This window comes from Lepisosteus platostomus, chromosome 6 (assembly GCF_059453375.1).
Source record: "Lepisosteus platostomus isolate fLepPlt1 chromosome 6, fLepPlt1.hap1, whole genome shotgun sequence".
Lineage (NCBI taxonomy): Eukaryota > Metazoa > Chordata > Actinopteri > Semionotiformes > Lepisosteidae > Lepisosteus > Lepisosteus platostomus.
Window position 1 is genome coordinate 3318090 of NC_142616.1, and position 141574 is coordinate 3459663.

The window sequence follows — 141574 nt, forward strand, 5'->3', positions numbered from 1 at the left end:
CGGAGCGCCTAAAAGCTGTTTTTGCAGAGGTTCATCCCCTTCCACCCAAACCCACCCGTTTAGACATAACTTCTACAGAGGAGACAGCTCAAAAGTCAGGACTCCGCGACCTGGCAGTGGTGTTTTGTGGCTGTAAGTGACTGAACACGCGGTCTCAGAAGTGGTGGAAAGACCGACCCCTGACTAACGTCAAGCGTCCGCACGTCAGTACAAGACTTGGACTTGCGAAAGCATTTTTTGCTGAGGGGCAGAATCAGAGAATGTGGGGGCAGGAAGGAGGTGATGTGATGGTCAGGGGAGCTGCAGCAGAACCTTGAACTTGAACTTGAACTTTACTGCCATATGTAACCGGTACTGGTCCAATGGAATTCTTACTGACAGGAAGTCTCTCGATTGTAAAACAGGTGTAAAAAACAAAACAAAGTGCAGACAGTGCATCAGGACAATATAGATACAGACAGTAGACAATGTGCAAGTAAACATGTAGACAGTTTGAATGTAAACAATACAGACGTGTAAACAGTGCCTGGAGATGTGTGATAGATAAGAAATCACAAAGAGGTAGATGGTGATGGTGTAGGTGTGGTCCGAGGGGGATGGCTCAATGTGTTCGCCAGTCTCACTGCTTGTGGATAGAAGCTATTGAAGAATCTGGTGGTCAGTGTCCGTGTGCTCTTGTATCTCTTGCCTGAGGGCAGTGGGGTGAAAAGCTCATGCCCGGGGTGGTGACTGTCCTCTGTGATGGCCAGAATTCTACCACGGCAGCGGTCCTCATAGAGCTGTTTAATCTCGGTGAGACCGCAGCCGATGATCTTCTGGGCCATATTGACCATTCTCTGCAGTGCCTTTCTTTCTCGCGAAGAGGTGTTGCCATACCACACGGTGATCCCGTTGGTGAGGACGCTCTCGATGGTGCAGCGGTAGAAGTTCACCAACACATGTATTGGCATCCCCCAGCGCTTGAGGCACCTCAAGAAATAAAGGCACTGCTGAGCCTTCTTCATGATAGAGCCAGTGTGCATAGTCCAGGTTAGATCTTTAGAGATGTGAATTCCCAAAAACCTAAAGCTGGTGACTGTTTCCACTTCCGTTCCATCAATACTGAGTGGGCTGTGAGTGTGTGGCCTGTGTCTCCGAAAGTCCACTATTAGCTCTTTCGTTTTCTTTACGTTCAAGTCCAGGTTATTGCTATGACACCACCTAAGCAGCTGTACGACTTCATCCCTGTAAGTGGACTCGTCATCATCACTGATCAGTCCTATTATAGTGGTGTCATCAGCAAACTTAATGATGTGGTTGTTGCTGTGTCTTGCTGTGCAGTCGTGAGTGAACAGGGAGTACAGCTCTAAGTTCGATACTCATTTTGTCAACAGTGTTTTCCCGCGGTACAGCGCTGCGTCACGAAGCGAACAAAGTGAAATATTTCAGATGCGGTCGGAGAGGGCGGTACTGAGAGTCCTGAACTGGACGTTTCTCAGGTTGTTCTGAGACTCTGGACACGGCTGGGATTAAAACAAAAGTTGAACAAGTAACGAATTGTAGCGCGTTTTGTTCCAATACAGAGGAACTAAAATAAGCAAAATGAAATATATTTATATACTGTACATGCCAAAGTTTCACAAATAATCCCTCAGATAATGATGTTGAATACACAAACTGCCGAAGCAGTGCAGTAATCTCCCGGTGCAGTCTCTCGTGTTTCAGGTTAGTTTATATATATTAAACACAGCTGAACACAACAGCAGGAATGAGTTTAACTTCACTTCTTACTAGAACAGCAGGTCTGTCGCCATCTTCTAACCCGCTTGCTCTAGGGAGCGTCTCACAATTACCACACTAACCAGCGCACAAGGGAGTGTGTTAAAACTACCTCTCACGACACAGTCCCTCTGTGGACAGAGAATCGTCCACATGACATGTCCAAAAGGCAGGACGGAAGACAAGACTGACACGGAGCCTAAGTTTCTGTCCGTGAAGAAAAAAACTCGCCGCTACCAACAAACTTTTGGGCTTCATATGAAGGAAAGCGGAGCTTTCACTGGCCCATTACCAAACTTCATTGGGAAATAAAATAAACAAAAGACTAGAAAGAAGCATCCACTTTTCCCTGGATCACGATCAGAGATCAAATAAAACGTCTCTCACAAACCACCACAGTAAAAATAAACCCCAAACGAACATAAAATACTGAATATAGTCATGTATCCCTGTATTAAAGGGAGCCGGGTATTAGACTGGCTGGAGCTGCTCACAGACACAGCGCTGGTGATAAACTACAACTCCCATAACCACCCTGAGCCACTTCCTGTCTGCGTCACAGTCCCTGTTCCTCCTGGCTGTGGTGACGTCAGCGGATCCCTCCCCGTTCTGGCAGCTTCACAGTCACCGGCGCGCGCAGGAGAGACTCACACGGGATTTCATTTTTAAAAGTTTATTTTCTCAAAAATTAGAAAAAAAACACAGCAGGGTTTCCAGAGATATTTACAAGTCAGGAGTACAGCAGGCTGGTAGCGAGTTATCTCGCCCTCTCTCGTACATGTTATTTTCCCCCGTTTAAATGTGTTATAGTAAATAAAAAAATTAAACACGACACAACATCATCATTTCTACAATTCCTACTATATTTCTGACCTCACCTCACTGCCCGTCTCCCAGTGTGAGCAGTGGACAGAGAGCTGGGAGAGAGTCAGCCTGTGTTCATGAGTCAGTGACGGGTTTAATCTCCACACTGACAGCAGGCAGCAGCTCAAGGTCTTTATACTGATCCAGAGTCCAGAAGACAGGATAGATCTTCTCCCCCTGAGGGAAGACCATGTCAGTGAAAGTGTAGACATGAGCTCTGGACTCCACTGTGTAAAAGGAGACCTTCCTCTCCTCAATATCCACACACACCCCCAGCTTCCTGGGCCGCAGACGGAGGGGGAGAGGGGTCACAGGGTCAGTGAGAGCAAAGAAACCAGACCGGTTAGAGTACAGACACCAGTAACCCTGCTAGGGAGAGAAGCTGAAATTCCCTTTCCTCTCTGCAGACTCTCTGGTCACTCCTATTATCCAGCTGTCATTCACCTCCACCTCCCAGTAGTGTCTCCCTGAGGTGAAGGCCTCCCTGCTCACGACACAGGACCACTGATCAAATCTGTGAGGATTGTCAGAGAGACTCTTCCACTGTCCCCGTCTCACTCTCTTCCCATCCTCAGACAGGCTGAGCTCACAGTGAGCTGTATCAGGGTCCAGAGTCACAGCAGCTGGGGAATAAAACACAAACATCACAACAGGCTCCTGCCGATCACAGTCCAACTCAACTCCATCAGACTGTGAAATGTCTTTGTCCCCAAACACACCGAGAGAGAAACACCAGTCAATTACTAATGACTGCTCTTCCCTTCCAGAGAAACGACATCTTCTTCACTGTTTCACTAGTGTTACACATGGGAGTGATCCCAATATCCTCTAAATACAAACATTAAACACTTGTTTTCACAGCGATGAAACTTTATTTTTTTAAACGACATTATTAATAAACACAGGACCGACCGGACTGCAGGAGAAACTACAGCCCGACCACTCGCTTTCAAACACTTCACAACCCACCACAACGACCTGTATACTGTAAGAAACTGGACAGCCTGTCTGTTAAACCAGTTTATTTCAAATCCCAGTTCAGCAGCTCGTTCATCTTCTCTGAGACCATTTTCCTGACGACGCAGAATAAAAAAGTGCTGAATTCAAAGACTGTGTAATGCAAGTTTTAACAGAAATAAAATATAATGGAAAAAGCAAAGTCTTACTGAAATATAATAAAGCCTTAACACTTACTTTGAAAATGCGAAGAAATATCCAAAGTGTTCAGTTTAAAGCAGAAATAACACATCCAGAAACCCGGAGAGAAAGACGAGAGAAACAGAGGCGCTCATACTGACTTCAGACTGCTCGCGCTCACTGTCCGTCTCTCTGATAGGAGACACCAGCTGTCAATCAGTGAGCTCTGACCACTGAGAGACGGGGGCGGGGCTTATATATGCCTGAGCGAATGGGGGTTTTAATCGATTCAAGAAGCTTTATTCGCATGACTAATGAATACTGACTTAATACTCTCCTCATACTTAATACTTCAGTGTAAACTATTAATACTTAATACTGAGTAAATACTCCCCTTTGCCTGTCTGCCTGTCAATCTAGTGAAGATCAAAGATATTCTTATCAGCTCTTATTTTTTGACTCCTGGAGCCTAGAAAGGCTGACACAGTCACCTACATGAATTTATAAAAACACCAGCAGCCATATCACTCTGCAACTCACAACTGGCAGCCCACTGCAGCTCAGCAGGTGTGAGCCTGGTCAGTACCTGGATGGGAGACCTCCTGGAAGAAACTAAGGCTGCTGCTGGAAGAGGTGTGAGTGGGGCCAACAGGGGGTGCTCACCCTGCAGTCTATGTGGGTCCTAATTCCCCAGTATAGCGATGGGGACATGATACTGTAAACAGGCGCTGTCCTGTGGATGAGACTTAAAACCAAGGTCCTGTGTGGTTATTAAAAATCCCAGGGTGTTTCTTGAAAAGAGTAGGGGTGTAACCCTGGTGTCCTGACCAAATTTCCCCCTGGCTTTTACCCATCATGGCCTCCTAATAACCCCCCTCTCTGAACTGGCTTCATCACTCTGCTCTCCTCCCCACTGAGAGCTGGTGTGTGGGGAGTGTTCTGGCACACTATGGCTGCAGTCGCATCATCCAGGTGGGGCTACACACTGGTGGTGGTGGAGGGGAGTCCCCATTACCTGTAAAGTGCTATATAAGTGTAAGCAATTATTATTAATACCTGAATTCATTTCTGGGCTCAGAGCGCCTTTATTTCAGTGATGAGAGAGGTCGCCCTCTTCTGGACACTGCAACTCTGAAGCCATCATGACAACATCTTCTACTGATATTTCACACTTATTCTGTGTAGAACAGGACACAGTGTCAAACACTGATTTACTCCACAGGAGAGTCTATCAGTCTGGAAACACAGACACCCTCTAGATCACTCCTGTTTGAAACGAGGTCCCCAATATCACAGGCAAACACCCCAATACACACTCACTCTGGTGGGACTAGTGAAATAATATTGACACTCCATTGTCATTCTTAGTGAAACACACCACTGGGTCTCTTAATGACCAGGACCATGTGAGAACACCAGCTGGGCTGAAGAGAAAGACCCCAAAGTTATTACCCCTGACCAGTAAGAGGAGCCCTACAGCCCCAGTAAATACCCCTCTTAAACTAACCATGAGCACCTGACCCTGACATGTCTGAGCTGCTCTGAGGAAAACAGGCTGTACTGTGACCCCAAGCTTCTCTCTGTCTGTGTGTCTGTGTCTCACGGAGAGCAAGCTGGGGTCCTGTATGTGAAAAGATGAATTCCTAATGCAAGAGATTGTATATGGCAAATAAAGAGATCTTGATCTTAAACGTGTGTCATTTTTACCATTTCTGTGACAAGTAGAATTGACACAGCTTTCCAAACATCTGTTCTTCTTGATGTGAAACTGCAGAAACATGTCCTGTACAGAGTGTTTGCTCACTCTTTCAACACTGAACAGAATACATTTACGATGACTTATACCTGCTGTTGGCTTCCTGTTACTGTTGGTCCCAGTAAACAGCAAGCCAGCAATGAACAAACTGTGTAAAGGGATGTGTGTCGTCCTGAATTCTTTTTCTTTTTGTCTGTCATTCCCCTATCTCTTCACCTTCATCTGCGCAAAATACACAGAAATACTGTTTCTTCCCCCTTCAACTTCTACCTCTCCTGCATTGTACTGTGTAATTCCCAGTTCAGGTGTATTTGATGTCTGCAGACTGTAGTCTAAAAGCGTTTGAGGTTTTTGTGCTTAAAGATTTAGTGACTGACCAACAATAACCTAAGACATTCTGATTTTGGCAGGATATCAAGAACAAATGATGTTGGGTTTTCCTATCGGTCTGTTTGTTCAGACAGATCAAGTCCTGACTGTTTCTTCCTGCTGACCCATCAGCCTGGTTGATGTGTGAAGAGAAGCAGCCATTTCTCAGACAAGAGAGAGGCCTACAGGCCCCAGAGGAGCCCCTGTACCAGAGTCCCACTGCTGCCTCTCACAAGAGGCTGTGTGTCTGTGAAGCTGCAGGGGAAGAGCAGTGTCATCATACCATCATTATTGTGAGACTGGCTCTGCTCCTGAATATTCCAGTTATTCACAAATCCAGGGTCTCAGACTCTGACACATTCTGACAGATGGAGAATGGCAAAGGGCTGTGGCAAGACGGACTTCCCAAGGAATTCTACACCTGCTTCTGGGACACCCCAGTGGCAGACCTGGTGGAGGTTGGAACAAGAGCTCTTCCATCAGCAAAAAGCTTGGACACAGGATGAGGGAATGTGTCATCTCTCAGCACTTCAGGAGGGGTTCAAAAGATGCTCTGCATGGACATCAAGATCGTGTCCAAGCTACTGGCCATTAGACTGAGGACTGCCCTGCCCCACATCACCAACAGTGACCAGACATGTGGGCTGGGAGGGTGATAGTCAGCTGGAACCTCCAGCTCACCAGAGATGCCATCACCTGGGCCGAGGACCAGAACGTGCCCAAGATGGTGGTGAGCCTGGACCAGGAGAAAGCCTTCGACACAGTAAACCACAGCTATCTGTTCAGAGGGCTGGAGCACTTCAGATTCTGAGAAAGTTTCAGCTGCTGGACAGAGATACTGTACTCTGAAGTAAGCAGTAGGGTCAACATGAACAGACATCTTTGAGATTTAATCCCCCAGTAATCTGGAGTAGGACAAGAGTGTCCTCTTTCACCTCTTCTCTATGTTCTCATTACAGAGCTGAAGGCAGAGGCACAGGGGAAGTCCTCAAGATCTCCCAGTACACATGACGCTGTTCCTGATTTCAGACAGGGGGTTGCAGAGTGGGCTGCAGGTTAGGGAGCAGTACTGCAGTCTAATGTTTATTAGACTTGAGGCTAATAAAAAGAAAGAGCAAGGGCAAGCTCTTTGGACCCTGGAGGGACAGGAACATGCCGCCAGAAGGTCTCAAGCTTTGCATGGAGCCCCTAATGATACTGGTGTTCATTCCAGAGCCAGGACAACAAGAACATAAACTGGACAGAGAGGACCGTCAAGGTCAACGTGTAACTGGGCCTGTGGAAGACTCGCACGCTGACTCTCATGGGGAAAGTGAGGGTGCTGAAGGCAGACACCCTGCTGGCTTTAGCTGACCTAGTCGTGAATGAAGCATCTGATCCGGTGTCATGCCCTCTGCAGCCAAAGGGCGCTCCTACTCTGTCCTGTCCCCAGTTCCTTGTGCTTTGCTGTCCTTCCGGAGTCTCTGTGTCTGGGGATATATATGTCCAGGTCTCTCATTCCCCTTCGCTCATCATTGACGTTCGGATGTCCTGAGACCCGCCCAGCACCAGGTCGCCCCACGTCCGCTGCCTGAGGACATTGGTTTCTATACGACTCCTGAACAGCTGAGCCCAGGCTAACCCCTGTTCCACCACTACGCATAGGGTCTTTTTCACTCTCCTGCCTCTCCACGATTTGTCCCTTCCGACATCCGTGACAGAACGCTGAGCCTCCTACTGACCCTGCGAGCGGCGCTTTTTTGTTTTTCCGCAGTTTTTTTTCCTCTGGGCTTTTTTTTCCCCTCAGCTCTCCTATTCTAATCGCGAGATTCTTTTTCCGACTCCTGTGCCTGTGAGCGGGCTTTGTGCCTGGCTTTCCTTGGGTTGTCCACTCCGATATCAGTGATAGAATGTTGAATGTGCCTATTGCCCAGTCTGCGGTATTTTTCCCCGGTTTTTGTCCTTTTGTTTGTTTCTGCCTGGTGTTTTGCTTTTTTCACTTCCTGGTTTCCCCTTCTCTCTGGTCCCCCTGTCCCCTGTGTTGTAGAACTCTTGGTTCCTATCTGTTTATTGTGGTTTGTTCCCCTGGTCTCCCAGGTTTATTTCTGTCGTTGTTTGTGCTTGTTTACTTGTCTTTTTTTGTTTCATGTCTCCGGAGCACTACCCTGCCCCCCCCTTCCTCTACCCAATAAAGGTTTCTACCCTGGAGGAGGGGGTAGCTCTCAGCCGTGGACTCCCGGAGGTTTCCTTTCAGTGAAATGAGGTTTTCCCTCCCCCCAGTGCTGTGCAGCTCGCTTATTTGTATGGGCGTCAGGAGCCGCCCATGAAGGGGAGGGGGTGCTGTCATGGCCTCTGCAGCCAGAGGGAGCTCCTACTCTGTCCTTTCCCTAGTTTCCTGTGCTTTGCTGTCCTTCCGGTGTCTCTCTCTGGGTATATCTATTTCCGGGTCTCTTATTCCCCTTGGCTCAGGATTGACGTTCGGATGTCCTGAGACCCGCCTAGCACCAGGTCGCCCCACGTCCGCTGCCTGAGAGCTTTGGTTTCTATACAACTCCTGAACTGCTGAACTGTTTCATCAGAGCAAAAGAGCACTGGACAGTACTGAGGGCTGAAGAAATCCCAGAAAAACTGTTCCTTGGTAATCCTGTTGAAAAATGGACAATCACAGTTTCAGAGCCAGGACTGTAGCCAGTGATAACACCCAGGAGGCTTGGAGGGGCTCTTATTGTGTGAACCAGCCTCACTGACGACTTGCAAAATAGAATGATTGATAATGGACAATCACTCTTTTTGAGACGATTTAAATTCTGTAGAAGAGTTGTTGTCAGAATAGTATTCTCTGTAAGCACTGTGCACTGCACATTGATGTAATAAAGTGCAATTTCTTAAATAAACTACACCCACTGGAACTTCAGTGTCCATCTGTGTGTTTGACACAGTGTGTCTCTGATCCACACAGAGTGACTGTCTGCAAGCTTGACTTTCTGAATTTAGATGTGTATCAGCATGTATCAGAGTGTGAATCAGTGTGTGTGTCAGAGTGTGTATCAGTTTCTGTATCACTGTTCCTGCTGTGTGTTTGAGCTCCAGGTATATTTCAGAGGGGAACTGTTGTGAAAACAGACTCACAGTGGAAAAGCTGTGCTATGGACCCGGGCTCTGGAGTCTGCAGACTGTAGACTTCAATCACTGGGGAGACACACAGAGAAATGTCTCATCAGGGCTGCAGTAACAGAGTAACAGGAATAACATGTTCTACTGGACTGGGACTGTAGCCCCTATTAAAACGTTCCTGTTAAACTATATACAGCACAATATAACAACACACTTACTGTCATAAAGATTTGTGAGACTGGAGATTTTAAGATATTTCACCTAGAATTTGAATCATTGACTGATAAGCTGCTCTGATAAATACAGTCACTGCACAAAAAATACATTGGAAATATAAGAGAAAAACAGGAAATATATAAGCTGTCCAGAAAGACATCAGTGTGTTTCTCTACTAACCTTTAATGGAAATCTTTATTGATTCCTTCTTGCAGAGATTCTCCAGTTGCTCTTTCAGTCCAGAGACAGCTCTCCTCACTGCCTCAGGGGAGAAGTGTGGACGGACAGGGACACTGGGTGAGTCTCCAGCTCCAGGGGGCACACATACAGACTGGAAATTCTGCAGCAGAAAATTGAGAGTTTCCATTCAAACACAGCACACATTCCTGGGGAGAAGCCAGGAGCAGCTCTGTGTGAGAGACACCCTTCTGTACTGCAGAGTCACAGAGCAGTGATGTTACCTGGAGGAAATGGATGTGATCCTCTGTGTCTGAGAGCTGGTTCAGCTCAGAGTCTCTCCTCTTCAGCTCAGCGATCTCCTTCTCCAGTCGCTCTAGAAGTCCTTCAGCCTGACTCACTGCAGCCCTTTCTTGAGCTCTGATCAGCTCTGTGACTTCAGAGCGTGTTCTCTCAATGGAGCGGATCAGCTCAGTAAAGATCCTGTCAATGTCCCGTACTGCTCTGCGTGCAGAGCTCTGAGGGAGGAGACACAAAGTGGATTATTACACAGGAAAACACTCAAACTACATTATGCTGTATGCTCTGTTTCCAAAGGGTACTGTCCAGTTTCCAGCTGTGCAAATGTGTGTCTGTGTGTCCACTCCTCTGATGAATACCCACTCTGAGTGACTCCACAGCCTGTCTCAGCTCCTGCAGCTTCTTCTCTCTCTCCTGGAGTCTCTGCTGGGTTTGTGTCTGTGTCTCCCCCAGCTGCTTCTGTGGAGAAACAGAGACACTCAGGACATTTCTGCTGTAAGAGAATCACATCACAGAGACACCCCTTAGAGTCACCCTGGGAAATCCACACTCTGTATCCCTGATGTATTATCCACACGAGATGTGTTTCCTGGTCCTGTCTGACATGCTCCTGTTTCATGTCTAATCTACACCGGCAGCGTGTGCAGCGCAGCAGACACCTGAGACCTGGGTCTGCACATCTGTATGTGAGGTGAAATGTAAAAACAAGATAATTGTGTTTCAAATGATATATAAAACATCATCTAGAGATAGTACAGGTGGGGAGTTGCATCAGCATGCGTAGGCTCCAAAGGAACAAGCAATAGGTTTATTCCATACTGAAAAAAAGAAGAAAGAAAACACAACGTTTCTCACACCTGAAGAAGAATAAACCTATTACTTGTTCCTTCATAATCTAGAGATTTCAGATTTCATTCATCTCAATATACACTAGTGTCCTGACTGCTCTCGGCATCTCAAAACAGAGGACTACAGCAGTGCTGATGAGCCTTGTTGCCACTAGTTTCTCTGAGTGGTCAGAGGAGACCCTGTGGCTGACGTGCTTGACCGCTGGATGAGGTTCTGGACCAGGCAGACCCTGTGTCCGACCACATCTCACATCCTGTCTGCTTCTGGGAAAATTCAGATCATTTCAGAGGACAAAAGGAAACATGTTCTGTGTCAGATTGACTCCAGCAGAGCCCAGCGTGAGTCTTGTATTTAATAAAGCAGGTGAAGGTATTATACCACAGTTCACTGGTTTATATGTCTGAGATCCACCACCTGCCTATTAGATCCCCTTCCCAGCACTTTATTTCAATCCTGTTTCTCTGCTTTCTGCCGCATAGTCCTCAGTATAATAAATGAATCCTTGAGCACTGATGTGGTACCAGTGGCTTCACAACTGCTGCTGTTACCCCTGTGTGAGAAAGAGAATCATGGCTCTGGACAGCCTGAACAACTTTCACCCTCTCTCCAACTTTCATACCCTTTCATTACCTTTTCATGCAGAAAGTTTACAGTGTGCTGTTAGATTTCAGGTATAAAATCCTCTTTGAACTCCAATATGGTTTCAGACAACCTCACAGCACAGAAAGTGCCCTGGTCAAAGTCACTAACGATCTTCTAACGGTTTCTGATTCTCGTTCTCTTTCTGTCCTCATTCTTACTGAGCTCAGTGCTGCTTTCGACACTGTCAGCCATGACCTCTCACTTTCTTGTCTTGAGACTGTGTTTGGAGTTTCTGACACTGCTCTTCAATGGTTCCAGTCTTACCTCACTGATCACTTTCACTTTGTCTATCTTGGTGATTGTAGCTCTGAAATTGGACTCATTAAGTCTGGTCTTCCTCAGGGGTTGACACTGGGCCCCTACCCTTCAGCATGTATGAGTTCTGATGATACTCAAATCTGCAGTACAGTCTGTCCATACTAAACCGACACTGACATGTCTCTGCTCTAATTGCTTCTCTGACATAAACACATGGATGACTCACAATTTCCTTCATTTAAACTGCGACAAGACAGAAGTCATGTTTCTTGGCACACCAATGCAGTATCCTTATCTGTGGATGACACTGTACTGGAGTCACAGTCAAAATTGAACAACTTGGGGGCGATATCTGATCCAGGATGACATATTCAACAAATTATCAAAACATCATTCTTCCACCTCAGAAATACTGCCAAGCTGCGTCCTATGTTATATCTAATTGTTGCTGAAAAGCTGGTCAACTCTTTCATCTTTACTCATATTGACTACAGTAACGCTCCACTCGCTGGGGTATCTAAACCCACACTGAACAAACTTCAGTATGTCCAGAATATGACAGCCAGAATTCTGACCAGGTCTAGTGCAAGTGATCACATTACTCCTGTCCTGGAGTCCCTGCACTGGCTTCCTATCAGGTTTCAAGTTGACTTCAAAGTCCTCATGATCCCCTAAAAGTCTCTGCATGGCTCGACACCTCAGTACCTGTCAGAGTTACTATCATCCTACTCCCCACCTCACAACCTTCACTCTTCTAATTCTGGTCTCCTGTCTGTCCCCCAAGCCAGCACTCTGGGTGACAGGGCTTCTCCTGCTGCAGCCCAGAGCTCTGGAATTGTATCCCTATGGATATCATAGAGTCACCTTCCCTGAGCTCTTTCAAATCCAGACTCACAATCTTCTGTTTCAGAAGGGTTTTAATTTAACTGGGTCTGTTTCTGCTTCTTTGCTTTTATACTGTTTTCCAAAACCCCCTTCTACCTTCTACCTTTTGTGTTCTGTAAAGTGCTTTGAGAAGCCATTTTAAATCTATCATATAAAAATAGAGTTTATTATTATAAATAATAATACTATTGTGCTGAAAAAAAAAGCAGGACATCATTAATGAGGGTGCAGTCTGTTCTAGAGGTGTTGAGTGTGCTGTGCACTAATGAGGGTGCAGTCTGTTCTAGAGGTGTTGAGTATGCTGCGCATTAATGAGGGTGCAGTCTGTTCTAGAGGTGTTGAGTGTGCTGTGAAGTTGTACGGTGCTACATGAGGACAGTAAAGAGGGAAACAGTGAAGGAGAGGAGGAGGAGATAATGAACAACAGACAGAAGAACAGGAGACACTTCAGAGACACAACAGTGTGGATCACAGCTGAGTACATGAGCAGGACTCAGCAGTGGAGATCCAGCATTACAGATACAGTAAATACAGTCCAGAGATCACTTAAAGCATCAAATATACTATATATCCTTTTTACATTTTGTACTAGACACTAAACATTTTGTACCTGTTTCTCTGTCCTTCCTGCTGCAGCTGAGACAGTATCATGGCCTCTGTGTTCATCCAGTAGACAGAGATAACAAACACACTTCTGGTCAGTACGGCAATAGACCTCCAGCAGTTTGTCATGAGTGGAGCAGATCTTCTCCTGCAGTTGTCCTGTGGCATCAGCCAGCTCCTGTCTGTGTCCAGGGTGGAGCTCATTGTGTAGATTGAGGTGAGTCTGACAGTAAGAGGCCAGACACACCAGACAGGATTTCACAGCTCCCCTCTGTCTCCCAGTGCAGACATCACACAGCACATCTCCAGGGCCAGCAGGACTGTGAGCAGGAGGAGGACCACTGAGCCCTGTCTCCTTCAGTTTCTCCACCACTTCAGTCAGGATGGTGTTTCTGTGAAGATCAGGTCTTGGGGTGAAGGTCTGTCTGCACTGGGGGCAGCTGTAGATCCCAGTCTGATCTTCCTGATCCCAGCAGTTCTTAATACAGCCCTTACAGTAACTGTGTCCACAGAGCAGAGTCACTGGATCCTTCAGCAAATCCAGACACACTGAGCAGCTGAACTGGTCCTGAGAAAATGGAAAAGTGCCTTCTGCCATTTTTCTGAGAAGTAAAAACTGCACAGAGAGGAGCAGTAGAGACGGAGCTGCAGTGAGGCTGTTTCTAGTGAAACGAAACTGATCTCTGAGTTTCACTTCCTGGATCTGCACAGAGCTGCAGGGGTGTGATTATTAGGGGGTGTGGTTGTTAGGGGTGTGATTAGGGTTGTCAGGGGGAGTGGTTTAGAGCTGCAGTTATGAAACGGCTTTGGTGGTTGTTGTTTGGGGAAGGTGTGGGGTTGTAAGAGAAGTGACTTACTGTGTCATTTTGGACTGACAGAAAGAAGTTTTTTTAATAAACGTCGATGTCAGTAGCTGCTCAGGTGAAGTCAATCCAGTTGTTTGTGTTCCCAATAATCAAAACAATAAAATACTAACTCGCTCACACAGCGTGAGAAGATCAGAGCATGATGGTGACAGACAAGAGGAGGCCAGCTGGCCCATCCAGCTGTTTAATCGTTGGGAGTTATTTGGCTCCAGGTTCTCCTCCAGCTGTGTTTTGACAGAGGGGTGTCACAGCTCCACATGGTGCAGAGGATTTCACTGTCCGGGTGTGAGCTCTTACTGCGAGCAGTCCAGCCTGCTGTGTCTCTCTCTCCAGGCCAGTGAGCCCAGCCTGCTGCCTGGCTCTGCCCTGCATCGTGTGGGCCAGCAGGGTACGTCCAGGGCTTCGTGCTTCACCTGCGCAGTGACCCCCCTGTGAGCCGCACAGACCTGCGGAGCGCTGCAGAGAGTCACGAGCCCATCTCTCCCCCGAGAGACGCTGGAGGGGCAGATGGACAGGGCAGTGTCATGTGGGTGTGATTGTGATCTCCATCCACCCAGCGCAACAACGAGCCCCTGATCTCTGTGTGCAGCAGCTCTCCTTCCTTCCACAGGGACTGACAACACCCCGCGTGTCTGATAATTACTAGAAACTCTAAGGGGTTGTGGAACCTGTTTCACACTCCCACCACTGTTTGTGTAAAGCAGTACTCCTGTGCTGTGATGGAAACCCACTTTCTTGTCAACACCTCTGAGAAGTTAATCAGTCTGGATACAGTAAGTCCCTCCTGTATCTCCTGCAGCTGAGATTCACTGGTGTTCAGTGTGACGTTTTCAGGGTCGTCTGGTCACAACCAATTGGAATCTCAGGGCTGTACTCCTGAGAAAAGCCAGGATTCTGTCCTCAAGTCTTTTACAACAAAGGCATCCTAAAACACAAGCAAGGTCCCCCTTTTAGGAAGAGAACCACAAGCAAATGGAATCCTTAATACAAACACCTGTCACGCTCGTAAACCCCTCCTCTTAAGGAGGCTCCAGCCCTTCCTAGTTTAGTGTTGATCTCCTGCACCTGCCTCCGGTTCCTGCCCCCCGTGCTGTACAAGCCAGGCGTTCCTGCCAGTCTGGGCTCAGCTGTGGAAGATGGACACCCGGAAGTCCAGGAGCGACTCAGCGGCACAGGCTTCATCACGGTGTCCTGATCTTCTGGGTCCGGGATGAGGGAGCGTCTGGCCCCGTGACCCCCTTTTATTCCTTTTATTCCCCCGACCCTCCGCCAGATCCCGCTCCGACTTCTAACTCTGTTCGTCTGTCAGGATGGATCACCCGGTCTTGGACTATTGCTACACTCATGGATTCACCTCGGACTCCCTTGGACAGTTTGCCTCGGACACACCTCCCCCGAACACCCCTGTTTCCCTCCAGCCCCGGCTGTGGAGCATCTTCAGGTGTGAGAAAGACAGGGCAGTCAGCAAAGGTAATGGTCTTTTTATCTTTGCTGCCTGCAGTTTGTCTTTGAGGACAACATGAAGGAAGTTAAGGAATTTCTACAGGTAACAGCTCCTCTTCCTTTTATCAGCTGTGAACTTCACACCTGAAGGAGGCGCAGGTCCTGAGCCGCAGAGCCATATAATGATGTAGCGTTTTCGGGGTTCAGGGGGGTCTGAGCCCTCGCCTCCACCACTACTAACGTTCTTTTTCTTAACTTTCTGCATAAACGGTAACAAAAGAAATACAATCCAAACCAGAGAACATCTAACATTTCGAGATAGAAAGAACAGGTACACATGACGAAATCACTTCAGAATGATTCAGACGAGTTTAAATGAAATAAAAAAGGAATAAATGAATGAGGGTATTAATCCAGCCATCATGTCTTCTGTGTGTCAGTACTCCATGCAGATCTCTGTGGACCAGTAAATCCTCCTAAACGATAGCTATATCCACGATGTCCCTCTTGGATCCATGGCAGTGATGCAGCATCCAGCTCAGATGGTCCCCAGCCTGGGTGCCATCCAGACGTGGGGAGGAGAATAGGATAGTCTGGTCAGAACAGATGTATCTGCCTGGTGGGCCAACACAGAGACACATAATGGCCTGTACAGCAGCACCAGCAGCCATGGCTGCAGCAAGCTATGATGTCAGGTGTGAGGAGGCGAAGCTGCAGTCATGGGTCTTCAGTCTGGATCTGAGGACAGATTGACTCGTAGGTACAGGCTATGATGTCAGCTGTGAGTAGACTAGACTGCAGTAGTAGGTCTTCAGTCTGGATCTGAGGACAGATTGACTCGTAGGTACAGGCTATGATGTCAGCTGTGAGTAGACTAGGCTGCAGTCATGGGTCTTCAGTCTGGATCTGAGGACAGATTGACTCGTAGGTACAGGCTATGATGTCAGCTGTGAGTAGACTAGGCTGCAGTCATGGGTCTTCAGTCTGGATCTGAGGACATATTGACTCGTAGGTACAGGCTATGATGTCAGCTGTGAGTAGACTAGGCTGCAGTAGTAGGTCTTCAGTCTGGATCTGAGGACAGATTGACCCGCAGGTACAGGCGATGGACGCTGCGCATGGGGCCGCCCGGAGATCATCCGCCGAGCTGTCGCCGAGCGATTTCGTTCAGCTGCGTTTGTCTTCCGGCCGGTTTAATAACCCGCTGTTCTCGCCCAGACGGCGACCCGGGGAATTGAAACGCCGCCGATACTTTTAACCACACCTCGGCCCTCTTACAGAGCCGCACAGGGGTCCTCACAGACGACACCCCCCCGACGGGCAGGCACGGCAGCGGAAGAGGCAGAAGCCCGAGTCCAGCGAGACCGCGTCTCAGAGCGCGTCTCCCCCACCACACCCCCGGCCCGCCTGGTCCTCCAGCACGGTTCCCCCTCCCTCCCCGCTCAGTGCCGCTCCTCGGTGTGAGCCGCTCTGTCGCGCTACGCCTAGTTCCTCGTCCCAGCGGCCGTGGGAGGGGTGAATCGCGCAATCGGCCGAGATAGATAGATAGAGGAGACTTTATTGATCCCGTAGGGACATTGATGTGTTACAGCAGGCCAGCCCAAGACAAGCAAAAACAGACATCGGAATAGTTATAAAACAAGACAACAAAATAAATAAAAATGAATAAATACATAGGTGTGTGCAAAATGTGCTGATCATAGTCACTGTAAAAACAATAACATATGTGCAAAATGTGTATAGGTTTATACAGACTGAGTGTCCAAAAAGTCCAATGGAGCACCATGCTGTCCATAGATGAGCAGATGAAGGGCTGACAGTCCTCGCCCAGGGCAGCGTTATACACCCTGACAGCTGCCGGGAGGAGAGACCTGCGGAAACGTTCCCTTGAACACCGCAGCTGGAGCAGTCTGGTGCTAAAGGTGCTCCGCTGCCCACTAACAGTCCCATGAAGCGGAGGAGAGGCGTCGTTCATGATGGCTGTGAGCTTGGTCAGCATTCTCCTCTCAGCCACCACCTCCATGAGTACTGTAACACTTCGGGGGTCAGGCGGGCGCCCCTGTCGCATCAGGTCGGCCCCCCACCATCAGGGGCTCAAACCCGGGACTCCCGCATCACTCAACAGGGACCCAGCCCGGTGAGCCAAAGAGAGATCTCTTACAGCCCAGTAGCTGTAGTCCTGCTATCACAGGGAAGGGCGGCGACGTCACCGCTCTGGTAAGCCGGCTCTTACACACCCTGATGGCCGTATGCGTTACACTCTCACCCGCTTAACTCGCCGACCCCGGCGAAGGGCTATCCCATCCCACTGCTGACACCAATGTAATGCAACAGGGGCTCAGGCGGGCGCCAGCTGTACTCGTCAAAAAAAAAAGACGGCTCGTGGAGGTTCTGCGTCAACTACCGCAAGCTGAACGAGGTCACCCGGAAAGATTCCTACCCCCTGCCGAGGATAGATGACGCCCTGGACTACATCACCGGGTCGACCTGGTTCAGCTCCCTGGACCCCCGCTGCGGCTACTGGCAGGTACCGCTCGCTCCCGATGCTCGCCCGAAGACGGCCTTTTCCATTAGCCAGGGCCTCTGGCAGTTTACTGTCATGCCTTTTGGCCTGTGCAATGCCCCGGCGACGTTCGAGAGGCTGATGGAGAGGGTGCTGGTGTCGGTCCCGCGAAACCAGTGTGTGTTGTATCTGGACGATCTGCTGGTTCATGCCCGGGGTTTCGACCAGGCCTTGACGAACCTCCAGGCGGTGCTGGCCTGCATCCGCCGTCCTGGCCTGAGGCTCAACCCCCGCAAGTGCGAGCTCCTGCGGCGGGAGGTGACCTTCCTGGGTCATGTCGTTGGACCGCGAGGGATGGCTACAGACCCAGGTAAGGTCGCTGCAGTGAGGGGCTGGCAGCTCTCTGGGGTTACTACCGGAGGTTCGTCCGGGACTTTGCCAGCATCGCTGCCCCGCTGCACCGCCTCACCAACAAGGGCCGACCCGATGCGGCAAGGGCACCCGCCTGAACCCCGTTGCGCTACAGTACATACGAGTACAGCAAGTGGGGCTACCGTGCTGCCGAGGAGCGGGGGAAAACCCTTTTTGGTTTAGGATAAGGATGCACTGCGCTCTGCAACGTGATTGATTTTTTTGTTGTGACTTGTTATTTTTGTATATTAATAAAAAAAGCCTTATTCCTCTCTGCTGCTTTGTGGTTACGGACTCTTGGTTCTCTCCTTCGACCACGGCTTCAGGATCACAGCTTGGCTTCGGTTCCTCTCTCCCTGGTCTGGGGGGTCACTGGCTTCCCCTGTGGACGTGGGCTTGTTTGGCGGTGCAGATCTCCTGCAGGGTCACTCCTCCGGCTCCCGCGAGTGGGTTCGTTGGCCGGATCTCTGACGGGCGGTCCGGAACGGCGACGGCAGGAGGTCTCGATCCCTGTTGTACAGGAGGGTCACTGAGCGGGGAAAAAGCGCACCTTGTCGACGGTCCTCTGTGTTTCGCCAGGTCGTGTGCGCGGCCTGGTGGACACTGGCTGTGACGACAGGGGGCTGAGCCGACACGCAGCGAGTCGGGTCGCTCAGAGGATCGGGAGACGAGCTTGTCAGACGCTGCAGCTTTTTTCTTTAATAAGAAGCCCTTAGAGGCGCTCGTTCAAATTCTGTGCCGTGAAGCGGGGCGAGTGGAAATATTTCACGCCGGGTCCCCCGCCGTCAGAATCAGAAATGTTTCACGCTGTTTGTTCTACTGCGGGAAGGTCATGGCTCATCTTTTTAAACAGTCGAGCTGTTGTCATCAATCCGCGGATCTTCGCAGTCACGGCCATGCCGCGGATCGCCACGGCAGCGCCGCGCGCGCCGGCGTTAAAGCCCGTCAAACGTGTGTCGGTCCCGCGTGTTGCGGCACGGAGGCAGACGTTCAGAACCGCCCTGTGCGCGAGGTCTCGGGTCTCGTTCAGAAGGCGGCGGCGGGTGTCGGTCGCTGTGAGAAATGGGGGGTTTATAACCTCGCAAATCATCACACGTCGTGAAGAGAAGCTGTGCCGGCGGTGTAACGCCCTCATCGACACCCCTGACACGCACCTGTGCGACAGGCCGCCTGTGGAGACCCCCACAATCTCACACACGGACGCGCAGGAAACGGGGACGCGCACCCCGGACGACGCTCCCGCCCGTGTCGAAGAAAACTCGTCTCTCGATCGGGGGAGGTGGGGTCAGGAGGCGGGACCCGGTGCGGGGCTCACCCCGGTGGAGTCTGGGCGGGAGACCGACTGGGTCCCAGAACAGTGTGGGGCCAAGAACGAGAGGAGCAGCCGGGCTCTGAAACGAGGGCGAGGAGTCGGCAGCCGAAAGGTAATCCAGCCGATAGAAGAGACGAGTAACTGGTTTCAGAGACGAGTAACTGGTTTATGAGCTCAGGGAGAGGGGGGGGGGGGTGAACAGGGTGCGGGGGGGCCGTTCAGCGTGACTGGAGCTCGTGGGCATGGCGGAGGGCTTGCGTGCTCGCGGGCGGGTCGTGACGGGGGGGGGCCACTCGAGTCCTTGATCCGTGCACGCGGGGAAGACGCCATCAGGCGGATCGGAGAGCAGCCTCTCGCACAGATCTGTGGGTAACCTCTCCCCCGCGGTGGGAAAGGCGCTGGGTTTCACACAGATCTCCACATTCGGAGTTGTGTTTCTCTCTCTCTCTACACAACACTTCGGTGTGACTGACCACGTTCTTCTTCAGAAGCGATTTTACCTTGTTTACAGAGACAAGGGAGTAAACAGGAAGTGTGAAATGAGCTAGAGGCTCTGCGATTGTGGCACTAATGTCAAAGTCCAGTAATGCGCTTGAATTGTCCGTTGACACTGCTGCTGAGCAGGGCAGGCAGATGAGCGAACAGTCACTGTAGTACAGGCTGAAGAGAGGTGGATGTTCACACTCTTCCTCACCCCTCACGCTCACGACAAACGAGGCTGGGAGTGGTTTGGTGAAGTGTGTTTCGAGGATTTGGCGTGTAAATGTTTTCTTCAGCGGATCTCCTGTTCCGGCTACACGGGCTTCAGCAGATCACCTGTACTGGCTACACGGGCTTCAGCAGATCTCCTGTACCGGCTACACGGGCTTCAGCAGATCACCTGTCCTGGCTCCCCAGACACACAGCAGTCACTGTATTCGGCACACCACACTCCTGGGACAACCTGGACACATCGCAGCTCTGTGAATGTCACCGCTGCCGCCTCAAGTCGGTCCCCCCACCGCTGGGGACTCGAACCCGGGCCTCCGGCGGCGCTCCACAGGGACCCAGCCAGCTGAGCTAGAGGTCAGATCTCCCCTTGACGAGGGGTCGACCTGCGAGTGTTTGGATGAAAAGGCAGCCTGCGCCACCTGCCAACGCGCTGAAGACGCGGCGGGGAAGCCACAGTGGTCTCGTGCGCGAGCGCTGCGCTTGTGCCGGTGAAAGTAACTTCCCTGCTGCTCTCGTTCCCGAGATATAACGTCTAACGATGGACGTCTGACCTGGCACTGACGAGTGAGACCGGTCCGGTTCCCCTATGAGGTTGTGGGGGGGCTGAGTGACGTCACGACCCCGAAACGACAAGGCGCTACATCTGGGGAACGACAGCAGCGCCGACGCCACCTTCAACGGCACACGAGCGCAGCGCTGACGAAGGAGGAGGGGGGGTTTCTTCGTTTGTGCTGTCTGCAGGGGGGTGGGGGGGGCAGCTTCCCGGCGCTCGAACCCGACCGTGTCGACTGTGGCGGGTAAGGCCTGCGCGAGGCGCGTCCCAGCGCTCGGGTGACCCCGTTTCGATCAGGGGATGATGCCCTGTGCCCTCCTGGTCCGGCGCTGAGGGGGAAAGCGAGCAGTGTCCCCCCCCCCGGCACGCTCCCCGCGGTGCTCCGGCAGGGGCTCGTCTCCCAGACGCTTCCCGGCTGTGTCCGCCAGGGGAGAGCTCTCCGCTCCGGAAGTCGGGCTGAAGAGGCTGCTTGGGGATTGGCCCGCCCGTGATCAGAGAGAGACAGGAAGACACACGGTGTCGTGTTCACAGGCGAAGGGGGTTTGAGGGAACGCTCCTGCTGACTGCCATTTTGGCCTGCACCTACACTAACGCACGCACACACACACGCACACACACGCACACACGCACGGGGACAATAGAGTGCTACACACACACACAGGGTTAGAGAGAGAGGGAGGTACGGAGAGAGAGACCGTCATGCTTTCAGATGAAATGACACCTGCTCGTTTCGATCCGTCTTTATTTCGAGAGCGATGGTGTTTTAAACTGATCGATGCTCACCAGCACACAGTGGGGCTTGTCATGCGAAACCGTGACGAATTCGCCATCCAAGCCTTTGAAAGGCACGCAACGCAGAAGCGGCGCCTAGACGTCGCCTATGAACTGGTTGTTCTATGATTTCTGTGTATAGACACGCCTGGTGATAAACCCACCCGTCATATTGACAGGATGGGGCGATTTTACACTTCCGCCACCTGATCTGAGACCCATGACCCTCGACAGAGGGTCATGCTTGTACATAAGAAACCGGGTATCCCTCCCAACAACCCCCACAGCCCGGCTCATGGGGTGGTCTTTTCCAGAGCCCGGGAGGGGACCATCGGTAGGGAAAAAAAAGTTAAATATCGAGGGAACGATTTACACTGCGTGCGCACGAAAAGGCTAAAGCGTTCCCTCGTTTTTCTCTCAAAATATCATTTTCTAACTCTGCCCTTCGCAAGGACAGGTGCGGCACTAGCAGTGAAAGAGAGCTGCAGTCCTCACTAGGAAGTTCAAGAGTACAGGAGCTACAGTGCCCTAATAACTCCCCCCCGAACCAGAATAAAACTTCATCAGTTCATCTCTCTCCATTATCCCAATCTACAGCAGTGTCAGACAGTTCGGCTTTATTGCACTGATATAAAGACACAGTAACGCGTTTGATAGTGTTTGATAGCGTTGTTGTTAGGAGCCAGGGATCATGCTGGCCTGTTAGACAGTTTCTGTGTGCGTGCGACTTCAGTCACACAAAGAAAACGAAGGAGAAGAGGAAACGTTATTTTGTGCGCCCGAATTGTAAATCGTTCCCTCGATATCGCTTCCCCCCCCCACCGATGGCCCCTCCCCGGGCTCCGTCGTGTCTGAAACCTACGCCAGTGAGCTTGGTTTTGTCTACAGCGCACTTCGTTTCAAGCGCGAGCTGCTCGATGCCGCCGGCGTACCCTTGCGGGGGGGGGGGGGGGGGCGGTGCCGGTCCCTGCAGCCTCCGGCCTCTTCGCCGACGCGCAGAAGACTCTTCGTCTCGGTCTACCGTGTGTAGGGTGTGCGGGTAGTGTAGTTCTACCAGGCCCACTGCCCAGCTCCCGTCCAGGCCAGTCGCCCTTCCTGAATACCCCAAGAAGCACGCGCTGGTGTTCTTTGGAAACATCTTTGAGGATGAATCACCCGCCAGCGTAACACAGAAGCCGTTGCGGTTCATTGTGGAATCCTTAATACAAACGCCTGTCACGCTCGTAAACCCCTCCTCTAAAGGAGGCTCCAGCCCTTCCTAGTTTAGTGTTGATCTCCTGCACCTGCCTCCAGTTCCTGCCCCCACTGACTGGACACTCCAGTACATTGACACTGCACTGAGAGAGAGAGGGGTTAATACAGACACACTGACTGGACACTCCAGTACATTAACACTGCACTGAGAGAGAGAGAGAGGTTAATACAGACACACTGACTGGACACTCCAGTACATTAACACTGCACTGAGAGAGAGAGGGGTTAATACAGACACACTGACTGGACACTCCAGTACATTAACACTGCACTGAGAGAGAGGGGTTCATACAGACACACTGACTGGACACTCCAGTACATTAACACTGCACTGAGAGAGAGAGAGAGGTTAATACAGACACACTGACTGGACACTCCAGTACATTAACGCTGCCCTGAGAGGTTGGGGTACCTGTGGAAGAAGGTCATGAGGGACAGGATGGACAGCTCTCCCAGGCCGCCGGACACACTGGCGAACACCACCCCTGAGAAGCGTGTTGGGGTAGAAACCAGAGAGAGAACCATGATCAGTGGCAACAGCACCCCCAGGTGTCACAGGCCCAGAGGGGGGACCCTCAGCACCTGTAGCTTTCATCAAGACCACGACAGCTACCCTGGACAACGACCACTGGAGCCCAACCCGTATCTACACTGCTACAACATCCAGCGCTACATCATGCAGGCCAGCAGCCACGCCACCCTGCAGCTCCCAGCTGGCAGCCCACTGGAGCCCAGCAGTGTGAGCCTGTCAGTACCTGGAGGGGAGACTCCTGGGACAAACTAAGGCTGCTGCTGGAAGAGGTGTGAGTGGGGCCAGCAGGGGGCGCTCACCCTGTGGCTCATGTGGGTCCTAATGCCCCAGTATGTTGTTTAAATAAAAGCTGCTGCAATTTTCACGAATCACGATCTCTTAAACGCGTGTGATTTGAAGGCTCTGTGTCATTTTCACAAAGTTATTGACATCTGAAAAATCGTGGTCTCAAAAATAGGCATTTTAATAAGCGAAGGCTATGGAAAACGGAGAAAACAAATGACTCTGAACTACAATATAGCAGGGTTTCCTGTCTCCTTTTACAGATGGATGATAACATACCAGATTCACACTCACCTTTTTCTATACATACATTGTCATTGATCTCTGCAGTACTAAACACATCACACTGAATTAAACCTACAAGGTTCAGAAATATGTTTCTTGTCTTCTTCCACAGCTCGACAATAACACAGTAGATTTACACTCACCTGATTTTAAACAAACGGGATGTTTACAGTGTTAATTACAGTCCAGATTCAGAGCGAATTTTTACACACCGATATTTTACACAGAAGACCGACACAGCTTTGTGGATCTCTGTCTCTCGTGGTTTTATTGAATGTGGCGCTATTACACAGGCAATGCACTGGGATAGGGGGGTGCTGTTCACAAGCCAAGAGCATTTAAACACCCACACTGCTGCAGCTAAGTGTTTTACACACCGGGGTTTGTGCGGCAATAACCCAGAGAACGATCTTGGGTATCGCACACACAGCTCCTCATTACAGAGCTCCTGCAGCCTTTCTTCAGTGTCAGCCAGCACTCAGGGAAGAGACTTGTACAACCCTTTCGACAAGGGTGAAACACATACAAGGGCAGTAAAGTGTATGACATGACATGGACAGATCTGAATGACATTTTAGGCTATCGAAAAAAGTAAATAATTAAATAGCCCATTTGTTTTTTGCAAAACATTCTTGCGATCGATTGACTCGTAAGCACTCCGCGATCGACTGATTGGGCACCCTGGTTTATATAAATTAAACAAGGTTGAACACAACACCAGGAATCCGTTTAACTTCACTTTTTACATGAACAGTTATTTAGCAGCTCAGCCATCTACTAACTCTCCTGCTCTAGGGAGTGTCTCACAATTACCACACTAACCAGCACACAAGGGAGTGTGTCAAAACTAGATAGATAGATAATACTTTATTAATCCCGTAGGGAAATTCATGTGTTACAGCAGTCCAGCCCAAGACAAGCAAAACAGACATCAGAATAGTTATAAAACAAAAGACAAACAAGATAAATAAAAATAAATACATAGGTGTGTGCAAAATGTGCTGATCATAGTCACTGTAAAAACAATAAAATATGTGCAAAATGTGCATAGGTTTATACAGACTGATTGTCCACAAAGTACAATGGAGCACCATGCTGTCCATAGACGAGCAGATGAAGGGCTGACAGTCCTCGCCTGGGGCAGCGTTCTACACCCTGACAGCCGCCGGGAGGAGAGACCTGCGGAAACGTTCCCTTGAACACCGCAGCTGGAGCAGTCTGGTGCTAAAGGTGCTCCGCTGCCCAGTAACAGTCCCATGAAGCGGAGGAGAGGCGTCGTTCATGATGGCTGTGAGCTTGGTCAGCATTCTCCTCTCAGCCACCTTCTTGATGAGTTTATTGAGCCTATTTGCATCTTTTGTCATGATGCTGCTGCCCCAGCACACCACAGCGTAGAAGATAACCGTGAAAACTACCTCTCTCGACACAGTCCCTCTGTGGACAGAGAATTGTCCACAGGAAATGTCCAAACGGCAGGATGGAAGACAAGACTGACACGGAGCCCAAGTTTCTGTCCGTGAAGAAAAAAACTCGCTGTTCATGCAGGCGCCCTTACCACATCAGGTCAGTCTCCCACCTACAAGGACTTGAACGCAGGACTCCCACGTCACTCAACAGGGACCCAGCCCGGTGAGCCAAAGAGAGATCTCTTACAGCCCAGTAGCTGTAGTCCTGCTATCACAGGGAAGGGCGGCGACGTCACCGCTCTGGTAAGCCGGCTCTTACACACCCTGATGGCCGTATGCGTTACAATATGAAGGAAAACAGAGCTTTCACCGGGCGACTATCTCGATTTATTGGGAACTCAAATAAAGAAAAGAGCAGGAAAAAGGAGTAACGGGCACAGCGCGTCCACACCGCACTTTCCCCTGAGACACAGATCAAATTAAACTGATTTTATTTAAACATTAAACGTAACTCTAAGGGGAGCCGTGTACTAAACTGTCAGCGTCTGGAGCTGCTCACAGACACAGCGCTGGTAATAAACTACAACTCCCATAACCACCCTGAGCCACTTCCTGTCTGCGTCACAGTCCCTGTTCCTCCTGGCTGTGGTGACGTCAGCGGGTCCCTCCCCATTCTGGCAGCTTCACGGTCACCGGCGCGCGTAGGAGAGACTCACACGGGATTTCATTTTTAAAAGTTTATTTTCTTAAAAATGGGAAAAAAACACAGCAGGGTTTCCAGAGATATTTACAAGTCAGGAGTACAGCAGGCTGGTAGCGCGTTATCTCGCCCTCTCTCGTACATGTTATTTTTCCCCGTTTAAATGTGTTATAGTAAATTAAAAAATTAAACGCGACAACAACATCATCATCTACAATTCCTACTATATTTCTGACCTCACCTCACTGCCCGTCAGTAAACCCGTCTCCCAGTGTGAGCAGTGGACAGAGAGCTGGGAGAGAGTCAGCCTGTTTTCATGAGTCAGTGACGGGTTTAATCTCCACACTGACAGCAGGCAGCAGCTCAAGGGCTTTATACTGATCCCCAGTCCAGAAGACAGGATAGATCTTCTCCCCCTGAGGAAAGACCATGTCAGTGAAAGTGTAGACATGAGCTCTGGACTCCACTGTGTAAAAGGAGACCTTCCTCTCCTCAATATCCACACACACCCCCAGCTTCCTGGGCTGCAGACTGAGGGGGAGACGGGTCACAGGGGCAGTGAGAGCAGAGAGAACAGACTGGTAAGACTTCAGACACCAGTAACCCCGCTGGGGAGAGAAGCTGAACTTTCCTTTCCTCTCTGCAGACTCTCTGGTCACTCCTATTCTCCAGTATCGATTCACCTCCACCTCCCAGTAGTGTCTCCCTGAGGTGAAGGCCTCCCTGCTCACGACACAGTAATATAAATCAAATCTGTGAGGATTGTCAGAGAGACTCTTCCTCTGTCCCAGTCTCACTCTCTTCCCATCCTCAGACAGGCTGAGCCCACAGTGAGCTGTATCAGGGTCCAGAGTCACAGCAGCTGGGGAATAAAACACAAACATCACAACAGGCTCCTGCCGATCACAGTCCAACTCAACTCCATCAGACTGTGAAATGTCTTTGTCCCCAAACACACCGAGAGAGAAACACCAGTCAATTACTAATGACTGCTCTTCCCTTCCAGAGAAACGACATCTTCTTCACTGTTTCACTAGTGTTACACATGGGAGTGATCCCAATATCCTCTAAATACAAACATTAAACACTTTTTTCACAGCGATGAATCTTTATTTTTTTAAACGACGTTATTAATAAACACAGGACCGACCGGACTGCAGGAGAAACTACAGCCCGACCACTCGCTTTCAAACACTTCACAACCCACCACAACGACCTGTATACTGTAAGAAACTGGACAGCCTGTCTGTTAAACCGGTTTATTTCAAATCCCAGTTCAGCAGCTCGTTCATCTTCTCTGAGACCATTTTCCTGACGACAGAATAAAAAAGTGCTGAATTCAAAGACTGAATAGTGCTCGTTTGTTACAGAAAAAAAATATAATGGAAAAAGCAAAACCTTGCTGAAATATAAGAAAGCCTTCCCACTTACTTTGAAAATGCGAAGAAATATCAAAAGTGTTCAATTTAAAGCAGAAATAACACATCCAGAAACCCGGAGAGAAAGACGAGAGAAACAGAGGCGCTCATACTGACTTCAGACTGCTCACACTCACTGTCCGCCTCTCTGATAGGGCAAACCAGCTGTCAATCAGTGAGCTCTGACCACTGACAGACGGGGGCGGGGCTAATACATGCCCAGAGCGAATGGGGGTTTTAATCGATTCAAGAAGCTTTATTCGCATGACTAATGAATACTGACTTAATACTCTCCTCATACTTAATACTTCAGGGTAAACTATTAATACTTAATACTGAGTAAATACTCCCTTTTACCTGTCTGCCTGTCAATCTAGTGAAGATCAAAGATATTCTTATCAGCTCTTATTTTTTGACTCCTGGAGCCTAGAAAGGCTGACACAGTCACCTACATGAATTTATAAAAACACCAGCAGCCATATCACTCTGCAACTCACAACTGGCAGCCCACTGCAGCTCAGCAGGTGTGAGCCTGGTCAGTACCTGGATGAGAGACCTCCTGGAAAAAACTAAGGCTGCTGCTGGAAGAGGTGTGAGTGGGGCCAACAGGGGGTGCTCACCCTGCAGTCTAAGTGGGTCCTAATTCCCCAGTATAGCGATGGGGACATGATACTGTAAACAGGCTCATCCTGTGGATGAGACGTAAAACCAAGGTCCTGTGTGGTCATTAAAAATCCCAGGGTGTTTCTTGAAAAGAGTAGAGGTGTAACCCTGGTGTCCTGGCCAAATTTCCCCCTGGCTTTTACCCATCATGGCCTCCTAATAACCCCCCTCTCTGAACTGGCCTCACCACTCTGCTCTCCTTCCCAATGAGAGCTGATGTGTGGGGAGTGTTCTGGCGCACTATGGCTGCAGTCGCATCATCCAGGTGGGGCTACACACTGGTGGTGGTGGAGGGGAGTCCCCATTACCTGTAAAGCGCTATATAAGTGTAAGCAATTATTGTTAATACCTGAATTCATTTCTGGGCTCAGAGCGCCTTTATTTCAGTGATGAGAGAGGTCGCCCTCTTCTGGACACTGCAACTCTGAAGCCATCATGACAACATCTTCCACTGATATTTCACACTTATTCTGTGTAGAACAGGACAGTGTCAAACACTGACTTACTCCACAGGAGAGTCTATCAGTCTGGAAACACAGACACCCTCTAGATCACTCCTGTTTGCAACGAGGTCCCCAATATCGCAGGCAAACACCCCAGTACACACTCACTCTGGTGGGACTAGTGAAATAATATTGACACTCCAGTGTCATTTTTAGTGAAACACACCACTGGGGAATTAATTACCCCCTGTCCTGAGAGGAGGGCAATTCTCAACTCAATACTCTACTGCTCCTTCCTTTCACAGTGCTGGCATGAGTAACTGAACTTCTTATTTTGGCAGGAAATACATTATTTATTGTATTACTCTTGGCCTAGGAATAGTCCCTCAATTCAAATTACATATCCCCAACTGTTATAGTAGTTATTTTCACACATAGATTCTTAGACACACAGTCACTGTGTCACACTAAGGAGATAAAGACCTGTCTGATATGGAAACACAGAAGCTAAATTTACTGCCCCTGCCCTGTGAAGACAAACCCAAATCTGAGGTAAAAACCCCAATCTCTACTGACAGTAGTGATTAATGAACTGATGTTGAAATGACTGATCTATTCTGAGACAAACACTCCACTGAGTCTCTTACTGAACCCCCATCACTGCAGCCTGTCTCAATAGAGCTCACAGCTCTCAGGTTTATTCTCCAGATCAATCACAGCCTCAGGGAGCGCAGTGGGAAGGGTCTGATTTCCTAGCGCAGCACAGTGGGAAAAAGACAAAGTGTAGCTACAGTTTCCCTGGAAAAGCAATGCAAAAGAGGGAAGAAACACCAAACAAGATGAATAAGGCCACAAACTGTACAAAAAGAAAACAATCCTTACCATGGAGAAAAACACAAAAATAATCCTTATATTGCAAAAAAAAAACCTCACCCTACTTCCAAGGATTTAGCAACAGCTTTAAAGCCCTTTAAGAGAAATAGTGCTTCTCTTGTGCCTTCAGACAATCCTGACCAGACCTGCCTTCACTCCCCTTTTATACACTGCACGGTCATGTACCCTAGGATTTGGACAGCTGACTGTTTCTGGCTCTGCTCCTGATTCCTCCTGATTGTTACGCTGATTCCACTCGGGCTCCTCTTCCTTCTCGCATTCCCACGCGCACACCCTGTAAAACAAGCTCACGCCGCAAGTAACGCCAATCACCTTTCTCTCCCGTCTCTATTTTAGTTCTCCTTTTTCCTCACTTCCCCCCTCACTATTGTGGATTCTCTTCGAGCTCCCTAGTGCGCGGTTACCTTTTGTTTCTCTCCGGTTTTCGATCTCCTAGTCTGCCTCTCGTTTTCGGTTTCGCCTTGTGATCTGGATTGCTGCTTCCTCGTTTTTGATCTTCTCGCCTGCTTCCTGGATTCGATTTTGCCTAGTGTTTTTTGGATTGTTGCTTCCTGCTTGTCTCTCTGTGTGCCGACCTACTCGCCTGCCTCCTGGTTTTCGTTTTTGCCTAGCATATCTGCTTAGTGTCATTCTCTTGTCTTGAGTCCTGCATAGGATCCTATTGCCCAAGCAGCCCTATCTTACACTGATATTTCACATTTATTCTCAAAATCCAGGGTCACAGGCTCTGCAAAATTCAGCCTGAAGACCCTCACGAAGGAGTGACACTGACAAAGGAGTGAGCAGAGCTCACAGGACATGGCCTTTGGGTAGAACGAGTTTTGGAACACCTTCAGCCCCTCTGGAAGAACTTTCTGCTGGCCACTAGATGAAGATTTAAGGATCCCAATAGGATTTCATGTACTACATTACAGACATGACACTGAAATACATCTTCTATTTACCTAACAGGAACAACTAATTAACACTAAAGAGATCGTCTGAGAGTGTATTCAATAACCTCTGACACGAGGGCTTAAAACAGCCCCTGTGTCATCAAGAGGAAACAGACCTACCTGCAGCACTGCAGATCCACTGCCATTCTGAAACACAGAGATACAGACACTGTTAATCACAGACACACACTGGACCACAGAGACACAGACACTGTTAATCACAGTCACACACTGGAACACAGAGATACAGACACTGTTAATCACAGTCAACCACTGGAACACAGAGATACAGACACTGTTAATCACAGTCTCACACTGGACCACAGAGATACAGACACTGTGAATCACAGTCTCACACTGGAACACAGAGACACAGACACTGTAAATCACAGTCACACTCTGGTAATAAGATGTCAGTACAGTCAGTGCTGTCAGATAGCAGAGTTTCACACAGTGTACATACGTGATTTAGGGATAGGAGCTCGCTTCACAGCATCTACAGAAAGAGAGAGTAGATCTTTATTGTATTAAAGACCTTTATTGCTTCTTACCTGTTATTATAGCAGAGTTTATCCTACAGTCTGCAGTCAGTCCATTTCAGGATCCCCAGTCTCCACTGCAGTGTGGATCAGAGTGTCAGTGAGTGTGAGCAGCAGTGGCTGTAAGACTGGAGTCTCACGCAATAAGACTGAGCAACACAAGGCAATAAGACACACAGACACATCACAGGACACCCTGGAGTCTGGTGCTTGAGCCATTGAGAGACATAAGAAATAAACACAGTCTGCTGTTAACAACAGTGAGGAATATTTCAAATTTAAAGACCAATCATTGATACTGAAAACTGTTCCTTGTTCAGTCAGATGAGTGAAAGTGTTGGCAATTCTCACACAGCCTGAGTGACCCGTCCCCACAGTGACCAGTATCACTGACTGAGATACAGTGATGTCCTGCTCACTGGTCACACTGCCCGATCTCTGGACATCAGCTGGACAGTGAGAGATGACCAGTTACACTCGATGGTGAGCACATCTCCACACCAGGCCTGATCCAGGAAGACTGACACACAGACAGTGCGCTCCTGTGTTTTTGTGTATGGCTCATGCATTCATCAAGACATCTCAGACAACCTCATCCATCGTACACATGTGTGGAATATAAATAAATGATATATAGTATCTTACAAAAAATGGTAATTGTACCTAATTTTAATACATTAAAATATCTGCTATCCCAAACACAGAATATTTCAGAAAAACCTGAATGTAAAACAAGATGCAAGCTATTATTTATGAAGAGAAAAATGTCCTTTAAGGAAAGTGAATAGGTTTATGGTGTGGGAAATATGTCAAATATTTCAAACATAATCTTCTACTTATTTGTGTAGAGTGGGAGAGCTGTATAAGCTGTTGCAGGTTGCAAAAGAAAAAGAAGAAGCTAATTCTATGCTGCAAAGTAATGTAAGACAGAAAAATATGCATTTCTCCTTTGAAGTCTTCATGCAGTAGAATTAAACCTCATTTGTTACTTCCAGTATTCCGTTTCCTTGTTTATTTTTTAATAGAATCTCTTCCATTATGTTTTTAAACAGGTTTTTGCTCCCCTTTCTTTTTAAACCTCTCTCACACTCACTCTGGTGGGACTATTGAAATAATGTTGACACTCCAGTGTCATTCTTAGTGAAACACACCACTGGGTCTCTTAATGACCAGGACCATGTGAGAACACCAGCTGGGCTGAAGAGAAAGACCCCAAAGTTATTACCCCTGACCAGTAAGAGGAGCCCTACAGCCCCAGTAAATACCCCTCTTAAACTAACCATGAGCACCTGACTCTGACATGTCTGAGCTGCTCTGAGGAAAACAGGCTGTACTGTGAACCCAAGCTTCTCTCTGTCTGTGTGTCTGTGTCTCATGGAGAGCAAGTTGGGGTCCTGTATGTAAAAAGATGAATTCCTAATGCAAGAGATTGTATATGGCAAATAAAGAGATCTTGATCTTAAACGTGTGTCATTTTTACCATTTCTGTGACAAGTAGAATTGACACAGCTTTCCAAACATCTGTTCTTCTTGATGTGAAACTGCAGAAACATGTCCTGTACAGAGTGTTTGCTCACTCTTTCAACACTGAACAGAATACATTTACGATGACTTATACCTGCTGTTGGCTTCCTGTTACTGTTGGTCCCAGTAAACAGCAAGCCAGCAATGGACAAACTGTGTAACGGGTTGTGTGTTGTCCTGAATTCTTTTTCTTTTTGTCTGTCATTCCCCTATCTCTTCACATTCATCTGCGCAAAATACACAGAAATACTGTTTCTTCCCCCTTCAACTTATACCTCTCCTGCATTTTACTGTGTAATTCCCAATTCAAGTGTATTTGATGTCTGCAGACTGTAGTCTAAAAGCGTTTGAGGTTTTTGTGCTTAAAGATTTAGTGACTGACCAACAATAACCAAAGACATTCTGATTTTGGCAGGATATCAAGAACAAATGATGTTGGGTTTTCCTATCGCTCTGTTTGTTCAGACAGATCAAGTCCTGACTGTTTCTTCCTGCTGACCCATCAGCCTGGTTGATGTGTGAAGAGAAGCAGCCATTTCTCAGACAAGAGAGAGGCCTACAGGCCCCAGAGGAGCCCCTGTACCAGAGTCCCACTGCTGCCGCTCACAAGAGGCTGTGTGTCTGTGAAGCTGCAGGGGAAGAGCACTGTCATCATACCATCATTATTGTGAGACTGGCTCTTGTCACGATATTAGTTCCCCCTCCTTAAGGGTGCTCCAGCCCTTTCACGTAAGACTTCATTCTCTACACCTGTTTCCCATTCCCTGCCCACCTTAAAAGCCAGGCGCTGACGCTCTTCCGGGCTCTGCATCTGATTTCCATATCGTGCGAGTCCGGGATCAGGAAGCGTCTGGTCCCATTAAGGTTTTGACCTCTGTTCCCGTTCCCGTTCCCGTTCCTGTTCCCCGTCCGCCGGTTCCGACCCGGCCTTCGTGGTTTTTAATCCCTTCTTCTGATGGATCTTCTGGTTTTGGATTTACCCTTGTGTTTTGGATATTCCCAAAGGACTACTCTCTCGGATTGTTCGCCTCGGCCACACCTCCCCCGTGCACCAGCGCACCTTGGACACGCCCCCCTGTCTTCTGCCCCGTATTCCTGCATGACGTTTCCCTAGTGTTTCCCCACTCCGTCGGACTGTGTCGTCCGCATAGGGTCCGGAAAGAACTGTTCGTTACACTCTGCTCCTGAATATTCCAGTTATTCACAAATCCAGGGTCTCAGACTCTGACACATTCTGACAGATGGAGAATGGCAAAGGGCTGTGGCAAGACGGACTTCCCAAGGAATTCTACACCTGCTTCTGGGACACCCCAGTGGCAGACCTGGTGGAGGTGGAAAAAGAGCTCTTCCATCAGCAAAAAGCTTGGACACAGGATGAGGGAAGGTGTCATCTCTCAGCACTTCACGAGGGGTTCAAAAGATGCTCTGCATGGACATCAAGATCGTGTCCAAGCTACTGGCCATTAGATTGAGGACCACCCTGCCCCACTTCATCAACAGCGACCAGATATGTGGGGTGGGAGGGTGATAAGTCAGCTGGAAAGTTTCAGCTGCTGGACAGAGATACTGTACTCTGAAGTGGGTAGTAGGGTCAACATGAACAGAAATCTTTGGGATTTCATCCCCCAGGAATCTAGAGTAGGACAAAGGTGTCCTCTTTCACCTCTTCTCTATGTTCTCATTACAGAGCTGTAGGCAGAGGCTAATAAACAGAAAGAGCAAGGGCAAGCTCTTTGGACCCTGGAGGGACAGGAACATGCCGCCAGAAGGTCTCAAGCTTTGCATGGAGCCCCTAATGATGCTGGTGGTTTCATTCCAGAGCCAGGACAACAAGAACATAAACTGGACAGAGAGGACCGTCAAGGTCAACGTGTAACTGGGCCTGTGGAAGACTCGCACGCTGACTCTCATGGGGAAAGTGAGGGTGCTGAAGGCAGACACCCTGCTGGCTTTAGCTGACCTGGTCGTGGTGTACCCTCTGTCAGCCAGACTCAGACAAGCGCTGGAAGGGATGGTGGAACAGGTACGAGTACATCACAAGGAACCAGATGTGCCAGACAGTGAGGAAGGGGGAGCGATGTGCCGAATTTCCCCCTGAAACTCCACTGCATCTTCTTCTGCAACCTCTGTCACTAGGGGCTGGACCCTATCGGTCACAATTCTCAGTACTTTGTCAGGCTGTGGTTCTCCCTCCCAATGAAGCATCTGATCCAGTGTCAAACACTAGTCCTAAAGCAGAAAACTGACCGGAGACCTACTAGGAGGTATGAGGCCATGAGACACCCAGAGCTCTGCACCAACAAAAGTCACTATACAAGGAAGAGGAAGGAGGAACTAGTCACCAGGGAGAGACAGATGATCCTACAGGTCACCGGGGAGGGGCTGACGATCCCATGGGAGACCAGGGTAAAGACTCGACCCAGAGGACTAGACAACAAGCTGAAGGCCCTCAGCTGGATGACTGTGCACCAGAGCTGGTGACCAGAGAGGTGTCATGCCCTCTGCAGCCAAAGGGCGCTCCTACTCTGTCCTGTCCCCAGTTCCTTGTGCTTTGCTGTCCTTCCGGTGTCTCTGTCTCTGGGGATATACAGTATATGTCCAGGTCTCTCATTCCCCTTCGCCCATCATTGACGTTCGGATGTCCTGAGACCCGCCCAGCACCAGGTCGCCCCACGTCCGCTGCCTGAGGACATTGGTTTCTATACGACTCCTGAACAGCTGAGCCCAGGCTAACCCCTGTTCCACAACTACGCATAGGGTCTTTTTCACTCTCCTGCCTCTCCACGATTTGTCCCTTCCGACATCCGTGACAGAATGCTGAGCCTCCTACTGACCCTGCGAGCGGCGCTTTTTTGTTTTTCCGCAGTTTTTTTTCCTCTGGGCTTTTTTTTTCTCTCAGCTCTCCTATTCTAATTGCGAGATTCTTTTTCTGACTCCTGTGCCTGTGAGTGGGCTTTGTGCCTGGGTTTCCTCGGGTTGTCCACTCCGATATCAGTGATAGAATGTTGAATGTTCCTATTGCCCAGTCTGCGGTATTTTTCCTGGGTTTTTGTCCTTTTGTTTGTTTCTGCCTGGTGTTTTGCTTTTTTCACTTCCTGGTTTCCCCTTCTCTCTGGTCCCCCTGTCCCCTGTGTTGTAGAACTCTTGGTTCCTATCTGTTTATTGTGGTTTGTAACCCTGGTCTCCCAGGTTTATTTCTGTCGTTGTTTGTGCTTGTTTACTTGTCTTTTTTTGTTTTATGTCTCCGGAGCACTACCCCAGCCCCCCCTTTCTCTACCCAATAAAGGTATCTACCCTGGAGGAGGGGTAGCTCTCAGCCGTGGACTCCCGGAGGTTTCCTTTCAGTTAAATGAGGTTTTCCCTCCCCCCAGTGCTGTGCAGCTCGCTTATTTGTATGGGCGTCAGGAGCCGCCCATGAAGGGGAGGGGGTACTGTCATGGCCTCTGCAGCCAGAGAGAGCTCCTACTCTGTCCTTTCCCTAGTTTCCTGTGCTTTGCTGTCCTTCCGGTGTCTCTCTCTGGGGATATCTATTTCCGGGTCTCTTATTCCCCTTGGCTCAGGATTGACGTTCGGATGTCCTGAGACCCGCCTAGCACCAGGTCGCCCCACGTCCGCTGCCTGAGAGCTTTGGTTTCTATACAACTCCTGAACTGCTGAACTGTTTCATCAGAGCAAAAGAGCACTGGACAGTACTGAGGGCTGAAGAAATCCCAGAAAAACTGTTCCTTGGTACTCCTGTTGAAAAATGGACAATCACAGTTTCAGAGCCAGGACTGTAGCCAGTGATAACACCCAGGAGGCTTGGAGGGGCTCTTATTGTGTGAACCAGCCTCACTGACGACTTGCAAAATAGAATGATTGATAATGGACAATCACTCTTTTTGAGACGATTTAAATTCTGTAGAAGAGTTGTTGTCAGAATTGTATTCTCTGTAAGCACTGTGCACTGCACATTGTTGTAATGAAGTGCATTTTCTTAAATAAACTACACCCACTGGAACTTCTGTGTCCATCTGTGTGTTTGACACAGTGTGTCTCTGATCCACACAGAGTGACTGTCTGCAAGCTTGATTTTCTGAATTCAGACGTGTATCAGCATGTATCAGAGTGTGAATCAGTGTGTGTGTCAGAGTGTGTATCAGTTTCTGTATCACTGTTCCTGCTGTGTGTTTGAGCTTCAGGTATATTTCAGAGGGGAACTGTTGTGAAAACAGACTCACAGTGTAAAAGCTCTGCTCTGGACCCAGGCTCTGGAGTCAGCAGACTGTAGACTTCAGTCACTGGGGAGACACACAGAGAAATGTCTCATCAGGGCTGCAGTAACAGAGTAACAGGAATAACATGTTCTACTGGACTGGGACTGTAGCCCCTATTAAAACGTTCCTGTTAAACTATATACAGCACAATATAACAACACACTTACTGTCATAAAGATTTGTGAGACTGGAGATTTTAAGACATATCACCTAGAATTTGAATCATTGACTGATAAGCTGCTCTGATAAATACAGTCACTGCACAAAAAATTCATTGACAATATAAGAGAAAAACAGGAAATATATAAGCTGTCCAGAAAGACATCAGTGTGTTTCTCTGCTAACCTGTTATGGAAATCTTTATTGATTCCTTCTTGCAGAGATCCTCCAGTCGCTCTTTCAGTCCAGAGACAGCTCTCCTCACTGCCTCAGGAGAGAAGTGTGGACTGACAGGGATGCTGGGTGAGTCTCCAGCTCCAGGGGGGACACATACAGACTGGAAATTCTGCAGCAGAAAATTGAGAGTTTCCAATCAAACACAGCACACATTCCTGGGGAGAAGCCAGGAGCAGCTCTGTGTGAGAGACACCCTTCTGTACTGCAGAGTCACAGAGCAGTGATGTTACCTGGAGGAAATGGATGTGATCCTCTGTGTGTGAGAGCTGGTTCAGCTCAGAGTCTCTCCTTTTCAGCTCAGCGATTTCCTTCTCCAGTTGCTCTAGAAGTCCTTCAACCTGACTCACTGTAGCCGTCTCTTGAGCTCTGATCAGCTCTGTGACCTCAGAGCGTGTTCTCTCAATGGAGCGGATCAGTTCACTAAAGATCCTGTCAGTGTCCTGTACTGCTGTGCCTGCAGAGCTCTGAGGGAGGAGACACACAGTGGATTATTACACAGGAAAACACTCAAACTACATTATGCTGTATGCTCTGTTTCCAAAGGGTACTGTCCAGTGTCCAGCTGTGGAAATGTGTGTCTGTGTGTCCAATCATCTGGTGAATACCCACTCTGAGTGAATCCACAGCCTGTCTCAGCTTATGCAGCTCCTTCTCTCTCTCCTGGAGTCTCTGCTGGGTTTGTGTCTGTGTCTCCCCCAGCTGCTTCTGTGGAGAAACAGAGACACTTAGGACATTTCTGCTGTAAGAGAATCACATCACAGAGACACCCCTTAGAGTCACCCTGGGAAAACCGCACTCTGTATCCCTGATGTCTTATCCACACGAGATGTGTTTCCTGGTCCTGTCTGACATGCTCCTGTTTCATGTCTAATCTACACCGGCAGCGTGTGCAGCGCAGCAGACACCTGACACCTGGGTCTGCACATCTGTATGTGAGGTGAAATGTAAAAACAAGATAATTGTGTTTCAAATTATATATAAAACATCATCTAGAGATAGTTCAGGTGGGGAGCTGCGTCAGGATGCGTAGGCTGCAAAGGAACAAGCTAGGTTTATTCCATACTGAAAAAAAGAAGAAAGAAAACACAACGTTTCGGCCGTGGAGCCTTCTCACACCTGAAGAAGAATAAACCTATTACTTGTTCCTTCATAATCTAGAGATTTCAGATTTCATTCATCTCAATATACACTAGTGTCCTGACTGCTCTCGGCATCTCAAAACAGAGGACTACAGCAGTGCTGATGAGCCTTGTTGCCACTAGTTTCTCTGAGTGGTCAGAGGAGACCCTGTGGCTGACGTGCTTGACCGCTGGATGAGGTTCTGGACCAGGCAGAACCTGTGTCCGACCACATCTCACATCCTGTCTGCTTCTGGGAAAATTCAGATCATTTCAGAGGAGAAAATGAAACATGTTCTGTGTCAGATTGACTCCAGCAGAGCCCAGCGTGAGTCTTGTATTTAATAAAGCAGGTGAAGGTATTATACCACAGTTCCCTGGATTATGTGTCTGAGATCCACCACCTGCCTATTAGATCCCCTTCCCAGCACTATATTTCAGTCCTGTTTCTCTGCTTTCTACCCCATAGTGATATTGGTACCAGTGGCTTCACAACTGCTGCTGTTACCCCTGTGTGAGAAAGAGAATCATGGCTCTGGAAAGCCTGAACAACTTTCACCCTCTCTCCAACTTTCATACCTTTTCATTACCTTTTCATGCAGAAAGTTTACAGTGTGCTGTTAGATTTCAGGTATATAATCCTCTTTGAACTCCAATATGGTTTCAGACAACTTCACAGCACAGAAAGTGCCCTGGTCAAAGTCACTAACGATCTTCTAACGGCTTCTGATTCTCGTTCTCTTTCAGTCCTCATTCTTACTGAACTCAGTGCTGCTTTCGACACTGTCAGCCATGACCTCTCACTTTCTTGTCTTGAGACTGTGTTTGGAGTTTCTGACACTGCTCTTCAATGGTTCCAGTCTTACCTCACTGATCACTTTCACTTTGTCTATCTTGGTGATTGTAGCTCTGAAATTGGACTCATTAAGTCTGGTCTTCCTCAGGGGTTGACACTGGGCCCCTACCCTTCAGCATGTATGAGTTCTGATGATACTCAAATCTACAGTACAGTATATCCATACTAAACTGACACTGACATGTCTCTGCTCTAATTGCTTCTCTGACATAAACACATGGATGACTCACAATTTCCTTCATTTAAACTGCGACAAGACAGAAGTCATGCTTATTGGCACACCAATGCAGTATCCTTATCTGTGGATGACACTGTACTGGAGTCACAGTCACAATTGAAGAACTTGGGGGTGATATCTGATCCAGGATGACATATTCAACAAATTATCAAAACATCATTCTTCCACCTCAGAAATACTGCCAGGCTGCGTCCTATGTTATATCTAATTGTTGCTGAAAAGCTGGTCAACTCTTTCATCTTTATGGGTATCATAGAGTCACCTTCCCTGAGCTCTTTCAAATCCAGACTCAAAATCTTCATTTTCAGAAGGGTTTTAAAGTAACTGGGTCTGTTTCTGCTTCTTTGCTTTTATACTGTTTTCCAAAACCCCCTTCTACCTTCTACCTTTTGTGTTCTGTAAAGTGCTTTGAGAAGCCATTTTAAATCTATCATATAAAAATAGAGTTTATTATTATAAATAATAATACTATTGTGCTGAAATTAAAGCAAAACCTAATTAATGAGGGTGCAGACTCCTCTAGAGGGGTTGAGTGTGTTGTGCATTAATGAGGGTGCAATCTGTTCTAGAGGTGTTGAGTGTGTTGTGCATTAATGAGGGTGCAGTCTGTTCTAGAGGTGTTGAGTATGCTGTGCATTAATGAGGGTGCAGTCTGTTCTAGAGGTGTTGAGTATGCTGTGCATTAATGAGGGTGCAGTCTGTTCTAGAGGTGTTGAGTATGCTGTGCATTAATGAGGGTGCAGTCTGTTCTAGAGGTGTTGAGTGTGCTGTGCATTAATGTGGGTGCAGTCTGTTCTAGAGGTGTTGAGTATGCTGTGCATTAATGAGGGTGCAGTCTGTTCTAGAGGTTTTGAGTGCGTTGTGCATTAATGAGGGTGCAGTCTGTTCTAGAGGTGTTGAGTGTGTTGTGCATTAATGAGGGTGCAGTCTGTTCTAGAGGTGTTGAGTGTGTTGTGCATTAATGAGGGTGCAGTCTCCTCTAGAGGTGTTGAGTGTGCTGTGAAGTTGTACGGTGCTACATGAGGACAGTAAAGAGGGAAACAGTGAAGGAGAGGAGGAGGAGATAATGAGCAACAGACAGAAGAACAGGAGACACTTCAGAGACACAACCAGTGTGGATCACAGCTGAGTACATGAGCAGGACTCAGCAGTGGAGATCCAGCATTACAGATACAGTAAATACAGTCCAGAGATCACTTAAAGCCCCCAAATATCCTAAATATCCTTTTTACATTTTGTACTAGACACTTTATGAACAGACACAAAGTCCTCACCTGTTTCTCAGTCCTTTCTGCTGCAGCTGAGACAGTATCATGGCCTCTGTGTTCATCCATTACACAAAGATAACAAACACACTTCTCATCAGTACGGCAATAGAACTCCAGCAGTTTGTCATGAGTGGAGCAGATTTTCTCCTGCAGTTGTCCTGTGGCATCAGCCAGCTCCTGTCTGTGTCCAGGGTGGAGCTCATTGTGTAGATTGAGGTGAGTCTGACAGTAAGAGGCCAGACACACCAGACAGGATTTCACAGCTCCCCTCTGTCTCCCAGTGCAGACATCACACAGCACATCTCCAGGGCCAGCAGGACTGTGAGCAGGAGGAGGGCCACTGAGCCCTGTCTCCTTCAGTTTCTCCACCACTTCAGCCAGGATGGTGTTTCTGTGAAGATCAGGTCTTGGAGTGAAGGTCTGTCTGCACTGGGGGCAGCTGTAGATCCCAGTCTGATCTTCCTGATCCCAGCAGTTCTTAATACAGCCCATACAGTAACTGTGTCCACAGAGCAGAGCCACTGGATCCTTCAGCAAATCCAGACACACTGAGCAGCTGAACTGGTCCTGAGAAACTGAAATACTGCCTTCTGCCATTTTTCTGACAAGTAGAAACTGCACAGAGAGGAGCAGTAGAGAAGGAGCTGCAGTGAGGCTGTTTCTAGTGAAACAAAATTGATCTCTGAGTTTCACTTCCTGGATCTGCACAGAGCTGCAGGGGTGTGATTATTAGGGGATGTGGTTGTTAGGGGTGTGATTAGGGTTGTTAGGGGGTGTGGTTTAGAACTGCAGTTATGAAACAGCTTTGGTGGTTGTTGTTTGGGGAAGGTGTGGGGTTGTAAGAGAAGTGAATTTCTGTGTCATTTTGGACTGACAGAAAGAAGTTTTTTTAATAAACGTTGATGTCAGTAGCTGCTCAGGTGAAGTCAATCCAGTTGTTTGTGTTCCCAATAATCAAAACAATAAAATACTAACTCACTCACACAGCATGAGAAGATCAGAGCATGATGGTGACAGACAAGAGGAGGCCAGCTGGCCCATCCAGCTGTTTAATCGTTGGGAGTTATTTGGCTCCAGGATCTCCTCCAGCTGTGTTTTGACAGAGGGGTGTCACAGCTCCACATGGTGCAGAGGATTTCACTGTCCGGGTGTGAGCTCTTACTGCGAGCAGTCCAGCCTGCTGTGTCTCTCTCTCCAGGCCAGTGAGCCCAGCCTGCTGTCTGGCTCTGCCCTGCAGCGTGTGGGCCAGCAGGGTACGTCCAGGGCTTCGTGCTTCACCTGCGCAGTGACCCCCCTGTGAGCCACACAGACCTGCGGAGCGCTGCAGAGAGTCACGAGCCCATCTCTCCCCCGAGAGACGCTGGAGGGGCAGATGGACAGGGCAGTGTCATGTGGGTGTGATTGTGATCTCCATCCACCCAGCGCAACAGCGAGCCCCTGATCTCTGTGTGCAGCAGCTCTCCTTCCGTCCACAGGGACTGACAACACCCCACATGTCTGATAATTACTAGAAACTCATTAGTCTGACCATCTCATCTCATGTTACTCTAAGGGGTTGTGGAACCTGTTTCACACTCCCACCACTGTTTGTGTAAAGCAGTACTCCTGTGCTGTGATGGAAACCCACTTCCTTGTCAACACCTCTGAGAAGTTAATCAGTCTGGATACAGTAAGTCCCTCCTGTATCTCCTGCAGCTGAGATTCACTGGTGTTCAGTGTGACGCTTTCAGGGTCGTAAGGTCACAACCAACTGGAATCTCAGGGCTGCACTCCTGAGAAAAGCCAAGATTTTGTCCTCAAGTCTTTTACAACAAAGGCATCCTAAAACACAAGCAAGTTCCCTCTTTTAGGAAGAGAACCACAAGAAAATGGAATCCTTAATACAAACGCCTGTCAAGCGCCCCCCCTGCTATACAAGCCAGGCGTTCCTGCCAGTCTGGGCTCAGCTGTGGAAGATGGACACCCGGAAGTCCAGGAGCGACTCAGCGGCACAGGCTTCATCACGGTGTCCTGATCTTCTGGGTCCGGGATGAGGGAGCGTCTGGCCCCGTGACCCCCTTTTATTCCCCCGACCCTCCGCCAGATCCCGCTCCGGCTTGTAACTCTGTTCGTCTGTCAGGATGGATCACCCGGTCTTGGACTATTGCTACACTCATGGATTCACCTCGGACTCCCTTCGACAGTTTGCCTCGGACACATCTCCCCCGAACACCCCTGTTTCCCTCCAGCCCCGGCTGTGGAGCATCTTCAGGTGTGAGAGAGACAGGGCGGTCAGCAAAGGTAATGGTCTTTTTATCTGTGCTGCCTGCAGTTTGTCTTTGAGGACAACATGAAGGAAGTTAAGGAATTTCTACAGGTAACAGCTCCTCTTCCTTTTATCAGCTGTGAACTTCACACCTGAAGGAGGCGCAGGTCCTGAGCCGCAGAGCCATATAATAATGTAGCGTTTTCGGGGTTCAGGGGGGTCTGAGCCCTCGCCACCACCACCGCTAACGTTCTTTTTCTTAACTTTCTGCATAAACGATAACAAAAGAAATACAATCCAAACCAGAGAACATCTAACATTTCGAGATAGAAAGAACAGGTACACATGACGAAATCAATTCAGAATGATTCAAACGATTTGAAACGAAATTAAACAGAGATGACGTCCGCACCGCTTAATCATGTAATGCTCAGGGTGCTGCAGTAGAGCCTGAGAGCGATAACTTTGAGAGAATCAGGTTGGCGGCGGCGGCGGTGGCGATGCGACCGTATAATCTATCATTTTAGAGCAGCAGAGCACTAGGCACAAGCACTCGTGATGTTCATCTTGACAGAATATTCCATTCATTTCAAGGTATTTTTATATAGTGCCTTTCACAACAAGGTTGCCCCCAGGTTCTTAACATAGCAAGTGACCCTCAAGTTGTGAACACAGAAAAGAAAAGAGCAAGGAGAAAAAAAATCCTCTGGGGGTCCAAGGTCAACTGGCTGCCCAACCCCTCTGGGCATGCTAACATTATAGAATTAAAAAAGAAAGAAATGAATGAGGGTATTAATCCAGCCATCATGTCTTCTGTGTGTCAGTACTCCATGCAGATCTCTGTGGACCAGTAAATCCTCCTAAACGATAGCTATATCCACGATGTCCCTCTTGGATCCATGGCAGTGATGCAGCATCCAGCTCAGATGGTGCCCAGCCTGGGTGCCATCCAGACGTGGGGAGGAGAATAGGATAGTCTGGTCAGAACAGATGTATCTGCCTAGTGGGCCAACACAGAGACACACAATGGCCTGTACAGCAGCACCAGCAGCCATGGCTGCAGCAGGCTATAATGTCAGCTGTGAGTAGACTAGGCTGCAGTCATGGGTCTTCAGTCTGGATCTGAGGACAGATTGACTCGCAGGTACAGGCGATGATGTCAGCTGTGAGTAGACTAGGCTGCAGTCATGGGTCTTCAGTCTGGATCTGAGGACAGATTGACTCGCAGGTACAGGCGATGATGTCAGCTGTGAGTAGACTAGGCTGCAGTCATGGGTCTTCAGTCTGGATCTGAGGACAGATTGACTCGCAGGTACAGGCGATGGACGCTGCGCATGGGGCCGCCCGGAGATCATCCGCCGAGCTGTCGCCGAGCGATTTCGTTCAGCTGCGTTTGTCTTCCGGCCGGTTAAATAACCCGCTGTTCTCGCCCAGACGGCGACCCGGGGAATTTTAACGCCGCTGATACTTTCAACCACACCTCGGCCCCCTTACAGAGCCGCACAGGGGTCCTCACAGACGACACCCCCCGACGGGCAGGCACGGCAGCGGAAGAGGCAGAAGCCCGAGTTCAGCGAGACCGCGTCTCAGAGCGCGTCTCCCCCACCACACCCCCGGCCCGCCTGGTCCTCCAGCACGGTTCCCCCTCCCTCCCCGCTCAGTGCCGGTCCTCGGTGTGAGCCGCTCTGTCGCGCTACGCCTAGTTCCTCGTCCCAGTGGCCGTGGGAGGGGTGAATCGCGCAGGCGGCCGAGATAGATAGATAGAGGAGACTTTATTGATCCCGTAGGGACATTGATGTGTTACAGCAGGCCAGCCCAAGACAAGCAAAAACAGACATCGGAATAGTTATAAAACAAGACAACAAAATAAATAAAAATAAATAAATACATAGGTGTGTGCAAAATGTGCTGATCATAGTCACTGTAAAAACAATAACATATGTGCAAAATGTGCATAGGTTTATACAGACTGAGTGTCCAAAAAGTACTTGGTCAGCATTCTCCTCTCAGCCACCACCTCCATGAGTACTGTAACACTTCGGGGGTCAGGCGGGCGCCCCTGTCGCATCAGGTCGGCCCCCCACCATCAGGGGCTCAAACCCAGGACTCCCGCATCACTCAACAGGGACCCAGCCCGGTGAGCCAAAGAGAGACCTCTTTACAGCCCAGTAGCTGTAGTCCTGCTATCACAGGGAAGGGCGGCGACGTCACCGCTCTGGTAAGCCGGCTCTTACACACCCTGATGGCCGTATGCGTTACACTCTCCCCCGCTTAACTCGCCGTCCCCGGCGAAGGGCTATCCCATCCCACTGCTGACACCAATGTAATGCAACAGGGGCTCAGGCGGGCGCCAGCTGTACTCGTCAAAAAAAAAAGACGGCTCGTGGAGGTTCTGCGTCAACTACCGCAAGCTGAACGAGGTCACCCGGAAAGATTCCTACCCCCTGCCGAGGATAGATGACGCCCTGGACTACATCACCGGGTCGACCTGGTTCAGCTCCCTGGACCCCCGCTGCGGCTACTGGCAGGTACCGCTCGCTCCCGATGCTCGCCTGAAGACGGCCTTTTCCATCGGCTAGGGCCTCTGGCAGTTTACTGTCATGCCCTTTGACCCGTGCAATGCCCCGGCGACGTTCAAGAGGCTGATGGAGAGGGTGCTGGCGTCGGTCCCGCGGAACCAGTGTGTGTTGTATCTGGACGATCTGCTGGTTCATGCCCGGGGTTTCGACCAGGCCTTGACGAACCTCCAGGCGGTGCTGGCCTGCATCCGCCGTGCTGGCCTGAGGCTCAACCCCCGCAAGTGCGAGCTCCTGCGGCGGGAGGTGACCTTCCTGGGTCATGTCGTTGGACCACGAGGGGTGGCTACAGACCCAGGTAAGGTCGCTGCAGTGAGGGGCTGGCCGGCTCCACGCACCGTCGCGGAGCTGCGCAGCTCTCTGGGGTTACTACCGGAGGTTCGTCCGGGACTTTGCCAGCATTGCTGCCCCGCTGCACCATCTCACCAACAAGGGCCGACCCGATGCGGCAAGGGCACCCGCCTGAACCCCGTTGCGCTACAGTACATACGAGCACAGCCAGCAGGGCTACCGTGCTGCCGAGGAGCGGGGGAAAACCCTTTTTGGTTTAGGATAAGGATGGACTGCGCTCTGCAACGTGATTGATTTTTTTGTTGTGACTTGTTATTCTTGTATATTAATAAAAAAAATGCCTCATTCCTCTCTGCTGCTTTGTGGTTACGGACTCTTGGTTCTCTCCTTCGACCACGGCTTCAGGATCACGGCTTGGCTTCGGTTCCTCTCTCCCTGGTCTGGGGGGTCACTGGCTTCCCCTGTGGACGTGGGCTTGTTTGACGGTGCAGATCTCCTGCAGGGTCACTCCTCCGGCTCCCGCGAGTGGGTTCGTTGGCCGGATCTCTGACGGGCGGTCCGGAACGGTGACGGCAGGAGGTCTCGATCCCTGTTGTACAGGAGGGTCACTGAGCGGGGGAAAGCGCACCTTGTCGACGGTCCTCTGTGTTTCGCCAGGTCGTGTGCGCGGCCTGGTGGACACTGGCTGTGGCGACAGGGGGCCGAGCCGACACGCAGCGAGTCGGGTCGCTCAGAGGATCGGGAGACGGGTTTGTCAGACGCTGCAGCTTTTTTCTTTAATAAAAAGCCCTTAGAGGCCCTCGTTCAAATTCTGTGCCGTGAAGCGGGGCGAGTGGAAATATTTCACGCCGGGTCCCTCGCCGTCAGAATCTAAACCGCTGTTTGTTCTACTGCGGGAAGGTCATGGCTCATCTTTTTAAACAGTCGAGCTGTTGTCATCGATCCGCGGATCTTCGCAGTCACGGCCACGCCGCGGATCGCCACGGCAGCGCGCCGGCGTTAAAGCCCGTCAAACGTGTGTCGGTCCCGCGTGTTGCGGCAGGGAGGCAGACGTTCAGAACCGCCCTGTGCGCGAGGTCTCGGGTCTCGTTCAGAAGGCGGCGGCGGGTGTCGGTTGCTGTGAGAAATGGGGGGTTTATAACTTCGCAAATCATCACACGTCGTAAAGAGAAGCTGTGCCGGCGGTGTAACGCCCTCATCGACACCCCTGACACGCACCTGTGCGACAGGCCGCCTGTGGAGACCCCCACAATCTCACACACAGACGCGCAGGAAACGGGGACGCGCACCCCGGACGACGCTCCCGCCCGCGTCGAAGAAAACTCGTCTCTCGATCGGGGGAGGTGGGGTCAGGAGGCGGGACCCGGTGCGGGGCTCACCCCGGTGGAGTCTGGGCGGGAGATCGACTGGGTCCCAAAACAGTGTGGGGCCAAGAACGAGAGGAGCAGCCGGGCTCTGAAACGAGGGCGAGGAGTCGGCAGCCGAAAGGTAATCCAGCCGATAGAAGAGACGAGTAACTGGTTTCAGAGCTCAGGGAGAGGGGGGGGGTGAACAGGGTGCGGGGGCCGTTCAGCATGACTGGAGCTCGTGGGCATGGCGGGGCGCTCGCGTGCTCGCGGGCGGGTCGTGACGGGGGGGGGGGCACTCGAGTCCTTGATCCGTGCGCGCGGGGTTGACGCCACCAGGCGGATCGGAGAGCAGCTTCTCGCACAGATCTGTGGGTAACCTCTCCCCCGCGGTGGGAAAGGCGCTGGGTTTCACACAGATATCCACATTCGGAGTTGTGTTTCTCTCTCTCTACACAACACTTCGCTGTAACTGACCACGTTCTTCTTCAGAAGCGATTTTACCTTGTTGACAGAGATAAGGGAGTAAACAGGAAGTGTGAAATGAGGTAGAGGCTCTGCGATTGTGGCACTAATGTCAAAGTCCAGTAACGCGCTTGAATTGTCCGTTGACACTGCTGCTGAGCAGGGCAGGCAGGGCAGGCAGAGGAACGAACAGTCACTGTAGTACACTGTAGTACAGGCTGAAAAGAGGTGGATGTTCACACTCTTCCTCACCCCTCACGCTCACGACAAACGAGGCTGGGAGTGTTGTGGCGAAACGTGTTCCGAGGATTTTGCGTGTAAACGTATTCTTCAGCAGATCTCCTGAACCGGCTACACGGGCTTCAGCAGATCACCTGTACCGGCTACACGGGCTTCAGCAGACCACCTGTACTGGCTCCCCAGACACACAGCTGTCACTGTATTCGGCACACCGCACTCCTGGGACACCCTGGACACATCGCAGCTCTGTGAATGTCGCCGCTGCCGCCTCAGGTCGGTCCCCCCACCACTGTTAATGTACTGTAACGGACTCTGTTCACACTGAGCTCTGTCTGGGTTTATTCTGTTCAATCTCTGTCGGTCCCCCCACCGCTGGGGACTCGAATCCGGGCCTCCAGGGTCGCTCCACAGGGACCCAGCCAGCTGAGCTAGAGGGCAGATCTCCCCTTGACGAGGGGTCGACCTGCGAGTGTATGGATGAAAAGGCAGCCTGCGCCACCTGCCAACGCGCTGAAGACGCGGCGGGGAAGCCACAGCGGTCTCGTGCGCGAGCGCTGCGCTTGTGCCGGTGAAAGTAACTTCCCTGCTGCTCTCGTTCCCGAGATATAACGTCTAACGATTGACGTCTGACCTGGCACTGACGAGTGAGACCGGTCCGGTTCCCCTATGAGGTTGTGGGGGGGCTGAGTGACGTCACGACCCCGAAACGACAAGGCGCTACATCTGGGGAACGACAGCAGCGCCGACGCCACCTTCAACGGCACACGAGCGCAGCGCTGACGAAGGAGGAGGGGGGGTTTCTTCGTTTGTGCTGTCTGCAGGGGGGTGGGGGGGGCAGCTTCCCGGCGCTCGAACCCGACCGTGTCGACTGTGGCGGGTAAGGCCTGCGCGAGGCGTGTCCCAGCGCTCGGGTGACCCCGTTTCGATCAGGGGATGATGCCCTGTGCCCTCCTGGTCCGGCGCTGAGGGGGAAAGCGAGCAGTGTCCCCCCCCACCGGCGTGCTCCCCGCGGTCCTCCAGCAGGGGCTCGTCTCCCAGACGCTTCCCGGCTGTGTCCGCCAGGGGAGAGCTCTCCGCTCCGGAAGTCGGGCTGAAGAGGCTGCTTGGGGATTGGCCCGCCCGTGAACAGAGAGAGACAGGAAGACACACGGTGTCGTGTTCACAGGCGAAGGGGGTTTGAGGGAACGCTCCTGCTGACTGCCATTTTGGCCTGCACCTACACTAACGCACACACGCACACACGCACGCACGGGGATGGATTAGAGTGCTACACACACACAGGGTTAGAGAGAGAGGGGGGTACGGAGAGAGAGACCGTCATGCTTTCAGATGAAATGACACCTGCTCGTTTCGATCCGTCTTTATTTCGAGAGCGATGGTGTTTTAAACTGCTCGATGCTCACCAGCACACAGTGGGGCTTGTCATGCGAAACAGTGACGAATTCGCCATCCACGCCTTTGAAAGGCACGCAACGCAGAAGCGGCGCCTAGACGTCGCCTATGAACTGGTGTTCTAGGATTTCTGTGTATAGACACGCCTGGTGATAATCCCGCCCGTCATATTGACAGGATGGGGCGATTTTACACTTCCGCCACCTGATCTGAGACCCAGCACCCTCGCCAGAGGGTCATGCTTGTACATTAGAAACCGGGTATCCCTCCCAACAACCCCCACAGCCCGGCTCATGGGGTGGTCTTTTCCAGAGCCCAGGAGGGGACCATCGGTAGGGAAAAAAAAGTTAAATAACGAGGGAACGATTTACACTGCGTGCGCACGAAAAGGCTAAAGCGTTCCCTCGTTTTCTCTCAAAATAACGTTTTCTAACTCTGCCCTTCGCAAGGACAGGTGCGGCACTAGCAGTGAAAGAGAGCTGCAGTCCTCACTAGGAAGTTCAAGAGTACAGGAGCTACAGTGCCCTAATAACTCCTCCCCAAACCAGAATAAAACTTAATCAGTTCATCTCTCTCCATTATCCCAATCTACAGCAGTGTCAGACAGTTCGGTTTTATTGCACTGATATAAAGACACAGTAACGCGTTTGATAGTGTTTGATAGCGTTGTTGTTAGGAGCCGGGGATCATGCTGGCCTGTTAAGACACTTTCTGTGTGCGTGCGACTTCAGTCACACAAAGAAAACGAAGAGGAGGAGGAAACGTTATTTCGTGCGCCCGAATTGTAAATCGTTCCCTCGATATCACTCCCCCCCTGCACTGATGGCCCCTCCCCGGGCTCCGTCGTGTCTAAAACCTACGCCAGTGAGCTTGGTTTTGTCCACAGCGCGCTTCGTTTCAAGCGCGAGCTGCTCGATGCCGCCGGCGTACCCTTGGGGGGGGGGCGGTGCCGGTCCCTGCAGCCTCCGGCCTCTTCGCCGATGCGCAGAAGACTTTTCGTCTCGGTCTACCATGTGTAGGGTGTGCGGGTAGTGTAGTTCTATCAGGCCCACTGCCCAGCTCCCGTCCAGGCCAGTCGCCCTTCCTGAATACCCCAAGAAGCACGCGCTGGTGTTCTTTGGAAACATCTTTGAGGATGAATCACCCGCCAGCGTAACACAGAAGCCGTTGCGGTTCATTGTGGAATCCTTAATACAAACGCCTGTCACGCTCGTAAACCCCTCCTCTTAAGGAGGCTCCAGCCTTTCCTAGTTTAGTGTTGATCTCCTGCACCTGCCTCCAGTTCCTGCCCCCACTGACTGGACACTCCAGTACATTGACACTGCACTGAGAGAGAGAGGGGTTAATACAGACACACTGACTGGACACTCCAGTACATTAACGCTGCCCTGAGAGGTTGGGGTACCTGTGGAAGAAGGTCATGAGGGACAGGATGGAGAGCTCTCCAAGGCCGCCGGAGACACTGGCAAACACCACCCCTGAGAAGCGTGTTGGGGTAGAAACCAGAGAGAGAACCATGATCAGTGGCAACAGCACCCCCAGGTGTCACAGGCCCAGAGGGGGGACCCTCAGCACCTGTAGCTTTCATCAAGACCACGACAGCTACCCTGGACAACGGCCACTGGAGCCCAACCCGTATCTACACTGCTACAACATCCAGCGCTACATCATGCAGGCCAGCAGCCACGTCACCCTGCAGCTCACAGCTGGCAGCCCACTGGAGCCCAGCAGTGTGAGCCTGTCAGTACCTGGAGGGGAGACTCCTGGGACAAACTAAGGCTGCTGCTGGAAGAGGTGTGAGTGGGGCCAGCAGGGGGCGCTCACCCTGTGGCTCATGTGGGTCCTAATGCCCCAGTATGTTGTTTAAATAAAAGCTGCTGCAATTTTCACAAATCGCGATCTCTTAAACGCATGTGATTTGAAGGCTCTGTGTCATTTTCGCAAAGTTATTGACATCTGAAAAATCGTGGTCTCAAAAATAGGCATTTTAATAAGCGAAGGTTATGAAAACCGGAGAAAACAAATGACTCTGAACTACAGTATAGCAGGGTTTCCTGTCTCCTTTTACAGATGGACGATAGCATACCAGATTCACACTCACCTTTTTCTATACATACATTGTCATTGATCTCTGCAGTACTAAACACATCACACTGAATTAAACCTACAAGGTTCAGAAATATGTTTCTTGTCTTCTTCCACAGCTCGACAATAACACAGCAGATTTACACTCACCTGATTTTAAACAAACGGGATGTTTACAGTGTTAATTACAGTCCAGATTCAGAGCGAATTTTTTACACACCGATATTTTACATAGAAGACCGATACAGCTTTGTGGATCTCTGTCTCTCGTGGTTTTATTGAATGTGGCGCTATTACACAGGCAATGCACTGGGATAGGGGGGTGCTGTTCACGAGCCAAGAGCATTTAAACACCCACACTGCTGCAGCTAAGTGTTTTACACACCGGGGTTTGTGCGCCAATAACCCAGAGAACGATCTTGGGTATCGCACACACAGCTCCTCATTGCAGAGCTCCTGCAGCCTTTCTTCAGTGTCAGCCAGCACTCAGGGAAGAGACTTTTACCACCCTTTCGACAAGGGTGAAACACACACAAGGGCAGTAAAGTGTATGACATTACATGGACAGATCTGAATGACATTTTAGGCTCTCGAAAAAAGTAAATAATTAAATAGCCCATTTGTTTTTTGCCAAACATTCTTGCGATCGATTGACTGACAAGTACTCCGCGATCGACTGATTGGGCACCCTGGTTTATATAGATTAAACAAGGTTGAAGACAACACCAGGAATGCGTTTAACTTCACTTCTTACATGAACAGTTATTTAGCAGCTCAGCCATCTACTAACTCGCCTGCTCTAGGGAGTGTCTCACAATTACCACACTAACCACCGCACAAGGGAGTGTGTTAAAACTACCTCTCACGACACAGTCCCTCTGTGGACAGAGAATCGTCCACATGAAATGTCCAAACGGCAGGACGGAAGACAAGACTGACACGGAGCCCAAGTTTCTGTCCGTGAAGAAAAAAAATGAATCCTGGATTCACTTTAGGATTTTGGGCTTTCATACTGCTCAGGCGGGCGCCCTTACCGCATCAGGTCAGCCCCCCACCGTCAGGGGCTCGAACCCGGGACTCCCGCGTCACTTAAAAAGGACCCAGCCCGGTGAGCCAAAGAGAGATCTCTTACAGCCCAGTCGCTGTAGTCCTGCTATCACAGGGAAGGGCGGCGACGTCACCGCTCTGGTAAGCCAGCTCTTACACACCCTGATGGCCGTATGCGTTACAATATGAAGGAAAACAGAGCTTTCACCTGGCGATTATCTCGATTTATTGGGAACTCAAATAAAGAAAAGAGCAGGAAAAAGGAGTAACGGGCACAGCGCGTCCACACCGCACTTTCCCCTGAGACACAGGTCAAATAAAACTGATTTTATTTAAACATTAAACGTAACTCTAAGGGGAGCCGTGTACTAGATTGTCAGGGCCTGGAGCTGCTCACAGACACAGCGCTGGTGATAAACTACAACTCCCATAACCACCCTGAGCCACTTCCTGTTTGCGTCACAGTCCCTATTCCTCCTGGCTGTGGTGACGTCAGCGGGTCCCTCCCTGTTCTGGCAGCTTCACGGTCACCGGCGCGCGCAGGAGAGACTCACACGGGATTTCATTTTTAAAAGTATATTTTCTTAAAAATGGCAAAAAAAACACAGCAGGGTTTCCAGAGATATTTACAAGTCAGGAGTATAGCAGGCTGGTAGCGAGGTATATCTCCCTGTCTCGTACATGTTATTTTCCCCCGTTTAATTTTAAAACATTTAATATAACTCATTTAAACACAACACAACATCATCATTTCTACAATTACTACTATATTTCTGACCTCACCTCACTACCCGTCAGTAAACCCGTCTCCCAGTGTGAGCAGTGGACAGAGAGCTGGGAGAGAGTCAGCCTGTGTTCATGAGTTAGTGACGGGTTTAATCTCCACACTGACAGCAGGCAGCAGCTCAAGGTCTTTATCTGAATCCCAGGTACAGAAGACAGGATAGATCTTCTCCCCCTGAGGGAAGACCATGTCAGTGAAAGTGTAGACATGAGCTCTGGACTCCACTGTGTAAAAGGAGACCTTCCTCTCCTCAATATCCACACACACCCCCAGCTTCCTACAGATGCAGCCATTCAAAATGGGTGAGGTATTTCGCGGCATACCCCGGTGGGCGTGTCACAGTATCACGCAGTATCACGCGGTATCACGTGTGTCACGTGTGTCACGTGACTAACTATCCGGCGTCGCCTTGTAAAACCGCCAGGGGGAGCTTAACCTCTCATGTACAGCATTTGAGCCTTTAATTTGGAACTGTGTATTACAGCATGTTAATCATCAGTCATTAAAATGTTGGTATATATTATGAAAGCAAGATTGCTCAGTTGGACAGAAGTACACAACCTACCTTTATCAGAAATATTTATGCATCAAAGCCTTTACTGAAGATATTACTAATAGTTTTAATAATGGATGACTTTGGACAAGCTGTATACTCAAAGTATAATTTCTTTAGCACATTTGTACAAGCACTTGGAATCTGTCCAAGCCATACTTTGTCAGGCATTTTGTTTTACTTCAACGGGGCATAAAAACTTCCTTGCTTTTAACAGGGCGTTTCATAATTTCTAGCTACGAAAATGATTTAAAATGCGACACCTATCATTCAACTAGAGCTTAAAATATCACAAGGAAAAATACACACCGGTATTCCATTTCTCCCTAAACATTGTAAGCTTCGAAGTCTTTAACTAACGTGAAACCGGAGTCAACAAGCATACTTTTAGAATTTGATTAAAAGGGAATATAATATGGAATCGCATATCTCAATAATTTAATAACGGTATGATTATATCCGTGTACTGCGGCAGAGCTATGTAGGGCTGTTTCGCCTGCCTGATCATGTGAGCTCCCTTGTAGCCTACTGGTCTAGGTGCGTGACCACCAGCTGGTAGGTTGGGTGTTCGAATCCAGCTGGTACTGGACTTTTCATTTTTATTTATTTATTTTTTAATCGCGTAACATAAACATATTACCGTATGCAAACTGTACTGTATACAGTATGTATATGTACAGTGCCTTGCGAAAGTATTCGGCCCCCTTGAACTTTTCAACCTTTTGCCACATTTCAGGCTTCAAACATAAAGATATAAATTTTTTATTTTATGTGAAGAATCACCAACAAGTGGGACACAATTGTGAAGTGGAACGAAATCTATTGGATTTTTGAAACTTTTTTAACTAATAAAAAAATGAAAAGTGGGGCGTGCAAAATTATTCGGCCCCCTTGCGTTAATACTTTGTAGAGCCACCTTTTGCTGCGATTACAGCTGCAAGTCACTTGGGGTATGTCTCTATCAGTTTTGCACATCGAGAGACTGAAATTCTTGCCCATTCTTCCTTGCAAAACAGCTCTAGCTCAGTGAGGTTGGATGGAGAGCGTTTGTGAACAGCAGTTTTCAGCTCTTTCCACAGATTCTCGATTGGATTCAGGTCTGGACTTTGACTTGGCCATTCAAACACCTGGATACATTTATTTGTGAACCATTCCTTTGTAGATTTTGCTGTATGTTTGGGATCATTGTCTTGTTGGAAGATAAATCTCTGTCCCAGTCTCAGGTCTTTTGCAGACTCCAACAGGTTTTCATCCAGAATGGTCCTGTATTTGGCTGCATCCATCTTCCCCTCAATTTTAACCATCTTCCCTGTCCCTGCTGAAGAAAAGCAGGCCCAAACCATGATGCTGCCACCACCATGTTTGACAGTGGGGATGGTGTGTTGAGGGTGATGAGCTGTGTTGCTTTTACGCCAAACATATCGTTTTGCATTGTGGCCAAAAAGTTCGATTTTGGTTTCATCTGACCAGAGCACCTTCTTCCACATGTTTGGGGTGTCTCCCAGGTGGCTTGTGGCAAACTTTAGACGAGACTTTTTATGGATATCTTTGAGAAATGGCTTTCTTCTTGCCACTCTTCCATAAAGGCCAGATTTGTGCAGTGTAAGACTGATTGTTGTCCGATGGACAGACTCTCCCACCTCAGCTGTAGTTCTCTGCAGTTCATCCAGAGTGATCATGGGCCTCTTGGCTGCATCTCTGATCAGTCTTCTCCTTGTCTGAGCTGAAAGTTTAGAGGGACGGCCAGGTCTTGGTAGATTTGCAGTGGTCTGATACTCCTTCCATTTCAAGATGATCGCTTGCACAGTGCTCCTTGGGATGTTTGAAGCTTGGGAAATCTTTTTGTATCCAAATCCGGCTTTAAACTTCTCCACAACAGTATTACGGACCTGCCTGGTGTGTTCCTTGGTCTTCATGATGCTCTCTGCGCTTTCAACAGAACCTTGAGACTATCACAGAGCAGGTGCATTTATACAGAGACTTGATTACACACAGGTGGATTCTATTTATCACCATCAGTCATTTAGGACAACATTGGATCATTCAGAGATCCTCGCTGAACTTCTGGAGTGAGTTTGCTGCACTGAAAGTAAAGGGGCCGAATAATTTTGCACGCCCCACTTTTCATTTTTTTATTAGTTAAAAAAGTTTCAAAAATCCAATAGATTTCGTTCCACTTCACAATTGTGTCCCACTTGTTGGTGATTCTTCACATAAAATAAAAAATTTATATCTTTATGTTTGAAGCCTGAAATGTGGCAAAAGGTTGAAAAGTTCAAGGGGGCCGAATACTTTCGCAAGGCACTGTATATTTAATGTCTTAACTGTGCCCGTTTAATTGAATTTAAAAAACATATTTAACACGAACATTAAGCTGCTTACATCTTCCGCCTGAGAACAGTCACCCGTTGCTACCCAACGCAGAATGGTGATTGGCTGACACCATCTGACACCCCTCTGATTGGAGAAAAAAGACGTGCTGGTGTGCTATACCAGGAAGAGGATTCTTTCCATTCAAAACGTGTATTTTAAAAGTTTAAGAAGTAAAAACCTTACAGCGTACACAGATTTCTAAACTGATCAGGATCGTTATCTTTGTCTTATGCATAATAATGTTCACCGCTCTGTCCAGCAAATTAATAATAAACTTTATTTTATATAGCGTTTTAAACGAATAAGAAATTAGATTGCTCATAAACCTAATCACTTGCTTTTTCTTTTTATTTAGGCTCAGATTTCAACTATAGATCGTATTATTAATAACCATAATAACAACCAACCAACAAAAACAACCATATAAACATAATGGTGGTGCTGGACCTTCCAGTTTTATTTATTTATTTTTTAATCGCGTAACATAAACATATTACCGTATGCAAACTGTACTGTATACAATATGTATATGTATATTTAATGTCTTAACTGTGCCCGTTTAAGTATTGAATATTCATATCTAATTTTACCACTGAAGGGAAATCTTAACATAAACATACAGTATATGGCTGGTCTCGGTACTTTAAAGAAAAAAATACGCACCAGTATTCCATTTCTCCCTAAACATTGTAAGCTTCGAATGAAACCACTAAATAAAGACATAAATATAGAAATCTTAAGATTTGTTTTATTTAATGTTGGTAGCAGGATGAACTGTCAGAGTGTATATTTTGTCGCAAAGTTGCTACAAGATGTTAACAGTGAAAAAGGTATTTAGAAATGAGTTATTTCAAGATGAAAAAGAAAACATACACGAAACATGGTTTCATTACGACCAGAATCGTTCTTGAGATATTTTTAACTTGATTTACAGTATTTGAGAGGTATGTCTTAACACCGATACTACAGTGCTTAAGTACTGCTCACGTATATGTTTCTAGGTTTATATTATGCATTTCATACGGTCAAATTACTTTTGAGCAACTAATAAGAAGCGCGAAACGGTATGCGTTTTACTTTCGTTTTGTGCTGGGACCCGTGGATTGATTAGAGATATCAAGTACATACAAGTCATTTTTTAAATGTTGTAGTTCGTCTTGAAAAAATGTTACGAGTACATCATCTATCAACAATTACACAGGTTCTGTTTCCATATTGCGGATTTTGGTTAGGTACAGTATTATCAAATCCACTGGCGCTGTGTGTTACTTTACTGAGTCCCAATCTGTGATTGAAACCTGTAAAACCGGTTTAATTCGTCACAGCCAGCACTCTTCAGGTGTGAGGGTCTTCTGCTCAGAATGAAACGCTAAAATGTTTGTGTATATTCTAATGGTAGTGGGGGCAGGGTGTGTGGGAACAGGTTTGTTCTTCACACCTGAAACATTTTCTCTGAAAGGATTTTCTTCGAAGTTTAACCGATCTTGTTACAGCATGTTACAGTTTACTATTATTAACCATATTAATTTTAAGTGCTTAATGTAAAATCTTGTAAAAATATATTTTCATTGTTCAAATATACATTAATATACATTAAGTCTGACTATCATATAATAAGTTAAATACAAAACTAAAGAAAAAATAGGGTTAAAATAGGGTTAAAATATTTTGCTAACAATGTTAACTGTTTATGAATAATAAAATGTATTAACTAAGGAGTAGGATGGCACAGTTGTTAGTATGTTTTTTGTTTTGTTTCTTTTTCATAAATACAACAGTAGTACCTGATGTCTCAGTGGCTTTCAAAATTAAATTATGCATGCAAACCTGTGAACTAGAAAGATAACTAAGATTTTAATACTAATTAAATGACCGCGGGCACTTCCCACCCCCCCCCCCTACATTCTCAGAGTAGAACAGACTAACCTTCTAATGAAAGACGGTCCACCCCCCACGGACAGGAAAAGTGCCCACAGGCACTTAAACTTAATATGGTCAGTAACGGTAAACAGTAACATGGTAAGAAGGAGCACGTACAAACGTTTTCGAAATAACCACATGTAAGACTCTGATCCTAAAAATGTTTAGGGAGAAAGTGGAATACTGGTGTGCTTCCAGAAGAATCAGTATGGCTCAGAGATTAAATAAAACTTCACAGACATTAACGAAGAGCATAACGCGTGTACTGTATACACTGCAAGTACAACCCAACTCTCTGCAGGAGTGCTGGCTGTGACGAATTGAACCGGTTTCACGGGTATTTTCAAAGTAGGAGGCGAGATTTCCAGCGAAAGACACCCCCCCCCCCTCAAAAACCCAGTAAATACAGTACTTACTAGTTAAAGGCTAGGCTCTCGACTACGGCGAAAGGAACCCTTCTTTCATTAGAAGACAATGAACATATTTTAGCCCTGAATGAATTAATAGCAAACATGGTTTACATAAAAGACATTTTTCCAAGAAAGTTTAGCCTTTGTCACTAATGAAACCACTAAATAAAGACATAAATAGAAAAATCTTAAGATTTTTAAAATACATTACTTTGCTAAAATTTATTTGAAAATAAAAACAATTACAACCGCCAGGGGAGAGAGAGAACAGGGGAGGGATGTTGGTTTTGCATAAGGGGCGGGGCTATGGAAAGTAGGTATGTTTGGGAATGTGTAGTTACATGTTCTGGCTGTTTGTGAATTATCGTTGTTGAGTATGGAGTGTTGAGGTATTGATTTTGTGTAATGCTTTATGTTGAAAATTGAGGTGGATTTTGTTTATGATAAACAGGATAAACTGGGATGGGAGGAAGGTTTGGTTTTGCATAAGGGGCGGGATTATGATAATTGGATGACTTTGCGAGTGTAAAATGGTTTGATTATTTGATTTTGTATTGTGGTTGTTATCTATGTTTTTGGTTGGTATTATGTTTATATGGTTGTTTTTGTTGGTTGGTTGTTATTATGGTTATTAATAATACGATCTATAGTTGAAATCTGAGCCTAAATAAAAAGAAAAAGCAAGTGATTAGGTTTATGAGCAATCTAATTACTTATTCGTTTAAAAAGCTATATAAAATAAAGTTTATTATTAATTTGCTGGACAGAGCGGTGAACATTATTATGCATGAGACAAAGATAACGATCCTGATCAGTTTAGAAATCTGTGTACGCTGTAAGGTTTTTACTTCTTAAACTTTTAAAATACACGTTTTGAATGGAAAGAATCCTCTTCCTGGTATAGCACACCAGCACGTCTTTTTTCTCCAATCAGAGGGGTGTCAGATGGTGTCAGCCAATCACCATTCTGCGTTGGGTAGCAACGGGTGACTGTTCTCAGGCGGAAGATGTAAGCAGCTTAATGTTCGTGTTAAATATGTTTTTTAAATTCAATTAAACGGGCACAGTTAAGACATTAAATATACATATACATACTGTATACAGTACAGTTTGCATACGGTAATATGTTTATGTTACGCGATTAAAAAATAAATAAATAAAAATGAAAAGTCCAGTACCAGCTGGATTCGAACACCCAACCTACCAGCTGGTGGTCACGCACCTAGACCAGTAGGCTACAAGACAGCTCGCATGATCAGGCAGGCGAAACAGCCCTACACAGCCCTGCCGCAGTACACGGATATAATCATACCGTTATTAAATTATTGAGATACGCGATTCCATATTATATTCCCTTTTAATCAAATTCTAAAAGTATGCTTGTTGACTCCGGTATCACGTTAGTTAAAGACTTCGAAGCTTACAATGTTTAGGGAGAAATGGAATACTGGTGCGTATTTTTTTCTTTAAAGTACCAAGACCAGCCATATACTGTATGTTTACGTTCCAAAATTAATATCGTTTATGGCCTTCACACGCGTTACAGTATGCTCCTATTCTTTTTATGCTCAGCTACTAAGATTTCCCTTCAGTGGTAAAATTCAATATCTACAACGGGCACAGTAAAGACGTTTACAGTACAGTAAGTCTTTCTACGACAGACCAACGGACCACGAGTGCCCCTGTCGGTCAACCAATCACGCACCGCGGTATCGCGTGTCATCTTACCTGCGGTATCTGTACTGCGGTGTCTTTACCGCGCACTTTGAATGGCTGCATCTGTAGGCTGCAGACTGAGGGGGAGACGGGTCGCAGGGGCAGTGAGAGCAGAGAAATCAGACAGGTAAGAGTCCAGACACCAGTAACCCTGCTGGGGAGAGAAGCTGAACCTCCCTTTCCTCTCTGCAGACTCTCTGGTCACTCCTATTCTCCAGTATCGATTCACCTCCACCTCCCAGTAGTGTCTCCCTGAGGTGAAGGCCTCCCTGCTCACGACAGAAGGACAGTTATCAAATCTGTGAGGATTGTCAGAGAGACTCTTCATCTGTCCCCATCTCACTCTCTTCCCATCCTCAGACAGGCTGAGCTCACAGTGAGCTGTATCAGGGTCCAGAGTCACAGCAGCTGGGGAATAAAACACAAACATCACAACAGGCTCCTGCCGATCACAGTCCAACTCAACTCCATCAGACTGTGAAATGTCTTTGTCCCCAAACACACCGAGAGAGAAACACAAGTCAATTACTAATGACTGCTCTTCCCTTCCAGAGAAACGACATCTTCTTCACTGTTTCACTAGTGTTACACATGGGAGTGATCCCCAATATCCTCTAAATACAAACATTAAACACTTGTTTTCACAGCGATGAAACTTTATGTTTTTAAACGACATTATTAATAAACACAGGACCGACCGGACTGCAGGAGAAACTACAGCCCGACCACTCGCTTTCAAACACTTCACAACCCACCACAACGACCTGTATACTGTAAGAAACTGGACAGCCTGTCTGTTAAACCGGTTTATTTCAAATCCCAGTTCGGCAGCTCGTTCATCTTCTCTAAGACCATTTTCCTGACGACGCAGAATAAAAAAGTGCTGAATTCAAAGACTGCATAATGCAAGTTTTTACAGAAAAAAAATATAATGGAAAAAGCAAAACCTTGCTGAAATATAAGAAAGCCTTCCCACTTCCCAGCTCATACTGACTTCAGACCGCTCGCGATCACTGTCCGCCTCTCTGATAGGGCACACCAGCTGTCAATCAGTGAGCTCTGACCACTGACAGACAGGGGCGGGGCTTATACATGCCCAGAGCGAATGGGGGTTTTAATCGATTCAAGAAGCTTTATTCGCATGACTAATGAATACTGACTTAATACTCTCCTCATACTTAATACTTCAGTGTAAACTATTAATACTTAATATTGAGTAAATACTCCCCTTTGCCTGTCTGCCTGTCAATCTAGTGAAGATCAAAGATATTCTTATCAGCTCTTATTTTTTTACTCCTGGAGCCTAGAAAGGCTGACACAGCCACCTACATGAATTCATAAAAACACCAGCAGCCATAACACTCTGCAACTCACAACTGGCAGCCCACTGCAGCTCAGCAGGTGTGAGCCTGGTCAGTACCTGGATGGGAGACCTCCTGGAAAAAACTAAGGCTGCTGCTGGAAGAGGTGTGAGTGGGGCCAACAGGGGGTGCTCACCCTGCAGTCTATGTGGGTCCTAATTCCTCAGTATAGCGATGGGGACATGATACTGTAAACAGGTGCTGTCCTGTGGATGAGACTTAAAACAAGGTCCTGTGTGGTCATTAAAAATCCCAGGCTGTTTCTTGAAAAGAGTAGGGGTTTAACCCTGGTGTCCTGGCCAAATTTCCCCCTGGCTTTTACCCATCATGGCCTCCTAATAACCCCCCTCTCTGAACTGGCTTCATCACTCTGCTCTCCTCCCCACTGAGAGCTGATGTGTGGGGAGTGTTCTGGCACACTATGGCTGCAGTCGCATCATCCAGGTGGGGCTACACACTGGTGGTGGTGAAGGGGAGTCCCCATTACCTGTAAAGCGCTCAATAAGTGTAAGCAATTATTATTAATACCTGAATTCATTTCTGGGCTCACAGTGCCTTTATTTCAGTGATGAGAGAGGTCGCCCTCTTCTGGACACTGCAACTCTGAAGCCATCATGACAACATCTTCCACTGATATTTCACACTTATTCTGTGTAGAACAGGACACAGTGTCAAACACTGACTTACTCCACAGGAGAGTCTATCAGTCTGGAAACACAGACACCTTCTAGATCACTCTTGTATGAAATGAGGTCCCCAATATCACAGGCAAACACCCCAATACACACTCACTCTGGTGGGACTAGTGAAATAATATTGACACTCCAGTGTCATTCTTAGTGAAACACACCACTGGGTCTCTTAATGACCAGGACCATGTGAGAACACCAGCTGGGCTGAAGAGAAAGACCCCAAAGTTATTACCCCTGGCCAGTAAGAGGAGCCCTGCAGTAAATGTGAAACTGCAGAAACATGTCCTGTACAGAGTGTTTGCTCACTCTTTCAACACTGAACAGAATACATTTACAATGACTTATACCTGCTGTTGGCTTCCTGTTACTGTTGGTCCCAGTAAACAGCAAGCCAGCAATGAACAAACTGTGTAACGGGTTGTGTTTCGTCCTGAATTCTTTTTCTTTTTGTCTGTCATTCCCCTATCTCTTCACATTCATCTGCGCAAAATACACAGAAATACTGTTTCTTCCCCCTTCAACTTATACCTCTCCTGCATTTTACTGTGTAATTCCCAATTCAAGTGTATTTGATGTCTGCAGACTGTAGTCTAAAAGCGTTTGAGGTTTTTGTGCTTAAAGATTTAGTGACTGACTAACAATAACCTAAGACATTCTGATTTTGGCAGGATATCAAGAACAAATGATGTTGGGTTTTCCTATCGCTCTGTTTGTTCAGACAGATCAAGTCCTGACTGTTTCTTCCTGCTGACCCATCAGCCTGGTTGATGTGTGAAGAGAAGCAGCCATTTCTCAGACCAGAGAGAGGCCTACAGGCCCCAGAGGAGCCCCTGTACCAGAGTCCCACTGCTGCCGCTCACAAGAGGCTGTGTGTCTGTGAAGCTGCAGGGGAAGAGCACTGTCATCATACCATCATTATTATGAGACTGGCTCTGCTCCTGAATATTCCAGTTATTCACAAATCCAGGGTCTCAGACTCTGACACATTCTGACAGATGGAGAATGGCAAAGGGACAACAAGAACATAAACTGGACAGAGAGGACCATCAAGGTCAACGTGTAACTGGGCCTGTGGAAGACTCGCACGCTGACTCTCATGGGGAAAGTGAGGGTGCTGAAGGCAGGCACCCTGCTGGCTTTAGCTGACCAGATGTGCCAGACAGTGGGGAAGGGGGAGAGATGTGCCAAATTTCCTCCTGAAACTCCACTGCATCTTCTTGTGCAACCTCTGTCACTAGGGGCTGGACCCCATCAGTCACAATTCTCAGTACTTTGTCAGGCTGTGGTTCTCCCTCCCAATGAAGCATCTGATCCAGTGTCAAACACTAGTCCTAAAGCAGAAAACTGACCAGAGACCTACTAGGAGGTATGAGGCCATGAGACAGCCAGAGCTGTGCACCAACTAAAGGCACTATACAAGGAGGAGGAAGGAGGAACTAGTCACCAGGGAGAGACAAATGATCCTACAGGTCACCGGGGAGGGGTGACGATCCCATGGGAGACCTGGGTAAAGACTCAACCCAGAGGACTAGACAACAAGCTGAAGGCCCTCAGCTGGATGTCTGTGCACCAGAGCTGGTGACCAGAGAGGTGTCATGGCCTCTGCAGCCAGAGGGCGCTCCTACTCTGTCCTGTCCCTAGTTCCTTGTGCTTTGCTGTCCTTCCGGTGTCTCTTTCTCTGGGGATATATATGTCCGGGTCTCTCATTCCCCTTCGCTCATCATTGACGTTCGGATGTCCTGAGACCCGCCCAGCACCAGGTCGCCCCAAGTCCGCTGCCTGAGGACATTGGTTTCTATATGACTTCTGAACAGCTGAACTGTTTCATCAGAGCAAAAGAGCACTGGACAGTACTGAGGGCTGAAGAAAACCCAGAAAAACCTATTCTTTAGTGCTCCTGTTGAGAAATGGACAATCGCAGTTTCAAAGCCAGGACTGCAGCCAGTGGTAACATCCAGGAGGCTTGGAGGGGCTCTTATTGTGTGAACCAGCCTCACTGACCACTTGCAAAATAGAATGATTGATAATGGACAATCACTCTTTTTGAGACGATTTAAATTCTGTAGAGGAGTTGTTGTCAGAATTGTATTCTCTGTAAGCACTGTGCACTGCACATTGTCGTAATAAAGTGCATTTTCTTAAATAAACTACACCCACTGGAACTTCTGTGTCCATCTGTGTGTTTGACACAGTGTGTCTCTGATCCACACAGAGTGACTGTCTGCAAGCTTGACTTTCTGAATTCTGAATTCAGACGTGTATCAGCATGTATCAGAGTGAGAATCACAGAGAAATGTCTCATCAGGGCTGCAGTAACAGAGTAACAGGAATAACATGTTCTACTGGACTGGGACTGTAGCCCCTATTAAAACGTTCCTGTTAAACTATATACAGCACAATATAACAACACACTTACTGTCATAAAGATTTGTGAGACTGGAGATTTTAAGACATTTCACCTAGAATTTGAATCATTGACTGATAAGCTGCTCTGATAAATACAGTCACTGCACAAAAAATACATTGACAATATAAGAGAAAAACAGGAAATATATAAGCTGTCCAGAAAGACATCAGTGTGTTTCTCTACTAACCTGTTGTGGAAATCTTTATTGATTCCTTCTTGCAGAGATCCTCCAGTCGCTCTTTCAGTCCTGATACAGCTCTCCTCACTGCCTCAGGAGAGAAGTGTGGACGGACAGGGACACTGGGTGAGTCTCCAGCTCCAGGAGGGACACAGACAGACTGGAAATTCTGCAGCAGAAAATTGAGAGTTTCCAGTCAAACACAGCACACATTCCTGGGGAGAAGCCAGGAGCAGCTCTGTGTGAGAGACACCCTTCTGTACTGCAGAGTCACAGAGCAGTGATGTTACCTGGAGGAAATGGATGTGATCCTCTGTGTGTGAGAGCTGGTTCAGCTCAGCGTCTCTCCTCTTCAGCTCAGCGATCTCCTTCTCCAGTTGCTCTAGAAGTCCTTCAGCCTGACTCACTGCACCCCTCTCTTGAGCTCTGATCAGCTCTGTGACCTCAGAGCGCGTTCTCTCAAAGGAGCGGATCAGCTCAGTAAAGATCCTGTCAGTGTCCTGTACTGCTGTGCGTGCAGAGCTCTGAGGGAGGAGACACACAGTGGATTATTGCACAGGAAAACACTCAAACTACATTATGCTGTATGCTCTGTTTCCAAAGGGTACTGTCCAGTGTCCAGCTGTGCAAATGTGTGTCTGTGTGTCCACTCATCTGGTGAATACCCACTCTGAGTGACTCCACAGCCTGTCTCAGCTCCTGCAGCTTCTTCTCTCTCTCCTGGAGTCTCTGCTGGGTTTGTGTCTGTGTCTCCCCCAGCTGCTTCTGTGGAGAAACAGAGACACTCAGGACATTTCTGCTGTAAGAGAATCATATCACAGAGACACCCCTTAGAGTCACCATGGGAAATCCACACTCTGTATCCCTGATGTCTTATCCACACGAGATGTGTTTCCTGGTCCTGTCTGACATGCTCCTGTTTCATGTCTAATCAACACCGGCAGCGTGTGTAGACCAGTAGACACCTGACACCTGGGTCTGCACATCTGTATGTGAGGTGAAATGTAAAAAGGAGATAATTGTGTTTCAAATGATATATAAAACATCATCTAGAGATAGTTCAGGTAGGGAGCTGCGTCAGCATGCGTAGGCTGCAAAGGAACAAGTAATAGGTTTATTCCATACTGAAAAAAAGAAGAAAGAAAACACAACGTTTCGACCGTGGAGCCTTCTCACACCTGATGAAGAATAAACCTATTACTTGTTCCTTCAGAATCTAGAGATTTCAGATTTCATTCATCTCAATATACACTAGTGTCCTGACTGCTCTTGGCATCTCAAAACAGAGGACTACAGCAGTGCTGATGAGCCTTGTTGCCACTAGTTTCTCTGAGTGGTCAGAGGAGACCCTGTGGCTGACGTGCTTGACCGCTGGATGAAGTTCTGGACCAGGCAGACCCTGTGTCCGACCACATCTCACATCCTGTCTGCTTCTGGGAAAATTCAGATCATTTCAGAGGACAAAAGGAAACATGTTCTGTGTCAGATTGACTCCAGCAGAGCCCAGCGTGAGTCTTGTATTTAATAAAGCAGGTGAAGGTATTATACCACAGTTCACTGGTTTATGTGTCTGAGATCCATCACCTGCCTATTAGATCCCCTTCCCAGCACTTTATTTCAATCCTGTTTCTCTGCTTTCTGCCCCATAGTCCTCAGTATAATAAATGAATCCTTGAGCACTGATGTGGTACCAGTGGCTTCACAACTGCTGCTGTTACCCCTGTGTGAGAAAGAGAATCATGGCTCTGGACAGCCTGAACAACTTTCACCCTCTCTCCAACTTTCATACCCTTTCATTACCTTTTCATGCAGAAAGTTTACAGTGTGCTGTTAGATTTCAGGTATATAATCCTCTTTGAACTCCAATATGGTTTCAGACAACTTCACAGCACAGAAAGTGCCCTGGTCAAAGTCACTAACGATCTTCTAACGGCTTCTGATTCTCGTTCTCTTTCTGTCCTCATTCTTACTGAGCTCAGTGCTGCTTTCGACACTGTCAGCCATGACCTCTCACTTTCTTGTCTTGAGACTGTGTTTGGAGTTTCTGACACTGCTCTTCAATGGTTCCAGTCTTACCTCACTGATCACTTTCACTCTGTCTCTCTCGGCGATTGTAGCTCTGAAATTGGACTCATTAAGTCTGGTCTTCCTCAGGGGTTGACACTGGGCCCCTACCCTTCAGCATGTATGAGTTCTGATGATACTCAAATCTGCAGTACAGTATGTCCATACTAAACTGACACTGACATGTCTCTGCTCTAATTGCTTCTCTGACATAAACACATGGATGACTCACAATTTCCTTCATTTAAACTGCGACAAGACAGAAGTCATGCTTCTTGGCACACCAATGCAGTATCCTTATCTGTGTCGCTCCACAAGCTGGGGTATCTAAACCCACACTGAACAAACTTCAGTATGTCCAGAATATGACAGCCAGAATTCTGACCAGGTCTAGTGCAAGTGATCACATTACTCCTGTCCTGAGGTCCCTGCACTGGCTTCCTATCAGGTTTCCTGTTAACTTCAAAGTCCTCATGATCCCCTAAAAGTCTCTGCATGGCTTGACACCTCAGTACCTGTCAGAGTTACTATCATCCTACTCCCCACCTCACAACCTTCACTCTTCTTATTCTGGTCTCCTGTCTGTCCCCCAAGACAGCACTCTGGGTGACAGGGCTTCTCCTGCTGCAGCCCAGAGCTCTGGAATTCTATCCCTGTGGATGTCATAGAGTCACCTTCCCTGAGCTCTTTCAAATCCAGACTCACAATCTTCTGTTTCAGAAGGGTTTTAATTTAACTGGGTCTGTTTCTGCTTCTTTGCTTTTATGCTCTTTTCCAAAACCCCCTTCTACCTTCTACCTTTTGTGTTCTGTAAAGTGCTTTGAGAAGCCATTGTAAATCTATCATATAAAATAGAGTTTATTATTATAAATAATAATACTATTGTGCTGAAATTAAAGCAAGACTTAATTAATGAGGGTGCAGTCTGTTCTAGAGGTGTTGAGTGTGTTGTGCATTAATGAGGGTGCAGTCTGTTCTAGAGGTGTTGAGTGTGCTGTGTGCAGTTGTACAGCTTCACTGGTGCTTCATGAGGACAGTAAAGAGAGAAACAGTGAAGGTGAGGAGGAGGAGATAATGAACAACAGATAGAAGAACAGGAGACACGTCCGAGACACAAAAAGTGTGGATCACAGCTGAGTACATGAGCAGGACTCAACAGTGGAGATCCAGCATTACAGATACAGTAAATACAGTCCAGAGATCACTTAGAGCCCCAAATATCCTAAATATCCTTTTTACATCTTGTACTAGACACTTTATGAACAGACACAAAGTCCTCACCTGCTTCTCAGTCCTTCCTGCTGCAGCTGAGACAGTTTCATGGCCTCTGTGTTCATCCAGTAGACAGAGATAACAAACACACTTCTGGTCAGTACGGCAATAGACCTCCAACGGTTTGTCATGAGTGGAGCAGATCTTCTCCTGCAGTTGTCCTGTGGCCTCAACCAGCTTGTGTTTCTTCAATGGAGCAGCTTCATAGTGAGGCTGGAGGTGAGTCTGACAGTAAGAGGCCAGACACACCAGACAGGATTTCACAGCTCCCCTCTGTCTCCCAGTGCAGACATCACACAGCACATCTCCAGGGCCAGCAGGACTGTGAGCAGGAGGAGGGCCACTGAGCCCTGTCTCCTTCAGTTTCTCCACCACTTCAGCCAGGATGGTGTTTCTGTGAAGATCAGGTCTTGGAGTGAAGGTCTGTCTGCACTGGGGGCAGCTGTAGATCCCAGTCTGATCTTCCTGATCCCAGCAGTTCTTAATACAGCCCATACAGTAACTGTGTCCACAGAGCAGAGCCACTGGATCCTTCAGCAAATCCAGACACACTGAGCAGCTGAACTGGTCCTGAGAAACTGAAATACTGCCTTCTGCCATTTTTCTGACAAGTAAAAGCTGCACAGAGAGGAGCAGTAGAAAAGGAGCTGCAGTGAGGCTGTTTCTAGTGAAACAAACCTGATCTCTGAGTTTCACTTCCTGGATCTGCACAGAGCGGCAGGGGTGTGAGTATTAGGGGGTGTGGTTGTTAGGGGTGTGATTAGGGTTGTCAGGGGGAGTGGTTTAGAACTGCAGTTATGAAACAGCTTTGGTGGTTGTTGTTTGGGGAAGGTGTGGGGTTGTAAGAGAAGTGACTTTCTGTGTCATTTTGGACTCAGCCTGACAGAAAGAAGTTTTTTTAATAAACGTCGATGTCAGTAGCTGCTCAGGTGAAGTCAATCCAGTTGTTTGTGTTCCCAATAATCAAAACAATAAAATACTAACTCACTCACACAGCATGAGAAGATCAGAGCATGATGGTGACAGACAAGAGGAGGCCAGCTGGTCCATCCAGCTGTTTAATCGTTGTGAGTTATTTGGCTCCAGGATCTCCCTCCAGCTGTGTTTGACAGAGGGTTGTCACAGCTCCACATGGTGCAGAGGATTTCACTGTCCGGGTGTGAGCTCTTACTGCGAGCAGTCCAGCCTGCTGTGTCTCTCTCTCCAGGCCAGTGAGCCCAGCCTGCTGTCTGGCTCTGCCCTGCAGCGTGTGGGCCAGCAGGGTACGTCCAGGGCTTCGTGCTTCACCTGCGCAGTGACCCCCCTGTGAGCCACACAGACCTGCGGAGCGCTGCAGAGAGTCACGAGCCCATCTCTCCCCCGAGAGACGCTGGAGGAGCAGATGGACAGGGCAGTGTCATGTGGGTGTGATTGTGATCTCCAACCACCCAGAGCAACAGCGAGCCCCTGATCTCTGTGTGCAGCAGCTCTCCTTCCGTCCACAGGGACTGACAACACCCCGCGTGTCTGATAATTACTAGAAACTCATTAGTCTGACCATCTCATCTCATGTTACTCTAAGGGGTTGTGGAACCTGTTTCACACTCCCACCACTGTTTGTGTAAAGCAGTACTCCTGTGCTGTGATGGAAACCCACTTTCTTGTCAACACCTCTGAGAAGTTAATCAGTCTGGATACAGTAAGTCCCTCCTGAATCTCCTGCAGCTGAGATTCACTGGTGTTCAGTGTGACGTTTTCAGAGGTCGTCTGGTCACAACCAACTGGAATCTCAGGGCTGTACTCCTGAGAAAAGCCATGATTTTGTCCTCAAGTCTTTTACAACAAAGGCATCCTAAAACACAAGCAAGTTCCCTCTTTTAGGAAGAGAACCACAAGCAAATGGAATCCTTAATACAAACGCCTGTCACGCTCGTAAGCCCCTCCTCTTAAGGAAGATCAAGCCCTTCCTAGTTTAGTGTTGATCTCCTGCACCTGCCTCCGGTTCCTGCCCCCCCTGCTGTACAAGCCAGGCGTTCCTGCCAGTCTGGGCTCAGCTGTGGAAGATGGACACCCGGAAGTCCAGGAGCGACTCAGCGGCACAGGCTTCATCACGGTGTCCTGATCTTCTGGGTCCGGGATGAGGGAGCATCTGGCCCTGTGACCCCCTTTTATTCCCCCGATCCTCCACCAGATCCCGCTCCGGCTTGTAACTCTGTTCGTCTGTCAGGATGGATCACCCGGTCTTGGACTATTGCTACACTCATGGATTCACCTCGGACTCCCTTGGACAGTTTGCCTCGGACACACCTCCCCCGAACACCAGCGCACCGTGGACACGCCCCTGTTTCCCTCCAGCCTCCTGCCTGCCTCTTTCCCCCTGTTTTCCTCACTCCTCCCCGGATTGTGCCGTCTGCCCAGGGTCCGGAAAGAGACGCGCTCGGCCGGCCGGTTTCCCTGCTGTAGCTCTTCTGCGTCAAAGGGGCCCTGCGTGTCGTCAGCGGCGTGGCCCTGCAGTTTGTAAGAGGGTCTCGGAGCCGGGGGTCCGCTCTTGGACGGTGACGGTTTCATCCGTGAGGGTCTGCTCATACCCCTTCTCCAACACTCCCTTGATTCTGGACACCCGCACCTGGTCACCCACATTGGAGTGAAAACTTGGGACGGTTTAATAATCATAATTCCTCACACTTACATAGCGCTTTTCTGGACACTCCACTCAAACTGCTTCACAGGTAATGGGGATCCCCTCCACCCCCACCGGTGTGCAGCCCCACCTGGATGATGCGACGGCAGCCATAGTGCGTCAGAACGCTCCCCACACACCAGCTCTCAGTGGGGAGGAGAGCAGAGTGATGAGGCCAGTTCAGAGATCACCCTAGACTGTTCTCCAGCCCTTAAGGGAGTCGTCTGGTGGGACGGAGGCCGGAGATCGCTCACTAGCCGTGTGGGAGAACTGGGGTTAGAAGAGCAAACGAGATCAGTTAGGACCCCCGTGGAGCAGGAGGTGTTTCTGTGGGGCGGCGCCTCCACGTTTTTGTGTTGATAGTTCCGCTGAACCTCTCTACCGCCCCAGCCCCCACGTCGCTGGCCGGCACGAGATTTCCGGTCTTCTAGCGTTTGAGAGCACCTTGGGAGGTCCCGCTTAAGAAATTCCTCTCCCCTCGGTGAGCCTGTCTCTCAATAATAATAATACAGTGTGTGATCTCCTGTCCCAGCCTGAGGAACAGACAGTGAGCCTGTCTCTCAATAATAATAATACAGTGTGTGATCTCCTGTCCCAGCCTGAGGAACAGACAGTGAGCCTGTCTCTCAATAATAATAATACAGTGTGTGATCTCCTGTCCCAGCCTGAGGAACAGACAGTGAGCCCGTCTCTCAATAATAATAATACAGTGTGTGATCTCCTGACCCAGCCTGAGGAACAGACAGTGAGCCTGTCTCTCAATAATAATAATTCAGTGTGTGATCTCCTGTCCCAGCCTGAGGAACAGACAGTGAGTCTGTCTCTCAATAATAATAATAATACAGTGTGTGATCTCCTGTCCCAGCTTGAGGAACAGACAGTGAGCCTGTCTCTCAATAATAATAATACAGTGTGTGATCTCCTGTCCCAGCCTGAGGAACAGACAGTGAGTCTGTCTCTCAATAATAATAATAATACAGTGTGGAAGAGCTCAAGGAGAGATCCCGGAACCAGAGATCTTATTTTTCCGAGTCCTGTAGATGGTGAGTTTGGCCTGGCCCAGCAGAAAATTAGCGAGGAGGTTCTGAGTTTTCCGTTTTTTTGTACGACCCAAACACGAAAATAATGTCACTGAAGACCAGGCCAAGGTTGGTGAAGAGCCGGATCAGTACGGCAAACATGGGCGACAGGCGGGGGCAGGCGCTGTAGCAGTGGAACACCGTCTCCCTCTGAGCGCAGAAATGACAGGCGTCAGACACCCCCGGGTCCAGAACCGACACAAACGAGTTGAGGGCTCAAGGAGAGATCCCGTCGGTCTGGGACTGAGCGCAGGAGACACTAGCAGACCAGGGAAAGGAGGCTGTGTGGTTGGAAGGTGATGGTCCTCAAACAGACCCTGGACCAACAGCATCTCCTCGAGAGGCAGAACAGAGCGAAGCTGACTAAGAAACCTGTCTACACACCGCCGTGAGTGTAGTCCTGGAGCGTCACACGCCCACTCCACGCTGCGCCAGCAGCCCTGATCCACGTCCAGCAGGTGGTGAAGCTGTGTGACGTTGGCGTGGACCAGTCTGCTGGTAAAGTCCAAGGAGCGGCCCGGTTCTATGTCCATTCGTAGATTGTGTATTAATGGTTCCCTGAGTGTCCAGTATAGACTGGGCCGCTCCTCTTCCCTCTGCACGCACAGATGCCGCCAGGCCTCCAGGAGACTGCGCTGGAAAGGCGGCAGTGGAGACAGGTCAACCCTGCTGGTGTCCATCAGGAAGAGCAGACAGTCGAGCCCGAGATGTCCTGCTCGACGCAGCAGGGTGAAGGTCAGCTCCTTCCAGGACAGCGAAGCCGGGCCGAACAGCAGCTTCTGCACTGCCTGCAAGCGAAAGGCGTCCACCCGGCTCTGGATGTCGATGAGTCCTTGCCCTCCGTCCTCTCTGGGCAGATAGAGGACGCCCCTCCGCAGCCAGTGCAGTCCGTCCCAGAAGAAGTCGAGGAGCGTGGCCTGCAGCTCCTCGACCAGTCCGGCTTGTGGCTCCAGACACACCAGGCGATGCCACAACATCGAAGCCACCAGGGTGTTGACAATCAGAACCCGGCCTCTGTAGGAGATCTGGGGGAGCAGCCAGCGCCAGCGGTCCAGACGACCTTTCACTTTTTTGAGGAGCCCCTCCCAGTTCTTTTTCACGCTGGCCTTGTCCCCCAGGTGCACCCCCAGGTATTTGAGTCCCCCTCTGGTCCAGCTGAGTCTCTCCGGCAAGACTGGGGGACCCATCTCGCTCTACTCCCCCAGGAGTAGGGCGCTACTCTTGGCCGAGTTTACTTTGGCTGATGATAGCCGCTGGAAATCACTCAAAGTTGTCTGTAGCGCCCTGACATCCTGTTCTCCTCCGACCACGACCATGATGTCATCAGCGTACGCCGAGATCTTGACAGTGGAATCGGGGCAGCCCGGGATGGACAGGCCCCTGATGACCCAGCGCAGCTGATGTAGCAGAGGCTCAATGGCAAGGGAGTAGAGCATTCCTGAGAGTGCACAGCCCTGTCGCCTCCCCTCCGCACTGGAAACGGAGCACTCAGCCCTCCGTTGACCTTTAGCACACTGAAGATGTCACTGTACAGCACCTGAATCATGGCAACAAAGACAGGGCTGAACCCGAACGACCTCATGGTCCTCCACAAATACTGATGTTCAACCCTATCGAAGGCCTTTTCCTGGTCTAACGAAATGAGACCAGTGTCTAAACCCAATAGTCTGGAGGTGGCCAAAACATCTCGAATCAGAAATATGTTATCAAAGATTGACCTTCCAGGCACGCAGTACGATTGGTCGGAGTGCACCACAGACCCCAGCACCACCTTCAGCCTGTTGGCCAGAGCCTTGGACAGGATTTTATAATCCACACACAGCAGGGCAACAGGTCTCCAGTTCTTAATGTCACACAGGTCCCCTTTCTTGGGCAGCAGGGTGACAACAGCTCTCCTGCAACTCAGTGGCAGATCCCCCTGCTCCAGACTTTCCAAATATACATCGAGCAGGTCAGGACCCAGCACAGCCCAGAAGGCACGATAGAATTCGGCTGGCAGGCCATCGAGACCAGGGGTCTTGCCATTGCTCAAGCCACTGAGTGCGGTGGAGAGCTCCTCCAGGGAGAGAGGCCTCTCCAGCCCTGCCCTTTCCTCTTCGGGGACCTGTGGAAGGTCTTCAAGGAACCTGCGTGTGCGGACCGAGTTCTCACTGGAGAAGAGCGCTTTATAGAACTGCACGGTCCTCTCCTGGATCTGCCCGGCCTCGTGCAGCTCCTGCCCTGTCTCCGAGCGCAGGCAGTGGATCTGCCGGCTCTGGCCCGGTTTCTTCTCTAGGCCGAAGAAATAGCGAGCCGGGGCGTCTACCTGTGATGCACTCTGAACCCTAGAATTTATTAGAGCTCCTTGTACTTTTGTGTCCAGAAGGCCAATGAGTGATTCTTTTTGGGTGTGGAGGTCATCAATTAGCCTCCTGTCTGCACGACACTCCAGAGCCTGGTGGAGCTCCAGAATGTCTCTCTCCAGAGCCTTCATGGACTCACGGATACATCTCGTGACACTTCCAGTGTACTGCTGGCAGAACTGGCGAATCTGCACCTTGCCAATATCCCACCACTGCCTCAGGGTGACAAAGTGGGCTTTCTGACTCCTCCACTGCTGCCAGAAGAACACGAGGCAGTCGCAGAAGTGAGCATCGTCAAGCAGCTGGGTATTAAAGTGCCAGTAGGCACTGCGGGACCTCACTGATGGCACAGCGACTGTGCAGACAGTGAGACAGTGGTCCGACAGGCCCACTGGACAGATAGAGCACTGCTTGACGATGCTGTAATGATGTTTATGGCAGTAAAGTCGGTCTAGCCTGGCCAGAGAGAGGGTATTCCCTCTGACCTGGGCCCAGGTGTACTGCCTCGTGTCCCCATGACATCTCCTCCAGATGTCAGTGAGGTCAGACTTGACGAGGATCCTGCGCAACTCCCTGGCCGACGGGCCATGTGGCTCTGCGTGATTCCTGTCCAGCGTGCTGCTCTCTGTGCAGTTGAAATCCCCCCCCAGGAAGACCAGCTCTTCAGGCTGGCAGGTCGCCAGTGCAGTGGTCCACTCTTTACTATCTGCTCTCCTGATTGGGACGCCACCGGCTCGGGCTCACCTGCTCCCTCCAGCGATCTCTTCTCCTGCACCCCGGCCGTGGGCTCTGACTCCCCGCTGCCTCCCTGCGCTGCTCCGCTCCCCGCTGCCTGACGCTGTCGGCTAGCCTCCTGTGCGCCCTGGGGCTGAAGCTCCCTGCCTGTCTCTTCCTCCACCTCCGGGCAGTTCTTCACCACATGCCCCTCGCTCCCGCACCTGAAGCACTTCATCGATTCCGAAGTCACGAATACAACATAGTCGCAGCTGTCAAGACGAAATTTAAGGGCCACATTGATCTCTTCTGTGGGTTTTTTTAAGGTTGACGTAGACCTGTCTCAGGAAAGAGACGACGTGCTTCAGCTGCGGTGCCCTGCAGCCCAGAGGGACCCTCCTGATCGGAGAGACCACCTGTCCATATCGGGACAGTTCCCTCTCCAGCAGCTCGTTCCTCATGAACGGAGGCACGTTGGAGAGGGTGATCTTTCGAGCCGGGGCCGCGAGAGGCAGTACCGGGGTGAAGGTGCCGTCCAGGACAACTCCCTTCTCCACCAGGGTGTTTGCCAAATCGGTAGACTGCAAGAAAATGACTATACCTCCACTCATGCGGGAAGCGGACCTGATGTTCCTGCAGCCCACGACCTCCCCGACCGCAAGAACGCACCTCTCAAGCGGACAGAACTCTGCAGGGGAGATTTTCACACCATGGCGATGAGTTAGTTTCTCAAAGGAGAGGTCTGGAGGATCGGGGCCTCCAGAACCGGCCATGATGAGAAAATAAACCCCGCTTTTCCCCAAAAAAGACAGAAAAACACAAACCCAGTGAAGAAAACACCGCCACACGATCAAACCCACCGAAGCTCCGCCCACTCACTCACTCAGTCTCGCAAGAAACACACAGAGAGAGAGAGAAAAGTGAATACAGACACTGACTGGACACTGATAGAGAGGAGTGAGAAGATAGAGAGGGGAGAGAGGAGAGAGAGGGTAGAGAGGAGAGAGAGTGGAGAGAAGATTGAGAGGGGTGAGAAGATGAGAGGGGCGAGTAGATAGAGAGGGGAGAGAAGATAGAGATGGAGAGAGGAGAGAGAGGGGCAAGAGGAGAGAGGGGAGAGGAGAGAGAGGGGCGAGAAGATAGAGAGCTGGTGAGAGGAGAGAGAGGGGTGAGAAGATAGAGAGGGAAGAGAGGAGAGAGAGGGGCAAGAAGATAGAGAAGGGCGAGAAGATAGAGAGGGGCGAGAGGAGAGAGAGGGGAGAGAGGGAAGAGAAGATAGAGAGGAGAAAGAGGAGAGAGAGGGGTGAGAAGAGAGAGGGGCGAGAGGAGAGAGAGAGGAGAGAGGAGAGAGAGGGATGAGGGACGAGAAGATAGAAAGGGGCGAGAAGATAGAGAGGGTAGAGAGGAGAGAGGAGAGAGAGGGACGAGAAGATAGAGAAGGGCGAGAAGATAGAGAGGGGAGAGAGGAGAGAGAGGGTAGAGAGGAGAGAGAGTGTAGAGAGGAGAGAGAGGAGATTGAGGGGAGAGAGGATAGAGAGGGACGAGAATATAGAGAGGGGCGAGAAGATAGAGAGGAGTGAGAGGAGAGAGAGGGTTGAGAAGATAGAGAGGGGACATTGGAGTTAGAGGGGCGAGAAGATAGAGAGGGGAGAGAGGAGAGAGTAGAGAGAGGGGCGAGAAGATAGAGAGGGGTGAGAGGAGAGAGAGTTCAATCAAACTTTATTTGACAGAAAAAAAACAAAAGTATTAATCAAGGGTCTTAAAACTCTATTTTAAGAATTAAGAAAAAAAAAATAATAATAAAAATAAATAAAAATCATAATTGGAATAAAACTCTTTCATTATTTATGATACTGCACAGGACATTTCCAAAACACCAAAACTTTTCGAATGTTCTGAGGTCATTATGCGATTTGTAAAACAGAAATTCTAACGATATCCTGCTCTTCACCAACCCTTCGAACATCCTCACCAAGTCTACAGACCCGGAACCAGAGATCTTATTTTTCCGAGTCCTGTAGATGGTGAGTTTGGCCTGGCCCAGCAAAAAATTAGCGAGGAGGGTCTGAGTTTTCCGTTTTTTTGTGTGACCTACCCCAAACACGAAGATAACATTGTTGAAGGCCAGGCCAAGGTTGGTGAAGAGCCGGATCAGTACGGCAAACATGGGCGACAGGCGGGGGCAGGCGCTGTAGCAGTGGAACACCGTCTCCCTCTGAGCGCAGAAGGGACAGGCGTCAGACACCGCCGGGTCCAGAACCGACACAAACGAGTTGACCCCCAGGATGGTGTGCAGGACCCTCCACTGCAGATCACCAGCCCTCTTGTTGAGGGGAAATCTGTAGAGGCTACCCCAGGCTGGCCGGACGTCATCCGGCACTCCCAGACGAGCCCTCCAGGGGGTGTCAGGGAGCGCGGACAGCTGGGCCTGGTGCCTAGATGTTACGACTAGTCTGTACAGACATTTCCCCCCAACACCAGCTAGAGACCTCTCCTCTGAGGCAAGGGGCTCAAGGAGAGATCCCGTCGGTCCGGGACTGAGCGCAGGAGACACTAGCAGACCAGGGAAAGGAGGCTGTGTGGTTGGAATGCGATGATCCTCAAACAGACCCTGGATCAGCAGCATCTCCTGGAGAGGCAGAGCAGAGCGAAGCTGACTGAGAAACCTGTCTACACACCGCCGCGAGTGTAGTCCCAGCGCGTCACACGCCCACTCCACGCTGCGCCAGCAGCCCTGATCCACGTCCAGCAGGTGGTGGAGCTGTGTAATGTTGGCGTGGACCAGTCTGCTGGTAAAGTCCAAGGAGCGGCCCGGTTCTATGTCCATTCGTAGATTGTGTATTAATGGTTCCCTGAGTGTCCAGTATAGACTGGGCCGCTCCTCTTCCCTCTGCACGCGCAGATGCCGCCAGGCCTCCAGGAGACTGCGCTGGAAAGGCGGCAGTGGAGACAGGTCAACCCTGCTGGTGTCCATTAGGAAGAGCACACAGTCGAGCCCGAGGTGTCCTGCTCGAGGCAGCAGGGTGAAGGTCAGCTCCCTCCAGGACAGCGAGGCCGGGCCGAACAGCAGCTTCTGCACTGCCTGCAGGCGAAAGGCGTCCACTCGGCTCCGGATGTCGATAAGTCCTTGCCCTCCGTCCTCTCTGGGCAAATAGAGGACGCCCCTCCGCAGCCAGTGCAGTCCGTCCCAGAAGAAGTCGAGGAGCGTGGCCTGCAGCTCCTCGACCAGTCCGGCTGGTGGCTCCAGACACACCAAGCGATGCCACAACATCGAAGCCACCAGGGTGTTGACAATCAGAGCCCGGCCTCTGTAGGAGATCTGGGGGAGCAGCCAGCGCCAGCGGTCCAGACGACCTTTCACTTTTTCAAGGAGCCCCTCCCAGTTCTTTTTCACGCTGGCCTAATCCCCCAGGTGCACCCCCAGGTATTTGAGTCCCCCTCTGGTCCAGCTGAGCCTCTCTGGCAAGGCTGGGGGACCCATCTCGCTCCACTCCCCCAGGAGTAGGGCGCTACTCTTGGCCCAGTTCACTTTGGCTGATGATAGCCGCTGGAAATCACTTAAAGTTGTCTGTAGCGCCCTGACATCCTGTTCTCCACTGACCACGACCATGATGTCATCAGCGTACGCCGAGATCTTGACAGTGGAGTCGGGGCAGCCCGGGATGGACAGCCCCTTGATGACCCGGCGCAGCTGATGTAGCAGAGGCTCGATGGCAAGGGAGTAGAGCATTCCTGAGAGTGCACAGCCCTGCCTGACTCCCCTCCGCACTGGAAACGGAGCACTCAGCCCTCCGTTGACCTTTAGCACACTGAAGATGTCACTGTACAGCACCTGAATCATGGCAACAAAGACAGGGCTGAACCCAAAGGACCTCATGGTCCTCCACAAATACTGATGTTCAACCCTATCGAAGGCCTTTTCCTGGTCTAACGAAATGAGACCAGTGTCTAAACCCAATAGTCTGGAGGTGGCCAAAACATCTCGAATCAGAAATATGTTATCAAAGATTGACCTTCCGGGCACGCAGTACGATTGGTCGGAGTGCACCACGGACCCCAGCACCACCCTCAGCCTGTTGGCCAGAGCCTTGGACAGGATTTTATAATCCACACACAGCAGGGCAACAGGTCTCCAGTTCTTAATGTCACACAGGTCCCCTTTCTTGGGCAGCAGGGTGACAACAGCTCTCCTGCAACTCAGTGGCAGATCCCCCTGCTCCAGACTTTCCAAATATACATCGAGCAGGTCAGGACCCAGCACAGCCCAGAAGGCACGATAGAATTCGGCTGGCAGGCCATCGAGACCAGGGGTCTTGCCATTGCTCAAGCCACTGAGTGCGGTGGAGAGCTCCTCCAAGGAGAGAGGCCTCTCCAGCCCTGCCCTTTCCTCTTCGGGGACCTGTGGAAGGTCTTCAAGGAACCTGCATGTGCGGACCGAGTCCTCACTAGCCTCGCTGGAGAAGAGCGCTTTATAGAACTGCACGGTCCTCTCCTGGATCTGCCCGGCCTCGTGCAGCTCCTGCCCTGTCTCCGAGCGCAGGCAGTGGATCTGCCGGCTCTGGCCCGGTTTCTTCTCTAGGCCGAAGAAATAGCGAGTCGGGGCGTCTACCTGTGATGCACTCTGAACCCTAGAATTTATTAGAGCTCCTTGTACTTTTGTGTCCAGAAGGCCAATGAGTGATTCTTTTTGGGTGTGGAGATCATCAATTAGCCTCCTGTCTGCACGACACTCCAGAGCCTGGTGGAGCTCCAGAATGTCTCTCTCCAGAGCCTTCATGGACTCATGGATACCTCTCGTGACACTTCCAGTGTACTGCTGGCAGAACTGGCGAATCTGCACCTTGCCAATATCCCACCACTGCCTCAGGGAGACAAAGTGGGCTTTCTGACTCCTCCACTGCTGCCAGAAGAACACGAGGCAGTCGCAGAAGTGAGCATCGTCAAGCAGCTGGGTATTAAAGTGCCAGTAGGCACTGCGGGACCTCACTGATGGCACAGCGACTGTGCAGACAGTGAGACAGTGGTCCGACAGGCCCACTGGACAGATGGAGCACTGCTTGACGATGCTGTAATGATATTTACGGCAGTAAAGTCGGTCTAGCCTGGCCAGAGAGAGGGTATTCCCCCTGACCTGGGCCCAGGTGTACTGCCTCGTGTCCCCATGACATCTCCTCCAGATGTCAGTGAGGTCAGACTTGACGAGGATCCTGCGCAACTCCCTGGCTGACGGGCCATGTGGCTCTGCGTGATTCCTGTCCAGTGTGCTGTTCTCTGTGCAGTTGAAATCCCCCCCCAGGAAGACCAGCTCTTCAGGCTGGCAGGTCGCCAGTGCAGTCTCAAGTTCCCTGAAGAGGGTGACCCTCTCCCCGCCGTCGGTGGGAGCGTAAACGTTAATAAAAACAAAGGTTTTCTTCCCGATAACTACTCGCACGAGTAGCAGGCGACCCTTCACCACCTCCTGGACGGCGATAGAGAGGGGCTTGAACCCCACAGAGAACAGCACCGCGACCCCCGCGCTCACAGGGGACCCGTGACTGTACACGATGTCCCCCTGCCACTCCCGCTGCCAGGCGACGATGTTGGAGCTGTCGGTGTGGGTCTCCTGCAGGAAAGTCACCTGCAGGTTCTTTTCTTTGATAATCTCCAACACCGCAGCTCGCTTCAAAGCCCTCCTGCACCCATTGGTGTTTAAACTCCCTATCCTAATGTCGCCCATGTTTGCGGAAAAGAAAAAAAGAAAAAACATAAAACACGAACAGACATGTAGCACGCAGACGGATAGTGATGTGACGTGAGGGACAGGACTCATTCGTGCTGAGGTGCGTTCCGCGGTCCTGCCCTGATCTTGCCTAAAAGGCTCTTCAGGCGCCATCTCTCCTGATCGCTGAAGTCATTCGCACCCGAGCCCCTCTTCAGATGGCGCGTCGCGGAGAGGACAAAGAGCTCGGTGTCGGGAAAAAAGTCCTCGACCACAGTTCCCCTCTTACCTTTAGTCTTCTCTAAGAACTCCCTAATGCTCTGGAAACTGTAGCCTCCTCTGCAGCTCCGCCGGGCCGAGGAGCCCGAGGCGAGAGAGGAGTCGGTGAAGCCGCCCTCGTCGTCGCTCCCGGACTCCGAGGAGCTCCGGGCGGCGGCGGCGGTGGCGGCGAGGACACTCCAGCGCGTCCTCACTCTCCCGGTGTCGGAGTCACTCGCGGCCCCCGGGCCGGCGACAGAGCCGCCCTCCACGGAGCTCTCTGTGCTGCGCTTCTTCTGCACCGCACTCTGCACAGATTTTTTCGTGCGCTTTCTCCGCGGCGTCTTAAAACCATCATCTATTTTTTCAGATGATAACTCATTTCCTCCCCACACCGTGTCTGCAATTTTCGCTGGCGCTTGAGACGCGTTTTCCCCTGTCGGTGTCACTACCTGCTCTCTCTCTCCCTGACTCTCCTGAGCAGCGCTCATCTCTCCGCCAGCGCTCATCTCTTGCTCTCCGGTGTGGGGGGCTCCCTGCTCTTCTGAGGGCTGCGGTGGTCCACTCTTTACTATCTGCTCTCCTGATTGGGACGCCACCGGCTCGGGCTCACCTGCTCCCTCCAGCGATCTCCTCTCCTGCACCCCGGCCGTGGGCTCTGACTCCCCGCTGCCTCCCTGCGCTGCTCCGCTCCCCGCTGCCTGACGCTGTCGGCTAGCCTCCTGTGCGCCCTGGGGCTGAGGCTCCCTGCCTGTCTCTTCCTCCACCTCCGGGCAGTTCTTCACCACATGCCCCTCGCTCCCGCACCTGAAGCACTTCATCGATTCCGAAGTCACGAATACAACATAGTCGCAGCTGTCAATACGAAATTTAAGGGCCACATTGATCTCTTCCGTGGGGTTTTTTAGGATGACGTAGACCTGTCTCCGGAAAGAGACGACGTGCTTCAGCTGCGGTGCCCTGCAGCCCAGAGGGACCCTCCTGATCGGAGAGACCACCTGTCCGTATCGGGACAGTTCCCTCTCCAGCAGCTCGTTCCTCATGAACGGAGGCACGTTGGAGAGGGTGATCTTTCGAGCCGGGGCCGCGAGAGGCAGTACCGGGGTGAAGGTGCCGTCCAGGACAACTCCCTTCTCCACCAGGGTGTTTGCCAAATCGGTAGACTGCAAGAAAATGACTATACCTCCACTCATGCGGGAAGCGGACCTGATGTTCCTGCAGCCCACGACCTCCCCGACCGCAAGAACGCACCTCTCAAGCGGACAGAACTCCGCATGGGAGATTTTCACACCATGGCGACGAGTTAGTTTCTCAAAGGAGAGGTCTGGAGGATCAGAGCCTCCAGAACCGGCCATGATGAGAAAATAAACCCCGCTTTTCCCCAAAAAAGACAGAAAAACACAAACCCAGTGAAGAAAACACCGCCACACGATCAAACCCACCGAAGCTCCGCCCACTCACTCACTCAGTCTCGCAAGAAACACACAGAGAGAGAGAGAGAGAAAAGTGAATACAGACACTGACTGGACACTGATAGAGAGGAGTGAGAAGATAGAGAGGGGAGAGAGGAGAGAGAGGGTAGAGAGGAGAGAGAGTGGAGAGAAGATTGAGAGGGGTGAGAAGATGAGAGGGGCGAGTAGATAGAGAGGGGAGAGAAGATAGAGATGGAGAGAGGAGAGAGAGGGGCAAGAGGAGAGAGGGGAGAGGAGAGAGAGGGGCGAGAAGATAGAGAGCTGGTGAGAGGAGAGAGAGGGGTGAGAAGATAGAGAGGGAAGAGAGGAGAGAGAGGGGCAAGAAGATAGAGAAGGGCGAGAAGATAGAGAGGGGCGAGAGGAGAGAGAGGGGAGAGAGGGAAGAGAAGATAGAGAGGAGAAAGAGGAGAGAGAGGGGTGAGAAGAGAGAGGGGCGAGAGGAGAGAGAGAGGAGAGAGGAGAGAGAGGGATGAGGGACGAGAAGATAGAAAGGGGCGAGAAGATAGAGAGGGTAGAGAGGAGAGAGGAGAGAGAGGGACGAGAAGATAGAGAAGGGCGAGAAGATAGAGAGGGGAGAGAGGAGAGAGAGGGTAGAGAGGAGAGAGAGTGTAGAGAGGAGAGAGAGGAGATTGAGGGGAGAGAGGATAGAGAGGGACGAGAATATAGAGAGGGGCGAGAAGATAGAGAGGGGTGAGAGGAGAGAGAGGGTTGAGAAGATAGAGAGGGGACATTGGAGTTAGAGGGGCGAGAAGATAGAGAGGGGAGAGAGGAGAGAGTAGAGAGAGGGGCGAGAAGATAGAGAGGGGTGAGAGGAGAGAAAGGGGAGATAGGGGAGAGAAGATAGAGAGGAGAAAGAGGAGCGAGAGGGGTGATAAAATAGAGAGGGGTGAGAGGAGAGAGTTGCGAGAGGAGAGAGAGAGGAGAGAGGGGAGAGAGGGGTGAGAAGATAGAGAGGGGCGAGAGGAGAAAGGAGAGAACATAGAGAGGGGAGAGAGGAGAGAGGAGAGAGAGGGACGAGAAGATAGAGAGGGGTGAGAGGAAAGAGAGGGGAGAGAGGGGCGAGAAGATAGAGAGGTGAGAGAGGGGAGAGAGGGGAGAGAAGATAGAGAGGAGAAAGAGGAGAGAGGGGTGAGAAAATAGAGAGGGCTGAGAGGAGAGAGGTGCGAGAGGAGAGACAGAAGAGAGAGGAGAGAGAGGGGTGAGAAGATAGAGAGGGGTGAGAGGAAAGAGAGGGGCGAGTAGATAGAGAGGGGAGAGAAGATAGAGTGGGGAGAGAGGAGAAAGAGAGTTGAGAGGAGAGAGAGGGGAGAGACGATTGAGAGGAGAAAGAGGAGAGAGAGGGGTGAGAAGATAGAGAAGGGCAAAAAGATAGAGAGGGGCGAAAGGAGAGAGAGGGGAGAGAGGAGAGAGAGGGGAGAGAGGGGAGAGAAGATAGAGAGAAGAAAGAGGAGAGAGAGGGGAGAGAAGATAGAGAAGGGCAATAAGATAGAGAGGGGCGAAAGGAGAGAGAGGGGAGAGAGGAGAGAGAGGGTTGAGAGGAGAGAGAGGGGAGAGAAGATAGAGAGGGGAGAAAAGATAGAGAGGGTCGAGAGGAGAGAGAGGGTTGAGAGGAGAGAGAGGGGAGAGAAGATAGAGAGGGGTGAGAAGATAGAGATGGAAGTGAGGAGAGAGAGGGGTAAGAAGATAGAGAAGGGCGAGAGGAGAGAGAGGGTAGAGGAGATTGAGAGGGGTGAGAAGATGAGAGGGGCGAGAAGATAGAGAGGGGCGAGAGGAGAGAGAGGGGAGAGAGGAGAGAGAGAGTTGAGAGGAGAGAGAGGGGAGAGACGATTGAGAGGGGTGAGAAGATGAGAGGGGAGAGAGGAGAGAGAAGAGAGAGAGGGGCGAGAAGATAGAGAAGGGCGAGAAGATAGAGAGGGGAGAGAGGAGAGAGATAAGAGAGAGGAGGAGAGAGGGGAGAGAAGATAGAGAGGAGAAAGAGGAGAGAGAGGGGTGAGAAGATAGAGATGGGCAAAAAGATAAAGAGGGGCGAGAGGAGAGAGAGGGGAGAGAGGAGAGAGAGGGTTGAGAGGAAAGAGAGGGGAGAGAAGATAGAGAGGGGCGAGAGGAGAGAGAAGAGCGAGAGGAGAGAGGGGAGAGAAGATAGAGAGCGGAGAGAGGAGAGAGAGGTGCGAGAGGAGAGAGACTGGTGAGAAGATAGAGAGGAGAGAGAGGAGAGAGAAGGGAGAGAAGATAGAGACAGGCGAGAGGAGAGAGAGGGGTGAAAAAAGAGAGGGGCGAGAGGAGAGAGAGAGGAGAGAGGAGAGAGGGATGAGGGACGAGAAGATAGAGTGGGGCGAAAAGATAGAGAGGGGCGAGAAGATAGAGAGGGGAGAGAGGAGAGAAGAGAGAGGGACGAAAAGATAGAGATGGGCGAGAAGAGAGAGAGGGGCGAGAGGAGAGAGAGTGTAGAGAGGAGAGAGAGGGTACAGAGGAGAGAGAGTGGAGAGAAGATTGAGAGGGGTGAGAAGATGAGAGGGGCGAGTAGATAGGGGAGAGAAGATAGAGATGGAGAGAGGAGAGAGAGGGGCGAGAAGATAGAGACGGGCGAGAGGAGAGAGGGGAGAGGAGAGAGAGGGGTGAGTAGATAGAGAGCTGGTGAGAGGAGAGAGAGGGGTGAGAAGATAGAGAGGGAAGTGAGGAGAGAGAGGGGCAAGAAGATAGAGAAGGGCGAGAAGATAGAGAGGGGCGAGAGGAGAGAGAGGGGAGAGAAGAGAGAGAAGATAGAGAGGAGAAAGAGGAGAGAGAGGGACGAGAATATAGAGAGGGGCGAGAAGATAGAGAGGGGTGAGAGGAGAGAGAGGGGTGAGAAGATAGAGAGGGGAGAGAGGAGTTAGAGGGGCAAGAAGATAGAGAGGGGAGAGAGGAGAGAGAGGAGAGAGGAGAGAGAGGGGTGAGAAGATAGAGAGGGGAGAAAGGAGAGAGAGGGGAGAGAAGATAGAGAGGGGCGAAAGGAGAGAGAAGGGTGAGAGGAGAGAGGGGAGAGAAGATAGAGAGCGGAGAGAGAAAAGAGAGGGGTGAGAAGAGAGAGGGGCAAGAAGAGAGAGAGAGGAGAGAGGAGAGAGAGGGATTAGGGACGAGAAGATAGAGATGGGCGATAAGATAGAGAGGAGAGAGAGGGGAGAGAAGATTGAGAGGGGTGAGAAGATGAGAGGGGCGAGAAGATAGAGAGGGGCGAGAGGAGAGAGAGGGGAGAGAGCAGAGAGAGAGTTGAGAGGAGAGAGAGGGGAGAGACGATTGAGAGGGGTGAGAAGATGAGAGGGGAGAGAGGAGAGAGAAGAGAGAGAGGGGCGAGAAGATAGAGAAGGGCGAGAAGATAGAGAGGGGAGAGAGGAGAGAGAGGAGAGAGTGGAGGAGAGAGGGGAGAGAAGATAGAGAGGAGAAAGAGGAGAGAGAGGGGTGAGAAGTCAGAGATGGGCAAAAAGATAGAGAGGGGCGAGAGGAGAGAGAGGGGAGAGAGGAGAGAGAGGGTTGAGAGGAGAGAGAGGGGAGAGAAGATAGAGAGGGGCGAGAGGAGAGAGAAGAGCGAGAGGAGAGAGGGGAGAGAAGATAGAGAGCGGAGAGAGGAGAGAGAGGTGCGAGAGGAGAGAGAGGGGAGAGAAGATAGAGAGGAGAGAGAGGAGAGAGAAGGGAGAGAAGATAGAGAGGGGCGAGAGGAGAGAGAGGGGTGAAAAGAGAGAGGGGCGAGAGGAGAGAGAGAGGAGAGAAGATAGAGAGGGGTGAGAGGAGAGAGAGGGTAGAGAGGAGAGAGAGTGTAGAGAAGAGAGAGAGTGGAGAGAAGATTGAGAGGGGTGAGAAGATGAGAGGGTCGAGTAGATAGAGATGGGAGAGAAGATAGAGATGGAGAGAGGAGAGAGAGGGGCAAGAAGATAGAGAGGGGCGAGAAGATAGAGAGGGGCGAGAGGAGAGAGAGGGGAGAGAGGAGAGAGAGAGTTGAGAGGAGGGAGAGGGGAGAGACGATTAAGAGGGGTGAGAAGATGAGAGGGGCGAGAATATAGAGCGGGGAGAGAGGAGAGAGAGAAGCGAGAAGATAGAGAAGGGCGAGAAGATAGAGAGGGGAGAGAGGAGAGAGAGGGGAGAGAGTGGAGAGAAGATAGAGAGGAGAAAGAGGAGAGAGAGGGGTGAGAACATAGAGAAGGGCAAAAAGATAGAGAGGGGCGAGAGGAGAGAGAGGGGAGAGAGGAGAGAGAGGGTTGAGAGGAGAGAGAGGGGAGAGAAGATAGAGATGGGCAAGAGGAGAGAGAAGAGCGAGAGGAGAGAGGGTAGAGAAGATTGAGAGGGGTGAGAAGATGAGAGGGGCGAGTAGATAGGGGAGAGAAGATAGAGATGGAGAGAGGAGAGAGAGGGGCGAGAAGATAGAGACGGGCGAGAGGAGAGAGGGGAGAGGAGAGAGAGGGGTGAGAAGATAGAGAGCTGGTGAGAGGAGAGAGAGGGGTGAGAAGATAGAGAGGGAAGTGAGGAGAGAGAGGGGCAAGAAGATAGAGAAGGGCGAGAAGATAGAGAGGGGCGAGAGGAGAGAGAGGGGAGAGAAGAGAGAGAAGATAGAGAGGAGAAAGAGGAGAGAGAGGGGTGAGAAGATAGAGAAGGGCGAGAAGATAGAGAGGGGACAGAGGAGAGAGAGGTGATTGAGGGGAGAGATGAGAGAGAGGGACGAGAATATAGAGAGGGGCGAGAAGATAGAGAGGGGTGAGAAGAGAGAGAGGGGTGAGAACATAGAGAAGGGCAAAAAGATAGAGAGGGGCGAGAGGAGAGAGAGGGGAGAGAGGAGAGAGAGGGTTGAGAGGAGAGAGAGGGGAGAGAAGATAGAGATGGGCGAGAGGAGAGAGAAGAGCGAGAGGAGAGAGGGTAGAGAAGATTGAGAGGGGTGAGAAGATGAGAGGGGCGAGTAGATAGGGGAGAGAAGATAGAGATGGAGAGAGGAGAGAGAGGGGCGAGAGGGGCGAGAAGATAGAGAGGGGAGAGAGGAGAGCGAGAGGAGAGAGGGGAGAGAAGATCGAGAGCGGAGAGAGGAGAGAGAGGGGCGAGAGGAGAGAGAGGGGTGAGAAGATAGAGAGGAGAGAGAGGAGAGAGAAGGGAGAGAAGATAGAGAAGGGCGAGAGGAGAGAGAGGGGTGAAAAGAGAGAGGGGCGAGAGGAGAGAGAGAGGAGAGAGGAGAGAGGGATGAGGGACGAGAAGATAGAGGGGGGCGAAAAGATAGAGAGGGGCGAGAAGATAGAGAGGGGAGAGAGGAGAGAGGAGAGAGAGGGACGAGAAGATAGAGTAGGGCGAGATTATAGAGAGGGGCGAGAGGAGAGAGAGGGTAGAGAAGATTGAGAGGGGTGAGAAGATGAGAGGGGCGAGTAGATAGGGGATTGAAGTTAGAGACGGAGAGAGGAGAGAGAGGGGCGAGTAGATAGGGGATTGAAGTTAGAGACGGAGAGAGGAGAGAGAGGGGCGAGAAGATAGAGGGGGTGAGAGGGGAGAGAGGGGAGAGAAGATAGAGAGGAGAAAGAGGAGAGAGAGGGGTGAGAAGATAGAGAAGGGCAAGAAGATAGAGAGGGGAGAGAGGAGAGAGAGGGGAGAGAGGGGAGAGAAGATAGAGAGGAGAAAGAGGAGAGAAAGGGGTGAGAAGACTGAGAAGGGCAAGCAGATAGAGAGGGGAGAGAGGAGAGAGAGGTGATTGAGGGGAGAGATGAGAGAGAGGGACGAGAATATAGAGAGGGGCGAGAAGATAGAGAGGGGCGAGAGGAGAGAGAAGGGCGAGAGGAGAGAGGGGAGAGAAGATAGAGAGCGGAGAGAGGAGAGAGAGGGGTGAGAAGAGAGAGGGGCGAGAATAGAGAGAGAGGAGAGAGAGAGGAGAGAGGAGAGAGAGGGACGAGAAGATAGAGAAGGGCGAGAAGATAGAGAGGGGTGAGAGGAGAGAGAGGGTAGAGAGGAGAGAGAGTGTAGAGAAGAGAGAGAGTGGAGAGAAGATTGAGAGGGGCGAGAAGATGAGAGGGGCGAGAAGATAGAGAGGGGCGAGAGGAGAGAGAGGGGAGAGAGGAGAGAGAGTTCAATCAAACTTTATTTGACAGAAAAAAAACAAAAGTATTAATCAAGGGTCTTAAAACTCTATTTTAAGAATTAAGAAAAAAAAAATAATAATAAAAATAAATAAAAATCATAATTGGAATAAAACTCTTTCATTATTTATGATCCTGCACAGGACATTTCCAAAACACCAAAACTTTTTGAATGTTCTGAGGTCATTATGCGATTTGTAAAACAGAAATTCTAACGATATCCTGCTCTTCACCAACCCTTCGAACATCCTCACCAAGTCTACAGACCCGGAACCAGAGATCTTATTTTTCCGAGTCCTGTAGATGGTGAGTTTGGCCTGGCCCAGCAAAAAATTAGCGAGGAGGGTCTGAGTTTTCCGTTTTTTTGTGTGACCTACCCCAAACACGAAGATAACATTGTTGAAGGCCAGGCCAAGGTTGGTGAAGAGCCGGATCAGTACAGCAAACATGGGCGACAGGCGGGGGCAGGCGCTGTAGCAGTGGAACACCGTCTCCCTCTGAGCGCAGAAGGGACAGGCGTCAGACACCGCCGGGTCCAGAACCGACACAAACGAGTTGACCCCCAGGATGGTGTGCAGGACCCTCCACTGCAGATCACCAGCCCTCTTGTTGAGGGGAAATCTGTAGAGGCTACCCCAGGCAGGCCGGACGTCATCCGGCACTCCCAGACGAGCCCTCCAGGGAGTGTCAGGGAGCGCGGACAGCTGGGCCTGGTGCCTAGATGTTACGACTAGTCTGTACAGACATTTCCCCCCAACACCAGCTAGAGACCTCTCCTCTGAGGCAAGGGGCTCAAGGAGAGATCCCGTCGGTCCGGGACTGAGCGCAGGAGACACTAGCAGACCAGGGAAAGGAGGCTGTGTGATTGGAATGTGATGGTCCTCAAACAGACCCTGGATCAGCAGCATCTCCTGGAGAGGCAGAGCAGAGCGAAGCTGACTGAGAAACCTGTCTACACACCGCCGCGAGTGTAGTCCCAGCGCGTCACACGCCCACTCCACGCTGCGCCAGCAGCCCTGATCCACGTCCAGCAGGTGGTGGAGCTGTGTAATGTTGGCGTGGACCAGTCTGCTGGTAAAGTCCAAGGAGCGGCCCGGTTCTATGTCCATTCGTAGATTGTGTATTAATGGTTCCCTGAGTGTCCAGTATAGACTGGGCCGCTCCTCTTCCCTCTGCACGCGCAGATGCCGCCAGGCCTCCAGGAGACTGCGCTGGAAAGGCGGCAGTGGAGACAGGTCAACCCTGCTGGTGTCCATTAGGAAGAGCACACAGTCGAGCCCGAGGTGTCCTGCTCGACGCAGCAGGGTGAAGGTCAGCTCCCTCCAGGACAGCGAGGCCGGGCCGAACAGCAGCTTCTGCACTGCCTGCAGGCGAAAGGCGTCCACTCGGCTCCGGATGTCGATAAGTCCTTGCCCTCCGTCCTCTCTGGGCAAATAGAGGACGCCCCTCCGCAGCCAGTGCAGTCCGTCCCAGAAGAAGTCGAGGAGCGTGGCCTGCAGCTCCTCGACCAGTCCGGCTGGTGGCTCCAGACACACCAAGCGATGCCACAACATCGAAGCCACCAGGGTGTTGACAATCAGAACCCGGCCTCTGTAGGAGATCTGGGGGAGCAGCCAGCGCCAGCGGTCCAGACGACCTTTCACTTTTTCAAGGAGCCCCTCCCAGTTCTTTTTCACGCTGGCCTCATCCCCCAGGTGCACCCCCAGGTATTTGAGTCCCCCTCTGGTCCAGCTGAGCCTCTCTGGCAAGGCTGGGGGACCCATCTCGCTCCACTCCCCCAGGAGTAGGGCGCTACTCTTGGCCCAGTTCACTTTGGCTGATGATAGCCGCTGGAAATCACTTAAAGTTGTCTGTAGCGCCCTGACATCCTGTTCTCCACTGACCACGACCATGATGTCATCAGCGTACGCAGAGATCTTGACAGTGGAGTCGGGGCAGCCCGGGATGGACAGGCCCCTGATGACCCGGCGCAGCTGATGTAGCAGAGGCTCGATGGCAAGGGAGTAGAGCATTCCTGAGAGTGCACAGCCCTGCCTGACTCCCCTCCGCACTGGAAACGGAGCACTCAGCCCTCCGTTGACCTTTAGCACACTGAAGATGTCACTGTACAGCACCTGAATCATGGCAACAAAGACAGGGCTGAACCCGAAGGACCTCATGGTCCTCCACAAATACTGATGTTCAACCCTATCGAAGGCCTTTTCCTGGTCTAACGAAATGAGACCAGTGTCTAAACCCAATAGTCTGGAGGTGGCCAAAACATCTCGAATCAGAAATATGTTATCAAAGATTGACCTTCCAGGCACGCAGTACGATTGGTCGGAGTGCACCACAGACCCCAGCACCACCTTCAGCCTGTTGGCCAGAGCCTTGGACAGGATTTTATAATCCACACACAGCAGGGCAACAGGTCTCCAGTTCTTAATGTCACACAGGTCCCCTTTCTTGGGCAGCAGGGTGACAACAGCTCTCCTGCAACTCAGTGGCAAATCCCCCTGCTCCAGACTTTCCAAATATACATCGAGCAGGTCAGGACCCAGCACAGCCCAGAAGGCACGATAGAATTCGGCTGGCAGGCCATCGAGACCACGGGTCTTGCCATTGCTCAAGCCACTGAGTGCGGTGGAGAGCTCCTCCAGGGAGAGAGGCCTCTCCAGCCCTGCCCTTTCCTCTTCGGGGACCTGTGGAAGGTCTTCAAGGAACCTGCGTGTGCGGACCGAGTCCTCACTAGCCTCGCTGGAGAAGAGCGCTTTATAGAACTGCACGGTCCTCTCCTGGATCTGCCCGGCCTCGTGCAGCTCCTGCCCTGTCTCCGAGCGCAGGCAGTGGATCTGCCGGCTCTGGCCCGGTTTCTTCTCTAGGCCGAAGAAATAGCGAGTCGGGGCGTCTACCTGTGATGCACTCTGAACCCTAGAATTTATTAGAGCTCCTTGTACTTTTGTGTCCAGAAGGCCAATGAGTGATTCTTTTTGGGTGTGGAGGTCATCAATTAGCCTCCTGTCTGCACGACACTCCAGAGCCTGGTGGAGCTCCAGAATGTCTCTCTCCAGAGCCTTCATGGACTCATGGATACCTCTCGTGACACTTCCAGTGTACTGCTGGCAGAACTGGCGAATCTGCACCTTGCCAATATCCCACCACTGCCTCAGGGAGACAAAGTGGGCTTTCTGACTCCTCCACTGCTGCCAGAAGAACACGAGGCAGTCGCAGAAGTGAGCATCGTCAAGCAGCTGGGTATTAAAGTGCCAGTAGGCACTGCGGGCCCTCACTGATGGCACAGCGACTGTGCAGACAGTGAGACAGTGGTCCGACAGGCCCACTGGACAGATGGAGCACTGCTTGACGATGCTGTAATGATGTTTACGGCAGTAAAGTCGGTCTAGCCTGGCCAGAGAGAGGGTATTCCCCCTGACCTGGGCCCAGGTGTACTGCCTCGTGTCCCCATGACATCTCCTCCAGATGTCAGTGAGGTTAGACTTGACGAGGATCCTGCGCAACTCCCTGGCCGACGGGCCATGTGGCTCTGCATGATTCCTGTCCAGTGTGCTGTTCTCTGTGCAGTTGAAATCACCCCCCAGGAAGACCAGCTCTTCAGGCTGGCAGGTCGCCAGTGCAGTCTCAAGCTCCCTGAAGAGGGTGACCCTCTCCCCGCCGTCGGTGGGTGCGTAAACGTTAATAAAAACAAAGGTTTTCTTTCCGATAACTACTCGCACGAGTAGCAGGCGACCCTTCACCACCTCCTGGACGGCGATAGAGAGGGGCTTGAACCCCACAGAGAACAGCACCGCGACCCCCGCGCTCACAGGGGACCCGTGACTGTACACGATGTCCCCCTGCCACTCCCGCTGCCAGGCGATGATGTTGGAGCTGTCGGTGTGGGTCTCCTGCAGGAAAGTCACCTGCAGGTTCTTTTCTTTGATAATCTCCAACACCGCAGCTCGCTTCAAAGCCCTCCTGCACCCATTGGTGTTCAAACTCCCTATCCTAATGTCGCCCATGTTTGCGGAAAAGAAAAAAAGAAAAAACATAAAACACGAACAGACATGTAGCACGCAGACGGATAGTGATGTGATGTGAGGGACAGGACTCATTCGTGCTGAGGTGCGTTCCGCGGTCCTGCCTTGATCTTACCTAAAAGGCTCTTCAGGCGCCATCTCTCCTGATCGCTGAAGTCATTCGCACCCGAGCCCCTCTTCAGATGGCGCGTCGCGGAGAGGACAAAGAGCTCGGTGTCGGGAAAAAAGTCCTCGACCACAGTTCCCCTCTTACCTTTAGTCTTCTCTAAGAACTCCCTGCTGCTCTGGAAACTGTAGCCTCCTCTGCAGCTCCGCCGGGCCGAGGAGCCCGAGGCGAGAGAGGAGTCGGTGAAGCCGCCCTCGTCGTCGCTCCCGGACTCCGAGGAGCTCCGGGCGGCGGCGGCGGTGGCGGCGAGGACACTCCAGCTCTCTGTGCTGCGCTTCTTCTGCACCGCACTCTGCACAGATTTGTTCGTGCGCTTTCTCCGCGGCGTCTTAAAACCATCATCTATTTTTTCAGATGATAATTCATTTCCTCCCCACACCGTGTCTAAAATTTTCGCTGGCGCTTGAGACACGTTTTCCCCTGTCGGTGTCACTACCTGCTCTCTCTCTCCCTGACTCTCCTGAGCAGCGCTCATCTCTCCGCCAGCGCTCATCACTTGCTCTCCGGTGTGGGGGGCTCCCTGCTCTTCTGAGGGCTGCGGTGGTCCACTCTTTACTATCTGCTCTCCTGATTGGGACGCCACCGGCTCGGGCTCACCTGCTCCCTCCAGCGATCTCCTCTCCTGCACCCCGGCCGTGGGCTCTGACTCCCCGATGCCTCCCTGCGCTGCTCCGCTCCCCGCTGCCTGATGCTGTCGGCTAGCCTCCTGTGCGCCCTGGGGCTGAGGCTCCCTGCCTGTCTCTTCCTCCACCTCCGGGCAGTTCTTCACCACATGCCCCTCGCTCCCGCACCTGAAGCACTTCATCGATTCCGAAGCCACGAATACAACATAGTCGCAGCTGTCAAGACGAAATTTAAGGGCCACATTGATCTCTTCCGTGGGGTTTTTTAGGATGACGTAGACCTGTCTCCGGAAAGAGACGACGTGCTTCAGCTGCGGTGCCCTGCAGCCCAGAGGGACCCTCCTGATCGGAGAGACCACCTGTCCGTACCAGGACAGCTCCCTCTCCAGCAGCTCGTTCCTCATGTTGGAGAGGGTGATCTTTCGAGCAGGGCCGCGAGAGGCAGTACCGGGGTGAAGGTGCCGTCCAGGACGACTCCCTTCTCCACCAGGGTGTTTGCCAAATCGGTAGACTGCAGGAAAATGACTATCCCTCCACTCATGCAGGAAGCGGACCTGATGTTCCTGCAGCCCACGACCTCCCTGACCGCAAGAACGCACCTCTCAAGCGGACAGAACTCCGCAGGGGAGATTTTCACACCATGGCGACGAGTTAGTTTCTCAAAGGAGAGGTCTGGAGGATCAGAGCCTCCAGAACCGGCCATGATGAGAAAATAAACCCCGCTTTTCCCCAAAAAAGACAGAAAAACACAAACCCAGTGAAGAAAACACCGCCACACGATCAAACCCACCGAAGCTCCGCCCACTCACTCACTCACGAGAAACACACAGAGAGAGAGAGAGGGGTTCATACAGACACACTGACTGGACACTCCAGTACATGAACACTGCACTGAGAGAGAGAGGGGTTCATACAGACACACTGACTGGACACTCCAGTACATGAAAACTGCACTGAGAGAGAGGGGTTAATACAGACACACTGACTGGACACTCCAGTACATTAATACTGCACTGAGAGAGAGAGGGGTTAATACAGACACACTGACTGGACACTCCAGTACATTAACACTGCACTGAGAGAGAGAGGGGGGTTAATACAGACACACTGACTGGACACTCCAGTACATTAACACTGCACTGAGAGAGAGAGAGGGGTTAATACACACACACTGACTGGACACTCCAGTAGATTAACACTGCACTGAGAGAGAGGGGTTAATACAGACACACTGACTGGACACTCCAGTACATGAACACTGCACTGAGAGAGAGAGGGGTTCATACAGACACACTGACTGGACACTCCAGTACATTAACACTGACCTGAGAGAGAGAGAGGGGTTAATATAGATGGAGTGAGAGAGAACCTTTATTTCTCTGGTTATGATCCTGCACGTGTTTCTGGTGTGGGTGGCGGGTGGTAATGATTAACAGGAGAGAGAGGCGTGTCTCACTCCGGTGGCACACCTGATGGCAGCCCCCTGTCTGGGCAGCAGCGCGCCGAGAGCACAGACGACCCGCAGACGTGCAGCTCAGCTCCGCCACAGTGAAACAGGACAAGGCAGTTGTCCTGTGGCCTCAACCAGCTTGTGTCTCTTCAATGGAGCAGCTTCATAGTGAGGCTGGAGGTGAGTCTGACAGTAAGAGGCCAGACACACCAGACAGGATTTCACAGCTCCCCTCTGTCTCCCAGTGCAGACATCACACAGCACATCTCCAGGGCCAGCAGGACTGTGAGCAGGAGGAGGACCACTGAGCCCTGTCTCCTTCAGTTTCTCCACCACTTCAGCCAGGATGGTGTTTCTGTGAAGATCAGGTCTTGGGATGAAGATCTCTCTGCACTGGGGGCAGCTGTAGATCCCAGTCTGATCTTCCTGATCCCAGCAGTTCTTAATACAGCCCTTACAGTAACTGTGTCCACAGAGCAGAGCCACTGGATCCTTCAGCAAATCCAGACACACTGAGCAGCTGAACTAGTCCTGAGAAAATGGAAAAGTGCCTTCTGCCATTTTTCTGACAAGAAGAAACTGCACAGAGAGGAGCAGTAGAGAAGGAGCTGCAGTGAGGCTGTTTCTAGTAAAACGAAACTGATCTCTGAGTTTCACTTACTGGATCTGCACAGAGCTGCAGGGGTGTGATTATTAGAGGGTGTGGTTGCTAGGGGTGTGATTAGGGTTGTCAGGGGGTGTGGTGAAACAGGACGCGGCGCACGCGCTCAAACAGCAGCGAGGGACACGCGTGACGAAACGAGCCGAGAGGAAGTCGAGGAGTCTGGGACGTGTCACCATCCCCACCCCTCCTCTAGGGGGCGCTCCGGTCCTCTCCGATGTCCCCTGGTGACGGGCCCCTGCCCCCAGTCCTGCCCCTCCCGCTGTTCCGGGCTCAGCACTGGGAAGACCCGCCTGCCAGCAGCTCCAGGAGAGCCCCGACGGCACGGGCTTCACCCCGACTTCACCCTGACCCCTGACCCGGGGCTCGCAGCGCCTGGTTCGAGTCCCTGTCCCTGCCCCGGATCCCGTTCCGGATCGGAACCCGTCTGTCTCGGATGGACCCCCTGGCTCCTGTTTCAATAAGTTTGAAACATTTATTTTCCTTCTCTAGGAATCTGAAATGTGCAAAAGCAAGTGAACGTTTATTCTATGTCAAAAATAATCTTCTTATATAATTTCCTTCATCATCTCTGGCGGTTAATTGTTTTTTTTCTGATTGTGTCTTTTTCCTCTTGTACTGGTCTCTGCTCCTCTAGTTGTAGTTGTAACTGTAAATTCTTTAAACACTGAATCATTTAAAAAAAAACAACGAAACCAGCCCTGCTCAAACTCCTCAATCTCATCTCATCATGACAGCCGGCTGTTTCCCCGAGGCCTGGAACCATGGACTGATCACGCCCATCTGTAAGAGTGGAGACAGACTCCATCCCAACAACTACCGGGGCATCTGTGTGAACAGTAACCTGGGGAAGGTATTCTGCAGTATCCTGAACACATGAATACTGGCCTTCCTTACTGAACACAGTGTCCTGAGCAAGAGTCAGATTGGCTTCTTGCCAGATCACCGCACATCTGATCACATTTACACCCTACACACACTGATAGACAAACACGTCCACCAGAAACACAAAGGAAACATTTTTGGCTGCTTTGTTGATTTCGAAAAAGGATTTGACTCGATTTGGCGTGAAGGACTCTTTTACAAAGCCCTCCAAAGTGGTGTAGAAGACAAACTCCACAACGTCAATGTGCTCAGAGAACAAATCCCAATCAGATCTTATGATGTTGGCACAGCTTTGCACCACATGCATATTATATTTGGAAGAACAAAGATAAAATAATAATAATAATAATAATAATAATAATAATAATTGCTGACAGTTATATAGCGCTTTTCTGGACACTCCACTCAAAGCTCTTTACAGGTCATGGGGATCCCCTCAACACCCACCAGTGTGCAGCCCCACCTGGATGATGCACCAGTACACTCACCACACACCAGCTCTCAGTGGGGAGGAGAGCAGAGGGAAGCCAGTTCAGAGAGGGGGGTTATTAGGAGGCCATGATTGGTAAGGGCCAATGGGAAATTTGGCCAGGACACCCCTACTCTTTTCGAGAAACACCCTGGGATTTTTAATGACCACAGAGAGTCAGGACCTCGTTTTTACGTCTCATCCGAAGGACGGCGCCTGTTTTACACTATAGTGTCCCCGTCACTATACTGGGGCATCAGGACCCACACAGAGCGCAGGGAGAGAGGGCCCCCTGCTGGCCCCACTCACACCTCTCCCAGGAGTCTCCCCTCCAGGTACTGGCCAGGCTCCCCCTGCTGGGCTCCAGTGGGCTGGGAGCTGGGAGAGAGCGCCCCCTGCTGGCCCCACTCACCCCTCTCCAAGGAGTCTCCCCTCCAGGTACTGGCCAGGCTCCCCCTGCTGGGCTCCAGTGGGCTGGGAGCTGGGAGAGAGCGCCCCCTGCTGGGCTCCGTGGGCTGGGAGCTGGGAGAGAGCGCCCCCTGCTGGCCCCAGAAAAAAAAAAGCTGTTTTTGCAGAGGTACATCCCCTTCCACCCAAACCCACCCGTTTGGACATAACTTCTACAGAGGAGACAGCTCTAAAGTCAGGACTCCGCGACCCGGCAGTGGTGTTTTGTGGCTGTAAGTGACTGAACACGCGGTCTCAGAAGTGGTGAAAAGACCGAACCCCGACTAACGCCAAGCGTCCGCACGTCAGTACAAGACTTGGACTTGCGAAAGCATTTTTTGCTGAGGGGCAGAATCAGAGAATGTGGGGGCAGGAAGGAGGTGATGTGATGGTCAGGGGAGCTGCAGCAGAACCTTGAACTTGAACTTGAACTTTACTGCCATATGTAACCGGTACTGGTCCAATGGAATTCTTACTGACAGGAAGTCTCTCGATTGTAAAACAAGTGTAAAAAACAAAACAAAGTGCAAACAGTGCATCAAGACAATATAGAAACAAACAATAGACAATGTGCAAGTAAACATTTAGACAGTTTGAACGTAAACAATACAGACGTGTAAACAGTGACTGGAGATGTGCGATAGATAAGAAATCATAAAGAGGTAGATGGTGATGGTGTAGGTGTGGTCCGAGGGGGATGGCTAAATGTGTTCGCCAGTCTTACTGCTTGTGGATAGAAGCTATTGAAGAATCTGGTGGTCAGTGTCAGTATGCTCTTGTATCTCTTGCCTGAGGGCAGTGGGGTGAAGAGCTCATGCCCGGGGTGGTGACTGTCCTCTGTGATGGCCAGAATTCTGCCACGGCAGCGGTCCTCATAGAGCTGTTTAATCTCGGTGAGACCGCAGCCAATGATCTTCTGGGCCATATTGACCATTCTCTGCAGTGCCTTTCTTTCTCGCGAAGAGGTGTTGCCATACCACACGGTGATCCCGTTGGTGAGGACGCTCTCGATGGTGCAGCGGTAGAAGTTCACCAACACATGTACTGGCATCCCCCAGCGCTTGAGGCACCTCAAGAAATAGAGGCGCTGCTGAGCCTTCTTCATGATAGAGTCAGTGTGCACAGTCCAGGTTAGATCTTTAGAGATGTGAATTCCCAAAAACCTAAAGCTGGTGACTGTTTCCACTTCCGTTCCATCAATACTGAGTGGGCTGTGAGTGTATGGCCTGTGTCTCCGAAAGTCCACTATTAGCTCTTTCGTTTTCTTTACGTTCAAGTCCAGGTTATTGCTATGACACCACCTAAGCAGCTGTACGACTTCATCCCTGTAAGTGGACTCGTCATCATCACTGATCAGTCCTATTATAGTGGTGTCATCAGCAAACTTAATGATGCGGTTGTTGCTGTGTCTTGCTGTGCAGTCGTGAGTGAACAGGGAGTACAACCTTGGACTCAGACAGCAGCCTTGTGGGGTTCCAGTGCTCAGGGTGAGTGGTGTTGATGTTTTATTGCCTATCCGCACCACCTGTGGTCTCTCGATAAGAAAGTCCAGCAGCCAGTTGCAGACAGAGGTGCACAGACCTAATCCCCTGAGCTTTGTCACCAGTTGACTGGGTATGATGGAATTGAATGCTGAACTATAGTCCACAAACAGCATTCTCACATACGAGTTCTTAGTGTCCAGGTGTTCCAAGGCTGTATGCAGAGCCAGGGAGACAGCATCATCCACTGATCTGTTGTTCTGGTAGGCGAACTGCAAGGGGTCCAGGGACTCTGTGATGGAGGAGTTGATGTGTGACAACACCAGCTTCTCCAGGCATTTCATCACCACAGATATTAATGGTGGTGATGAAACACCACCAACATTGTTTTTACAACATTGTAGTCATAGAGAAATTTTAGTCAAGCGGTTTAATTTATGTGCATAATAAAATGTATTTCTAAGAGAATATTTAACAGCTCTAAGTTCGATACTCATTTTGTCAACAGTGTTTTCCCGCGGTACAGCACTGCGTCACGAAGCGAACAAAGTGAAATATTTCAGATGCGGTCGGAGAGGGCGGTACTGAGAGTCCTGAACTGGACGTTTCTCAGGTTGTTCTGAGAGTCTGGACACGGCTGGGATTAAAACAAAAGTTGAACAAGTAACGAATTGTAGCGCGTTTTGTTCCAATACAGAGGAACTAAAATAAGCGAAATGAAATATATTTATATATTGTACTTATATATTGTACATGCCAAAGTTTCAAAAAGAATCCCTCAGATAATGATGTTGAATACACAAACTGCCGAAGCAGTGCAGTAATCTCCCGGTGCAGTCTCTCGTGTTTCAGGTTAGTTTATATATATTAAACACAGCTGAACACAACACCAGGAATGAGTTTAACTTCACTTCTTACTAGAACAGCAGGTCTGTCGCCATCTTCTAACCCGCTTGCTCTAGGGAGCGTCTCACAATTACCACACTAACCAGCGCACAAGGGAGTGTGTTAAAACTACCTCTCACGACACAGTCCCTCTCTGGACAGAGAATCGTCCACATGAAATGTCCAAACGGCAGGACAGAACACAAGACTGACACAGAGCCCAAGTTTCTCTCCGTGAAGAAAAAAACTCGCCGCTACCAACAAACTTTTGGGCTTCATATGAAGGAAAGCGGAGCTTTCACTGGCCATTACCAAACTTCATTGGGAAATAAAATAAAGAAAATACTAGAAAGAAGCATCCACTTTTCCCTGGATCACAATCAGTGATCAAATAAAACGTCTCTCACAAACCACCACAGTAAAAATAAACCCCAAACGAACATAAAATACCGAATATAGTCATGTATCCCTGTATTAAAGGGAGCCGGGTATTAGACTGGCTGGAGCTGCTCACAGACACAGCGCCGGTGATAAACTACAACTCCCACAACCACCCTGAGCCACTTCCTGTCTGCGTCACAGTCCCTATTCCTCCTGGCTGTGGTGATGTCAGCGGGCCCCTCCCCGTTCTGGCAGCTTCACAGGCACCGGCGCGCGCAGGAGAGACTCTAACAGGATTTCATTTTTAAAAGTTTATTTTCTCAAAAATTAGAAAAAAAACACAGCAGGGTTTCCAGAGATATTTACAAGTCAGGAGTACAGCAGGCTGGTGGCGAGTTATCTCGACCTCTCTCGTACATGCTATTTTTCCCCGTTTAAATGTGTTATAGTAAATTAAAAAAAATTAAACACGACACAACATCATCATTTCTACAATTCCTACTATATTTCTGAACTCACCTCACTGCCTGTCAGTAAACCCGTCTCCCAGTGTGAGCAGTGGACAGAGAGCTGGGAGAGAGTCAGCCTGTGTTCATGAGTCAGTGACGGGTTTAATCTCCACACTGACAGCAGGCAGCAGCTCAAGGTCTTTATACTGATCCCCAGTCCAGAAGACAGGATAGATCTTCTCCCCCTGAGGGAAGACCATGTCAGTGAAAGTGTAGACATGAGCTCTGGACTCCACTGTGTAAAAGGAGACCTTCCTCTCCTCAATATCCACACACACCCCCAGCTTCCTGGGCCGCAGACTGAGGGGGAGACGGGTCACAGGGGCAGTGAGAGCAAAGAAATCAGACTGGTAAGAGAACAGACACCAGTAACCCTGCTGGGGAGAGAAGCTGAACCTCCCTTTCCTCTCTGCAGACTCTCTGGTCACTCCTATTCTCCAGTATCGATTCACCTCCACCTCCCAGTAGTGTCTCCCTGAGGTGAAGGCCTCCCTGCTCACGACACAGGGACAGAGATCAAATCTGTGAGGATTGTCAGAGAGACTCTTCCTCTGTCCCCATCTCACTCTCTTCCCATCCTCAGACAGGCTGAGCTCACAGTGAGCTGTATCAGGGTCCAGAGTCACAGCAGCTGGGGAATAAAACACAAACATCACAACAGGCTCCTGCCGATCACAGTCCAACTCAACTCCATCAGACTGTGAAATGTCTTTGTCCCCAAACACACCGAGAGAGAAACACCAGTCAATTACTAATGACTGCTCTTCCCTTCCAGAGAAACGACATCTTCTTCACTGTTTCACTGGTGTTACACATGGGAGTGATCCCAATATCCTCTAAATACAAACATTAAACACTTGTTTTCACAGCGATGAAACTTAATTTTTTTTAAACGACATTATTAATAAACACAGGACCGACCGGACTGCAGGAGAAACTACAGCCCGACCACTCGCTTTCAAACACTTCACAACCCACCACAGCGACCTGTATACTGTAGGAAACTGGACAGCCTGTCTGTTAAACCGGTTTATTTCAAATCCCAGTTCAGCAGCTCGTTCATCTTCTCTGAGACCAGTTTCCTGACGACGCAGAATAAAAAAGTGCTGAATTCAAAGACTGTGTAATGCAAGTTTTTACAGAAAAAAAAATATAATGGGAAAAGCAAAACCTTGCTGAAATATAAGAAAGCTTTCCCACTTACTTTGAAAATGCGAAGAAATATCCAAAGTGTTCAATTTAAAACAGAAATAACACATCCAGAAACCCGGAGAGAAAGACGAGAGAAACAGAGGCGCTCATACTGACTTCAGACTGCTCGCGCTCACTGTCCGCCTCTCTGATAGTGCACACCAGCTGTCAATCAGTGAGCTCTGACCACTGAGAGACGGGGGCGGGGCTTATACATGTTCAGAGCGAATGGGGGTTTTAATCGATTCAAGAAGCTTTATTCGCATGACTAATGAATACTGACTTAATACTCTCCTCATACTTAATACTTCAGTGTAAACTCTTAATACTTAATACTGAGTAAATACTCCCCTTTGCCTGTCTGCCTGTCAATCTAGTGAAGATCAAAGACATTCTTATCAGCTCTTATTTTTTGACTCCTGGAGCCTAGAAAGGCTGACACAGTCACCTACATGAATTTATAAAAACACCAGCAGCCATATCACTCTGCAACTCACAACTGGCAGCCCACTGCAGCTCAGCAGGTGTGAGCCTGGTCAGAACCTGGATGGGAGACCTCCTGGAAAAAACTAAGGCTGCTGCTGGAAGAGGTGTGAGTGGGGCCAACAGGGGGTGCTCACCCTGCAGTCTATATGGGTCCTAATTCCCCAGTAAAACGATGGGGACATGATACTGTAAACAGGCGCTGTCCTGAGGAGACTTAAAACCAAGGTCCTGTGTGGTCATTAAAAATCCCAGGGTGTTTCTTGAAAAGAGTAGGGATTTAACCCTGGTGTCCTGGCCAAATTTCCCCCTGGCTTTTACCCATCATGGCCTCCTAATAACCCTCCTCTCTGAACTGGCTTCATCACTCTGCTCTCCTCCCCACTGAGAGCTGATGTGTGGGGAGTGTTCTGGCACACTATGGGTGCAGTCGCATCATCCAGGTGGGGCTACACACTGGTGGTGGTGGAGGGGAGTCCCCATTACCTGTAAAGCGCTATATAAGTGTAAGCAATTATTATTAATACCTGAATTCATTTCTTGGCTCAGAGCGCCTTTATTTCAGTGATGAGAGAGGTCGCCCTCTTCTGGACACTGCAACTCTGAAGCCATCATGACAACATCTTCCACTGATATTTCACACTTATTCTGTGTAGAACAGGACACAGTGTCAAACACTGATTTACTCCACAGGAGAGTCTATCAGTCTGGAAACACAGACACCCTCTAGATCACTCCTGTTTGAAACGAGGTCCCCAATATCACAGGCAAACACCCCAATACACACTCACTCTGGTGGGACTAGTGAAATAATATTGACACTCCATTGTCATTCTTAGTGAAACACACCACTGGGTCTCTTAATGACCAGGACCATGTGAGAACACCAGCTGGGCTGAAGAGAAAGACCCCAAAGTTATTACCCCTGGCCAGTAAGAGGAGCCCCACAGCCCCAGTAAATACCCCTCTTAAACTAACCATGAGCACCTGACTCTGACATGTCTGAGCTGCTCTGAGGAAAACAGGCTGTACTGTGACCCCAAGCTTCTCTCTGTCTGTGTGTCTGTGTCTCACGGAGAGCAAGCTGGGGTCCTGTATGTGAAAAGATGAATTACTAATGCAAGAGATTGTATATGGCAAATAAAGAGATCTTGATCTTAAACGTGTGTCATTTTTACCATTTCTGTTACAAGTAGAATTGACACAGCTTTCCAAACATCTGTTCTTCTTGATGTGAAACTGCAGAAACATGTCCTGTACAGAGTGTTTGCTCACTCTTTCAACACTGAACAGAATACATTTACGATGACTTATACCTGCTGTTGGCTTCCTGTTACTGTTGGTCCCAGTAAACAGCAAGCCAGCAATGAACAAACTGTGTAACGGGTTGTGTGTCGTCCTTTATTCTTCTTCTTTTTGTCTGTCATTCCCCTATCTCTTCACATTCATCTGCGCAAAATACACAGAAATACTGTTTCTTCCCCCTTCAACTTATACCTCTCCTGCATTTTACTGTGTAATTCCCAATTCAAGTGTATTTGATGTCTGCAGACTGTAGTCTAAAAGCGTTTGAGGTTATTATTATCATCATTATTGTGAGACTGGCTCTGCTCCAGAATATTCCAGTTATTCATAAATCCAGATTGTGTCCAAGCAATTTCATCCCCCAGGAATCTGGAGTAGGACAAGAGTGTCCTCTTTCACCTCTTCTCTATGTTCTCATTACAGAGCTGTAGGCAGAGGCACAGGGGAAGTCCTCAAGATCTCCCAGTACACATGACGCTGTTCCTGATTACAGACAGGGGATTGCAGAGTGGGCTGCAGGTTAGGGAGCAGTACTGCAGGACCATAGACTTGAGGCTAATAAACAGAAAGAGCAAGGGCAAGCTCTTTGGACCCTGGAGGGACAGGAACATGCCGCCAGCAGGTCTCAAGCTTTGCATGGAGCCCCTAATGATACTGGTGGTTTCATTCCAGAGCCAGGACAACAAGAACATAAACTGGACAGAGAGGACCGTCAAGGTCAACGTGTAACTTGGCCTGTGGAAGACTCGCATGCTGACTCTCATGGGGAAAGTGAGGGTGCTGAAGGCAGACACCCTGCTGGCTTTAGCTGACCTGGTCGTGGTGTACCCTCTGTCAGCCAGACTCAGACAAGCGCTGCAAGGGATGGTGGAACAGGTACGAGTACATCACAAGGAACCAGATGTGCCAGACAGTGAGGAAGGGGGAGAGATGTGCCGAATTTCCCCCTGAAACTCCACTGCATCTTCTTCTGCAACCTCTGTCACTGGGGGCTGGACCCCATCAGTCACAATTCTCAGTACTTTGTCAGGCTGTGGTTCTCCCTCCCAATGAAGCATCTGATCTGGTGTCAAACACTAGTCCTAAAGCAGAAAACTGACCGAAGACCTACTAGGAGGTATGAGGCCATGAGACAGCCAGAGCTCTGTACCAACAAAAGTCACTATACAAGGAAGAGAAAGGAGGAACTAGTCACCAGGGAGAGACAGATGATCCTACAGGTCACCGGGGAGGGGCTGACGATCCCATGGGAGACCTCAGTAAAGACTCAACCCAGAGGACTAGACAACAAGCTGAAGGCCCTCAGCTGGATGACTGTGCACCAGAGCTGGTGACCAGAGAGGTGTCATGCCCTCTGCAGCCAAAGGGTGCTCCTACTCTGTCCTGTCCCCAGTTCCTTGTGCTTTGCTGTCCTTCCGGTGTCTCTGTCTCTGGGGATATACAGTATATGTCCAGGTCTCTCATTCCCCTTCGCTCATCATTGACGTTCGGATGTCCTGAGACCCGCCCAGCACCAGGTCGCCCCACGTCTGCTGCCTGAGGACATTGGTTTCTATACGACTCCTGAACAGCTGAGCCCAGGCTAACCCCTGTTCCACCACTACGCATAGGGTCTTTTTCACTCTCCTGCCTCTCCACGATTTGTCCCTTCCGACATCTGTGACAGAATGCTGAGCCTCCTACTGACCCTGAGAGCGGCGCTTTTTTGTTTTTCCACAGTTTTTTTCCTCTGGGCTTTTTTTTTCTCTCAGCTCTCCTATTCTAATCGCGAGATTCTTTTTCCGACTCCTGTGCCTGTGAGCAGGCCGTGTGCCTGGCTTTCCTCAGGTTGTCCACTCCGATATCAGTGATAGAATGTTGAATGTGCCTATTGCCCAGTCTGCTGTAATTTTCCTGGGTTTTTGTCCTTTTGTTTGTTTCTGCCTGGTGTTTTGCTTTTTTCACTTCCTGGTTTCCCCTTCTCTCTGGTCCCCCTGTCCCCTGTGTTGTAGAACTCTTGGTTCCGATCTGTTTATTGTGGTTTGTTACCCTGGTCTCCCAGGTTTATTTCTGTCGTTGTTTGTGCTTGTTTACTTGTCTTTTTTTAGTTTTATGTCTCCGGAGCACTACCCCAGCCCCCCCTTCCTCTACCCAATAAAGGTTTCTACCCTGGAGGAGGGGTAGCTCTCAGCCGTGGACTCCCGGAGGTTTCCTTTCAGTTAAATGAGGTTTTACCTCCCCCCAGTGCTGTGCAGCTCGCTTATTTGTATGGGCGTCAGGAGCCGCCCATGAAGGGGAGGGAGTACTGTCATGGCCTCTGCAGCCAGAGGGAGCTCCTACTCTGTCCTTTCCCTAGTTTCCTGTGCTTTGCTGTCCTTCCGGTGTCTCTCTCTCTGGGGATATATATTTCCGGGTCTCTTATTCCCCTTGGCTCAGGATTGACGTTCGGATGTCCTGAGACCCGCCTAGCACCAGGTCGCCCCACGTCCGCTGCCTGAGAGCTTTGGTTTCTAAACTCCTGAACTGCTGAACTGTTTCATCAGAGCAAAAGAGCACTGGACAGTACTGAGGGCTGAAGAAATCCCAGAAAAACTGTTCCTTGGTACTCCTGTTGAAAAATGGACAATCACAGTTTCAGAGCCAGGACTGTAGCCAGTGATAACACCCAGGAGGCTTGGAGGGGCTCTTATTGTGTGAACCAGCCTCACTGACGACTTGCAAAATAGAATGATTGATAATGGACAATCACTCTTTTTGAGACGATTTAAATTCTGTAGAAGAGTTGTTGTCAGAATTGTATTCTCTGTAAGCACTGTGCACTGCACATTGTTGTAATAAAGTGCATTTTCTTAAATAAACTACACCCACTGGAACTTCTGTGTCCATCTGTGTGTTTGACACAGTGTGTCTCTGATCCACACAGAGATGACTGTCTGCAAGCTTGATTTTCTGAATTCAGACGTGTATCAGCATGTATCAGAGTGTGAATCAGTGTGTGTGTCAGAGTGTGTATCAGTTTCTGTATCACTGTTCCTGCTGTGTGTTTGAGCTCCAGGTATATTTCAGAGGGGAACTGTTGTGAAAACAGACTCACAGTGTAAAAGCTCTGCTCTGGACCCGGGCTCTGGAGTCAGCAGACTGTAGACTTCAGTCACTGGGGAGACACACAGAGAAATGTCTCATCAGGGCTGCAGTAACAGAGTAACAGGAATAACATGTTCTACTGGACTGGGACTGTAGCCCCTATTAAAACGTTCCTGTTAAACTATATACAGCACAATATAACAACACACTTACTGTCATAAAGATTTGTGAGACTGGAGATTTTAAGACATTTCACCTAGAATTTGAATCATTGACTGATAAGCTGCTCTGATAAATACAGTCACTGCACAAAAAATTCATTGACAATATAAGAGAAAAACAGGAAATATATAAGCTGTCCAGAAAGACATCAGTGTGTTTCTCTACTAACCTTTAATGGAAATCTTTCTTGATTCCTTCTTGCAGAGATCCTCCAGTCGCTCTTTCAGTCCAGAGACAGCTCTCCTCACTGCCTCAGGAGAGAAGTGTGGACTGACAGGGATGCTGGGTGAGTCTCCAGCTCCAGGGGGGACACATACAGACTGGAAATTCTGCAGCAGAAAATTGAGAGTTTCCAATCAAACACAGCACACATTCCTGGGGAGAAGCCAGGAGCAGCTCTGTGTGAGAGACACCCTTCTGTACTGCAGAGTCACAGAGCAGTGATGTTACCTGGAGGAAATGGATGTGATCCTCTGTGTGTGAGAGCTGGTTCAGCTCAGTGTCTCTCCTCTTCAGCTCAGTGATCTCCTTCTCCAGTCGCTCTAGAAGTCCTTCAGCCTGACTCACTGCAGCCCTCTCTTGAGCTCTGATCAGCTCTGTGACCTCAGAGCGTGTTCTCTCAATGGAGCGGATCAGCTCACTAAAGATCCTGTCAGTGTCCTGTACTGCTGTGCCTGCAGAGCTCTGAGGGAGGAGACACACAGTGGATTATAACACAGGAAAACACTCAAACTACATTATGCTGTATGCTCTGTTTCCAAAGGGTACTGTCCAGTGTCCAGCTGTGCAATGTGTGTCTGTGTGTCCACTCATCTGGTGAATACCCACTCTGAGTGAATCCACAGCCTGTCTCAGCTTATGCAGCTCCTTCTCTCTCTCCTGGAGTCTCTGCTGGGTTTGTGTCTGTGTCTCCCCCAGCTGCTTCTGTGGAGAAACAGAGACACTCAGGACATTTCTGCTGTAAGAGAATCACATCACAGAGACACCCCTTAGAGTCACCCTGGGAAACCCACACTCTGTATCCCTGATGTCTTATCCACACGAGATGTGTTTCCTGGTCCTGTCTGACATGCTCCTGTTTCATGTCTAATCAACACTGGCAGCGTGTGCAGCGCAGCAGACACCTGACACCTGGGTCTGCACGTCTGTATGTGAGGTGAAATGTAAAAAGAAGACAATTGTGTTTCAAATGATATATAAAACATCATCTAGAGATAGTTCAGGTGGGGAGCTGCGTCAGCATGCGTAGGCTGCAAAGGAACAAGCAATAGGTTTATTCCATACTGAAAAAAAGAAGAAAGAAAACACAACGTTTCGGCCGTGGAGCCTTCTCACACCTGAAGAAAAATAAACCTATTACTTGTTCTTTCATAATCTAGAGATTTCAGATTTCATTCATCTCAATATACACTAGTGTCCTGACTGCTCTCGGCATCTCAAAACAGAGGACTACAGCAGTGCTGATGAGCCTTGTTGCCACTAGTTTCTCTGAGTGGTCAGAGGAGACCCTGTGGCTGACGTGCTTGACCGCTGGATGAGGTTCTGGACCAGGCAGAACCTGTGTCCGACCACATCTCACATCCTGTCTGCTTCTGGGAAAATTCAGATCATTTCAGAGGACAAAAGGAAACATGTTCTGTGTCAGATTGACTCCAGCAGAGCCCAGCGTGAGTCTTGTATTTAATAAAGCAGGTGAAGGTATTATACCACAGTTCACTGGTTTATGTGTCTGAGATCCACCACCTGCCTATTAGATCCCCTTCCCAGGACTTTATTTCAATCCTGTTTCTCTGCTTTCTGCCCCATAGTCCTCAGTATAATAAATGAATCCTTGAGCACTGATGTGGTACCAGTGGCTTCACAACTGCTGCTGTTACCCCTGTGTAAGAAAGAGAATCATGGCTCTGGACAGCCTGAACAACTTTCACCCTCTCTCCAACTTTCATACCTTTTCATTACCTTTTCATGCAGAAAGTTTACAGTGTGCTGTTAGACTTCAGTTAAATAATCCTCTTTGAACTCCAATATGGTTTCAGACAACTTCACAGCACAGAAAGTGCCCTGGTCAAAGTCACTAACGATCTTCTAACGGCTTCTGATTCTCGTTCTCTTTCAGTCCTCATTCTTACTGAACTCAGTGCTGCTTTCGACACTGTCAGCCATGACCTCTCACTTTCTTGTCTTGAGACTGTGTTTGGAGTTTCTGACACTGCTCTTCAATGGTTCCAGTCTTACCTCACTGATCACTTTCACTTTGTCTATCTTGGTGATTGTAGCTCTGAAATTGGACTCATTAAGTCTGGTCTTCCTCAGGGGTTGACACTGGGCCCCTACCCTTCAGCATGTATGAGTTCTGATGATACTCAAATCTACAGTACAGTATATCCATACTAAACTGACACTGACATGTCTCTTCTCTAATATCTTCTCTGAAATAAACACATGGATGACTCACAATTTCCTTCATTTAAACTGCGACAAGACAGAAGTCATGCTTCTTGGCACAACAATGCAGTATCCTTATCTGTGGATGACACTGTACTGGAGTCACAGTCACAATTGAAGAACTTGGGGGTGATATCTGATCCAGGATGACATATTCAACAAATTATCAAAACATCATTCTTCCACCTCAGAAATACTGCCAGGCTGCGTCCTATGTTATATCTAATTGTTGCTGAAAAGCTGGTCAACTCTTTCATCTTTATGGGTATCATAGAGTCACCTTCCCTGAGCTCTTTCAAATCCAGACTCAAAATCTTCTGTTTCAGAAGGGTTTTAAAGTAACTGGGTCTGTTTCTGCTTCTTTGCTTTTATACTGTTTTCCAAAACCCCCTTCTACCTTCTACCTTTTGTGTTCTGTAAAGTGCTTTGAGAAGCCATTTTAAATCTATCATATAAAAATAGAGTTTATTATTATAAATAATAATACTATTGTGCTGAAATTAAAGCAAAACCTAATTAATGAGGGTGCAGACTCCTCTAGAGGGGTTGAGTGTGTTGTGCATTAATGAGGGTGCAATCTGTTCTAGAGGTGTTGAGTATGCTGTGCAGTAATGAGGGTGCAGTCTGTTCTAGAGGTGTTGAGTATGCTGTGCATTAATGAGGGTGCAGTCTGTTCTAGAGGTGTTGAGTGTGCTGTGCATTAATGTGGGTGCAGTCTGTTCTAGAGGTGTTGAGTATGCTGTGCATTAATGAGGGTTCAGTCTGTTGTAGAGGTGTTGAGTGTGTTGTGCATTAATGAGGGTGCAGTCTGTTCTAGAGGTGTTGAGTATGCTGTGCACTAATGAGGGTGCAGTCTGTTCTAGAGGTGTTGAGTGTGCTGTGCATTAATGAGGGTGCAGTCTGTTCTAGAGGTGTTGAGTATGCTGTGCACTAATGAGGGTGCAGTCTGTTCTAGAGGTGTTGAGTGTGTTGTGCATTAATGAGGGTGCAGTCTGTTCTAGAGGTGTTGAGTATGCTGTGCACTAATGAGGGTGCAGTCTGTTCTAGAGGTGTTGAGTGTGTTGTGCATTAATGAAGGTGCAGTCTGTTCTAGAGGTGTTGAGTGTGCTGTGAAGTTGTACAGGTTCACTGGTGCTTCATGAGGACAGTAAAGAGGGAAACAGTGAAGGAGAGGAGGAGGAGATAATGAGCAACAGACAGAAGAACAGGAGACACTTCAGAGACACAACCAGTGTGGGTCACAGCTGAGTACATGAGCAGGACTCAACAGTGGAGATCCAGCATTACAGATACAGTAAATACAGTCCAGAGATCACTTAAAGCCCCCAAATATCCTAAATATCCTTTTTACATTTGTACTAGACACTTTATGAACAGACACAAAGTCCTCACCTGTTTCTCAGTCCTTCCTGCTGCAGCTGAGACAGTATCATGGCCTCTGTGTTCATCCATTACACAAAGATAACAAACACACTTCTCATCAGTACGGCAATAGAACTCCAGCAGTTTGTCATGAGTGGAGCAGATTTTCTCCTGCAGTTGTCCTGTGGCATCAGCCAGCTCCTGTCTGTGTCCAGGGTGAAGCTCATTGTGTAGATTGAGGTGAGTCTGACAGTAAGAGGCCAGACACACCAGACAGGATTTCACAGCTCCCCTCTGTCTCCCAGTGCAGACATCACACAGCACATCTCCAGGGCCAGCAGGACTGTGAGCAGGAGGAGGGCCACTGAGCCCTGTCTCCTTCAGTTTCTCCACCACTTCAGCCAGGATGGTGTTTCTGTGAAGATCAGGTCTTGGAGTGAAGGTCTGTCTGCACTGGGGGCAGCTGTAGATCCCAGTCTGATCTTCCTGATCCCAGCAGTTCTTAATACAGCCCATACAGTAACTGTGTCCACAGAGCAGAGCCACTGGATCCTTCAGCAAATCCAGACACACTGAACAGCTGAACTGGTCCTGAGAAACTGAAATACTGCCTTCTGCCATTTTTCTGACAAGTAGAAACTGCACAGAGAGGAGCAGTAGAGAAGGAGCTGCAGTGAGGCTGTTTCTAGTGAAACAAAATTGAACTCAGGGAGTTTCACTTCCTGGATCTGCACAGAGCTGCAGGGGTGTGATTATTAGGGGGTGTGGTTGTTAGGGGTGTGATTAGGGTTGTCAGGGGGAGTGGTTTAGAACTGCAGTTATGAAACGGCTTTGGTGGTTGTTGTTTGGGGAAGGTGTGGGGTTGTAAGAGAAGTGACTTTCTGTGTCATTTTGGACTCAGCCTGACAGAAAGAAGTTTTTTTAATAAACATCGATGTCAGTAGCTGCTCAGGTGAAGTCAATCCAGTTGTTTGTGTTCCCAAAAATCAAAACAATAAAATACTAACTCACTCACACAGCATGAGAAGATCAGAGCATGATGGTGACAGACAAGAGGAGGCCAGCTGGCCCATCCAGCTGTTTAATCGTTGGGAGTTATTTGGCTCCAGGATCTCCTCCAGCTGTGTTTTGACAGAGGGGTGTCACAGCTCCACATGGTGCAGAGGATTTCACTGTCCGGGTGTGAGCTCTTACTGCGAGCAGTCCAGCCTGCTGTGTCTCTCTCTCCAGGCCAGTGAGCCCAGCCTGCTGTCTGGCTCTGCCCTGCAGCGTGTGGCCAGCAGGGTACGTCCAGGGCTTCGTGCTTCACCTGCGCAGTGACCCCCCTGTGAGCCGCACAGACCTGCGGAGCGCTGCAGAGAGTCACGAGCCCATCTCTCCCCCGAGAGACGCTAGAGGAGCAGTTGGACAGGGCAGTGTCATGTGGGTGTGATTTTGATCTCCATCCACCCCCTGCAACAGTGAGCCCCTGATCTCTGTGTGCAGCAGCTCTCCTTCCATCCACAGGGACTGACAACACCCCGCGTGTCTGATAATTACTAGAAACTCATTAGTCTGACCAGCTCATCTCATGTTACTCTAAGGGGTTGTGGAACCTGTTTCACACTCCCACCACTGTTTGTGTAAAGCAGTACTCCTGTGCTGTGATGGAAACCCACTTCCTTGTCAACACCTCTGAGAAGTTAATCAGTCTGGATACAGTAAGTCCCTCCTGTATCTCCTGCAGCTGAGATTCACTGGTGTTCAGTGTGACGCTTTCAGGGTCGTAAGGTCACAACCAACTGGAATCTCAGGGCTGCACTCCTGAGAAAAGCCAGGATTTTGTCCTCAAGTCTTTTACAACAAAGGCATCCTAAAACACAAGCAAGTTCCCTCTTTTAGGAAGAGAACCACAAGAAAATGGAATCCTTAATACAAACGCCTGTCACGCTCGTAAACCCCTCCTCTTAAGGAGGCTCCAGCCCTTCCTAGTTTAGTGTTGATCTCCTGCACCTGCCTCCGGTTCCTGCCCCCCCTGCTATACAAGCCAGGCGTTCCTGCCAGTCTGGGCTCAGCTGTGGAAGATGGACACCCGGAAGTCCAGGAGCGACTCAGCGGCACAGGCTTCATCACGGTGTCCTGATCTTCTGGGTCCGGGATGAGGGAGCGTCTGGCCCCGTGACCCCCTTTTATTCCCCCGACCCTCCGCCAGATCCCGCTCCGGCTTGTAACTCTGTTCGTCTGTCAGGATGGATCACCCGGTCTTGGACTATTGCTACACTCATGGATTGACCTCGGACTCCCTTGGACAGTTTGCCTCGGACACACCTCCCCCGAACACCCCTGTTTCCCTCCAGCCCCGGCTGTGGAGCAGCTTCAGGTGTGAGAGAGACAGGGCAGTCAGCAAAGGTAATGGTCTTTTTATCTGTGCTGCCTGCAGTTTGTCTTTGAGGACAACATGAAGGAAGTTAAGGAATTTCCACAGGTAACAGCTCCTCTTCCTTTTATCAGCTGTGAACTTCACACCTGAAGGAGGCGCAGGTCCTGAGCCGCAGAGCCATATCATAACGTAGCGTTTTCGGGGTTCAGGGGGGTCTGAGCCCTCGCCTCCACCACCGCTAACGTTCTTTTTCTTAACTTTCTGCATAAACGGTTACAAAAGAAATACAATCTAAACCAGAGAACATCTAACATTTTGAGATAGAAAGAACAGGTACACATGACGAAATCAATTCAGAATGATTCAAACGAGTTTAAACGAAATTAAATAGAGATGACGTCCGCACCGCTTAATCATGTAATGCTCAGGGGTGCTGCAGTAGAGCCTGAGAGCGATAACTTTGAGAGAATCAGGTTGGCGGCGGCGGCGGTGGCGATGGGACTGTATAATCTATCATTTTAGAGCAGCAGAGCACTAGGCACAAGCACTCGTGTTGTTCATCTTGACAGAATAGTCCATTCATTTCAAGGTATTTTTATATAGTGCCTTTCACAACAAGGTTGCCCCCAGGTGCTTAACATAGCAAGTGACCCTCAAGTTGTGAACACAGAACAGAAAAGACCAGGAGACAACGGAGGAGAGGAACCACAAACCCCTCAGTAAGGAGAGAAAAAATCCTCTGGGGGTCCAAGGTTAACTGGCTGCCCAACCCCTCTGGGCATGTTAACATTATAGAATTAAAAAAGAAAGAAATGAATGAGGGTATTAATCCAGCCATCATGTCTTCTGTGTGTCAGTACTCCATGCAGATCTCTGTGGACCAGTAAATCCTCCTAAACGATAGCTATATCCACGATGTCCCTCTTGGATCCATGGCAGTGATGCAGCATCCAGCTCAGATGGTGCCCAGCCTGGGTGCCATCCAGACGTGGGGAGGAGAATAGGATAGTCTGGTCAGAACAGATGTATCTGCCTGGTGGGCCAACACAGAGACACACAATGGCCTGTACAGCAGCACCAGCAGCCATGGCTGCAGCAGGCTATGATGTCAGCTGTGAGTAGACTAGGCTGCAGTCATGGGTCTTCAGTCTGGATCTGAGGACAGATTGACTCGTAGGTACAGGCTATGATGTCAGCTGTGAGTAGACTAGGCTGCAGTAGTAGGTCTTCAGTCTGGATCTGAGGACAGATTGACTCGTAGGTACAGGCTATGATGTCAGCTGTGAGTAGACTAGGCTGCAGTCATGGGTCTTCAGTCTGGATCTGAGGACAGATTGACTCGTAGGTACAGGCTATGATGTCAACTGTGAGTAGACTAGGCTGCAGTCATGGGTCTTCAGTCTGGATCTGAGGACAGATTGACTCGTAGGTACAGGCTATGATGTAAGCTGTGAGTAGACTAGGCTGCAGTCATGGGTCTTCAGTCTGGATCTGAGGACAGATTGACCCGCAGGTACAGGCTATGATGTCAGCTGTGAGTAGACTAGGCTGCATTAGTAGGTCTTCAGTCTGGATCTGAGGACAGATTGACTCGTAGGTACAGGCTATGATGTCAGCTGTGAGTAGACTAGGCTGCAGTAGTAGGTCTTCAGTCTGGATCTGAGGACAGATTGACTTGTAGGTACAGGCTATGATGTCAGCTGTGAGTAGACTAGGCTGCAGTAGTAGGTCTTCAGTCTGGATCTGAGGACAGATTGACTCGTAGGTACAGGCTATGATGTCAACTGTGAGTAGACTAGGCTGCAGTCATGGGTCTTCAGTCTGGATCTGAGGACAGATTGACTCGTAGGTACACGCTATGATGTCAGCTGTGAGTAGACTAGGCTGCAGTCATGGGTCTTCAGTCTGGATCTGAGGACAGATTGACCCGCAGGTACAGGCTATGATGTCAGCTGTGAGTAGACTAGGCTGCAGTAGTAGGTCTTCAGTCTGGATCTGAGGACAGATTGACTCGTAGGTACAGGCTATGATGTCAACTGTGAGTAGACTAGGCTGCAGTAGTAGGTCTTCAGTCTGGATCTGAGGACAGATTGACTCGCAGGTACAGGCTATGATGTCAGCTGTGAGTAGACTAGGCTGCAGTAGGAGGTCTTCAGTCTGGATCTGAGGACAGATTGACTCGTAGGTACAGGCTATGATGTCAGCTGTGAGTAGACTAGGCTGCAGTCATGGGTCTTCAGTCTGGATCTGAGGACAGATTGACCCGCAGGTACAGGCTATGATGTCAGCTGTGAGTAGACTAGGCTGCAGTAGGAGGTCTTCAGTCTGGATCTGAGGACAGATTGACTCGTAGGTACAGGCTATGATGTCAGCTGTGAGTAGACTAGGCTGCAGTCATGGGTCTTCAGTCTGGATCTGAGGACAGATTGACCCGCAGGTACAGGCGATGGACGCTGCGCATGGGGCCGCCCGGAGATCATCCGACGAGCTGTCGCCGAGCGATTTCGTTCAGCTGCGTTTGTCTTCCGGCCGGTTTAATAACCCGCTGTTCTCGCCCAGACGGCGACCCGGGGAATTGAAATGCCGCCGATACTTCCAGCCACACCTCGGCCCCCTTACAGAGCCGCACAGGGGTCCTCATAGACGACACCCCCCGATGGGCAGGCACGGCAGCGGAAGAGGCAGAAGCCCGAGTCCAGCGAGACCGCGTCTCAGAGCGCGTCTCCCCCACCACACCCCCGGCCCGCCTGGTCCTCCAGCACGGTTCCCCCTCCCTCCCCGCTCAGTGCCGGTCCTCGGTGTGAGACGCTCTGCCGCGCTACGCCTAGTTCCTCGTCCCAGCGGCCGTGGGAGGGGTGAATCGCGCAGGCGGCCGAGATAGATAGATAGAGGAGACTTTATTGATCCCGTGGGGACATTGATGTGTTACAGCAGGCCAGCCCAAGACAAGCAAAAAAAGACATCGGAGTAGTTATAAAACAAAAGACAACAAAATAAATAAAAATGAATAAATACACAGGTGTGTGCAAAATGTGCTGATCATAGTCACTGTAAAAACAATCAAATATGTGCAAAGTATGCATAGGTTTATACAGACTGAGTGTCCAAAAAGTCCAATGGAGCACCATGCTGTCCATAGACGAGCAGATGAAGGGCTGACAGTCCTCGCCTGGGACAGCGTTATACACCCTGACAGCCGCCGGGAGGAGAGACCTGCGGAAACGTTCCCTTGAACACCGCAGCTGGAGCAGTCTGGTGCTAAAGGTGCTCCGCTGCCCAGTAACAGTCCCATGAAGCGGAGGAGAGGCGTCGTTCATGATGGCTGTGAGCTTGGTCAGCATTCTCCTCTCAGCCAACACCTCCATGAGTACTGTAACGCTTCAGGGTTCAGGTGGCACCCTTGCCACATCTGGTCGGCCCCCCACCCTCAGGGGCTCAAACCCAGGACTCCCGCGTCACTCAACAAGGACCCAGCCCGGTGAGCCAAAGAGAGATCTCTCTACAGCCCAGTAGCTGTAGTCCTGCTATCACAGGGAAGGGCGGCGACGTCACCGCTCTGGTAAGCCGGCTCTTACACACCCTGATGGCCGTATGCGTTACAATATGAAGGAAAACAGAGCTTTCACCGGGCGATTATCTCGATTTATTGGGAACTAAAATAAAGAAAAGAGCAGGAAAAAGGAGTAACGGGCACAGCGCGTCCACACCGCACTTTCCCCTGAGACACAGATCAAATAAAACTGATTTTATTTAAACATTAAACGTAACTCTAAGAGGAGCCGTGTACTAGACTGTCAGGGTCTGGAGCTGCTCACAGACACAGCGCTGGTGATAAACTACAACTCCCATAACCACCCTGAGCCACTTCCTGTCTGCGTCACAGTCCCTAGTCCTCCTGGCTGTGGTGACGTCAGCGGGTCCCTCCCCGTTCTGGCAGCTTCACGGTCACCGGCGCGCGCAGGAGAGACTCACGCGGGATTTCATTTTTAAAAGTTTATTTTCTTAAAAATGGGAAAAAAACACAGCAGGGTTTCCAGAGATATTTACAAGTCAGGAGTACAGCAGGCTGGTAGCGAGGTATATCTCCCTCTCTCGTACATGTTATTTTCCCCCGTTTAATTTTTAAAAATTTAATACAGATGCAGCCATTCAAAATGCGCGGGCGATACCGCATTATTTTCCGGTGCGCTGTACGCGGTCTACCGCAAGTTACCGGTAAATACCGCTAGCAAAATAAAAGTATCCGGAATTTCCGCAAGGTGGAGCTAATAAAGCTCAACCTCTCATGTTTGAGCTGTAGCCATCAAAGTCTTTACCGAAGATATTACTAATAGTATTAATAATGAATGACCTTGGACAAGCTGTAAACTCAAAGTATTGCCCTGGTCCACAGTCTTTTTTTCATTGACCGTCTTTGTAAAAGTAACACCACAGCATTTCGCAATCACGCATTTGTTTCCAATCGTGCAAAGTACAGTGATTCACCATGCCTTTCACATGCTCATAAAAGAGATTGATTTAGGAACATAAACATATTACCGTCTGCAAACTGTACTGTATACAGTATGTATATGTGTATTTAATGTCTTAACTGTGCCCGTTTAAGTATTGAATATTCATATCTAATTTTACCACTGAAGGGAAATCTTAGTAGCTGAGCATAAAAAGAATAGGAGCATACTGTAACGCATGTGAATAAACGATATTAATTTTGGAACATAAACATACAGTATATGGCTGGTCTCGGTACTTTAAAGAAAACATACACGAAACATGGTTTCATTACGACCAGAATCGGTCTTGAGATATTTTTAACTTGATTTACAGTATTTGAGAGGTATGTCTTGACACCGATACTACGTAAGTACTGCTCACGTACTGTATATGTTTCTAGGTTTATATTATGCATTTCATACGGTCAAATTACTTTTGAGCAACTAATAAGAAGCGCGAAACGGTATGCGTTTTAGTTTCGTTTTGTGCTGGGACCCGTGGATTGATTAGAGATATCAAGTACATACAAGTCATTTTTTAAATGTTGTAGTTCGTCTTGTAAAAATGTTACGAGAACATCATCTGTCAACAATTACACAGGTTCTGTTTCCATATTGCGGATTTTGGTTACGTAATATTATTTTCTAATTTAACGTTGTGAATATATGATTTGGGCAAACAGAGCCGCAAAGAAGTACATTATGGGTTGTTGTTGTTTTTTTTTGCAGTTTTATCTAGAACAAGCGATGCTTAAACCTTTGTCTGATTCTTGTGAAACTATCCACACGACAGTTACCCACAGTAGGAGTTGACTTCAGTGATGCCACTGATGGGATGTTTCTAAAAATCCATCCACTGTAAAACGTCTTCTCTAGTTGTCCTGCATATGTATTCGCTAATGAAGCTGTGTGTTCTGAGCCTGGATCTCTACATTTCTGTATGAACCAGCTTAGAGGGCTAAAGACAGCTTGTGTTTAAATTGAGTGTAAGGTAATTTATGCTTCTAAAGTCATGGTCAGCATTTATTATTGTACTGTGCTGTAAACTTGTTCTGTGCCTAGTCACATTATTTTATAGCGTTTTTATAGCGTTATCAAATCTGGTGGCGCTGTGTGTTAGTTTCCTGACTCCCATGTCACATGGTCTGTGATTGAATCCCATGGAACTACTGTACAGTATCACTTTATTTTTTAACAAACATTTCTTTGAAAAAATGAAACGTTTCCCTTGGTCAGAGATTAAATAAAACCTCACTCGCACCAAACAAATTTATATTTCTAAATATCGCAACATGATCAAATTTAAGTCTTTTTAATAACAATGAATACCTATGCGTTACAAAATAAACATTTATATTGATTTGAATCGCGTTTTGATTTAAATCGTAAACGCGTGTTTAAATATATGTGTTTAAAGGCGATATACTGTATAAAAGCGCTGATTCTTATGGAGTGTGTTCCGCCGGGGATTCAAAAATTTTTTTTTTTTAATCGCGTATCTAAGGAAAATTGCAGTGTAACTTTGTTCATGCACAAACAGTGGCATGTTACATTATAATTTGGGTGTCTCCTCTTGCCAGAAAGCTCTAAATTGCATTAAACTGCATTAAACTGCGACACTGATCATTCATCTCTAAATAAACTTTATTTTATATAGCGTTTTAGGCGAATAGGTAATTAGATTGCTCATAAACCTAATCGCTTTTTCTACATAAACACAGCGTGATTGCTCTCTGAAAATGCTTTTCCTTTATATTTAGGCTCAGAATTCAACTATAGATCGTATTATTATAAACTTTCTTGGAAAAATGTATTTTATGTAAGCCATGTTTGCTATTAATTCATTTAGGGCTAAAATACGTTCATTGTCTTCCAATCGAGTCGAGTTGACATTGGAAGCCTGCCACACCCGGACTGTTACACCAACGCATTAGCACGTCAAAGCCCATTGAGGGTATTGAGCCAGTATTAGCTTTAGTATTGGCCATACAGAACATTAAAGTGCCCCTTTTCCATTCAGCGGGTGCCTGAGCCGCTGTGTCCTGTCTTCTGACAGTCGCCGTTGTGAATGTCTGTAGAGTGTATCTTATTTTTAGTACTATATTTTTGTATTATATTCCCTATTAATCAAACTCTAAGAGTATGTATCGGCTTGTCAGTCAGGTCTTTTTTCTCTATTTGAATTGTGGTTTACACATCGCACGACTTTAAAAGCTAGAAAGAGGTTTTCGATTCACATTAGCTGGCGAGCCTTGTTAACAAAAAAAAAACAGACAATACCCAAGGAGGGGGAGGTCAAGCCAGAGAGAGAGTTTTTTACCCTCTGTCTAAAAACCCAAATAGCCCGGGGGCAGAGACTCCGGGGGATCATTGCATGGTACAGAGCGGAGCTCAATCAATTCTTATGGAATGTGTTTTCTTTCTTCTTTTTTTCAGCATGGAATAAACCTGTTACTTGATTCATATGGATGCCCGGTTCCGCCGGGGATTCAAAACATTTTTTATTTTTTTTTAATCGGGTATCGAAGGGAATAGGCAGTATAACCCTGTTCATGCACAAACTGTGGCATGTTACATTGATTTGGGTGTCTCCTCTTGCCAGAAAGCTCTAAATTGCATTTTGAGCGCGGTTTTTGACTTTTTTTAAATTGCATTTTGGGCGCGGACAGCACATACAAGGGTTAATGAACTGCGCCAAGAAATTTAAAATAGTATTCTTTAGGTGTGAGGGTAGGAGTGGACCACAGCAGGCATAATCAGCAAACCAGGAAAACAAAGAACAGGACAGGTGAGATGTGTATCCAGAAAGCGAGTGATCAGAAAAAGGAAATGGTGTCTTTCCCTGGCATTAGCTCATCGGTATGGTGTAAGTTTACCCTTACTTCGTGCGACTGGAAAAGAATTCGTGATCGGATCAACGAAATGCTTCGTAGAAGGAGGCGCTTTTTTCCTCTAGTCTAACAGTCTGTCCACAAACAAAACATTCCTGTTAGACAAGAGGAATTGAAAAAAAACAATTTTGTCAATGGAACCCGGTGTGTGTGTCTCTCTCTGCTGGATGTCCCTCTCACTCTCTGCTGAATGAATAAAAGCATTTTATTAAAAACGCGTTTGCGTTTGTCTGGTATTTACTTTGGTCCCTTTTAACTGTTTTTTGATCTATTGTATTGCTTTGAGATGCCACTTTTAAAGGTGATATGTAAAATAAAGTTTTTTATTATTGTTATAGAGAAACATGATCAGATTTTCCCTGGTTCAGAAAAAAAGATCTAAAGTGCTACACCTAACTTTCTTAATTCGATGTATTTAAAGCAGTGAACTACTGTAGGTGTAACATAACATTCAGAAATACAATCACGTATTTGACAAATAAAAACAATTACAATCTAATCCTTCCACATTTGATCCCAAAATCCCAAGAAATATAAATCTTAACGGGTAGAAAGCTATACTGAAAGTTTATTAAGATACTTAGAAGACAAAGATACTGTATCAATTTATGTTGCATTAGCCTGATTATGATTAAAAAACACATATAATTAAACACGCGTTTGCGATTTAAATCAGAACACGATTTAAATCAATATAAATGTTTATATTGTAACGCATACTGTCCAGCCTCCATTTCTCTATAAAAATTTACTCTATTGCACACACACACAATAGAAGCAGGAAGCAGAAGCAGGGACCGTTGTCAGAAGGGAAGAAGGTGACTATTCATTGTTATCAAAAATGACTTAGAATCGATCATGTTGTGATATTTTGAAATATAAAAGTCAATTGATTGTCCATAATATCGCTATTCTATTTTTTCGAAGAAATGTTTGTGAAAAGAAAAGTCCAGCACCAGCTGGATTTGAACACACAACCCGTGAGTTGGTAAGCAGGCACGTAGACCAGTAGGCTACAGGGGGAAGTTGCATGAAGAGGGAGGCGAAACAGCCCTACACAGCCCTGTCGCAGTACACGAATATAATCATACCGTTATTAAATTCTTTAGATACGCGATTCCATATTATATTAGCAGAAAAGTTTAAAACTACCACTTTTTCACACGATATTTCACATGCTAGTTAAATACTTCGATGCTTGAAATGTTTAGGGAGAAATGGAATACCGGTGTGTATTTTTCCTTTAAAGTACCGATTCCTGGAATCTGACTGGCTGACACCCTTCTGAAGTGGTTCCATAAAATCTGGTATACAGGAAAGAAAGCATTGATAAAAAAAGCCTGGATTCTCATGTATCTCATACAAGTATCTTTTAATACAGTCTTTGCTGTGCTCTTGAGGATCCTTGTGATATTTTGAGCTCTAGTTGAATGATAAGTGTCGCATTTTAAATCATTTTCGTAGTTAGAAATTATGAAACGACCTGTTAAAAGCAAGGGAGTTTTTATGCCCGTTAAAGTAAAACAAAATGCCTGACAAAGTATGGCTTGGACAGATTCCAAGTGCTTGTACAAATGTGCTAAAGAAATTATACTTTGAGTATACAGCTTGTCCAAAGTCATTCATTATTAATACTATTAGTAATATCTTCGGTAAAGGCTTTGATGTATAAATATTTCTGATAAAGGTAGGTTGTGTACTTTTGTCCAGCTGAGCAATCTTGCTTTCATAAAATATATACGCGATTCAATATTATATTCCCTTTTAATCAAATTCTAAAAGTATGCTTGTTGACTCCGGTATCTCTTTAGTTAAAGACTTCGATGCTTAAAATGTTTAGGGAGAAATGGAATACTGGTGTGTATTTTTTCTTTAAAGTACCGAGACCAGCCATATACTGTATGTTTATGTTCCAAAATTAATATCGTTTATGGCCTTCACACGCGTTACAGTATGCTCCTATTCTTTTTATGCTCAGCTACTAAGATTTCCCTTCAGTGGTAAAATTCAATATCTACAACGGGCACAGCAAAGACGTTTACTGTAAGTCTTTCTACGACAGACCAACGGACCACGAGTGCCCCTGTCGGTCAACCAATCACGTACTGCGGTGCCGCGCGTCATCTTGCGTCACAATGCGCGACTCCACCTGCGGTACGTGTCTGTAACGCGCACTTTGGCTGCATCTGCATCGAATGGCTGCATCTGTATGTGTGGCATATTGATGGGTATGACAAATTAAATCCTTACGGGATATGCATCAACGGGTGCATTGATGGCTTCTCGAGAAAAATGATCTGGTTAACTGTTAACTTCATCATCTTCATCAAAAGTATGCCTAACCCCATTAGGAAGTGTTCTTGTTATAAGTGTATTCCTCAGCTTTCCCCAAACTATCTTCTTCTTGCCAACATCTCTAGTCTTTTATCCTGCAATAACTCAGCCAACACTTAAATCTCCAAAAGCTGCTTGTGTTAATTTCTTTAAATCACAAATATCATGTGTAAATACTGGCCATGTAATACTCTGCATTGTGGAATAATAGTTTATTTTAAAGGGAACTAGAGAAACTAAGAACTAGAGAAATCAAGAAAGGCTTTTTTTCTAGAATTAATAAATGCACATCCTGTTCACTGGGGAAATTAAATCCACACTGAGCAATCTTCAATATGTTCAGAATATGACAGCAAGAATCCTATCAGGGATGCATTACACCTGTTTTCAAGTCCTTGCACTGGTTACCTATCAGATTTCGAGTCAACTTCAAAATCCTTATCCTCCTTATATACTGTCCTACAACTGTTATTATTGATCTCCGAATTATTGTACTTGACATGACTTCATTCAGCCTTTCCTGAACGTCTATGACAGGCAGAGAGAGTGCTGTTTCTGGTGCGATCTTTTACAGCTGACATTTCACTGTTTTAAACGAACAAGAAATTAGATTGCTCATAAATCACTTATTCTATATAAACACAGCGTAATTGCCCTCCGAAAATCTTCTTTTTCTTGTTCGTTTTAGAGACCTTGATCGAAACTGATTTTAGATGTCAGAAAGGATTTATTTTCTCTGTATTTCCTACATTGCTTTGTCGAGATTTTAACTTTATATCTAACTTTATATCTAGGCTCAGATTTCAACTATAAATCGTACAGTAATTAATAGCAGTAAATACTGATGTTTATACATAAAAAAGTCATGCCTTGGAGTATAGACCCCCAAAGGAATGCCATAGACTCAAACTGCAAAATAAACACATACAGAAAGAAAGTATTTGTATTGTAATTGCAAATCCTGGTACTGTATGAGTGATTGGTATGACTTTCCTCATTACAAATCTCTTATTAGAATTTAAATTTCTCTGTAACTCCAGGTCAGAACAGAGAAAATGTAACTGCCTTAAGGAGTTTACGATTATGAAAAATAGAAGGATAAGCATGATACGTATGTCTTCTGTCATTTTCTAAGTCATGTTACTGAGCACCAAGTCTTATTGAGAATATGAATCCATTTAAGGTTTATACCATTAAAGTAACGGTTTATTCCATGCTGAAAATGTTTGTACCAGACTTTTTTGAGGCCTGTTTAATTGTGTCTGAAGTCTGATGTTGTAAATTTTATTGTTAAAAAGATCCATGAAAATGTCACTACTAAAGTTAGCTGGTACTGTTGGTATTGTAAGTGGCAAGTAGAGCTCATATTTTAGATTTTGTGTAGTTGCTAGCGTTGAACTGTGTGTTGGATGCACATGAATGAAGCGATGGACACAAGGCAGAATACACCCTGGACATAGCGCCAGTCCATCACAGGACAGACAGACACAAACACACACACACCAGGGCCAGTTTAAATCTAACCTCAGAAACTTTCTTTTCAGAAGACTTAGTGTCTGTATCTGCTTCATTTTCTAATTTTGGTAGCACCTCTAACTGCTTGTCTTTCTTATATGCATTTACTTTGTAATCTGTGGTCCTTTTATCTGTTTTTACATCTACTGTATTGCTTTGAGATGCCACCTTTAATGGTGATATATCAAATAAAGTTTTTTATTATTGTTATAGGGAAACATGATCAGATTGTCCCTGGTTCAGAAAAAAAAAGATCTAAAGTATACTAGTTTGTCACTCTTCTAATTCCCTTTGCTAAATGACTTTTCATACTAATCTGTTCAATCTAACTGCCAGTTTTCTGTGCTTTCTCTATCCTGCTAGATTTGCAATTATTCTGAAAATTTTCATCTTGAAATAACTCATTTCTAAATACCTTTTTCACTGTTAACATCTTGCAGCAACTCTGCAACAAAATATACACTCTGACAGTTCATCCTGCTACCAACATTAAATAAAACAAATCTTAAGATTTCTATATTTATGTCTTTATTTAGTGGTTTCATTAGTGACAAAGGCTAAACTTTCTTGGAAAAATGTCTTTTATGTGTTGCGGAAAAAACTGACTTGCTTTAACAAAATATGTTTACAAATCCTTTCACCTGGCATTTTCGTAGTTAGAAATTATGGAACACTCTGTTAAAAGCAAGGGAGTTTTTATGTCCGTTGCAGTTCTTTTGCAACATGAATATAATTATATCGTTATTAATTTCTTGAGATACGCGATTCCATATTATATTCCCTTTTAATCAAATTCTAAAAGTATGCTTGTTGACTCCGGTATCGCGTTAGTTAAAGACTTCGATGCTTAAAATGTTTAGGGAGAAATGGAATACTGGTGTGTATGTTTTCTTTAAAGTACCGAGACCAGCCATATACTGTATGTTTAAGTTCCAAAATTAATATCGTTTATGGACTTCACACGCGTTGCAGTATGCTCCTATTCTTTTTATGCTCAGGCACTAAGTAAAAGGAGATGCTTCATATTGCTTGACTAATTTTAAAAACTAAGTTAGAAATGCAGACGCTCCCTCGGTGCACTGCTCTGGTGCGCCGGCTCTTACACAGTGCCTGTCTGCCGTAAGCGTTACAATATACATACCCAACACTGCTTGTACCCATCTGTCATGCAAATAAAACACCTTGAATTGAATTGAATTGAGGGGAGAGGGGGGGATACTAAAGCCAATACTGGCTCAATACCCTCAATGGGCTTTGACGTGCTAATGCGTTGGTTTAACAGTCCGGGTGTGGCAGGCTTCCAATGTCAACTCGACTCGATTGGAAGACAATGAACGTATTTTGTGATATTTAGAAATATAAATTTGTTTGGTGCGAGTGAGGTTTTATTTAATCTCTGACCAAGGGAAACGTTTCATTTTTTCAAAGAAATGTTTGTTAAAAAATAAAGTCATAGTTCTATGGGATTCAATCACAGACCATGTGACATGGGAGTCAGGAAACTACTGTAACACACAGCGCCACCGGATTTAATAACGCAATAAAAACGCTATAAAATAATGTGACTAGGCACAGAAAAAGTTTACAGCACAGTACAATAATAAATGCTGACCATGACTTTAGAAGCATAAATTACCTTACACTCAATTTAAACACAAGCTGTCTTTCTGTATGAACCTCTAAGCTGGTTCATACAGAAAATGTAGAAATGCATTAGCCTGATTATGATTAAAAAACACATAATTAAACACGCGTTTGCGATTTAAATCAGAACACGATTTAAATCAATATAAATGTTTATATTGTAACGCATACTGTCCAGCCTCCATTTCTCTATAAAAATTTACTCTGTTGCACACACACACAATAGAAGGAGGAACCGCTGTCAGAAGGGAAGATATGTTCAAAATATCGCAAATATCGATCATGTTGCGATATTTTGAAATATAAAAGTCAATTGATTGTCCATAATATCGCTATTCTATTTTTTTGAAGAAATGTTTGTTAAAAGAAAAGTCCGGCACTAGCTGGATTTGAACACACAACCTACCAGCTGGTAGTCACGCACCTAGACCAGTCGGCTACAAGACAGCTCACATGAACAGGCAGGCGAAACAGCCCTACACAGCCCTGCCGCAGTACACGGATATAATCATACCGTTATTAAATTCTTGAGATACGCGATTCCATACTATATTCCCTTTTAATCAAATTCTAAAAGTATGCTTGTTGACTCCGGTATCACGTTAGTTAAAGACTTCAAAGCTTAAAATGTTTAGGGAGAAATGGAATACTGGTGTGTATTTTTTTCTTTAAAGTACCAAGACCAGCTATATACTGTATGTTTATGTTCCAAAATTAATATCGTTTATGGCCTTCACACGCGTTACAGTATGCTCCTATTCTTTTTATGCTCAGCTACTAAGATTTCCCTTCAGTGGTAAAATTCAATATCTACAACGGGCACAGCAAAGACGTTTACTGTAAGTCTTTCTACGACAGACCAACGGACCACGAGTGCCCCTGTCGGTCAACCAATCACGTACTGCGGTGCCCCGCGTCATCTTGCGTCATACTGAGCTACGTCACCTGCGGTACGTGTCTGTGACGCGCACTTTGAATGGCTGCATCTGTACATGCAACAAATACATACATTATATACATATACAGTAACCCTTTAACATCTTTCTTTTCACAATCTTCCATCAGTGCTCTTAACTGGCTTGCTGCGCTGAGGCAGTGGAGGGGCATTTTTCCGATTGTTAGCACCATGAATTCTGTTGTAACGGCTCAGCCTGATCTCTGTTCTCCCTCATGCACCAGAGAGGACCCATCAGTAAACAGTATTACATTTTCTTAAATTTTCACGGTCCCCCACCTTTTGGCTACAGTATCTAATGGTATAATAGTGCCTACCTCCATGCTCCTGCGTCAGCACAGCTGCCCAAAACCCTTTGTCCACACTTACATACAAAGGAATGGTTGATCCATCTGAGGAAACCCCAGTCTCAGCACCTGTAAGAGAGCTTGTTTCAAATTATTACAGGCGACTTTTGCTGCTGGAACCAAGGCAATCTTGTCCTTGTACTGCACTCCCCCCTTAAGCAGATCTGTTAAGAGTTGTGCTCACCCTGTAAAAACATTGCACCCAGGCCCTGTTAAAATTTCACAATGCTAGACACAAAAGGGCCTTATCATAACTGCTTCTATTAGACACTCTAAAGCTGAAGCAACTCAGACTTGTGGGTTTCCTCGTCAGGGGAAGCACTCAGAATACCATCAACATACTGAGTGATCACAGCCAGCTGAAGCCACGTGATACCCTGTTCTGGATAGTCATTCTTTGTAATGCATAATATTCCAACCCACTAGATCTGGGATAAAACCACCCACATTCGTGTGATAAGTGCACGTGAATGTTAAAATCTGGTACTCAGCAAGTAAAACTTGCTACCCCAATACTCCTGTGGCTTCCTGCCGTCTCCCCATATACATTACTCTATAGCACACTGTTGAACAGAGGAGTGAAACAAGCAGGACAGTAGTGCTCCAGTATCCCCTAACAGAGAAACCAACACTCCATTAACAGTACATTTTTATCCACTGGACTGGGACAGACTTAGGGAGGCTACAAGGGATTTACAGGATCTAATCGTTAGGTAAACAGATCTTCTCACAAGACGTTATTCTCCCCAGTCTCGATTCTAAACCTACAGCGTTTCAGCATGTCTGGTTTTGAGGCATTCGGATAAATCCAAATTGTTTCCACTATTGCAACTAATTGTATAAAAATACAAAAACTGTTTATCTAACTACTTTTACGTCCACCTGTACTGTACTTATACGTTTCAGACGCTCTTATATTTTCCAATCTCCTTAAGTTGATTTTCGTCAAGTCTTTTTAGTTACGTCTCTAGCCAGTCCCGCTGGCTAAACACACTCACACCGCCATTTAGTATACCAAAACTCACAGTTACATACATACATGCCGGCACACAAATTCATAAAACACACATACACATCGAGAATATATTTTTCTCTTCGTACTACAATGTGCTGTATTCTTGTTTCACTTCTACATGAATCCTTTTAATTCCTGAAGCGCACTCCAGGTTCGCTGCGTTCCTAATTTCGGGTGCGGTACTTTACCCCACCGGTCAATATCTTCCGGTTTTGGATTTGATCGTATGGGGGAATCGGGGAAGGTAGGTGCAAGTGCAGACCCCCTTGACGGGGTGCGAGACAGTTAGAGTGACGCTGTCATCACCAGCGCCAGCCCCCGCTACATCAGGCCCTCTGTTTAAGAAGGGAGTTCCTGTTCCGTCTCTATCACACTCGTACCAGGCGTCATCCCACTCAGACCCCCCGTCTCCATATGGTCACTGTGGGAATTGATCCCAATTATTTTCATTTCCTGCCTGTCTGTTCCCCCATGGGAGAGCAGGATATAACACATTTACTAGTACAGTGTGACCAGGAACTAATTCTTCTTTTTGTTTCCGATTCTCCTGCACTGCCTCTTTTCGCTTTTGTTCATACTCTTTCGTAGCGAGTAAAGTATCTTTTCTTCCAGGTTTTTGTTTTCCCCGTAAACACACTTTTAAGAAGTCACATCCTAATTTCTTTCTCTTTTTTCTCTCATGTATCTGCCACCACTGGTGCCGGCCGTGCACCAGGGTGGGAGCCACATGCTTGTGCTTTTGCCAATCAATACTCATATATGCTTTCTTTACAGGCGTCTTCGCCCCAAACTCCCTCTGACAAACTCAGCTTTTCCCATATTTTTCTCCTTCTTTTCCGTCAACTTACGCTTTTCCGATATATAAACGGACCCTTCCACCACTTTCTCAAACCATCAGTTAGCACACATGTTCGGTCTCTTTTACTTTTGTCGTGTGTGAGGTAACAGCTCATACAGTAGGGGGATGTTTTCACTTGGAAAAACCTGTGCATTCCTGCACTCATTCAGCCAAGGGCGTCTGTTACCTCCAGATCTAAATGCCTCTCAGAGCCTTTAGAGAGGACTTACACCGCACTGTTCACAGGTAAGAAACGAGACCTCGAAAACCCCCTTTCTTGATCAGTAATTCACCATCCCCAGAACGCCAGCATCGCTGCTTTTGCCCCGGGGTGGACTTACACACTGAGCTCAATCAGGGCGATTCTCGGGTTTCAACTTCCTTTAAATCCTGCTACTTAATGCTTTGCTCTTTTATTATGAGGTGTGTTTATGTTAGTGTCGTGCGTGTGTATATGTATTTCACAAACAAGGAAAACACCAACAACATACATATATATATTTCCTACTTCTGTTTCCTTTAAAACAAAAAAACACGCCACGCCAATCCGTGCACGATCAAGGCGTAGCTAATCTCAGGACCCCGGGCGCAATTAAGGCCCACACCACTCCTGGATTATACGTGCATTTAATGCACCACTCAGCTCCAGAACCCCGGGCGCAATTAAGGCCCACACCGATCCCGAGCCACAGAACTCCGGGCGCAATTAAGGCCCACACCAGTTCTGACCTTCAGAACTCCGGGCGCAATTAAGGCCCACACCAGTCCTGAACTTCAGAACTCCGGGCGCAATTAAGGCCCACACCAGTCCTGAACTACGTGCATTTAATGCACCACTTGCTCTAGAACCCCGGGCGCAATTAAGGCCCAAACCAGTTCTGACCTTCAGAACTCCGGGCGCAATTAAGGCCCACACCAGTCCTGAACTTCACGGTAAGGGTCCAAAACCCGTTCAAAACTCCACGCGCAATTAAGGCATACACCAGCTTCGAACGCCTGTACACAATACCGCGGAACCCCTGCCAGACCAAATTCTGGGCTTACAGCAAACAACCCATTACATACACCGGTGCCTTCCCCGGGCCAGAGGAATTCAGAAACTCACGTTTACTCTGTCATCTCGGGCGATTCTCGCAGGGAGCAGAGACTTCCCAATCGGTCAGAGAGAGTCGGGACTTTTAAATAAATGAGGAGTCCTTACCTCTTAGTTATGTGCGCGCTGACCGTCTCTCCTGCCGATGGGAAGTTCTGCGCCTTCTGGAGCATCCGCCGACTACGCCAAATTTGTTGTAACAGAAAGCATAAGGTTCTTGATCCCGAGATGAAGTAAAACAGATGAGTTTATTGCATGCAAGGAACAATAAAGCCGAAGTCTTGTTTCCCGCAAGAAACAACAAAACCGAAGTATTGTTCGATGTGCCGGTACAAACTTTTAGGTTATATAGTCCTTGCTTACTGCTTCAGACGTCATTCGATGTTATGGTAAGAGGGGGGGGTCATGGTATTTGGCCAAATGGTCAGTTTAAGATTATGCCCCCAGGGGGTTCCTTGCTCGCATCTGGAATCCTTATCAGTTAACCCCCTTTCCTGCCATAAACCCCTGTTGCTTAGAAGTCTAATTTACAGGCAGAACGGACTTAAGTTATTAACCCTTTTAACATCTTGTCTCTTACTTCAATACTAACCTAGTGACTAGTTTTAACATACTCTACCTTGTAATCATCTTAAGAGCAGCTAACTTATCAAAAAGTTACAGAAAGCTGAATCAAACCACAGCTGTAAAAACATGTTCTGTAAACCAAAAATTGATATAACTAAGTTTTGGAATTGTTACCAAACACGCACGAATGTCTTCATTATGATAACGGCTGTTTTGTGCGTGTCACTTGGTAATTTACAGCCTTAGGAAGCCGAAAAGACCGGATGGAGGGTTTGTAAAAATGAGACCGTTGTGCCTATCAAAGTCCGGCTCGGGAGACACACGGGCCGCTCCCATGGCAAGACGTTTGCGACAGTTTAATGTCGCCTGATCATGTTTAGTAAAGATAAACATGCTTGTGATCCTGGTATGTTTCTGAGAGATACGCAATCACAGAATTGTATCCGAGCAATTAGACGGAGAGATACTGGGGTTTGGCCAAGTACATTATTGGAAGGATATTGAAAATAAATAAGCATATCAAATCTCTTAACGTACAAAGGGGGAGAGTAAACAAAAATAATAAAAGACGTTCCCTTTAATGTATGTCTGTATTGTTACGGGTTTCATTAATTGTATCGAAGCAAATTTATGTTTTGATCGTGAATAGGCGACCCCAGATTGACTCGCGTAGAAGCTCATAGCACCATCCTCGCTCATATGGGTCCAAAGCTATGTTACTGTGCTGATACAGCTGCTGGTAAAGTGTTTGCAGGAGCTGCCTTGTACAAACGGGCGAAACCCCCACAAGAGTACAGGCCTACTGTTAGTTTTGCCTCATTAATTAGGTCGCACTTGGAAAGGTTAAATCGATCAACCAAAACCATCCAAGTAGCTCTTGCATATGATTTTTTTTACTTAGCTACGTTAGTCTATGTACAATTTACGCAGACGTTATTTAAGTCTGTGAATTGTATGAAGGTATCAGTAGAATGTGGCGCTGTACCTGGACTGGATTGTGAACAGTGGATTTCCTATGCCAGATGAGCAACCTACTGTACTTTCATTGCTGGCGCCAGAAGTGACGTCAAAACTGTGAGACTTGAAGTCGCAATTCTGAGATGCTAAGTCGCAATTCTGAGATACTAAGTCGCAATTCTGAGATACCATAGCGCGTTTTTTTTTTACTCCCTGGCGGAAACGGGCTTCCATAGTATGCAGAGCCAGGGAGACAGCATAATCCACTGATGTGTTGTTCTGGTAGGCGAACTGCAAGGGGTCCAGGGACTCTGTGATGGAGGAGTTGATGTGTGACAACACCAGCTTCTCCGGGCATTTCATCACCACAGATGTTAATGGTGGTGATGAAACACCACCAACATTGTTTTTACCACATTGTAGTCATAGAGAAATTTTAGTCAAGCGGTTTAATTTATGTGCATAATAAAATGTATTTCTAAGAGAATAACTGAACAGCTCTAAGTTTGATACTCATTTTGTCAACAGTGTTTTCCCGCGGTACAGCACTGCGTCACGAAGCGAACAATTTTTAATTGTAGCGCGTTTTGTTCCAATACAGAGGAACTAAAATAAGCGAAATGAAATATATTTATATATTCTACATGCCAAAGTTTCACAAATAATCCCTCAGATAATGATGTTGAATACACAAACTGCCGAAGCAGTGCAGTAATCTCCCGGTGCAGTCTCTCGTGTTTCAGGTTAGTTTATATATATTAAACACAGCTGAACACAACACCAGGAATGAGTTTAACTTCACTTCTTACTAGAACAGCAGGTCTGTCGCCATCTTCTAACCCGCTTGCTCTAGGGAGCGTCTCACAATTACCACACTAACCAGCGCACAAGGGAGTGTGTTAAAACTACCTCTCACGACACAGTCCCTCTGTGGACAGAGAATCGTCCACATGAAATATCCAAATGGCAGGACAGAACACAAGACTGACACAGAGCCCAAGTTTCTGTCCGTGAAGAAAAAAACTCGCCGCTACCAACAAACTTTTGGGCTTCATATGAAGGAAAGCGGAGCTTTCACTGGCCCATTACCAAACTTCATTGGGAAATAAAATAAAGAAAAGACTAGAAAGAAGCATCCACTTTTCCCTGGATCACGATCAGAGATCAAATAAAACGTCTCTCACAAACCACCACAGTAAAAATAAACCCCAAACGAACATAAAATACCGAATATAGTCATGTATCCCTGTATTAAAGGGAGCCGGGTATTAGACTGGCTGGAGCTGCTCACAGACACAGCGCTGGTGATAAACTACAACTCCCACAACCACCCTTAGCCACTTCCTGTTTGCGTCACAGTCCCTATTCCTCCTGTTGTGGTGACGTCAGCGGGTCCCTCCCCGTTCTGGCAGCTTCACGATCACCGGCGCGCGCAAGAGAGACTCACACGGGATTTCATTTTTAAAATTTATTTTCTCAAAAATTAGAAAAAAAAACACAGCAGGGTTTCCAGAGATATTTACAAGTTAGGAGTACAGCAGGCTGGTAGCGCGTTATCTCGCCCTCTCTCGTTATGGTATTTTCCCCGTTTAAATGTGTTATAGTAAATAAAAAAAATTAAACACGACACAACATCATTTCTACAATTACTACTATATTTCTGACCTCACCTCACTGCCCGTCAGTAAACCCGTCTCCCAGTGTGAGCAGTGGACAGAGAGCTGGGAGAGAGTCAGCCTGTGTTCATGAGTCAGTGACGGGTTTAATCTCCACACTGACAGCAGGCAGCAGCTCAAGGTCTTTATCTGAATCCAGAGTCCAGAAGACAGGATAGATCTTCTCCCCCTGAGGGAAGACCATGTCAGTGAAAGTGTAGACATGAGCTCTGGACCCCACTGTGTAAAAGGAGACCTTCCTCTCCTCAATATCCACACACACCCCCAGCTTCCTGGGCCGCAGACTGAGGGGGAGAGGGGTCTCAGGGTCAGTGAGAGCAGAGAAACCATCAGGGTCAGAGTACAGACACCAGTAACCCCGCTGGGGAGAGAAGCTGATCCCCCCTTTCCTCTCTGCAGACTCTCTGGTCACTCCTATTCTCCAGCTGTCATTCACCTCCACCTCCCAGTAGTGTCTCCCTGAGGTGAAGGCCTCCCTGCTCACGACACAGATCCTCTGATCAAACCTGTGAGGATTGTCAGAGAGACTCTTCCTCTGTCCCCGTCTCACTCTCTTCCCATCCTCAGACAGGCTGAGCCCACAGTGAGCTGTATCAGGGTCCAGAGTCACAGCAGCTGGGGAATAAAACACAAACATCACAACAGGCTCCTGCCGATCACAGTCCAACTCAACTCCATCAGACTGTGAAATGTCTTTGTGCCCAAACACACCGAGAGAGAAACACCAGTCAATTACTAATGACTGCTCTTCCCTTCCAGAGAAACGACATCTTCTTCACTGTTTCACTAGTGTTACACATGGGACTGATCCCAATATCCTCTAAATACAAACATTAAACACTTGTTTTCACAGCGATGAAACTTTATTTTTTTAAACGACATTATTAATAAACACATTACCGACCGGACTGCAGGAGAAACTACAGCCCGACCACTCGCTTTCAAACACTTCACAACCCACCACAGCGACCTGTATACTGTAAGAAACTGGACAGCCTGTCTGTTAAACCAGTTTATTTCAAATCCCAGTTCAGCAGCTCGTTCATCTTCTCTGAGACCATTTTCCTGACGACACAGAATAAAAAAGTGCTAAATTCAAAGACTGTATACTGCTCGTTTTTACAGAAAAAAAATATAATGGAGAAAGCAAACCCTTGCTGAAATATAAGAAAGCCTTCCCACTTACTTTGAAAATGCGAAGAAATATCCAAAATATTCAATTTAAAGCAGAAATAATACATCCAGAAAGACGAGAGAAACAGAGGCGCTCATACTGACTTCAGACTGCTCGCGCTCACTGTCCGCCTCTCTGATAGGGCACACCAGCTGTCAATCAGTGAGCTCTGACCACCGAGAGACGGGGGCGGGGCTTATACATGCCCAGAGCGAATGGGGGTTTTAATCGATTCAAGAAGCTTTATTCGCATGACTAATGAATACTGACTTAATACTCTCCTCATACTTAATACTTCAGTGTAAACTATTAATACTTAATACTGAGTAAATACTCCCCTTTGCCTGTCTGCCTGTCAATCTAGTGAAGATCAAAGATATTCTTATCAGCTCTTATTTTTGGACTCCTGGAGCCTAGAAAGGCTGACACAGTCACCTACATGAATTGATAAAAACACCAGCAGCCATATCACTCTGCAACTCACAACTGGCAGCCCACTGCAGCTCAGCAGGTGTGAGCCTGGTCAGTATGTGGATGGGAGACCTCCTGGAAAAAACTAAGGCTGCTGCTGGAAGAGGTGTGAGTGGGGCCAACAGGGAGTGCTCTCACCCTGCAGTCCTTGTGGGTCCTAATTCCCCAGTATACCGATGGGGACATGATACTGTAAACAGGTGCTGTCCTGTGGATGAGACTTACTGACCACTTGCAAAATAGAATGATTGATAATGGACAATCACTCTTTTTGAGACGATTTAAATTCCGTAGAAGAGTTGTTGTCACAATTGTATTCTCTGTAAGCACTGTGCACTGCACATTGTTGTAATAAAGTGCATTTTCTTAAATAAACTACACCCACTGGAACTTCTGTGTCCATCTGTGTGTTTGACACAGTGTGTCTCTGATCCACACAGAGTGACTGTCTGCAAGCTTGACTTTCTGAATTCAGACGTGTATCAGCATGTATCAGAGTGTGAATCAGTGTGTGTGTCAGAGTGTGTATCAGTTTCTGTATCACTGTTCCTGCTGTGTGTTTGAGCTCCAGGTATATTTCAGAGGGGAACTGTTGTGAAAACAGACTCACAGTGTAAAAGCTGTGCTCTGGACCCGGGCTCTGGAGTCAGCAGACTGTAGACTTCAGTCACTGGGGAGACACAGAGAAATGTCTCATCAGGGCTGCAGTAACAGAGTAACAGGAATAACATGTTCTACTGGACTGGGACTGTAGCCCCAATTAAAATGTTCTTGTTAAACTATATACAGCACAATATAACAACACACTTACTGTCATAAAGATTTGTGAGACTGGAGATTTTAAGACATTTCACCTAGAATTTGAATCATTGACTGATAAGCTGCTCTGATAAATACAGTCACTGCACAAAAAATCCATTGACAATATAAGAGAGAAACAGGAAATATATAAGCTATCCAGAAAGACATCAGTGTGTTTCTCTACTAACCTGTTGTGGAAATCTTTATTGATTCCTTCTTGCAGAGATCCTCCAGTCGCTCTTTCAGTCCAGAGACAGCTCTCCTCACTGCCTCAGGAGAGAAGTGTGGACAGACAGGGATGCTGGGTGAGTCTCCAGCTCCAGGAGGGACACAGACAGACTGGAAACCCTGCAGCAGGGAAGAGAAAGAGGAGTTTCCAGTCAAACACAGCACACATTCCTGAGGAGAAGCCAGGAGCAGCTCTGTGTGAGAGACACCCTTCTGTACTGCAGAGTCACAGAGCAGTGATGTTACCTGGAGGAAATGGATGTGATCCTCTGTGTGTGAGAGCTGGTTCAGCTCAGTGTCTCTCCTCTTCAGCTCAGTGATCTCCTTCTCCAGTCGCTCTAGAAGTCCTTCAGCCTGACTCACTGCAGCCCTCTCTTGAGCTCTGATCAGCTCTGTGACCTCAGAGCGTGTTCTCTCAATGGAGCGGATCAGCTCAGTAAAGATCCTGTCAGTGTCCTGTACTGCTGTGTGTGCAGAGCTCTGAGGGAGGAGACACACAGTGGATTATTACACAGGATAACACTCAAACTACATTATGCTGTATGCTCTGTTTCCAAAGGGTACTGTCCAGTGTCCAGCTGTGGAAATGTGTGTCTTTGTGTCCACTTATCTGGTGAATACCCACTCTGAGTGACTCCACAGCCTGTCTCAGCTCCTGCAGCTCCTTCTCTCTCTCCTGGAGTCTCTGCTGGGTTTGTGTCTGTGTCTCCCCCAGCTGCTTCTGTGGAGAAACAGAGACACTCAGGACATTTCTGCTGTAAGAGAATCACATCACAGAGACACCCCTTAGAGTCACCCTGGGAAATCCACACTCTGTATCCCTGATGTCTTATCCACACGAGATGTGTTTCCTGGTCCTGTCTGACATGCTCCTGTTTCATGTCTAATCTACACCGGCAGCGTGTGCAGCGCAGCAGACACCTGACACCTGGGTCTGCACATCTGTATGTGAGGTGAAATGAAAAAACAAGATAATTGTGTTTCAAATTATATATGAAACATAATCTAGAGATAGTTCAGGTGGGGAGCTGCATCAGCATGCGTAGGCTGCAAAGGAACAAGCAATAGGCTTATTCCATACTGAAAAAAAGAAGAAAGAAAACACAACGTTTCGGCCGTGGAGCCTTCTCAGACCTGAAGAAGAATAAACCTATTACTTGTTCCTTCATAATCTAGAGATTTCAGATTTCATTCATCTCAATATACACTAGTGTCCTGACTGCTCTCGGCATCTCAAAACAGAGGACTACAGCAGTGCTGATGAGCCTTGTTGCCACTAGTTTCTCTGAGTGGTCAGAGGAGACCCTGTGGCTGACGTGCTTGACCGCTGGATGAGTTTCTGGACCAGGCAGACCCTGTGTCCGACCACATCTCACATCCTGTCTGCTTCTGGGAAAATTCAGATCATTTCAGAGGACAAAAGGAAACATGTTCTGTGTCAGATTGACTCCAGCAGAGCCCAGCGTGAGTCTTGTATTTAATAAAGCAGGTGAAGGTATTATACCACAGTTCACTGGTTTATGTGTCTGAGATCCACCACCTGCCTATTAGATCCCCTTCCCAGCACTTTATTTCAGTCCTGTTTCTCTGCTTTCTGCCCCATAGTCCTCAATATAATAAATGAATCCTTGAGCACTGATGTGGTACCAGTGGCTTCACAACTGCTGCTGTTACCCCTGTGTGAGAAAGAGAATCATGGCTCTGGACAGCCTGAACAACTTTCACCCTCTCTCCAACTTTCATACCCTTTCATTACCTTTTCATTCAGAAAGTTTACAGTGTGCTGTTAGACTTCAGTTAAATAATCCTCTTTGAACTCCAATATGGTTTCAGACAACTTCACAGCACAGAAAGTGCCCTGGTCAAAGTCACTAACGATCTTCTAACGGCTTCTGATTCTCGTTCTCTTTCTGTCCTCATTCTTACTGAACTCAGTGCTGCTTTCAACACTGTCAGCCATGACCTCTCACTTTCTTGTCTTGAGACTGTGTTTGGAGTTTCTGACAGTGCTCTTCAATGGTTCCAGTCTTACCTCACTGATCACTTTCACTCTGTCTCTCTCGGCGATTGTAGCTCTGAAATTGGACTCATTAAGTCTGGTCTTCCTCAGGGGTTGACACTGGGCCCCTACCCTTCAGCATGTATGAGTTCTGATGATACTCAAATCTGCAGTACAGTACATCCATACTAAACTGACACTGATATGTCCCTGCTCTAATTGCTTCTCTGAGATAAACACATGGACGACTCTCAATTTCCTTCATTTAAACTGCTGCAAGACAGAAGTCATGCTTCTTGGAACACCAATGCAGTATCCTTATCTGTGGATCACACTGTACTGGAGTCACAGTCAAAATTGAAGAACTTGGGGGTGATATCTGATCCAGGCTTGACATGTGCAACAAATTGTCAAAACATCATTCTTCCACCTCAGAAATACTGCCAGGCTGCGTCCTATGTTATATCTAATTGTTGCTGAAAAGCTGGTCAACTCTTTCATCTTTACTCATATTGACTACAGTAACACTCCACTCGCTGGGGTATCTAAACCCACACTGAACAAACTTCAGTATGTCCAGAATATGACAGCCAGAATTCTGACCAGGTCTAGTGCAAGTGATCACATTACTCCTGTCCCGAAGTCCCTGCACTGGCTTCCTATCAGGTTTCATGTTGACTTCAAAGTCCTCATGATCCCCTAAAAGTCTCTGCATGGCTTGACACCTCAGTACCTCTCAGAGTTACTATCATCCTACTCCCCACCTCACAACCTTCACTCTTCTAATTCTGGTCTCCTGTCTGTCCCCCAAGCCAGCACTCTGGGTGACAGGGCTTCTCCTGCTGCAGCCCAGAGCTCTGGAATTCTATCCCTGTGGATGTCATAGAGTCACCTTCCCTGAGCTCTTTCAAATCCAGACTCACAATCTTCTGTTTCAGAAGGGTTTTAATTTAACTGGGTCTGTTTCTGCTTCTTTGCTTTTATACTGTTTTCCAAAACCCCCTTCTACCTTCTACCTTTTGTGTTCTGTAAAGTGCTTTGAGAAGCCATTTTAAATCTATCATATAAAAATAGAGTTTATTATTATAAATATTAATACTATTGAGCTGAAATTAAAGCAGGACTTCATTATTGAGGGTGCAGTCTCCTCTTGAGGTGTTGAGTGTGTTGTGCATTAATGAGGGTGCAATCTGTTCTAGAGGTGTTGAGTGTGTTGTGCATTAATGAGGGTGCAGTCTGTTCTAGAGGTGTTGAGTGTGTTGTGCATTAATGAGGGTGCAGTCTGTTCTAGAGGTGTTGAGTGTGTTGTGCATTAATGAGGGTGCAGTCTGTTCTAGAAGTGTTGAGTGTGCTGTGTGCAGTTGTACAGGTTCACTGGTGCTTCATGAGGACAGTAAAGAGGGAAACAGTGAAGGAGAGGAGGAGGAGATAATGAACAACAGACAGAAGAACAGGAGACACTTCAGAGACACAACCAGTGAGGATCACAGCTGAGTACATGAGCAGGACTCAACAGTCGTGATCCAGCATTACAGATACAGTAAACACAGTCCAGAGATCACTTAAAGCCCCCAAATAAACTAAATATCCTTTTTACATGTTGTACTAGACACTTTATGAACAGACACAAAGTCCTCACCTGTTTCTCAGTCCTTCCTGCTGCAGCTGAAACAGTATCATGGCCTCTGTGTTCATCCAGTAGACAGAGATAACAAACACACTTCTCATCAGTACGGCAATAGACCTCCAGCAGTTTGTCATGAGTGGAGCAGATCTTCTCCTGCAGTTGTCCTGTGGCATCAACCAGCTTGTGTTTTTTTCCTGGATTGAGCTCATTGTGTAGATCAAGGTGAGTCTGACAGTAAGAGGCCAGACACACCAGACAGGATTTCACAGCTCCCCTCTGTCTCCCAGTGCAAACATCACACAGCACATCTCCAGGGCCAGCAGGACTGTGAGCAGGAGGAGGACCACTGAGCCCTGTCTCCTTCAGTTTCTCCACCACTTCAGCCAGGATGGTGTTTCTGTGAAGATCAGGTCTTGGAGTGAAAGTCTGTCTGCACTGGGGGCAGCTGTATATCCCAGTCTGATCTTCCTGATCCCAGCAGTTCTTAATACAGCCCATACAGTAACTGTGTCCACAGAGCAGAGTCACTGGATCCTTCAGCAAATCCAGACACACTGAGCAGCTGAACTGGTCCTGAGAAACTGAAATACTGCCTTCTGCCATTTTTCTGACAAGTAAAAGCTGCACAGAGAGGAGCAGTAGAGAAGGAGCTGCAGTGAGGCTGTTTCTAGTGAAACGAAACTGATCTCTGAGTTTCACTTCCTGGATCTGCACAGAGCTGCAGGGGTGTGATTATTAGGGGGTGTGGTTGTTATTGGTGTGATTAGGGTTGTCAGGGGGAGTGGTTTAGAACTGCAGTTATGAAACAGCTTTGGTGGTTGTTGTTTGGGGAAGGTGTGGGGTTGTAAGATAAGTGACTTTCTGTGTCATTTTGGACTGACAGAAAGAAGTTTTTTTAATAAACGTCGATGTCAGTAGCTGCTCAGGTGAAGTCAATCCAGTTGTTTGTGTTCCCAATAATCAAAACAATAAAATACTAACTCACTCACACAGCATGAGAAGATCAGAGCATGATGGTGACAGACAAGAGGAGGCCAGCTGGTCCATCCAGCTGTTTAATCGTTGTGAGTTATTTGGCTCCAGGATCTCCTCCAGCTGTGTTTGACAGAGGGTTGTCACAGCTCCACATGGTGCAGAGGATTTCACTGTCCGGGTGTGAGCTCTTACTGCGAGCAGTCCAGCCTGCTGTGTCTCTCTCTCCAGGCCAGTGAGCCCAGCCTGCTGTCTGGCTCTGCCCTGCAGTGTGTGGGCCAGCAGGGTATGTCCAGGGCTTCGTGCTTCACCTGCGCAGTGACCCCCCTGTGAGCCGCACAGACCTGCGGAGCGCTGAGAGAGTCACGAGCCCATCTCTCCCCCGAGAGACGCTGGAGGAGCAGATGGACAGGGCAGTGTCATGTGGGTGTGATTGTGATCTCCATCCACCCAGCGCAACAGCGAGCCCCTGATCTCTGTGTGCAGCAGCTCTCCTTCCTTCCACAGGGACTGACAACACCCCGCGTGTCTGATAATTACTAGAAACTCATTAGTCTGACCATCTCATCTCATGTTACTCTAAGGCAGTGATTCTCAAACTTTTTGGACCAAGTACCACCCCTAATCCAACCAAAGCATCCAAGTACCACCTACATCATCATCTCATAGGAACCCCAGAAATTCTCAATGACCAACATGAGCGCGCGTGCGCACACACTCACACATACATATAATAAATATTATAATAATAAACTTTATTTGATATAGCACCTTTAAAGGTGGCTTCTCAAAGTGTTTTACAGAAAAAAAACAGTAACAACAACTAATACAAAAGCACCATTTCAGTGAGAGGGGTGAGCCTGTTTAGTCGAGCAAAGCAGATGTGAATTAATTTTTCGAGCCTTGATACAATTCACAACAGAGTCTTTCTTTCAGGCATTTTCTTGACGGCAAAGATCTCGCGGTGGATGTTGCAATGCATCATTGCATGTTGCAATGCTCCATTAATTTCTGGAGCAACCTCTCTAACTCGTGCAACTACACCGTTATGTCGGCTTGTCTTTGCTCTAGCACCGTCTGTACAAACTCCGACGCATTTTATCCAGTCGAGGCCATTCTCTTCGATAAATTCATTCAGAAGCTGAAATACGTGCTCTCCTGTAGTTCCTGTTGGTAGCGGTTTACAGAACAGAAAGTCCTCATGGGACGTACCCTCAAACTCGTATCTAACGTAAACGAGCAAATTGGCCAAATCGACTACAGACTCATCTAATTGCAGTGAAAAACATCTGCTCATCTTAACGCGCTCTATCAGTGTACTTTTGATATAATCCACCATTTCAATAAGTGTCTTTCAGGGGGAGGTAGCAGGTC

General features: G+C 48.4%; 5 protein-coding genes, 1 long non-coding RNA gene and 1 pseudogene across 8 annotated transcripts; all 7 read right to left on the bottom strand.

Annotated features, from left to right (window-relative positions):
- Positions 1 to 2415: 2415 nt before the first annotated feature.
- LOC148659627 (butyrophilin subfamily 1 member A1-like) lies at positions 2416 to 4938 on the bottom strand (annotated as a pseudogene). Its single transcript, XR_015939305.1, has 2 exons — positions 3817 to 4938; positions 2416 to 3245 (listed from the first exon to the last, which is right to left on the bottom strand). The product of XR_015939305.1 is annotated as a butyrophilin subfamily 1 member A1-like (transcript).
- Positions 4939 to 9448: 4510 nt separating this feature from the next.
- On the bottom strand, positions 9449 to 13716 carry LOC148659628 (E3 ubiquitin/ISG15 ligase TRIM25-like). Its single transcript, XM_088638118.1, has 3 exons — positions 12915 to 13716; positions 9655 to 9888; positions 9449 to 9502 (listed from the first exon to the last, which is right to left on the bottom strand). The coding sequence occupies exons 1-3, from the start codon at positions 13503 to 13505 to the stop codon at positions 9449 to 9451; spliced, it is 879 nt and encodes a 292-aa protein (XP_088494244.1). The 5' UTR covers positions 13506 to 13716.
- Positions 13717 to 24071: 10355 nt separating this feature from the next.
- Positions 24072 to 46228, bottom strand: LOC148659629 (uncharacterized). Its single transcript, XR_015939306.1, has 2 exons — positions 44744 to 46228; positions 24072 to 25152 (listed from the first exon to the last, which is right to left on the bottom strand). It is a non-coding gene; the product is annotated as an uncharacterized LOC148659629 (long non-coding RNA).
- On the bottom strand, positions 25959 to 41233 carry LOC148659630 (E3 ubiquitin-protein ligase TRIM39-like). The gene is made up of 8 exons (XM_088633850.1): positions 40491 to 41233; positions 37614 to 37709; positions 37235 to 37468; positions 36954 to 37113; positions 36573 to 36632; positions 30753 to 30785; positions 30410 to 30436; positions 25959 to 26798 (listed from the first exon to the last, which is right to left on the bottom strand). The coding sequence occupies exons 1-8, from the start codon at positions 41079 to 41081 to the stop codon at positions 26251 to 26253; spliced, it is 1749 nt and encodes a 582-aa protein (XP_088489976.1). The 5' UTR covers positions 41082 to 41233; the 3' UTR covers positions 25959 to 26250.
- A 4778-nt stretch (positions 46229 to 51006) lies between the features above and the next one.
- On the bottom strand, positions 51007 to 68602 carry LOC148659631 (E3 ubiquitin-protein ligase TRIM39-like). The gene is made up of 6 exons (XM_088633863.1): positions 67911 to 68602; positions 65235 to 65330; positions 64856 to 65089; positions 64575 to 64734; positions 59989 to 60335; positions 51007 to 53228 (listed from the first exon to the last, which is right to left on the bottom strand). Exons 1-6 carry the CDS (start codon positions 68499 to 68501, stop codon positions 53028 to 53030), a joined length of 1629 nt encoding a protein of 542 aa, XP_088489989.1. The 5' UTR covers positions 68502 to 68602; the 3' UTR covers positions 51007 to 53027.
- A 31358-nt stretch (positions 68603 to 99960) lies between these two features.
- On the bottom strand, positions 99961 to 110940 carry LOC148659632 (E3 ubiquitin-protein ligase TRIM39-like). Of its 2 annotated transcripts, XM_088633856.1 has the most exons (7): positions 110275 to 110940; positions 107266 to 107361; positions 106888 to 107121; positions 106607 to 106766; positions 106226 to 106285; positions 101908 to 101933; positions 99961 to 100838 (listed from the first exon to the last, which is right to left on the bottom strand). In XM_088633856.1, the coding sequence occupies exons 1-7, from the start codon at positions 110863 to 110865 to the stop codon at positions 100257 to 100259; spliced, it is 1749 nt and encodes a 582-aa protein (XP_088489982.1). In that variant the 5' UTR covers positions 110866 to 110940; the 3' UTR covers positions 99961 to 100256. The 2 variants fall into 2 exon arrangements, with proteins under 2 accessions (XP_088489982.1, XP_088489981.1); XM_088633855.1 differs by lacking the exon at positions 101908 to 101933 and having other exon boundaries at positions 99961 to 100804.
- A 21765-nt stretch (positions 110941 to 132705) lies between these two features.
- Positions 132706 to 139947, bottom strand: LOC148659633 (E3 ubiquitin-protein ligase TRIM39-like). Its single transcript, XM_088633861.1, has 6 exons — positions 139241 to 139947; positions 136228 to 136323; positions 135849 to 136082; positions 135563 to 135722; positions 135184 to 135243; positions 132706 to 133543 (listed from the first exon to the last, which is right to left on the bottom strand). Exons 1-6 carry the CDS (start codon positions 139829 to 139831, stop codon positions 132996 to 132998), a joined length of 1689 nt encoding a protein of 562 aa, XP_088489987.1. The 5' UTR covers positions 139832 to 139947; the 3' UTR covers positions 132706 to 132995.
- Between the last annotated feature and the right edge of the window lie 1627 nt (positions 139948 to 141574).

Excerpts from the sequence above, each read along its gene's own strand:
- LOC148659628 (XM_088638118.1), bottom strand. The coding sequence starts at position 13,505 with ATGGCAGAAGGCACTTTTCCATTTTCTCAGGACCAGTTCAGCTGCTCA. Across the intron at positions 9,889-12,914 it reads CAGGAAGGACAGAGAAACAG|AGCTCTGCACGCAGAGCAGT; the intron begins GTACAAAATGTT and ends CTCCTCCCTCAG. Across the intron at positions 9,503-9,654 it reads ATCACATCCATTTCCTCCAG|CTGGAGACTCACCCAGTGTC; the intron begins GTAACATCACTG and ends TGCCCCCTGGAG.
- LOC148659630 (XM_088633850.1), bottom strand. The coding sequence starts at position 41,081 with ATGGCAGAAGGCAGTATTTCAGTTTCTCAGGACCAGTTCAGCTGCTCA. Across the intron at positions 37,469-37,613 it reads AGGCTGTGGATTCACTCAGA|AGCTCTGCAGGCACAGCAGT; the intron begins GTGGGTATTCAC and ends CTCCTCCCTCAG. Across the intron at positions 36,633-36,953 it reads AATAAAGATTTCCATAACAG|TGACTGAAGTCTACAGTCTG; the intron begins GTTAGCAGAGAA and ends GTGTCTCCCCAG.
- LOC148659631 (XM_088633863.1), bottom strand. The coding sequence starts at position 68,501 with ATGGCAGAAGGCAGTATTTCAGTTTCTCAGGACCAGTTCAGCTGCTCA. Across the intron at positions 65,331-67,910 it reads CAGGAAGGACTGAGAAGCAG|AAGCAGCTGGGGGAGACACA; the intron begins GTGAGGACTTTG and ends GTTTCTCCACAG. Across the intron at positions 65,090-65,234 it reads AGGCTGTGGAGTCACTCAGA|AGCTCTGCACGCACAGCAGT; the intron begins GTGGGTATTCAC and ends CTCCTCCCTCAG.
- LOC148659632 (XM_088633856.1), bottom strand. The coding sequence starts at position 110,865 with ATGGCAGAAGGCAGTATTTCAGTTTCTCAGGACCAGTTCAGCTGTTCA. Across the intron at positions 107,362-110,274 it reads CAGGAAGGACTGAGAAACAG|AAGCAGCTGGGGGAGACACA; the intron begins GTGAGGACTTTG and ends GTTTCTCCACAG. Across the intron at positions 100,839-101,907 it reads CCAGGAGGTCTCCCATCCAG|GAGCCTGTTGTGATGTTTGT; the intron begins GTTCTGACCAGG and ends TGTGATCGGCAG.
- LOC148659633 (XM_088633861.1), bottom strand. The coding sequence starts at position 139,831 with ATGGCAGAAGGCAGTATTTCAGTTTCTCAGGACCAGTTCAGCTGCTCA. Across the intron at positions 136,083-136,227 it reads AGGCTGTGGAGTCACTCAGA|AGCTCTGCACACACAGCAGT; the intron begins GTGGGTATTCAC and ends CTCCTCCCTCAG. Across the intron at positions 133,544-135,183 it reads CAGAGCACAGCTTTTACACT|CTGCTGTGACTCTGGACCCT; the intron begins GTGAGTCTGTTT and ends TTTATTCCCCAG.